General features: G+C 44.6%; 3 protein-coding genes, 1 non-coding gene and 1 pseudogene across 6 annotated transcripts; 2 read left to right on the forward strand and 3 right to left on the reverse strand.

Annotated features, from left to right (window-relative positions):
• Window positions 1-18949: 18949 nt before the first annotated feature.
• Window positions 18950-79464, reverse strand: ATP7A (ATPase copper transporting alpha). 3 transcript variants are annotated; one of them, XR_016443787.1, is made up of 24 exons: window positions 79327-79464; window positions 57190-57330; window positions 44497-44986; window positions 42753-43481; window positions 38902-39123; window positions 36661-36824; window positions 35215-35376; window positions 33550-33626; window positions 33107-33332; window positions 32510-32743; window positions 30770-30861; window positions 30271-30398; window positions 29940-30094; window positions 29546-29680; window positions 27791-27985; window positions 27389-27571; window positions 26814-27027; window positions 25910-26056; window positions 25439-25581; window positions 24815-25018; window positions 23997-24114; window positions 23504-23606; window positions 22213-22549; window positions 18950-20927 (listed from the first exon to the last, which is right to left on the reverse strand). XR_016443787.1 is itself a non-coding variant. In XM_090059660.1 (23 exons), exons 2-23 carry the CDS (start codon window positions 57295-57297, stop codon window positions 22273-22275), a joined length of 4506 nt encoding a protein of 1501 aa, XP_089915786.1. In that variant the 5' UTR covers window positions 57298-57330; window positions 79327-79464; the 3' UTR covers window positions 18950-22272. The 3 variants fall into 3 exon arrangements, 2 of the variants coding, with proteins under 2 accessions (XP_089915786.1, XP_089915787.1); XM_090059660.1 differs by having other exon boundaries at window positions 18950-22549; XM_090059661.1 differs by lacking the exon at window positions 79327-79464 and adding an exon at window positions 53024-53172 and having other exon boundaries at window positions 18950-22549; window positions 57190-57324.
• Window positions 50167-50267, reverse strand: LOC149858133 (small nucleolar RNA U3; annotated as a pseudogene).
• A 1804-nt stretch (window positions 79465-81268) lies between the features above and the next one.
• COX7B (cytochrome c oxidase subunit 7B) lies at window positions 81269-84403 on the reverse strand. The gene is made up of 3 exons (XM_090061254.1): window positions 84261-84403; window positions 82295-82419; window positions 81269-81487 (listed from the first exon to the last, which is right to left on the reverse strand). Exons 1-3 carry the CDS (start codon window positions 84295-84297, stop codon window positions 81410-81412), a joined length of 240 nt encoding a protein of 79 aa, XP_089917380.1. The 5' UTR covers window positions 84298-84403; the 3' UTR covers window positions 81269-81409.
• Window positions 84404-84600: 197 nt separating this feature from the next.
• TRNAL-CAA (transfer RNA leucine (anticodon CAA)) lies at window positions 84601-84713 on the forward strand. The gene is made up of 2 exons: window positions 84601-84638; window positions 84668-84713. It is a non-coding gene; the product is annotated as a tRNA-Leu (tRNA).
• A 331-nt stretch (window positions 84714-85044) lies between these two features.
• MAGT1 (magnesium transporter 1) lies at window positions 85045-109534 on the forward strand. The gene is made up of 10 exons (XM_090060313.1): window positions 85045-85178; window positions 88090-88259; window positions 89182-89299; window positions 97838-97978; window positions 98519-98659; window positions 99862-99951; window positions 102425-102488; window positions 104944-105018; window positions 106294-106384; window positions 107643-109534. Exons 1-10 carry the CDS (start codon window positions 85089-85091, stop codon window positions 107656-107658), a joined length of 996 nt encoding a protein of 331 aa, XP_089916439.1. The 5' UTR covers window positions 85045-85088; the 3' UTR covers window positions 107659-109534.
• The last annotated feature ends 12362 nt before the right edge of the window (window positions 109535-121896 follow it).

Genomic DNA, 121896 nt, shown 5'->3' on the forward strand with positions numbered 1-121896 from the left:
TCTAGAGCCTACTTGAATCTCACTATACAAAATATTCTTGGGGATAGAGTCTTCTCCCATTCTCTTGACATGACCAATCCATTGCAACCTCCTCTTCTTGATAGTGGTTTCTAAGTGTTTCAGTCCTGCATGCCCCAGTGCCTCTGTGTTTGGTATTCTGTCTTCCCACTTGATTTTCAGGATCTTATGAAGACTTCTCATGTGGAAGCTGTTCAGTCTACCATAGGTAGGCCATGTTTCTGAATTATAAAGCAGGGATGAAAGCACACGAGTCTTGTGTATTTGACCTTCATCATCTTTACCTGAGCTGATAGTTTGCTACTATTCCATGCACATTTCTGTAATAGCCTGAAATTCTTTGCTGCTTTTCCAATTCTGCTAGTCAGGTCAGTCTTAAGGTCAGATTCCTTGTTGATCATGGAACCCAAGTCGCAACAACTGTCAACAACACCAAGATTTTTATCCTCCTGGATTATGTCAGGTATTAGTTCTTTCATCCCTTGGTACATGATCACAGTCTTCTTGAGACTAATTGCCATCCTGAAGCTCTTGCATGATTCAGAAAATCTGCCCAAGAGATTTTGCAGGGAAGATTCACTGTGGGCAACCAAGACCGCATCATCCACAAACAGGAAATCTCTTAGAACCAGTTCTTTCACCTTGGTTTTTGCTCTAAACCTTGTGATGCTGAACAAGCCTCCATCTAGTCTGGTTCAAAGACGAATGGCCATTGGCGACACATAGTGGGTGCACGTGCACCCCTTGAGCTTAGCAGTGCTCCCCCTGCAAACAGGCACCGCCAGAACACCAGCAGTACCTGCGAGCAGTCCTCAGTCGCTGCTGGCTGCTGGCGATGCTGCCGGCGGCATCTGCAGGTGGTCGCTGACCACTGGTCAGTGCTTGCCACTTCTCCTCCTCCCCGCCAAGAGTGTTGTGGCTGCCTGTGGGAGCTCACCACTAGCCGCTGCCACATTCCTGCCACCGATGCTGCTGCCATCATCTGCGGGAGCTCGCCGTGCCTCTGGGGGCATGCAGCATTCACGTGAATGGCATCATTTCATTTCTGCTTCTTCATGCATTCAAAGACAGCAAAGTAGACATTAAAAATCACAGGGGCTAAGATAGCTCTGCTTCACCCTACCATTTGTCAGAGGCTCTTGATTCTTTGTTTTTATACACTACAGTTGCTTTCATACCTTGATGTAATGAGCAAATGATGTTCAGGTTTTTGGGGGGACAACCCAGTTTCTTCAGAACAGTAAAAAGGCCCTATCGTCAATGAAGGCTAGGTACAGTGGTATTCATTTTTTCTGAACTTCTTTTGCAGCTGCTTGACCAACAATATCGTATCAGTGGTGGAGCATCCTGAGTGAAAACCACATCGACTTTAAGGATAGAGTCTTTCACCTAGAGATGGCAGCCTTGGGAGCATGATGCGAGTGACAATTTTTCTGATGATGTTCAAGGAGGAGATACCTCTATAGTTGCCACAGTCACTTCTATCCCCTTTGTTTCTATATAATTGTGGAAACCAAACATCTTTGAAATCTTGTGGTACTGCTTCCTATTTCCAACAGAGCAGGATTACATTTGCAAATAGGACCAAATTTTGCCTCTTTATGTATATGGTTTCAAAATGGGCACTCGCTGCCAAAGCAGCATTGTATTGTAACTCTGTTTTGGCCAGCAGTGCCCCCACCCCATGTAGATTATTCCTGATAGCCTCAAAAATAATCACTGTGATGCATTCCTGGGTCACTGGACATTCAAACACAAGTAACGTAGGTCCTGTTGCACTAGACAGTGGAAGCATTTTCTCCACATGAATGGGAAGAAAGCAGACTTGGGAGTAGAAGTTTCATTTCCCAAGCCTCTTTTCTTCCTGGGTTTTCTAGTATGAGCCTATGCAAACCTTGGAACAAAAATGTTATTCCTCAAGTCACAAGTCACTTACCAGCAAACATAGTCATCTCTATAATGAAACACAGCTACTCTGCACTACTTTCAAGCACAACTTCAGCAGCCATATCCCTTAGGGACTGGCACAATGCAGATACCAAGTACACTGATTATATAGAAAAAATTACTCCACATTAACTGCACTAACAGTGAAAACTCCACTACACCTGTGTACAAATTCTTGCAGGGCTGGGTTATTGCCATAGGCGATGGAAGGCCAGGACTAATGAGGCTTAGCCCCATCCCCACAACTGATTTTGCAGTGGCTGGCACCAGCAGCAGCACCACTGCGCCACCACCATACCCCGACACCACAGTGCTGCGCCTAGTGCCCCCACCACACACTCCTCCACCACTGTGTACAGCACCAGCTCGCACCAGCCCCACAACGGCCCTGTGTGAGGGAGGGGCAGGGGTCAGCCCCCCAAATAATATTTTCTCCTGCTGCCTTTGACTGAATGGATAGATCTTTGGTCAACTTTAGTTGACAACTCAGCGTAAAATTGTAATGATTCTATGGATTCAGTGTGCATGTATTTTTTGGGTACATTATTCATTTTTAAAAGTCTCTAACATTTTAACTGGATTGGGGAGAAAGAAGAACATTATCATGTCTACGAAGAGCAGCAGGGGAACTTAGGCAGGTGGGATTTGCAAGGACATCAGGGGCCTTACAGCATTACAAAGAGAAATAGCATAAAGCAGCAGAAATGGGAGACTTTGTTGAAAAGTCAAAAGCCCATTTTCCAGCTTGGGCACCTCTTTCTGTCCTTCTCTATATTGTGAAATGTTTAGGAAGTACTGCAAATATTTGCAGGGGAAAGAACCTATGGAAACAGTCCAAGATCTGTTCAGCCGATTGATAAGACTAAACTGGGTGGCACAGGACTGGTAATAAACAAACTGGTCTGAGACCTGTGATGCTGCAAGAATGTAATGCGATCTAAACTGAATATTTCTAATAAGATGAAGATAAGCAACCAGTGTGCCTGTGAAATCACTAAAGAATTGTCTACTTGGCCGTGGCTGCTTAATTCTGCCAGAGGGAAGAAACTCTGCAGGGGCTGTGTGAAATTGCCCGCAGATGAATATGAAATAGACATAAATGCTGTGGCTTGGGAGGCCAGTAATCTGCATTTTCATCTGTACCACGTGATCTGGGGCTTGGAGACTTCCTGGCTTGGCAACTCCCATCTACAATACAGGCTGTTATCTAAAAGCAGACTTGAGGATGCCTTCTCTATAGGTTTGTCTGGAGCACTGATCACCGCAGTGCCTGAGAACTTACCACGTGTCTTGTAAAGTAAGAGAATATTTTCTATCCCCATTTTCCAGTTGAATTTCTGAGGCAGTCTTCTCTCTCTCTCTAACAACCTATGTTTTGAAATCTGGCCTGTGGTTTTTTGTGTCCAGACCTGGGCTTGATTTTCAGAAAGGTCCAATGAAACAACTAGTCAGATGTGAGTCTTTTTTTTTTTTTGGTACAGTAGTCTTTTATTTATTCATTTATTATTAATATCCCTTTTTGATTCCAAAAACCAGTACTGCAGTATTTGGGTTCACTACACTGCACAGAAATATTTACATTAATCATTCATCTATTTTTAAAAATCATTTTTTTAAATAAAAGAACGTACTTGTTGGGAATAAACTTCAACAATATTTTAGCTATTACCCTCAATATTTCAACTAGAGCTCACCAACAGCACTCTTTCCCTAGTGTCCGCTATATATTTATTAGTTTAATGTGTATTACTGACTAGTTCCCATCCACTGCTCCAGGCATTTAAAAACCCACAAGCTTAAACAAGCTTAGCAAGAGTATCATCACTGAATAAATTGCGCAAGCGCCTATAATTACTCATTAATTAATAATAATGGTTCATGTCCCAATTAAGCCTCCTTCAAAGCTCTCTTTGAATTGCAGCTGAAGAGACTAGAGAACAACTAAAGTGAGTGTGCTTAGAGCAGGAGTCAGTTATTGGATAACAGCTGTCTGGGTCACAGAAAACCGGGAAATCAGCTCAGCATGCAGAGGTTTTATAACAGAGACACTGTTGTGCATCTTCCTAGAAAATGAGTAGAAGGCAGTCTAGAGGCAACAGGAGATAATGCACCATAAAACACAGGTTGAAGACATGAAGAAGTCATTAAATGTGTGTTTAGGGGTTTCAGTCTTCACCACTGAAAACCAGGTGAGCTATTCCCTAGGTCCACCTGAGCTTGGAGCAGCAGCCTACTTTCAGGTCATGCAATATTGCTGTTCCTCAATTCCTTCCTAAATTCTTCCTTTATCCATGTGCCCTCTCCCTGACCTGCTTATTTGCCTTACCTCAAAGATCTTTCCATTTTGCTTTAGCACATTTCCAACTCTGTTCATCAGAAACCTTGGAACTAGGGATTGTGAAGGGAACTACCGAGATGCTTTGTAGGGCTCTTGCAGGGGTGACGTGTAGGGGGTGCATGCGGGTGCATGTGCACCCCCTGGGCATGGCAGTGCACCCCCTACAAAAAGGGACACTGACAGAGGCGCCTGTGGGCGGTTGCCACTTGCCATCCCACTGCCAACACTCCCGGCAGTGTCTGCAGGTGGTCTGCAATCCCTGCTGGCCACTGCTGCCACTGCCGATGGTGTCTGTGGGTGGTTGCTGACCCTTGGTCAGTGCTTGTCACCCCTCCCCACACACGACTGACAGCAGCATTGGCATCTGTGGTGGGAGCTCCCCCACTTACCGGCGCTGTGCTACCGTTGCCCCCACCAGGCTCCTGCTGCTGCTGTGCCCCTCCAGCCACCAGGAGCACGCATCGTTCATGGGCTTCTATTTCATGAGCTTTCAAAGCACATGTGGCTGGAGGATCAGGTTAGAAGAGCTCCAATCCCTCCCTCCCCAGTCTCCATTCCCTGCTTTAGACCAACTATTTTTAGCATAAACCAGAGTACAAAGACAGCCTGTCTACCAGGATGATGATGTAGTAATGTGCATGATTCTAACTTGATGCTCTCCCTGACTGCTAGAAGAGCCAGCACAGCTAGAAGATGAAGGGCAAGCAGGAGACACTGATTAACTCCCACTGATTTCAAGGGGAGGAGATGCAGGCTCCAATCTCTATTTACTGTCCACACTTTGGCACCATGAACTTAACTTTGTACATAAATCTCTGTAAAATATCATGACTTTATAGAACTAATACAGCTTCCTACAAAAGAGGCCATTATAACTGGTGACTTTCATACAGGTGTTTGCATTTTGTCCTAATCAGGGCACAATTTAACCCATTTGGTGAATTCCTCTGCTCTCCAGGGTAGGTCTTGAGCCCTCCCATGTGTTTTACCTACTTCATCTTAGTGCCAAATAATAGCAATATGAGAACTCTTATACAGAATCCTATATGCATTTCATCCAGGCCAGTACCAGTCTCTGTTACTAGCCAGTACCCACTGTTCCTAACTCTAAGCATTTGGTCAATGGCATCTGGCTCTGCAGGCTAATATTTTATATTTCCATTTTAAAATTCTGTTTAGTGAAATTCTGCATGTTCTTACTTGTTTGCAGATGGTGTGACCTCTTTTTGGAAGCCAATGAGGTCTAGTCATCAGGGACATCCTGAGATAGTGAGGTCTACAGATGTTCATGCAGTGTTTAGAAGCATTTAGAGGACTTTATGCCTGAAGAAGGGTGTTTGTGACCAAAAGCTTGCAAATAATGTTTTTTCCAAATATTTAGTCGGTCTAATAAAAAATATCCCATCTACCCGAAGAACCTGTCTGTCTAGAAGTGTGTCTGAAGTTTGGGCAGAACTAAAAAGTGACAGGAATGCCTGGCATAACTTTACTGTGGAGATGAAATGTGTGCACACTCTCTCGAACCTATAACCATGCATCCACATTATGGTATTTCCATGATGTCCCAAGGGTGATGAGTTGTTATATTCTTTGGGATCACTAACCTAGTGGCACGGTTAGATAAAGGGATTTGGGTCTGGATAAATATAAGGACAGAGAAGGAAACAAAAATCAACTGCCCCAAGAAAGGATGTCTTAGGAAATAAAAAATATCACACCACATGCAGTATTATGCCTACCTGTTTCTGCACCCATGCACATGTATAGCTTTTTCATGCAGCAACTCACTTCACTTAAGTGAAGTGCAGTGAGCTTAGAAATAACCCTCTCTTAGCAGCTTCCATACATGATCCAGCAGGCACAATGCAGATTCAGAGCTACTTAAATTATTCAAACAACTGGAAAGAAAGAATGACAGCTCTGCCATCACAACAGATGATGAATTTTGAACCAAAGCTGACTGGCCGAGGCCTCTGTTGGAACAACAGCTTGTCGGAGCATGCTCTACAGAGAATCTCTTCTACAAATAAAATTACCACAGAAGAGCATGTGCACCTAAAAATGCAGATGTCCTGCAGATTTTATGAATACAAAAGATCAGACACCTGGTATCTCTGCACTGTGAATGCACAGAAATGGTCATAGCTAGATTATATAATCTGGATTACGAATGTTAACCATACTGAAATTGCTTGGCAAATGAGGACACCCAGGGGAGAACTGGGTTTTGCAAGCAAATTAAGAATTGTAAATTTATTATATTCTTGCTCAGTCTTCCCCTGGTGGCAGCAAGTACTTTGCAATCCTATGAAAAGCTGCTATAGCAAGGACATGCGGTCAAATTATTCTAAAAAATCAGATCTGTGGAATATGGGTCAGAATAGAATTCATCCCAAGTCAGTAAAACTCTAGAGTGTCTTCCAAGTGCTACTACTTACTGACTATGGGCAGATCACAGTCTTTCAGATGTAGATCTCACTTTCAGTAAGCTTTGTAAGTCGTTTCGGGCTCAAGTCAAGGGAGGCAAGATGGATACAATTTGCGGTCTGTCTAATGTCTCTCACATCACAGCAATGTTATTTTGGAAGAAATTACATGCATCAACCAGGTTGTTATGAATGCAGTATTTCATGGCAAGATCCCTGACAGTCTTTAGATATTGCCTTTGGAGCTGTGCAGCCTTTACAAATGTATCACTAAGATTCAACTGGCTAACTAGGGGATATTTTTCAAAGATTCAGCATGGGTAGTCTTAATGTCATTCTGTGACTCGTCCGGCACAGTCAGGTGAGATAACCTCATATCAGAGAAATCAGCATGGTTCAGAGTCCCCTTGAATATTTCAGCTCTGCAGCGAGACCAAACGTATGAGGTCCAATTTAGAACAGAGATGCTGTTGTTCACTAAGTGAAGGAACTTCAGATGTGGAATGTGCTTGACAGCTTCAATTAACATTAGAAAAGTTGGATATGCTGTTGTGAGCCAAGTTCAAAAATTGTACATTGGCAAGTGGCTGAAAGTCCTTTTCATTCATCAATGTGGGAGATGTTCTTGTGATATAGGAATAATTAGCGAGGATTTAGTTAGGGAGCTTCTGGAGGGGTTGGACGTATTCAAGTCAGCCGGCCCGGATGATCTCTACCCTAGAGTTCTAAAGGAACTGGCCGAGGTCATTGCAAGTCCCCTGGCACGGCTTTATGAGCACTCGTGGTGCTCTGGTGAGGTACTGGAGGACTGGAAGAGGGCCAACGTGGTCCCCATCTTCAAAAAAGGCAGGAAGGAGGATCCGGGAAACTATAGGCCGGTTAGTCTCACCTCGATCCTAGGCAAGCTGTTCGAGAAAATTATGCTGGCACACATCCAGGAGGGACCAGCAGGGGACTGCATGCTTAGGGGCAACCAACACGGGTTCATCAGTGGCAGGTCTTGTCAGACCAACCTGGTGGCCTTTTACGATCAGATCACCAGATCATTAGATGCAGGGGTAGCAGTGGATATAGTCTTCCTGGACTTCCGGAAAGCTTTTGACACTGTCTCTCACCCCGTTCTCATTAAGAAACTGGGGGGCTGTGGTGTAGACACCCACACAGTCAAATGGGTCGCCAACTGGCTGGAGGGCTGCACCCAGAGGGTGGTAGTGGATGGGTCCTTCTCAACCTGGAAGGACGTGGGCAGTGGAGTCACCCAGGGCTCGGTCCTCGGGCCCGCACTGTTCAACACCTTCATCAGCAATTTGGACGAGGGGGTAAAAAGCACCCTGTTTAAATTTGCTGATGACACTAAGATGTGGAGGGACATGGGCACACTGGAAGGATGCAACAGGCTACAATCAGACCTCGACAGGTTACAAGGGTGGGCGGACAAGAATAGGGTGGGTTTCAACACAGACAAGCGCAAGGTGGTGCACCTTGGGAGGAACAACCGGCACCATACCTACAGGTTGGGGAACTCCCCTCTTGTCAGCACGGAGGCGGAAAGGGATCTGGGGGTCATCATTGACTCCAAGATGAACATGGGTCGGCAGTGTGGAGAGGCAGTCAGGAAGGCCAACCGCACCTTGTCACGCATCCACAGATGCATCTCGAGCAGGTCCAAAGAGGTGATCCTCCCCCTCTATGCGGCACTGGTCAGGCCGCAGCTGGAGTACTGCGTCCAGTTCTGGGCGCCGCACTTCAAGAGGGATGTGGACAGCATGGAGAGGGTCCAGAGGAGGTCACTCGCATGATCAGGGGGCAGCAGGGCAGGCCCTATGAGGACAGGCTACGGGACCTGAACCTGTTCAGCCTCCAAAAGAGAAGGCTGAGGGGGGATCTAGTGGCCTGTTATAAACTAGTCAGGGGGGATCAGCAGGCATTGGGGAAGTCACTGTTTCCCCGAGCACCGCCAGGAGTGACCAGGAATAACGGTCACAAGCTGGCAGAGGGTAGGTTTAGGTTAGATATCAGGAGGCGCTACTTCACGGTCAGGGCGGCTAGGGTCTGGAACCAACTTCCAAGAGAAGTGGTGCAGGCGCCTACCCTGGGGGTGTTTAAGAGGAGGTTAGATGAACACCTTGCTGGGGTCGTTTGACCCCAATACTCTTTCCTGCCAAGGCAGGGGGTCGGACTCAATGATCTGCTTAGGTCCCTTCCGACCCTACAAACTATGAAACTATGAAACATAGCAAGTTATCATTTTTGTATTGTGCACACTAACTGAATCCATAGGCGACAGACAGTGAGGGTAGATATAATCCAGTCAAGCATGCGACAAGGCAGCTTGATATCAGCCAGCTCCCAGAAACTATTATCATCTTCATCTTCAATGCGGATGATACATTCCAGACAGATGTTCTCTTTATAGCTGGCAGTAAATGAACTCACAAAGATTTTGGTTTTTTCGGTCTTTGTTGTTATCACAAGCTAGGAAGGAGATAGAGAAAGATTTCTTTCCTTTATTTACCAAAGATTATTAAAATGTTTATTGCATATGTGTATTCATGTGTTTATTGCATGTGTGGACCGCGCCCTCCCGCCCCCCCAAGAAACTCTGTTTTGATAAAGAAAATAATATAAACCAGTCACTAGTGCCCAGCCCTAATCTATTGGGCTTCACTTTCTATGTTCTTCCCTGTTTTTCACACTAGACAGACCTGGTCTCCTGAGTAAAGTCTGTCATACATATGTAGCTGGGGTAGTGGATTAAGCAGTATGGGCTAATAGGGGCAATGCCATCATATATTATTTGCATTACAGTTGTGTCTAGGGACCACATTCAAATTGAAGATTGCAGTGCACTAGGTGCTATAGAGAGAGACGTTCCATTTTAAAGCAGTAATGACACGAAGAAACAAGACAGAGAAAAGAGGGTAGGAAGGGATAGCACTACATCTGCACCATACATGCACACTCCCCCGTACAACTCCTGCTGTCGTGAAAATGGTTTTAAAGATAGGGGTGCTTGGCTTATTCCAGTAGCAATGAAAACGAAATAGGCTGACTTTCCACTTAAATGCACCCACTTTGTGACCAACCACAGCCTTTTTTCTTGCTGCTGTGATGCGTCTCCACTCCAGCTAGGGATGTGGCATTCCTCTGGGCTAGGAAAAGCCTGAGCCTGAATTGATTCAACCTTTGCAGGTTAGTCTAACCTGGCTAGGCTGAACCGTTTTGTAACCAGACAGACATTCTCTCTGGACTGAAGAAACTGAGGCACATGCCTGCGGTGGCTGGAAGCTAGGGGGGTGGGGGGGAGGAGTGGGGTATGGGACTAGAGCAGCCCTCCCTTCCTTTCTACAGCACTTAGCTGAGGGGCGTGGCCAGGCCCTGGCAGGATGCTCAGATTAAGGAGGCCTGCCTGCGCCATCCCAGGCTTTTCCCTGCTGACTGCTCAAAGGGCAGGAGTGTTGCCAGCCCCCAGCCCCCTGCTAGCATTCTGAGGCAAGGGCATTGTGCAATGCATGTATCTGTTGGTGACACGGAGCTTTTCAATCTGCCTCCCCGTTGTTTCTTTATACTGTCTGCAGCAAACTGATGGGAAAGCAAGCCAGCAGGGGGTTGTTAATAGTGTTACCAAACAGCTTACCAGCTGACCAGCTGATTAGCTCCAAAATGCCCTAAGCAGTCACTATTCTGTCTGTGTGTCCCAGTGAAATTGGAGAACCTCACAGACACCTCTTGGCATTAGCTAGCATACCACATGCCTAGGGTCTGTAGGGCTGGGGTCTGTGCTGTGGGAGATGGGAGGGGGGATTCCTGCTTGAGCAGTGAGGTGCGGGTTGGGCAGGGGAAAGCCAGGCAAACCCTGCTGTACCTGCAGTATCTGCTGGAGCTCCAGCCAGGGAGCAGAGGGGAGGGGCCATCTCTGCTATGGAGCAGAGAGCCCTGCCCAGTCCAGAGAGCATGCTGGGATGCTGGGAGGGTCTGGTTTATCTTAAACCAGCAAGAGGTCTGGAACAGATATTGCATAAAGCGGTTGAGCCAAATCAGTTAAATCTGATAAGACATTCAACCACATTTATCTCAAACCAGTTTCAGCCATTTTCAAACTGGTTTATGAGCACCGAACATCTGTTCTGTTATGGGTTTAAACCAGTTTCTGATCACTTAAACCAGCTTCTGTGTAATGTATGTCCCTAGCCCTGGTGTCCAGTGACTGGCTGCTGTGTTTTCAGGAAGCTGGCCTTGTCCCCTTAAACCAACAGGGCAGACAGTGCTGAACTGTCCCTACAATTAGTCCTCTGGTGTGCTTGTAGACTGCCTTGATAGTACTATCTTCTCTTGATTTTGGATCCTGATTTTGCTCCTTGTTTCTGCATGCCTAGTATCCATCTGGTTCCTTGCCTGGAGTTTTCTCCTGACTGCATTTCTTAGCTCTTGAACCCTGGACACTTCCTGTCTTGGTTTCTAACTCTGGCTCCCAACCCTAGCTCAACTCTTAACTCAGTCTGTTTTTGTCCTTGTCTAGCCCCCTGGGACTAGGGCTGACTGTCCACTTCCTGATTGTTGACAGCTACATCCTCTTCCACACTCTGGTTGTAAGCAGAATTTCAGTCAATTTTCACAAATGCCAAATCCCCTAATAGGACACTTTCTGCCATGTAGCTGGTCACTTGCTTATATCACTATGCCCATTTCCATAGATAGTTGCCCAGTCATGTGCATTATGCAAGGTTTCCACAAAGACTCACTAGACTCTGCAAGACAAGGAGTGTCACCTGAATGTGACTGGTGAATAATCAGGCTTTAGGAGTTCCTTGAGGCAATTTGTACTCTGCAGAAAGGGCTATTTAGCTTTTGTCACGCACAAACCAACAGGAAGCCATAGCAACCAGACAACAGAATAGCAAACAGGAGAACACAGCTGCAGAAAAAACTGGTGCATTTAGCCAGCCTCCTCTGGTGGGGGAGATCTTTTTCACCCACAAAATAATCAGAACTTGAGAATTACTGTTAGTGGAAAAGACATAGAAAGCCCATGACTGACCTTGCATTAAAGCTTTTAAAAAATGTGCTTTTAAGTAAAGTGAGAGAGTTAAACCTAGAACAGCAGGGAGGTGAAAATAATACCTGAAATCTCACAAAACTATTCCTGTGCATCTCTCTTCTATATTTCCTTTCCATTAGAACAAAGGCACAACCTCTACAACCTAGCATAGGTTTGCTGTGAGCTGAGTTACACCATGGATGAATTTGACTCAAGATCAATAGACACAAAAATAATGAAAAATAATGAAAAATAGCACAGCTATAAAAAGGATGTTAAGAAATTCTTTAAAAAATATTCCCTGAGTTTTTCCACATCTCTTTATGGAATCTCTCAGCATCACAGATGAGCCTATGAACTTCACTTATCAACCTCCTAGATAGAGAAACTCATGGACTCAATATAGACATTGGATTTATGACACACTATAACCTGCCCGATATCTGACTCCCCTTTTTTACCTGTCCACTTTTACCTGCTACATCCCCCTATCACCCCCGCCCCCCCCTTGCTTCCCAGCCTGTCCTTCATCCCTGACACCTCAATTTACATTTTCACTGACTGGGTCTCTTGCCTGCATTGCATGCCAACCTCTGGCTTCTTCACTATTTATTCCATCCAGGAAGAGTAGGGAGCCTTCCCAGTGCGGATGTGATCTCAGCCCACCCACCTGTGTCTGGGCCAACCACCTGCCCCTCCTTTTTACTGCCACACCTTGATGGAAAACTGATTCAGATGTTTCCCAGGTGGAAGGCTGCCTGATGTCTAGGGGTGACATCCGTTCTGCAGCTCCATATTTCCCCTAACACATGCCTCGCAGATGGCATCCCAGGCAGCTCAGCTCACCTGCAGCCTCACAACCCCACTGCAATCAGCAAGCCTCAGGCCTCTCAAAAATCTTACAGATCTGGGTTTTCCCTAGCCAGGACTGTGCATGCATGTGATGACTGGAGGTTATAAGGCACGCCCTACCCGCCTTTCACCGGGCAGGTTTGCGGTCCTGGCATTTCTTGGGGGCTGCCACACCACCAGCAGTCCCACCAGGCCTCCCGGCCCTGGCAGGATACAGTGTTAAGTCATGCCCAGGACCTGGGGCCTCCTCCTTCCCCACAGCCCCAGCACATACCTCCAAGTTCGACCTGGCATGGGAGCTCTGCAGGGAGATGTTCTTCCCCTGCTGGCTAATGATACAGAGAGTGCCGCCTCTAGCTAGATCTATTTTTCTAGATTGCCGCCTCCAGCTAGATCTGTTTTTCTAAATCTAGAGCAGGGCACTAAATGATTAAAAAAAATAAATAAAGGAAATAGGTGCGGATGGAGGAGGAGGACGGCACTCACTCCGTTAGCAAGTGCAGCTCGGGGAACCCCAGCAGCTGCTCTGCCAAACCAGGATCCAAGGAGGTGTGGTGAGGTGTCACAACATCCCCAGCAATGCTGAACACTGGTCAGTGGACAGGTGTTCCTGGGCAGCTGTGGTCAGATCCTGCCACATCTGGCTTTGGCCTGCCCAGCAGGCCAAGGGGTCGCAGAGCAGCAGCTCCACATCCTCAGCAAGATAGGTAACCACCAGTGCTACCTGCCCGATGCTGGGGTCTGGTGCCTCTGTAGCCCACCATGGAAGCCAAGCCCTTGACCCAGATTGGCAACACCTGTGGTGGACGAGACTGGCTAGTGGATGGAGTGCTGGCACAGGACAGTAGATCCCCTTCTTCCACATCCCCCTGCCTCTGCCCTTCTGCCTCCCTGACCATGTTCATCAGCACCTCCATCAGATGATCCAGGGTTTTGCTGGTGTACACACTCCCCTTTAACTTCAGGTCTCACATGGCCGTCCGCAGGTGGACCATACTGGACCGTAATGGATCCAGCCATTTCTTGATGCCCTCCTTCAGTTGCTTCACCAGTACCTGCACCTCTGGTGACAGTGGTTTGCCCCAGCCAAAAACATTGATTCCTGGAACTTCTCCATTTGGTCCTGAAGCTCCCTCACTATGGGGATCACTTGGTTAAGGAGGGCATTGCCAGTGCTGAGGGTCTCGGTGGCCTTGAGGAATGACTTGAGGACCACCAAGATTTCAGATATTGTATCCCACTCTGTTTTGTTGAGGGGGCCGCTGATCCCAATCTCCCCAAGCAAGGCCATCTCATGGATGGGCTTCTGTTGCTCAACCAGGCTTTTGGGCATCAGATATGTGGAGTTCTACTGAGTCTCCACATCCTGCATGATTTTGTGCTGCGGGATGCTCAGCTCTGCCTGTTTGTCCCTGCAGCATCTTGCCCGCCTTGATGCTCCAGTGGAAGTAGCCTGCCACCTTCCTGCATTTTGAAATGAGCTGGCTGGTTGTGACGGCACCCTCACCGGCAGCTCTGCCCCCCTCCAAGGTGTCCCTGACTATAAGGTGGAACTTGTGCGCCACACAACAGATGCCAGCAAAGTTGGCATCACGGACTGCCTTGACCATATTGGCCCCATTGTAGGTGACCATGAACCTGCAGGTGAACTCATCCTGCCCGAGCCACCCCTGCACCATAGGGTTCGTGGCCGCCCCCATGATCTCTGTTGCCATGTGGGACTTATTCATTACCCCCGCGTGAAGGAGAGCCCACTGACGGCTTGACTGATCGCACCAGTGAGGGAGAGGTAGGTATGATCTCCACCCCAGCTGCTCCAGATGTCTGAGGTGAAGTGTAAGGCCACCTATGACCCTGCCTTGTGCAGCTCCTCCCTCAAGTACTCCCTGCATGCCTCATACAGGGAGGGCACCTATCACAGGCTAGCTAGGCGCTGTGAGTGTATCAGCCATTAGGCTGCGGGGTTCAGGATCGAGTCGGCGAGTCGGGAGTGAAGTAAAGGCAGATTTACTTATAGCTTAGCATACAACAGCTAACAGAAAGGTTAATGTGACAAACAAATAATACAATAATAAAGAGCTAATAGTAAATAATAACAACAGATAGACAAAATGACAGAGAGTTCCCACATGGGGTTGGCAACTTATCGGCAGTCCCTCTATGCCAGATGCATGCCAAGTTGTTCCAGCAAAATCTGGCATCCTCCATCAACGCTGTCCGAGGGGTCACCGGGAAGGTCCCTTGGTCAGGATCCCGTCCTCGCTTACACTGGATCCACCCCAGAGTGCTGAGGGAATTAGCTGTGGTCATTGCAGGACCCCTGGCACAGCTTTACAAGCACTCGTGGTGCTCTGGTGTGGTGCCAGAGGACTGGAAGAGGGCCAATGTGGTTCCCATCTTCAAAAAGGGGAGGAAGGAGGACCTGGGAAGCTATAGGCCAGTTAGTCTTACCTCAATCCTGAGTAAGCTTTTTGAGAAAATTATTCTGGCACATGTTCACGAGGGGCCAGCAGGGGAGATTATGCTTAGGGGCAACCAACACGGGTTCATTAGTGGCAGGTCCTGTCAGACCAACCTGGTGGCCTTCTATGACCAGGTCACCAAATCCTTAGATGCAGAAGTAGCAGTGGACATAGTCTTCCTGGACTTTCAGAAGACCTTCGACACTGTCTCTCACCCAGTTCTCATTAAAAAACTGGGGGACTGTGGTGTTGACACCTCCACAGTCAAATGGGTCACCAACGGGCTGGAGGGCCGCACCCAGAGAGTGGTGGTGGATGGGTCATTTTCGACCTGGAAGGATGTGGGCAGTGGGGTCCACCAGGGCTCGGTCCTTGGGCCCGCAGTGCTCAACATCGTCATCAGTGACTTGGACGAGGGGGTAAAAAGCACCCTGTTTAAATTTGCTGATGACACTAAGATGTGGGGGGAAGTGGGCACTCTAGAAGGAAAGAATAGGCTAAAATCGAACCTAGACAGGTTACAGGGGTGGGCGGATGAGACTAGGATGGGATTTAACACTGACAAGTGCAAGGTACTGCACCTCCGGAGGAAGAACCAGCAGCATACCTACAGGCTGGGGAACTCCCTTCTCATCAGCGCAGAGGCAGAAAAGGATCTTGGAGTCATCATTGATGCCAAGATGAACATGAGCTGGCAGTGTGGGGATGCAGTCGGGAAGGCCAACCACACCTTGTCATGCATCCACAGATGCATCTCAAGCAGATTTAAGGAGGTGATCCTCCCCCTCTATGCAGCACTGGTCAGGCCGCAGCTGGAGTACTGTGTCCAGTTCTGGGGGCCGCACTTCAGGAGGGATGTGGACAGCATGGAGAGGGTCCACAGGAGAGCCACCTGCATGATCAGGGGGAAGCGGGGCAGGCCCTACGAGGAGAGGCTATGGGACCTGAACCTATTCAGCCTCCACAAGAGAAGGCTGAGGGGGGATCTAGTGGCCTGTTACAAACTAGTCAGGGGGGACCAGCAGGCATTGGGGAAGTCACTGTTCCCCCAAGCACTACCAGGAGTGACTAGAAATAATGGTCACAAGCTGGCAGAGGCTAGATTTAGGCTAGATATCAGGAGGTGCTACTTCACATTCAGGGCGGCTAGGATCTGGAACCAACTTCCAAGAGAAGTGGTGCTGGCCCCTACCCTGGGGGTCTTTAAGAGGAGGCTAGATGAACACCTTGCTGGGGTCCTTTGACCCCAGTACTCTTTCCTGCCATAGCAGGGGGTCAGACTTGATGATCTGCTCAGGCTCCTTCCGACCCGACTAACTATGAAACTATAACTATGAAACACTGGGAGTCTGGGGTCCAGGATTGGTACAGTGATGGTCCTTCTGTCCTGTCCTTCAAACTGGTTACTTGACATGCGCTTTCCTTTAAGCAAATTACACCACATTACTTTGAGGTTTGAAATTAGCATTATTCTGCCCAAGCTCAACCCCTTGGTTTCTTATTCCATGGATTCCTTGGGATGTGCTAATTATATTAGGTGGTTAGATCTTGTTATGGCTGACCTTTAAAAAACCTGTTAGATCAGCTAATGTAGTAGTTTTGCTTATTCTTGGGTGCAGTCAGTCCCATGATCAGTGCAAACAGATTCAACACTTTGGTTAAACTGTGACGGACAAATTCCACTTGCGGGTTGCAAACTTTGTATTAGCTAATCTTAACTGCTATTCAATTGCCTGGATGTCGCCAAGAGCATATATTTATTTCTCATGATAGTAACCCTCTGGTTCTGGCCACCACAGGCACGACTGTCCTGCTGAAGGTGGGGCATGTGTGCACACCGTATGATGAGGCCACAAGTGCCATGAGCCACCTGAACCCTGGCCACTCAACTAAGAAGGGCTGGCCATCTGGAGCAAGCATCTCCCCAATGCTCTAGATGACCTTGCTCACCTTGGGAATGTGCCCCCTTTGTCCCTGCCTTACTCCCACTTGTCCAGGGTGGCCTGCCTCTGCTTCTGGGGGACAGGGGCTTTGGAGCAAGAGGAGGACTTTCCTTTGGGTATGCTTCCACTGGTGCTGGGCTGACAAAGGGGTGGTGCCTGCAGAGATGAATCCGCATCCTTATGGTGCTGAAGTGTTTCTTGTCCTTGGCCCAGCTGGTTTTGCAAGGGCAGTGTAGGCAGATAGCATATAGATAGCATGCTTGGGATCATCTGCCACCTCAAAATGATCCCATGCTACACTACCCCCTTGCTTCTGGGGTGCGGGTGTGGATCCTGCCTTATCCCCCTCCTCAGCAGGCAGAGGCACAATGACAGGGGAAGCTGAGCCACCTGCTCCCACAACCTCCTCCACAGTGCCTCCAGAGACCTGGCTGAGGGGTGTGAAGCAGAAACTCAGGTTTCCCCTCCTTCCCCTGGCTATGGCACTGAGCTCCCCTGGTTCCAGATCCAACTCCTTCTTGGCACTGGGAGGCTCATGTGCTCATGCTGGGAACTAAAATTGGGGTGGAGGAGACAGTCATACTGGTGGTTTTTGTGCTGGGGGTTATTACTGCTGGTATTAGTGGAGGTGGGGCATATGCAGACACTGCTTCCACCTCCTTGCTGCCACTAGCAGCAGAAGCCTCATGGCTGCTAGAGAAGAGGGTGCGTCTAAGCTTGGGGAAGGGAGGGAACTAATAGCTCTTCCTCTGCCACCTCTCGCTCCCCTGCCAGAAGACCTGGCACCTGCCTTTCCAACATGCTTCATAATGTTTGCTGTGCCGGAAAATATGTATGTGTGTGTAATATATCTTGTATGTGTTTAATATATGTGCGTGTGTAATATCACTTCTCTGTGCAATATATCTTCTTCTATCTGGTTATTTTACTATACTATATATATATTCTTCTTTCTGTCTGCTTATTTTACTATATCTTCTATGTCTTTACTATATCTTCTTCTATCTGCTTACTATATCTTCTATCTGTAATATATTGGAAAGGTATATATCCAATCCTTTCCCAAAAAAAGAGACTATCAAGAGACTGACTAGGAAGCCAGTCACTGCAGCCAGCCACAGTACTTTTCACCCACTGTTGCTTCCAGTCATACAGCTCACAAAAGGGACAGAAAGGCTTCACACAGAGCCTTATAACCTGTTTCTCCGGCCCTCCCCCAGAGCACTGGGATTGGAAGGACCTCAGGGACAGATCGCAGACACTGGCCAGCTACAGATGTCAGTATGAGAGCAGTCCTTCTGCCCCTTGCTTCCCCCTCCCGCTTTGGAGTTTCTGTTTCGCTGCAAGCCCACCGCCGAGACATTCCAAAACATCCCAAAAGTTTTGGACAGTTTCATTTCATTTCGGAGATGTTTCGGAGCCTTCCGTTTTGTTTTGGATTCGGTGTTTCGGGTGCCGAAACACCTCCAAAACAAAATGGCTGCTGAAATGTCGCGCAGCCCTAGGGGACAGCACTTTATTTTTAGAACATTTTTTTTTCTTTTGGTGATTCCATGCCAAAATCATGGGGATTGCCATTTTCTCAGTTTCTGTGAAACATGTGAAATCACTAATAGTGTAGATCCCTAACTTTTCAGAGTCTCAGTCTTTTGTCAATGGCAAAAAAAACACATTAATAAAACAGAAAGTCACATATGTACTGAGGAAGTTGGAGCAAAGTTGAAAATTGTTTGATATAAGACAGTTTCATAATACCCATCCCATTATCTCTGCCTTTTAACATGCTTCAGAGGACCCTTCTCAAATGGGCAAGTGAAAATTTATTTCTAAGAACCAATCATTGTGAGCTGATAGTGAAACACAACGCACTGCAGGATGCAACAAGCAGCTGCTGTCTTAGCACAGAAATACTGGGAAAAAAGAGATCTAGAACAGACTTTATTAAGCAGATAATGGACACTATTTTAACATTATAAAGTTCAAGGCACAGTCGTGACAGAATCAGAACTGTGATATTACATATTCATACAGACACATAACAGTACTAAATATTGCACAAGTTTGTTCGAAAGAGGAGGAGGAAGAGAAGAAGAAGAAGGATTTTGCCTCCTTTGAGATTTTGTCAATTCCTTTTGGTACGAACTGTTATATATCAAACTATGAGACATTTCACTATCATTTGTAAAAGTGTACTGGCTTATGCAGTGTAATATTCAGACAATGGTTTTCAGGGTCTTGAGTGTGTTGTTTTTAAGAAAGGAGAGGTTTTACACTTGGCTAGTGAAATTAAGTGACACTGCTACAAGTAATAAAAATAAATAAAAAACCTGGTTTAACGTGTATATTCACTTATGACTACATATTATTCAAATAGTTTTGATTACGCATTAGAATTTAAACTCCTGATATCACAAGGTCATCCAGCAGGGATAAAGTTTATTGACAAAACTTCTGTTTATATTTGTGGAAATATAAACCTGTCATGGTATTTCAGCTGCATGGTACAATCAAACTAGAAAACATTTTGGTTTTTCAGTGTAAAGCATTATATAAATTACTTTATTCACAAGGCATCAAAAGATAAACATTCTAAAAACGTCTACAACTCATGACAGAAATATTTGTTGGACAAACAACTCTGTTTTCAAGGAGATGGACTCAAGGTGTCCTGGACCAAATCTACAGCACTGAATATTTCAATGCATTGTGTATTTGTTCAAGTTCAAAACACATTTCCAGTCAGCTGATTAAAACGAGGCACCTCAGTTTTGGTTAGGACAGTTTCTGTGCTGCAACTGGATCAACGATTGGTTTAAATGGATTCAGCGAACAGCTGGAAAACTCTTGAGAGCCTTGCGGGCGGGAGTGGGGAAGGGGACTTTGATATACAGCTGATTTAACCAAATCCATTCACCTAAAATGTTTAGTAATGAGTTGTTCTCACAACTGTCTGTTTTGTAACTATCAAATGGGAATTTAAACCAGGGCTTAACCAAAAACGACTGTTCCTGCTGCCTGTGGCCAAAGCATAATTCTGATATGGAGTCATTTCAAGCTTTAGTACAGAATTACAAAGCAGATCCTGGGTCCAAAGAGATCAATGCCAGAATTTCCTCACAAGCCAAGGCCCTGTGTCCTTCTTGCAGGATGAAGCAGGAAAAGACTACCTGTTGGCATCGTTTAGAAATACCTTCTCTTTCAAATTGAAAGTCTGTCCCCATGTGACGATGCTCCTTTTAGCAAGTACTTCCCATTCCACCTGCTGGATCCCACCAAGAACAGCCTCTCAAAATAAGGGGAGAGGACAGAGAGAACTGGAATAATTTGGAAGCAAATTATCAATTCTGAAGCACTAAACATTGCCTAGGCAGTAGTAGTTTTTACACAAATATCCATTCATTTTCTCATAAATAGCTTTGCTGTTGAAGACTACCATTTAATGAAATGGTTTTACTGCAGTATAACAATATTTTCTGTCATCAAAATGGACAAATATAGCTATGGTCTAGAATAAAAATCTTAAAAAAAATCTTTCTAGTTAGCAATCTCAGGAAAGCAAACTCTGTAGAAGTGTGTTGTTTCCCTAGTACCCAATTCTCTACCTTGTGTAGCAAGAACAATAACAAATAACATATTGCACTCATTGGAACATGAAAAATGTGCTGACCTTGTGCCTTCTTGATAGTGTATTCCACCGCACAGCCTTACTGCTTTCAAATTTGGATATTTTCCCCTTAATACTCAAGTAAGAGAGATTTCAGTGATGAATTATTTTAAAACAGAGCAAACTCTTCTTATGACTTTTTATATGCATCATGTATGTGTTAAATTAACTTCAAAACCAGAATGCTAATGTTTAGCAATCTGCATTGTCTATTCCTGATTAGAGGTGTTCTCAATTCTCTGAAAAACACAAATGGAAATTAAACAGTCACCTCGTGGCTCCAATTCCATAGTGCAGTTCATAAGAATTATTTACCAAGAACCTGCCTTTGGTTAGCTCTCACTGCAGTAAAGTTTACAGATTAATAAACATCCCAGGTAGATTATTGGGTGATAAACACCAATTTAACTTTCAATCATTCTGATTTAATAATAAAATATATTTGCACTTTGAGCATTCAGTTCTGTAGGAAATGATGCTGGATCTTAACCTTCCCAAACCGAGAGAGTTTGGATTCAGGGTTTTAGCTCAGGAACATTCCTGGTATGTGGACACTTGACAACATTACAAGTAACTGATGGTAGCTCTGTACACAATAAATAAAGGAAATACTTTGGTATTCATAGCCAACTGCAAGGAGTGAACTGTAAAAAGATAAGAGCAGTGTAACATCTATATGTGTAATATCTATATGAATCAGCTGAGTTCATTTAAAGGGAAAGAAATAGTTCTGCTAACTAAACACCACCTACTTGAAATGAATATACAGGTTTCTTAGCCCAATAATTCACCTAGCAGCATAGCGTGTTAGATGCTCAGAAAGATCCCAGATGATGCATTTTTGGACCTAGCAAAGAGCAGGAGTGAAACGACAGCTCAGCCCAGGGTGTGTACTTTCAGAGTGCCTTCTCAGAAGCAGGAGTGTATTGGGACATGAGTATTTGGAAAAAAAAAAGATAAACGGGGACCAAATAGTAGAAAGGCCCCTTAATCTTTCTATGTATGATACAAAATCCAGATCAAAGGGGATGAGATGCTTTGAAGGCTGGAGGGGGAAATATTAAATAACATAAAAGGTAAAATGTTTGAGGAACCATTTTTGTACGAAGTAGGGGTATAAAAATATGAAAAATCCTGAAAGTTATGTAGTAAGGCACATCCACTTGCAAACAACGTTCACATTTAAGATCCTTGTGATGCACACTTTAACTAAGCTAGGCATAAAAAAACTGCCCACAGTTGTCCATTATTTATTTCCCAGCCTATTTCTGCAGTCCCTGGAGGGTTTTATTTTGGTATCAGTCAAAAATAATATGACACTAACAGTTTCATAGGACTGTTACCCAGCTTTGCTGGGAGGCTTTAGTAGCTACTGTTCCTTTTCTTTTTGCTGTGACTGGGTTAAAAAAAATACTGGAAGGTCATTGCAAATAAAACAGAGCAGCTTTTCAGTTTGAAGCATAAAAATATTTTCTTTCCCATATAAATGAGCAATTAAATGCATAAAATAAAAACAAGTCAGACCTCCAGAACATGTCAGTGCTTATAAAGTGTCCTGGCCAGCCAAGTCTCTTTCAGAATTTTTCATAACGCTGTGTCGTCTTCCTCCCTGAAGTCCCCCACTAAAAGCGAGTGCTTGTCTGGCTCACTGAGAACTATGCTGTTGAGTGATCGTTTATCGGAGAAAAGGGAGTTTATCGAGGCTCTGCTGTAATTGATGATCCGATCCATTAGACTCAGTTTAGGAGAATCTTTCCCTGTTTCATTAATTCCAATATGAACACTAATTTCTGAAGGACTCTTGTGTTTCATTTGGCCACGGGCACGGAGCTCATATTTCTCAGAACTTGGTTTCTTGTAACTAAAAAGAAAAAAATGCAATTCATATTAGTTTGAAGAAACTGCAAGAAGGGAGGAAACTGTACTGCATATACATGTGTATGAATTAGAAGCATTAATACACAGTGACACTTATTGCACAAAAGCTTGTAATTGTTTATCTTTTGGGTGATATTCATATCAAATGAGTGCTTAATTCCTTTTTTAAAGTACATGGGAGTGAAAAGCAAAGCAAAGCAGACTTGTACCACTCTATAAGTCTCCCTGATTGACTGGTGGTGAATGCCCCAGGTACAAACAGACAGAATGCACCTACTGAGTTCGCAACTGGAAGAGGCATGGCCCCAGTGTCCCACTACTTAACAAGCTACCACTTCTTTACCCAGGAGCCACTGACATCTGTAGTGTGGCATGGACCTTTACTTACTCCAGCTTTCTATTACAGCTGCCTGAGGAGTAAGAAATGGAACAAACAATAACATGTAACATTGTTTATTGCAATAATTTATATTCCAGTGTTCACAACATCCTTGCTCTATAACCACAACAGTTTGGAAATGGTCAGCATGATCTGGCAAAGCTTCTATCAGATTTCCAGGGTCAAGAATTTTTGTGTGCTATGCGCATAGTGATTTTTATATACAAAAATCACTTCTCAGTTTCAGAGTTCTCATCATGTGTACTCAGACTGCCATTAAAAGTCACCTTTTTAAGGTGCTTTAAACCAATTTCTTACTCTGTTCAAATAAAATAGACAGAAAAGAAGCCAAGAGAGGAGAGCTTTGAACAAGGTGACAGCCCTGAGGCCAGCTCCTGCTAGGCACCTGAATGACAATTCAGAGCTGCGATTAGATCTTGGAACTCTCTGCCTCCTAGCCCTGTGCTCAGTTTCCTAGGCCCAACGGCCTCTATAAGACACCAGACCTGTGCCTAAAGATCATCTTACACCATGAACTACAGAATTGCTTATACTTACAGCTTTAGCATCAGAGAAGAAAGTACAACAGAAACGGAAGAGGCGGCCATAGCTGCAGAGCCCATCCATGGCTGCAGAACCAAACCAACTGGCAGGAAGACACCTAGGGAAGAAATCGCCCACCACTATTTACACATAAGCACATAAGCATTCACAGAATGAAATCATTAAAAAACTGTTCAGAACAAGTAGGTGTGCTGTAGTAGATTAGAATTTTCCAGTTGTGTTAGATAACCTGTTCTAAAGTATATCTAAATACTCACCCTCTTGTCTCCACAGCTGTAGTGTTCCCTTCACAGGCCTCAAACTCTGGGTTATATTTAATATAATGTTGTTGATATACAGAACCTAACCATTGGGAGATGACTGTGCTACCCTGCCACAATTTCTCTGAACTCTAGAATCTTACTCTGATAATCACTCACAAAAAGCCAATACCATTTCACATACTAGCAAAGCCCCAGGCCAGTACCACAATGAAACATTTACATACCAGCAGCTACAGGAACTCCAATAAGGTTATAAATCAGAGCAAAGACAAAGTTGATCCGGATCCTTTTGACAGTCTTCCTTGATAAATCGATACTTGCCACTACATCCATCAAGTCATCCTGCAAATCAGTAAATACTTACAAAAGTCAAAGAAAAATAAAAAAGGTACAAATGTGATTTCATCATTCACCTATTTTTTAAAGCTAAATATTAAACCCTGGCATTTCTGACACAAAAGTACATGTGGTGTTTCTTAGATTAAGCCTTTCCCATAGGTTTATGCTTGTACTGCACCTGGCATGATAGGCTCCAATTTTGACTGCAAGCTCTTGGCACTACAACAATTCAAATAATCCTTATAGTGTGTTAGTGTGGTAAGAGAGGAATGCTTGTGAAGGTATCTATCAAATGAATTTAGGAAAAAAGTTGCACTCTTGGATGAAGCATGGCATATGGGAACAAGCAGTAGATATGTCTGAGTTACTACAATGCCCAAGGCAATTCAACTTTATTTTGGTACATTCCATTTCCTCCACAAAGGCCCCCCTCTCCTTTACCCACCTGCACACTTGGCCCTGTTGCCACAATAAAAAAGGGAGCTGGGGAAAGCCAGAAAGACTCATCACTGCTCAGGAATCAGAGAGCGCCTGTTTCTATCTTGCCCCAATTCTAGGGGTCCGAAGAAACGAACAACAACACACGAGCAGCAGACCCAGTGCAGGCCAGTGGGGATGAGAGGGACTGACCTCATGTCCGTCCCTTCACTGAATGCCCCGACTCATTTTGCATTAGTGAAACAACCTTAGTTTAGTTACTTACCCTAATTAGAACCACATCTGCAGCCTCAATGGCAACATCAGTGCCTGTGCCAATAGCAATTCCAACATTAGCCATGGCAAGAGCAGGGGAATCATTGATACCATCTCCCACCATCGCTACCCGCTTCCCTTCATCTTGTAACTGTTTCACTTTGGCTACTTTGTGGGAAGGAAGAACCTCAGCAAACACTTTGGTGATGCCAACCTAAAGGAAGAGAGAGGACAAAACCTCAACTTCTGTCTGAGTTTAAATGCTTTTAATGCTGCCACTATCTACAGGTATCGACCTGGATTAACAACAGAAACTCCAATTGCATTGTAGTTGTTGAGCTGCAAACCAAACACATCTTTTCCCTGTCTTACTGTGTTATTTTTCCAGGGCTGGGAGTAGCATGAGGAAGAGCTCAACTTCCGGATTTGATTTAGCAATAAAAGTAATAACTGACTGATTGGTTGGGAGAAACCAGTTATCTTAACAGTAGAAATAAAACTGAAGTTAAAGAAGAGTTTAAGAAAATATCCCCAGAACAGGATGTGAGACTCCTCTCCCCCTAGGGTGAAGTGCAACAGGATTCACTGGGAGGAAAAAGTCCTTAAGCAATGTAGGAATATTCAAACAATTTACCTGAGCAGCAATAGATCTGGCTGTTTTGCTGTTGTCTCCAGTCATTAGAACAACTTCTAAGCCCATAGTCTTCAAAGTGTAGACTGCCAATTCAGCCTCGGGTTTCACCGTATCAGCAATTGCTATCAAGCCACAGAGCACTCCTAATAAAGATAATGTATGATAATAAGTATGTTCCTATTGAAGTTTTCTGCACCTTTAGGAGGCAGAGACCCATTCCTCAGAGTTTATAATATTCCCTCTTCTCCTTCACCTTAGAAGTGTTGCACAGTAGCCAAAAACCCAGGCCACTGAGAAGGGCTGGGAGAAACACTGCATTTCAAAATATTACAAGAAGTATAAAGGTAGAGACCAAGTTGTGACCCCATCACTTCCATCACAGTCTACTGTGTCACAGTCATCTGTCTCTCTCATCACTTCCTATTTAATGGTCACAAGTCAAAGAATGCAGGAAAATGGCCACAATCTTACCATCAACAGCCACTAGGACAGCAGTGCGACCCCTTTCTTCATGTTCAACCATGGCATTATCAACATCACTTTGAAGGAGGATGCCATTTCTATTCATCCACTCCCGGTTTCCAATGAGAACAGAGTACTTCTGAGAATTCAAAGTAGCTGAAGGAAGAAAATGCAGTCCTATCATTATCTGAATACGAGGCAGCCCCCCTGTTAATCTACATGAGGATTCACAGGGTACTTAGACTGGCTGGGAGGACCAATATCCACAATCCAAATAATGCTTAGAAAGAGTTTCTCCTTCCCACCTCCCAAACTTTTCACTTCTTTGTTCTTGATAGAGGCAAGAATTAGGTCCTCTGTAATGACAAACTCTTAGCATTTTAGCTGGAAGTCTCTACCATACACACTACCATACATGGAAAGCATTGAGTCTGCTTCCTCTCAGGGTGTTATAGTACATCCAAGAGCTGTGAACATGAGCCTCTGTGGGTACAGATTGGTCAGCTGTGTAAATGACATGAAGATTCTGGGTAGCAATCCCTTGGGAAGAAAAACAATAGAAAGACAGAGAAGAGCACTAAGAAAGAGCCAGCTCCCATGTGCTATTACCAGCTCTGTTGCCAACTGCTGTTGGCAAATAACTTTAATTACAGGTGCCTCAATTTAATATAACTCCTTTCACTTCAATGTCCCTCAGGCACACACCTGCATCAATATCACCATTTTACAGATGAATCATGTGCAGAACTGTATTAATTTAAAGAGCCGCTCCAGGAGGATGCAATCCCAGTTCTCCAGGGTGAAAAGTTAATGGCCTATAGCAGCTTCTTCCCTAAGGAGTCTAAACAAAGCACAAAGAAAGGAATCCTCATTCTTGAAATGATGATTATTTTATAAGGCTACACCAGCTTACCAGGTAGCTGGGCATCAATAATCAAGGCTGGTTGCATTGATTCCTCAGTGTCCTCATCAATTTTTACCAGTGTTGCATTTTTAATGTTGTTTCCTTCAATCCTTTGATTCCTCCTGTACAGCAATGCCTCAATATTGGTGACTTTACAGCTAATGCCACAGCCTGGAACTACCTGGAAATCTGTGCATGTCCCAAGGGTTTCTGAATCCAGTTCCTGGAGGAAAAGGAGATACATCAAGCATTTGCTGATCCACACAGATCTCAGTTACATTTATAAAACCTGCCTTCTAGCAAAATGCACCTAACCCCAAATCTAGATCATAAGCCAAGAAGATGCCATCATCAAAGACAAGTTAAAGCGTGGGGTTCTAAAGCAGGTGACATGGTATCAACAACCCATGTGGCTTTGCACTTTTCTGTTTGCTGAACTCTCCAAATGAAAGGTCCCTTCAATAAGCAAACTGCAGTCTAGACAATTGAGGATTCTTCGCAGATGTTTTAAAGGAAGTGTTGTGAGAGAGGCGCTCTCTCACTGCAATACATGCTGCCCCTGTGAAAGGATCTTGGTACTATACCTTCTTGCAGTGTTTTGTTATCGCTACGCCAAGGGGATGTTCACTGTTACTCTCTGCAGTGCCCACTATTGCCAAAATCCTGTTGTGTGGCATCCGGTTACTCTCCACGAGAATCTTCACCTGCATCACTTGAGGTGCTCCATGCGTAATGGTCCCTGTTTTATCAAACACCACTACCTTAACCTGCAGCAAAACACAAGACTGCATTGTTGCATAAAGACCTTATTGCAAGGCGCACTCAGATGATCCTTGGCCAAGTTACTTTACTTCACTTTACAAGGATTCACAAGCTTATAACTGTGTTGTGATCTGGTAGAACTCTGTGCACTATTCAAGCACAGAACCCAGCGTTTAGAATCCCACCAAGTTAAAGCCATGGGAAAAAACCCAGCATGTTCTTACCTTACGTGCCATCTCTAGTGGCTCCCCACCTTTGATCAATATGCCATTCTGTGCTCCTACTCCAGTACCCACCATCACTGCTGTTGGGGTAGCTAAGCCCAGTGAGCAAGGGCAAGCAATACACAGGACTGTGATGGAGGCTTGGAAAGCAAAGCGGATTATCACTTCAGTTTTGGAAATGCTCTTATTGTAACCCTAATGGCAAAGAAATTCATGTTTAGCAAGGGGATACAATGGGGTGGGATGTATGCTTTACAATGTTCACATACGTAATTACACACACAGACTCATGTTAACATGGAAAAATTAATTTCTCCAAAATTGGGAAGTGCCAAACTCAAGATTGCCCATGTAACCTTAATTTTTTTCCCCCCACAGTGCATATGTCATTGCCTGGTCTCTCTCTCTTAACCATAAGACTCCTGTCTTGATTTATTTCTTTAATTAAATTAGACAGTACTAGCCATGGTAATCCCTTAAATGATAGCATAATAAAAGATATTCTTTATTGTTATATATACAATAATACAAAAGATATCATAACTGATAGCCTATGAACAGCATATTGTCAGTTACCCAAAACAGGAATCAGCTACTAAACTGCCACCTAAACACTCCTCTGGTGCAGATTTGAATGCTGATTCTCTACTGGGATTCACAGGCTTATGAACTGTATTGACTTTAGTCAAGGCTTTGCACAGAGCAGTGCCAGCAAAATCTAATTCAGAATTAAGCCCTAGGACTTAAAGAATCATCTTTCTCATGAGTAGCACAGGCAATGGAGAAGGTTCAAGGGTTCAGTAAGTTTTTTGGGTAGCTCTTTCTTTTAGAAGATTAATTTTAATTAACTTACTTGTTAAACCAAATAAAATGTATTTTTTAAAAAGTATTTTGCTAATTATTAAGTTCTTTAAAAAGATGTTCCTTTATTTTTAGTTCTGAAGTTGACACTTGCAGAGAACCATTGGTAAGCAATGTCATAAGATGGCAGCCCATACTCAAAAATAGCTGTACGGGTTGATGAGATCAACAAAAACTGGTAATTGCCTTGACCGTTTTAAATGTTCTGTAAAAAGAGTGAATTAACTGTGATGTGCCAGAGCCATAGCAAGTTCATTTGGCATCCAGGGCAGACATAGGGTGGGGAGGATTTATATTGACCAGCATGTGTGGCACGGGAGGGAAGGGTTGATTGGGGATGGGGAGAGGAGTTGTACCTTCCCAGCTCTTCTCACTTCAGTGGCAACTGCCACAGGTACAGCTACAGATGTAGCAATACAGAGTTGGGCTGTGGCTGCTGGGGCACAGGCAGCAGAATGGGCTCCCTGAGAGCCCCATTTGCTCTACCCATCCCCCCAGGCACAGGCTATGCCTCTAATGGAAAAGCTTCCCCGGGGGAAAGAGGGAAACGTCATTGCACTCCCCTTTCCGCCAGACACGCTACTGGGCATGGTGCCATGCCTGCTTGGTTCCCATGGCCAGATGCTGCAGGGCTGTCCTTGCTGTGATAAAGAGTCCTGGGGAAGGGGGTCATGCTGCTGCCTCTTGTAAGTCAGCACCTGGGGCTAGTGCCCCACTCACCACCCCTTAGTTATGCTACTGCTATATGCCAAGACTAAATACTGCAGTTTTCCCTTAAGCAGGTTTTGCATTGCAGTATACTAACCAACAGCAAGGAAGAGGCTGCTGCAGTCAAACAGACTTCTATTTCTCTCATCATTTTACAAACATTTTAGAAAATGATCGGTTACTTACAAGAAAATATTTTTCCACTATTTCAAAATTAACAAATCCAATGACAATCCAGGCAAAAAGGGTCACCACAGAGACAGCCACAATAAAAGGCACAAAATAGCCACTAAGTTTGTCTGCAAACTGCTGAATCGGAGCCTACAAGAGAAGAAAGCACCACCGTCAGTTCTGGCAACATGTCACTCTCCTGCTCCTGTGTGTCAAGACACTAATATAAATCAGAGGGTTCATGTGTTCAATACGTGCTTGTAAGAAAACTAGATATTCCTACTCCAAGACTAAGAGACTCAGAACATGGAGGGCCTGGAGTAACTCACACCAATACACAGGCTGACTGAAACACAATTTAAACACATGCTTGATTTGCTAAATTGATGTGTAAATAAGATCATGATACCTTTGAGGTCTGCGCCTCCTCGACGAGTTTGACAATCTGGGAAAGAGTTGTATCAGCTCCAACATGGGTTGCACGGATCAGCAGTGACCCATTCTGATTAATAGACCCTGCTATAACTGTATTGCCGGGTCTTTTGGCCACAGGCATTGCTTCACCTATGTAAAAGCCAACAATAGATATTAGGGTGGCAACTCTCAGACTACATCTTTTGTACTGCTACCTACTCCTAATATGCAGTTACAAACATAAACAAATCAGTGAACTTCAGCTTCCTGGTTTATGTGTTTGATACAAAGAAACATTTTGAAACATCAAAAAAGTGAAAACGTACCTGTGATGAGGGACTCGTCTACCATGGAGTGTCCTTCAATAACATGGCCATCCACTGGGAATTTGCCTCCTGGAACCACTTTTACAATGTCTCCACGCTGAACCAGTTCAACATCAACTTGATCTTCACTAGGATGGAGTATAGGACATTTAGTAAACCACTGTTAACTTAAGTTATCCAAACAAAAAAAAATTCTCAGGATTGTATACAGCTAAACTTCTATCCACACTGCTGTCCTTGTCAAATATGATGAACTGAGGATGTGTTGTGACACAGTGACCCTGGTTCATCAATATTTGTTTGCACTTTCAGTTCAGAAAACCCACTTATTTTCTCCCACATCAGTTTACCTTAGTAAGGTTCCAATATAGTAAATTAAAATGGTATTGATTTTACTGTGTTGTAATGTTACAGTTGGCAAACTATAGCTGAACAAGCTATCTGTTTTGAATTTATACAGTATGATGAAACTTCAAGACAAATAAAGAAAGCAAAATACCTTAAGAGAACGTTGTCTGGGCTCAAGGTAACAACAGTTGCTTCTGTAGCTTGTAATGAGATAAGTTTTGAAAGGGCTTCTGATGTTTTACCCTAAAAACATGAATTGACATATTTCTCTACCCATGTTTAAAAAAAATAATCACAGGCTTAATGGCAAATGCACATGATGTAATTAGCTTTTAGAAACAAACTTTATTGGAAACAAATTAGAATAGGCACATTTGATACATCTGTAAAGAATTTTTAAAATTATTGAACATCTGTTTGCTACAAAATTAAATAAATGGGATCAAAATATTCTTTTAAAAATGTACATTCTGAAACTATATCTGGAGTGTGTGGTGCAACTACTGGATGTGACAATGCAGAATATAAAGATTTCTAGTAATACAATGCTCAGTTTTGGTTCTGTTTGTTGACAAGACACAGTTTTACTTGCTAAATACTTCTGTACACAGCTACAAGGTTCATCTTTCTATGTTTTCCAGCATAACCTATCTCAAATACTTTGCAGTCATTTTTATTAGGCCTGTGCAAATAGGGAAGTATTTGATTCTGATTCCGCTGATTCAAAGGACAGTGATTCAGTTCGGAGATTTGGATCATTGTCCTGAATTGATTCAGCTGAATCGGCTTTGGAAGATTTGGCACTGATTTGGAGAGATTCAGTGATTTAGATCAGCCCGGGAGAGGCAGGCACAGCCAGATGGCTCCAGGTTCTCTTGCAGCTCCGCCAGCTGTGCCTGCCTCTCCCTGGGTGGGGGGAGCTGTGGAAAAAGCCCTGATGGCTGCCCTGCCTGGCCCCAACCCCAGCCTAGTCCCGGCACTTAAAAACAAAGCCGCACTCACCGGCTGCAGCAGAGGTGACTGTAGCCTCTGGGCACTCGTGACTGAGCCCCCAACTCAGCATGGGGCAGCGGGGATTGCCCCTCCCTCCCGGCACCCGCATGGCAGCTGCACCACGGCACGGGTGCAGTGTGGCTCGGTAGGGCACCGCATGCTGTTTGGGAGCTGCTGCAACTGGTGAGTGCAGAGCTTTTTTAAAAAAAAATGCTGGGAGGCTGGGCCTGGTGGGGGATGGGGATGGGGCTGAGCCAGGTGGCCACGGGGGCTACTTCTCCAGCTGTGCCTGCCTCTACTCTGGTGGGGAGATCCACAGGGACTATATCCTGCTGCCACTTGCCCAGATGGTGTGGGGGTAGGAGAGGCACAATGCAGGTGCAGTTCACTTCAGCCAGCAACAGGCCATAGCCCCCACTTCCAGCACTGGAAGCAGAGCCTCTGCCCTGCCACCGCTTGCCAGCTGGTGTGGCATGTGTGGGATGCAGGCGCAGCAGCGCTGGGAGCAGGGGCTATGCCCTGCTGCCTCGTGTTCCCTTTTACTGAAGTGAGCCGTGCCCTCATCCTGCCTCACCCCACCCTGGCTGGGCAAGTGGCAGCAGGGCAGAGGCCCTGCTCCCAGTGCTGCCATGCCTGCATCCTGTGCCCCACCGCCCCAAGTAACACGCTCCCCGCCCTGGTTGGGCAGTTTGTTCCAGACCCAACCCCCCTCCCCAACCCCAAAAGACTTACTAGCTTCAGTCAGTTGTGTCATCTGCCTGTTTAGTCTATGGCTGAATTTCTGAAGTGGCCAAATCTTTTCTGAAGCTTTTCCAAATCGAATCAGCTACCAAAGCTTTGCACTGACCTAATTTTTATCACACCAACTACATAAACGGTCACTTTTATTCTGCGTTACCTTTGCTATGTGTTCCAGCCACCGGCCCAGTGATATGAACACAAGTAGCATTGGAGGTGTGTCAAAGAAGGTCACTGGATTCACTTTTGCTTTTTCAGCCATGGCGACAAGGAGAATAACAAAGGAGTAGGTGAACGCAATGGTGGTCGCTAAAACTATTAACACATCCATGTTTGCAGTTTTGTGTTTTAGTGCTTTGTAGGCTTGAATATAGAAGTACCATGCTCCAAATATCTGTAATGGCAGCAACAACAGTTAAAACTTACACAAAAAATAGACTCAGACCAACTTTCTTACTTGAAAGCTACTTTCTTGGCAATGATTTAGTGTAAGGTTTTTTCCAGACCTCCTTTTTTAAAATTAAACATCAAGGTTTAAAAAAAAGTATTTTAATTAACATGAAGGGGTCTCATTAAGGTCAGAACTCTATTAACTTTACTGAATGCAGAATCAGCTCTAACATATTTAATAGCATTCTGAATCAGTGTTCATTAAAGTGACACTATTGTGTATAATTTCTTTAATGCTTTTTATTTTGCAAAAACAACCTGTTAATGTTTAACCCCAACACACTGATAGTAACCCTGTTTTTCTTACCTGTACAGGGACACACAGTAAAAAAGAGAGTAAATTCATAACAGACAATCCAGGTAAGACTTGACGCTCCAGGAACATAGAAGAGTGATAAGCCTCTATTTCCTCATCGCTCACGTTGTGACGCTGGTGAGCATCTGAGAGATGACTGTCTACAATCATCATATAAATCATCAACCCCATGACGGGAACACAGAAAGTCAGGCTCAAGAGAAAAGATCGTTTCCATCTTAGAGAAGGGAAAAAAAAGAATGAAAATCATCTTTGTTCTCTAGGTTACTCGGTGATTCAGTGTAATACAGGTAATGTTTTGGCTAAGGTGTCTGCAACAAGAACAAAAACCTGAAAATTCTGCTACTGATTAAACAAGGAAGAAAAGAAAGCCTTTAATAAGAACAATTGGAATAATGCTTAAATAAGATTTAAATGTGTTCAGGGACACTTACTGCCTTATTTCCTGTTTGTGGTCTAGATGGCTAGCAGATCTATCCTTCTTCACCAGAGATGTGTTAAAGCCTAAATCCTAAGAAAAAAGGGTGCAAATATTTAATCTTATCTGACATGGGATTACTATTGCAAGAGATAGCATTTTACCTTCACAGTCAATTACAAGTCCTACAAACAAAGAAAATGCCCTAAATCAGTTGGGGCTAACCTTTTTTGGCAGTGTACTACAATTTAGGCCTGTACCCTCCCAAGTCCCCTCCAATCCCTTTCCCCTGATCCGCTACTCAGTTTTCTGCTTTTTATACAGTGTTCCCTAAAGTTTCTCCTTTGGTTTCTGCTCCCTGCCCTGTGCTTCCTGTCTGATCTGAGAGTCTGCCTTCTACTCCCTGTCCTAACAGCCACTGTGCTGCTCGTCCCCTCTCCAATCTGCTGTTTATCACACAGAGGAACCCATGTTGCAGATTGTCCACCTCTGCCCCTTTACACGGAAGTAACCACCACCTGTGACATTTTATGTTGAAAATGTATATCATGACCATATGTTAACAGAAAGCTTCCTTACAAAGAAGTTGTTTTCCCCAATCAACTGGTGTGGAGAAGGGGAGCACAAAGAAGTAGACAACCTAATATGATACTTTAAAGACACTTCAGGATGCACAGGGACATTTGCAGGTTATTTGGAGGGGCTGGTCACACATTCAGTCTGCACAAGATAACCTTTCTCTCTCCATGCCCAAAGTAGCTCAAGATAGATATCTAGCTCAGACATCAATTCTTCTAATGCAATAACTTGAATCAGGCTTTGCAAAGAGGTTCATCATGAGGTACAGGAGCACAGACTCCCACAGATAAGCATTTGTGAGGTTCTTCTATATCACAACAGACACAGTCCATGCACTCCTCCTGCATCTATTCAGTCCCATCAGCCACGCTTTGGACTCTACTATAATTCAGTTTTCCCAGCCCCACTCTTGCAAGGCACAGACCAAATCACCCCATAGCCCTGCTTCAGTTATTCAGTGGTATAACTGGTGGCCCACAAGGTTCCCAGGCGTCTCTAGGCTCCTCTCCCTCCTCTGGCTTCCCTGTTCTGAGCCCAGCCCAGGGGGCAGTATGTCATGGCACAGCATGTCACAGTGCAGGTTGTTTAGGGCGAGGCCAGGGTTGCACAGCATGCAGTGCAGTGTTGAGGGGAGCGCACCCATGCTGGATCATAGTGGGAGTGTGAGGGAAAAGTGCCCACACAGAGTTGTTGCAGCAGTGGACGGAGAGAGGGGAGCATCCATGCAGGGTCATTTTAGTGGGGGGAGAAGAGGGTGCCCACACAAGCACGCAGTGCAGTGGGAATAGGCATCCAGGCATCGGTGCGGCCCATGGGGTGTGTGGCTGGTGCAGCCGACAAAGTGCAAGGCCCCTAGCCACTTACAAGTTGGACAGTCCTGGTATAGAGCTTCTCTTACAGTCAAAAAGCCTGAATCCTCTTTACTGGGTGAGGAAGTGGTGGGTGGAAGAGAAGACAGACAAAATTCTAGCCTTGATACCCCTCCCTCCCAGAATATTATAGATAAAAAGGTTTTGGGCTTCAGAACAAGGCAGGAACAGAGAAAAGTCTACATGTATTCTATGATCAGTGACATGATGAAAGTTAACACATGTGAACTTACCTCTATCCTTCGTATAATGTCCCGAGGACCAATAATTTCAGGATCATACTTAATGTGGGCTTTGTTGGTTGCAAGAGCTACTGAGCTATATAATATGCCTTTAGTCTTCATGAGGGTGGATTCTATTTTGTGGACACATGAGGCACATGTCATTCCTCTCACCTGTGAAATACAAATACTTGCCTGTTATAGTTGTTTCTTTTTTTAAAAGGCTTGTGAATATCTTTTTATTGTTCTGAAATCAGGAAAAAAAAAAGATTGTCTTGGAGTTATCACTGCTGTATGTGTAACCAGAGGAACTTGTGGAAAATCTCTCTCTGACCAGCAGGTGGCACAGACGCTTGATCCATGCATACTTTGTATATTAATCATACAGTTAGTTATCATTGGTAATACCTACCTTACAGTTTGATATTGCCTCCACATAAAATCAGCAGTAAAGCCTAAGACTCTAGCAAAGATGCATAAACTGCACACTTATGCTGGATGCTGAAAAATTTGGAATGCTGTTTTTTCCCCATCCACAGACAATATATACATTTTAAAGACTGAAGAGACTGGAACCCAACATTTCAGATGGCAGCAGCCCTGATGATTCTAATATGTTCATTACAAGGCATGACTTGAATATTCTGGCAAAAGGTACACCTGTAGCGTATTTGAAAAATTTGTTGCTATTTAGCATGGATTTGTCTGGATTTCTCTCCCACCCCTCTGTGCAGAGCTTTCCACTGACAGGGAGAGTTGTGTAGAAAGAGATATTCATACTGAAATGCACAGCTTAAACTCTTTAACTATTGCTGATTTCAGTGATTCCAAGAATGCTGTAGCAAAGTGATCAGAGCGGGGAAAGAGCCATTTGTTTTCCAGTTGCTGATTCTATAACATTGGATAGCGCTTGGGGAAACAGCTTAATTCTTTTGTTAACATGCATTTCCAGTCTCTTGCAACATCGTTCTCATGCTCCGCTCGGAGCATGGTCACATGCATATTTTGCCCCATGGCTCTGCGAGAGAATGTCTACCAGCAAAGCTGAAACTGGTAACAAAGAGGAAATACACAGCAAGCAAGATCCCGCATAAGGAGGGAAGTTGAGACAGATGACCCAGGTTCACACTCCTGGTACGCTGTATGAATTTGAGGAAGTCACTCAAACACTTAGGGCCTTAGTTCATCTGTGAAATTTTGTTTCCTTACATTAGAGGGTTCTCAAAAAAATAAATTCATTAAAGCTGGTGAGGTGTTCAGGTACTCTGGCCATTACAGCAGGTATGTAGATGGGCAACCTCGAGCTTGCTGGCACTGAGATGTTACCTTATCCAACTTCTAAATAGCTATGTGTACTCTTTCTCTTGCAAATACCTTTCTTTTAGTTAAGGAAAGCATAGGCACATTCGATAGCAGTAAGTGATTGATACTAGCTTGTTTATTTTAAATGATGCTTACAACAAGCTCTAGAATTCCATCTCCATCATCACAGTTTTCCATAACCGTAGCTCCAAATCCCAGTTCTCGGATTAGTTCTGCTATAACAGATGGCTGGGTGACATCCGGGTTATACCTCACTTCTGCCTTCCCTGCCATGAGGGCAACAAGCACAGAATGTACTCCTGGAAAGAGATAAGCAGAAAGGGCAGCATTAATTACAAAAACATTATTTGTACAATGTGCAAACAAGAGCCTTGGTTTAGGAAGCCAGTATGACTATGTGAAAGAAGAACAGCAATTAACTATGCTCACTGATGCTGTGAAATAGGTGTCCTAGACCTAGTACTACAAGTTTTTTTTAGAAGACAATGCCCAAATAAACAAAAAGGTTAAACCAACAATAAGCTCTACAAAAACAAATATGTAGAGCAGGGGTAGGCAACCCCCAGCATTAGCGCCAGTGTACGGCATGTGAAGGCATTTTGCTTGGCACGTATGCCTTGGGGCAGATGGCAGGAAAGGGGCTGGGGCTGTGCTGCCACAACAAGGATTGAGGCCCTTGCAGCTCCCACACCATCCGCCTGTGGCATGCCAGCATCTTGCAAGTCAAAGTTGGGGTGCTTCTGGCACTCTGGCCCAAAACACTGCTGACCCGCAGTGTAAAGCACATTGTTACTGAGAGGATCCCAGAGGAGATGTGGCAGACAGATCTGGAGAATAAGGAGACTTGACTGATTACAACTGGATTACTTTTAAATTACAGTGTATGATATATGAAAGGGGCTTGAGGATGCCCTGAGTTTTTTCTTTCAGAATGTCCTTTTCACAAATACCCTTAAGTTTTTTCCTGCTCCTCAGTTGGCCTTTTCATCCAGAAAGAGGCTGACTGAATACACATGGAAGCAGTGGAATGACGGAATTGTACAGACCTGTCACACTACAGACCTTAAGAATAAATCGGGCTAAATTATCCATAGTCATAGGTGATGCATAAGTGCTAACCACTGTTGGGGGCAGAACTCCGCACCGCTACTGTGCCTGCTGCTGCCAACTGTTGGGTCCGGCTGGGCTGCAGCCCCACGCGCCCTGCCACAGGTGCAGAAATTGAGCTGCTGCTGCCACTCCTACTGCTGTTGGGCCCTGGCTCTGGCCAGGCTGCAGCCCCGCACCCTGCTGTTGGCACAAATCTGGGGGGGAGGGGGCACGTGTTCCCCCACACTCCCCCCCTACATGTCGTCAATGCCCATAGTGCAGTGTTTTAGTACAGGGGTCAGCAATGTTTTTTGGGCAGAGTGCCAAAATACCCACAACCTTGACTTGCAAGATGTTGGCATGCCAGGGGCAAACAACAAGGGAGCTGTTAGGGGCCCAATCCTTTTTGTGGCAGCACAGGCCCAGTCTGTCCACCTCGAGGCATGCATGCCAAGAAACATGCCTTTGTGTGCACCACTCTGGCACCATGCCAGGTGTTGCCCACCCATTTTAGTGCATCTTAAGTACTGTTAAATTAGCCTACATTAGATTAAGAAAAAGTATTATGAGAAAAACAAAGCTTAGTCCCTTGGTATGAAATATTTTTTTGGAAGACTAGCCAGTCTCAGAACATCTAATCTTAATAAAGGCATTAGGTTAGTGTATACCATCTGTCCCCGTCTGGTGGTTAGACCAGAAACAGCCTCCAACCTACCAGACCCAGACCTTGAATTCAAGCAATAAAGGCTCATGTTTCTAGTTTTTTCAGGCAAAAGACCCTCTGAAGTGCACACAGGCAATCTTGTGCATACCTAATTCATGTCATGCTACAGTGGGGACAGGCAGAGTGGGTTTAGACATAAGGATACATGGACAAAGTTTTATAGGCTGCAGTCTCAAAGCACAAAAATGAGTGAAAAGCTTCATCCTTATGTTATACCCTCCCTTGCAGTTTGTATCAGCAGCCTACAACACCTTGTTCTCATCTCTGAATCTGAAACAGCTGAGTTTGCAATTTGCATAATCCTCTAAGTACTACACCTCCCACCTTGGCAATGATGTAGTATCTACCAAACATACCAAGGAACAGCAAAAACTAGATAGTCATTATGTAAAGCCCCACATACTTTATGCCCTGTGAAGAAGCAATGGGATGTCCACTGTAACTCACTGAAAAATCTACTGTGGTTTTCTCCTTCGTTTCATTTTAAAATATCATCACAAAGCCTAGACACATCCAGGGCTGATGTTTAGAAATGTAACAGGTTGCTCTGAAGTGAATCTTACCATCTTCTCTCCTCAGATTTCTTTCAATGTTTGCTACACAGGAAGCACACGTCATGCCAGTGACTTGGATGTAACACTTTGATGGCGTTGTTGCTGCTTGTTTTTTGCCATAAACTGGTGACACTTTGGTGTAAGGCTCACTTCTGTGGTGCACATTAGCCTGAGACTCTAATGGCAATTCCAGGGATGGCTGCTTTATTAAGACCAATGGTTCTGTTTTTTCTGGGGGGGGAAATATCAAAAGTAATGCATTTATTAACAGTCACCCAAATAATCTATAAACCTGATACCACAGAATGGGAAAGTATGTATTGCTATGCAGTATTCTGGACTGAGAAGAACTGCATTTACCACGACAGGCAATTGCCCATTTGTCCTTTGTAATTCAGTCAAAAGGCTCTTTAAAACCTACCTCTGCAATAGAATCGACAGATCAGTCAGGTTGCAAATGACCTAGGACCCTGGCTTCTCCCTCAACTCTGTTCATTATGTAACCTGGTCCTTCCAGCCTTCCCCCACTGCCTCTGGCCAGTTTACTCTTGTACTGGCCCTATTACATAGACTCTGGGCTTTTCAGGGTTCGGGCTATTTTCACTATTATGGTTTTGGACAGGGTTTCTAGATGGCAATATAATACAGATTATACTAATAAATCTACAGTACACAATACAAAAACAACAAGCCCATCCCACTTTTATAGAGGGGTACATGTTTTTCTCAGTAAGCTTCTAATGCAGCAGCAATATATACAGAAAGAAGCCTCACTCTAAATCAAATGCTGAAGCCTTATTGCACTCAAAACTCATTAGGTAAATCTCTCCTTAGCTCACATGCTGCTATTACATAACAGAAGCACATGACTGTTAACGTTAGTGTGAAATGGATTTAGTATCCGCTTTCTTCTGTGTATATAAACTGTTTCTTTCTAAACCAGACGTGAATCAGCATGTGACATAGCTGAGACGTGGAAGGACAAATTTAGCATTTTACTTGTTCCAAGTACTGCATAAAAATTAACTACCCTTAAGCCACATCAAGGGGTAGTTTGCAATTACTAACCTACTTTTACAAGTGGTGAAAGAGAACTGAAGTTAGGAGGCTGGTCAAAATTAAGTCAGTGGCAAATGTAGACTTGGCATTGGGACTTCTTGTCTCCTGGCAATGGGATAACTTAATTTTTCTGTGCTACAGAGAATAACAAATTAGGTTATGGACTGAGGAAAATCCTGTTGTATGTAGAGAAAGGATTCCTAAAAAGAGCAAAATGTTTTTGGGGCAGGAAACCCTTCAATGGGGAACTTGGAGAGAGACAGTGACTATAGCATAGTTTCATAGTTAATAGGGTCGGCAGGGACCTGAGCAGATCACCTAGACCGACCTCCTGCCATGGCAGGAAAGAGTACTGGGGTCAAAGGACCCCAGCAAGGTGTTCATCTAACCTCCTCTTAAAGACCCCCAGGGTAGGAGCCAGCACCACTTCTCTTGGAAGTTGGTTCCAGATCCTAGCCACCCTGAATGTGAAGTAGTGCCTCCTGATGTCTAATCTGAACCTACCCTCTGCCAGCTTGTGACCGTTATTCCTGGTCACTCCTAGTAGTGCTCGGGGGAACAGGGACTCCCCCAGTGCCTGCTGGTCCCCCCTGACTAGTTTGTAACAGGCCACTAGATCCCCCCTCAGCCTTCTCTTGTGGAGGCTGAACAGGTTCAGGTCCCGTAGCCTCTCCTCATAGGGCCTGCCCTGCTGCCCCTGATCATGCGAGTGCCCCTCCTCTGGACCCTCTCCATGTTGTCCACATCCCTCTTGAAGTGCAGTGCCCAGAACTGGACACAGTACTCTAGCTGCAGCCTGATCAGTGCCGCATCGAGGGGGAGGATCACCTCCTTGGAGCTGCTTGCATCTGTGGATGCATGACAAGGCACGGTTGGTCTTCCTGATTGCATCTCCACACTGCCGGCCCATGTTCATCTTGGCATCAACAATGACTCCAAGATCCTTTTCTGCCTCTGCACTGACGAGAAGGGAGTTCTCCAGCCTGTAGGTACGCTGCTGTTTCTTCCTCCCCAGGTGCAGTACCTTGCACTTGTCAGTGTTGAAACCCATCCTGTTCTCATCCGCCCACCCCTGTAACCTGTCTAGGTCTAATTGCAGCCTATTCCTCCCTTCTAGTGTGCCTACATCCCCCCACATCTTAGTGTCATCTGCGAATTTGAACAGGGTGCTTTTTACCTCCTTGTCCAAGTCACTGAGGAAGATGTTGAACGGTACAGGCCTGAGGACTGAGCCCTGGGTGACCCCACTGCCCACATCCCTTGAAAATGACCCATCCACTACCACTCTCTGGGTGCAGCCCTCCAGCCAGTTGGTGACCCATTTGACTGTGTAGGTGTCGACACCACAGTCCCCCAGTTTCTTAATGAGAATGGGGTGAGAGACAGTGTCAATGGCCTTCCGAAAATCCAGGAAGACTATGTCCACTGCTACCCCTGCATCTAAGGATGTGGTTTCCTGGTTGTAGAAGGTCACCAGATTGGTTTGACAGGACCTGCCTCTAATAAACCCGTGTTGGTTGCCACCAAGTATAATCTCCCCTGCTGGCCCCTAGTGGACATACGCCAGGATAATTCTCTCAAAAAGCTTGCCCAGGATTGAGGTAAGACTAACTGGCCTATAGTTTCCTGGGTCCTCCTTCCTCCCCTCTTTGAAGATGGGAATCACGTTGGCCCTCTTCCAGTCCTCTGGCAACATACCAGAGCACCGCGAGCGCTCGTAAAGCCGTGCCGGGGTCCCGCAATGACCGGAGCTAATTCCCTCAGTACTCTAGGGTGCAGATCATCTGGACCAGCTGATTTGAATACATCCAGTCCCTCCAGAAGTTCCCTAACCAGTTCCTCACTAACCCTTGGCCTAGGTGCCCCTCCCCTGAGGTTTAAGTGGGGCCAGAGGCGGGGGTGGCTGTTCTGGTCCCTGCTCAGGAAAATGGAGGCAAAGAAATTGTTAAATATGTTAAATAAGCATGATGAAACATAAAACAGGACAAGGACCCAAGCCTGCAAAGACCTGGGTATGGCAGTTTGGTCTTGCACACTGAAGTTTTGTTGTTATTACAGTCTACAGTGGAACTAGGGGTTTAGAGCGCCTCTTGCAATGCCACAAATAATTCCCCCCGTAACAGTTCCTTCCAGAGTGCAAAAGGAGAAGTTGTTCTTGATCAGCCTGAAGTAAGCCAAGAAAGATGCCCCCTAGTCTTCTCTATTTATGGAGAAGAAATGTTTCCTACAATGTGTTTGTCTGTGTTTTATCTAATCTTGGAAGCAATGGGGCTTCCCAAACATCCCTTGACAAACATTTCTGTTGGCTGATATTCAGCCTCTTATTCCTTCTCCTAATTCCATCAACTACTCCCACTTACCTTTTCCTACCTTTCCATCAATTACTCCCACTTACTCTCTCCCACCTCTTCCTTTTTCCTGTTTACTTCTAGAGTGACACCCACAGTACCTAGGTGTTTGCATGACTTCAACATCTGCATTTGGAAGACTGTTTAGAACCTCACTATCTACCGTATTAAGGACAGAAAGCAAAACAAACTTACCTTGGAATAAGGTAATTAACTTACACTTATATCCAGTAAATCAAATGTTTTATTTCACATTTTAATCATCATTCATGAATCCAGTGGAAAAAAGGGAATTGTTCTTTAGCCATCCCACTGGTACTCTCACAGATAAAACTTCTCTCGGCAGGCGGAGAGCATACCCTATAATGCTGCTTAATTCTAAACAGGAAAAAGTCCTAAGCAGAGGTGAATTAATTTACAGAGTCAATACAAAAAAACTCAGTATGACATTACCTGGTAATGAAGCATCAAATCCCATGTCCTCGATGGAAGATATTAAATCTTCTGGGCTGGTTAGCAGAGGGTCATATTCTATTGTCCCATTATGATTCACAAGGGAGATGTGTATTGATTTGACACCTGGCTTTTGGGAAATGACTCCCTCAATGGACTCCCTACAAGAATTACAAGTCATTCCCTCAATATTTATCACAGTAACTTGTGTAAGGGGCCGTTTGTTTCTATTTAAAGGGGACTTCACTGGAGATGCCTGTGTGTTGAGAAGCTCTACATTTTCATATTCATCAGGAAGCCTGACTTTAAATGTCTCTGGTGACACTGCTTCTATGGCTCTTCTTAATGCATCCACATGAATTAAGTTTGGGTTGTACTTTACCAGAGCAGATTTCTTTTCCAAGGAAATTACTATGCTTGCTACAGATGGGAGTGCGGATATGGTGCTCTGAATGTTTGAAACACATGAATTGCAGTGCATGCCATTGACTCTGAAAACAATGGTCTTTAAGTCATTCATATGCTTTGGACTTTTTTGCAGCATTCCCTCTGAGCTTTTAGTGTGGGTATTCTTCAAACGTTCCACATCAATAGCTCCCAACTTGAGGGGTTTGGGCTGTTTTTTGATAGATGCTGTGAAACCAGCAGCTTCAATTTGGTTTTTTATTTCCTCTGCTGTAATCAGGTGAGGCTGATGCACAACAATGGCTTCCTGATTGTCCAGGGAGACTAAAAGTTAAACGTAATAATTTTAGTGTGCATTGCTCCTGCTCCTAATATTCCATTTAAAAAACCACCGCCCACAGACAGTCCCAGGAGTGATATAACTCTCAAGAAATACTTTAATGCCTTAAAAGCCACTGACTTCCAGTGAGATTTGGGCTCCTAGGTTGTCTTTGGAAATTGTATCGTTTTTCTACTTTCTATTTTCTAAGAACTGCAACAAGTCAGAATCTCTTGCTGCCTCATTTACTGCTACCTTCCCAGAATGCTCATGCTAGGTCTGGCAGTACATTGCTTATTTCTCCCATGAATGCTAAATATACTCATATCAGATACTCAAGTCATTGTATTTATGTGACTGGCAGTAACATACATTATTGCCACTTAATGGCCTCCATCTACTCCATTAAGATACAGCCTCACATAAACCATTATTTGGATGCCTTTAGTTGAACTGAAAAAGAAGGGTTCATTTTAATTTTAGGTTTGAAGGAAAGAGGTTCTACTGGTATTCCGGTAGCCAGTATTAAGACAGTTCTGTGATTTAAATCAATGTCCCAGACTACTAGTACTTCGGTTCCCATCAAATTATAAAGCAACTACTGAATTTTAGCATTCATATGATAGAAATAGCATTGTTAAATACTGTCACTTTTTTCCATGCCACATTGCCACCAAAACTCAATATTGACTGTAACATCCTTGTGATTCCAGCCCTGACACTTTCTGTGGAGACTATAACAGATCGCAACAGCCTGTAAACTGGTTTACTAATGGGACCAAGTCTTTACTGGGGGGAAGGGATGATTAGGGTCCCAGCCACCCTTAAAAACTAAGAGTAAAGCCAACTCTCTTTTCCATTTCTGGTCTACATCACATATGGCACTGAGATTTCATCACTACCCAGGTGAACTATCCTACTGAGCCATCTACCCCCTACAGTTTAAGCACATCTGTGGTGCTATTAGAGATACTGGCTGTCACTTTACACTCTACATATAACATGAAAATAAGGCATTACCTTTAATCCGCTGAACACCTTGTAGTTTGCCAATCTTCCCTTCAATGGTGCTGCTACAAGAGTGACAAGTCATCCCTTCTACCTTCAGCCTTAGTACAACATCACTTGTTTGGGACCAATTCAAATCCTCAGCAGTCCCTGGCATTTTCCCAGGCACTGCAATATTTAAATCTAGGCCTGGAACCATTTGGAGAATCTGGGCACCATTTATAATGGAAGACACAAATGTCACAACTGCAGTTTTTTGATCAAAGGAAATTTTAACATCTAGAATACCCTTGTTCGTCATCAGAGTGTTACGGATTTGTTCAGGTGTTAGAGTTGATTGAGGAGGTATGGTAAGAAAAGTAGTGTCAGGTAAAACAGGTTCTGGGTTGGAATTGGCTAGAGTGGCATCAAATCCCATGTCATCTATAATTTCCTGCAGAGATTTTGGCGTCTGTACTTTGGGGTCATACATAATAGCTGCATTCTTTCCCTTGAGAGATACCTTTCAGAGAAAAAAAAAAAAAAAAGCAACTTAGCAAAATGCATTATTCAAAAATTGAAACTAACGCCACCTAAAAGATTAGTTTAATACATCAAATGGTTTTTAGCTATTATAGTGACGCATTTCCCCTATCATTTTGCCCTTCAGTTCTAGCTCTGAAGAGGAAGTGCAAAACTGTACCTACGAAAACCATAAATTAATTTAAGTTGATCTGTGTGAGAACACGGCTGTATGTGGGAGACTCCATCACAAAAGTAGTCTGCTAATTTTGGAATCCCTCATTTAGCACTGTAGACCTTGCTAGACTATTAATTAATATAAGTGCCGATCAATGCATATACAACTCATAAAAAGGGTTTACAAAGAGCATTAAGCAAAGCAGACCTGAGGGCTGACCCACAGCACAAAATAAGGTACGCACAGAGAGTAGAGTGTTAAGTGTTAATCAATAAGAAGGTTCCAAAGAGCGTTCAGTAATACCAAAAAGTATTAGGGATTAGGGTAATTTGGTAGAGGTGCTGCCATTTGGTATGTAAATGTATGATGCCAACAGAACAACTTCATGTGTAAGAGAAGACCTGGTTTCACACAGTATCTCAATACCTTTCACAATACATATTCAAACTCTCAAAACACACTTGCCTGAACTGGACTAACCACTGTAGCTAAATCTACTTCTAATCTAATCTTAAAACAAATGGCTAAAGGAACCATTTTAATTGTTCATACAGTGGTGGCAATTGGTAGCTTTCCTTAATTCGAGGGAAAAAAGTAGGAAGAAAAGAGAGGGGAACAAGAGAAGCCCCCGCTTGGTGACATTCTTGTGTAGTCACAACAATGTGAATAATGGGACATTAGGGAAACTGTAGAATTTCTATAATTGGAGACTTTTTAAGAACAATGTTCACAAACATCCATGAGGAATGTGTATAAGTCCAGGGCAGCGGATGTGATGTGCCTGAGGGTGCCGAGGGAATCGGCCATTGTGACTGCAGAGCCACTGGCCGTTATTTTTGAAAACTCATGGCAATTAGGAGGTCCTGGACCCAGACCCAAAAGTGGGTTGCAAGAATATATGAAATGGTTGAACAAACTTTCCGTTGCAAGAATATATGAAAGGGTGAACAAACTAAAAATGGATTTTCCTTTAAAGGAGAAAAATGTGGGAAACTGTGGGCTTTCCCTTGCAGGCTGGCAGAATTCCAGCCTGCAAGGGGCTGCTTGGGGCCCCCCATGGCCCACACACCCGCCCCCTGTCCCACACACTGGGGGGGCTGGGGCCTGGGGCCTGTTTTCTACTTAAACTATTTACTGGGTCAGGACTGGCCATTGATGTTTACAGATGGGTCCTGGTACAAAAAAGGTCAAGAACCACTGCACTAGGTGACCTTCTGAGGTCCTTCCAACCCTAGTTTTCTATGATTCTATGAATGACTTAGTTGCCACTGCTTCCATCCTGGGGAAGAGGCAGATGCACTATACATCATCTCAGGTCCCATCCATCCCTATTTTCTATGGTTCTGTGAATAAACTAACTGATCAACAGGAGCTTTACAAGTCCATGAGCTCTGGTGCATTCTATTGGGAACAACAGAAAAGTCACTGAAAATAAATATTTACCAAAGGTTTCTTTCAGTGGTCGATTAAGATTTACTGGGGCTTTGGGCAAGCAGAAAATTGGAGGCCCTTACCAGGTGAGCACAGGTTCCCTCTGAGCCCGCCAAGATGCTGTGGTGGGAGCTCCCTGGCCTAGGGCAAGCCAGGGGGTGTGAGCACCGCTAAGGTGAAGGCAGCCCCAGCCCAACCTGCCCCTCTGCCTGGTGGATATCGTGCAGCTGAGGCTGCAGTCCCCCAGCACCACAGGATGGGTGGGGGCTCGGGCTGGGGCCGGAGCCAGCCTGGGGTGGGGCGCACAGGCTCCGCCAGTCTTGGCGGGGCGGTGCTGGTGCCAGTGGATGCCCACTGATGGTAGAGAGTGGGAGCAGGGCCGCCCATTGGGCCTCCTGGCAGCAGACAGAACTGGGAAGCCGCTGCTCCTGGCAGCAGACAGAACTGGGAAGCCGCTGCTGCCCACACAGGGCTCTGCACCTGCCCCTAACCCTGGTCCAGCTAGAGAGGAGGAAGAGGAGGTACACACAGCCTGCCCAGATGCCCATGGCCAGGATGCCCACCTGGCCCATGCTGCCCCGGCACCCCAGGGGCTCTCTAATTGGCAGGGGGCCCTGGGCCCAGGCCCTGCAGGCACATGCGTTAATCCACCCCTCATTTCTTTATGACTGAAAAGGTGTACTGCCAAGTAGCTAGGTGCCTCAGCTTGAGGAGAGCCTCCTTGTGCTAAATGGGGAACTAATAAATTAGCAAAAGACATCAGACTGACAGCAGTGAAGCCTGAACTACCCTGCTCACTGATGGACTGTAAACACCTGAGGCAGCGGCAGCAGTGCAAGCATCTGCTATGTTGTCTCATTATAGTATACAACTCAGCCCTTATACTGGCCTCTTGTATTGCGACGTCATAGGTAGATAACAAAAGTGTTCATATCTTGTGTTTGTAAGTGTTCATAGGCAGATAACAATAGTGCGTGATGTCAACATTTGTCCCAGTGCATATCGGTTTTAATCAGACAATCACAACTTCAGACCTAAGCCAGATCTGAAGTGTCAAGCAACTCATAAACTGATTTTTGAAAATAACATAACCCCATTTATTTTCCAGGAAGATACTTGAAAAAACTGTATGTTTCTAATAGGAATTTTCTAATCCTATTTAGTAGTTCACTAATCCGCATTTTGTTAATCCAAACTATAATCTGTAAACTCGCAGAACTCTTTCGCCCCTCTTGGCAGCAAAGATGTAATGACAGGGGCTTCAATAAGCCCCTGTCATATTACCATACTATTCTTAAATCTTTCAGTTAGAACACTTCATAATGTGCTCAACCCAAATGTCACATGAAAGTACAAAACCATTTAGTGTGTCTTCCCTTTATATTATGTCTATCTGCTTATTCAAAAGTCAGTCATTCATAATATGCCTTTCATTCATTGATATAGTTCCAGTGTAATGTAGCTCACTTGATTTACAAGGTGATTGGATAGTGCTGGACCAGCAATTATGCAGAAATACAGCATGCTCGCTCTCTCAGGGGAATGATTTTGAAAACATAATTGCCAGCAAGAATGCTGCTTAAGAATGCAGTTCTATGATTGGATAGTAAAGAAAATGTCTAAATTACAGACAAAGATTTATGTAATAGCAAACAAAAACACACACACACAGAGCCTGGTTGCTAATCTTTAGCAATTAAAAATAAAAGGCAGTTTGTTTTTCATAGCTGGGCCAAGAACTGGCTCTAGTCTAATTCTGCTCCTTACCAGCACTTAATTCCTGATAATGACCTATAATTACAGAAAACATGCTTATTCCATTAGAATTTGCAGAGACTGCACTGTAATTCCATATTGGTGAGAGTTAGATTTGTTTTTATGGCAGTGCTAATTCTCTCTCTCTGCAGGTCCTTTTTCCCATAATCAGTGAATTGGGAGGTTACTACTTTTCTACATGTTGTTTATTCAAGTATTTAGCAGTAAACAATGACATAAGTATACATCTGTGGAAAAAAATAGCGCCTAGAATAAATGAGGATGGATTAAGTAAATGGCGCTCAAGGATTTGGCCCTGTGGCCCAGAGGTGTGGGATGGGACTGGTCTGCAGGCCAGATCAAGCCCCGCATGCCAGGATCAGATCCCATGCTGCCGCCTCCTGCACAGCCTTAGCTGGTCCCAGCGTGCTGAGATTGGGCCCTGGTGCCCCATGCTGCTCCTGCCTGGCCACACATACTAGGATTAGGCCCCAAGAACCCCATACATGCTGGAATCAGGGCTTGCACTGCCCTTGCCTGGCCTTCCATGATAGGATCAGGCACTAGGGCCTGGTGATGTCCTCACCCAGCCTTATGTGCCAACACTGGGCTCTGGGTCCTGGCGATACTCCCTTGTAGCCCCATGTCCAGATGAGGCCCATATACCAAGATTGGGCCCAGCTGGCATGGAAGTCAGGCCCCACACCAACCTGCATGTTTAATCTAATATGCAGGGCCCAGGAGTCCAGAAATTTAGTAGCAGGGGAATAGTGCCACCACTTCCTCCCTGCCAAATGTTTAGACCTATGAAGAGCCCTGTGGCCTTGATCTCATGGCACTAGTGACTAAATCTGAACCACAGCCATGCACCCCTGGACTAAGTATTTACATTGTGTGTACTTCTTAAAACTGAATCTTCTACATTACATGTTATGGTGTTTAGCAACTGACATTCATGAAGGTCGTAATGTAAATCCTATTTAAAATACAACAAGAGAGTTTTCATAGCCATTTTATTAAGGAAATGAATATCTCACATAGGAAAGCTTTCCAGGTCTTCGTATGGTTCCTAAAGCACACTGGGGCACAGAATGTTTTGTTCTTCATTTTTATAATAGCCCCATGAGCTCAGCCATGGACCAGGAGCCCATGGTGTTGGGTATCACAATAGAGACCACCAAAACCATCATCCCCACTGTAAGAAAACAATGGCATAAAACAGCGATGCTCAACCTCTGGCCCCCAAGCCAAATGCAGCCTGCAGAACCATTGCACCTGGCCTGCAGAGCTCGCCACCGATAAGGAAATTTGGCAGAGTTTTGGCAATTAATGCAGCCACCCTCCTCCCTGCAAAATTCCCAAACCCCAAGACCCATGAAGCTGGTCAAAGCCTGGCCATGTCCCCTTCCACCCAAGGGGCTGGGCCATGCCCCTCTCCCTCCTGTGCCTGGATAAGGGCTGGGACCCCTCCTCTGCCCCTCCCCCACTTGTAGGGTTGGGGTCAGGCCAGGCACCTTCCCCTCCACTGCAGAGTTATGTCCCTTTCCTCCCCACTTCCCTTCCCCTCCCTGTAGGAGTTGGCCGGGGTCTGGCCACACCCTCTCCTCTGCCACAGGGCCAGATTGAGGCCAGGCTGCCCACCCCCGCCCCGCCCACCTCTCCACAGCTGAATGGTTGGGTTTTTTTGTTTGTTTTTGTTTTTTTTTTTTGCACCGGTCCTGGAAGCACTGCAATATCAGGTCAAGGCATGGAGTGGACGGAGCACGCTCCAGTTCCACCAACCAATACCAGAAAGAATCTGCTCAATGTAAACCTCCTGTGGAGGACATATCAGCGGGCCAAAAGCCCCACATGTGCATGTCTCACGTAAATGCATCCAGTTACCAACTATAGAAATGATCCCTGAAAGTATAGTCTTGCTTCCGTGCCTGCCCTGGGCCCCAGATTGGGACCCCTGTTGCATCCAGCCTGCAGATGAACCAGGTACCATCTATCCAGCCTCCTGGGGAAAAAGGGTGAGCACTGCTGATATAAAGTGATGGAGGAAAGCACTGACTCAAATTGAACAACAAATCTCTTTGCTGACTTCCTCCCTGGTCACAAAACATATCAGTTGTAATATGTAATTAAAGGAATGCAAAAAGTCATTTGTCACATCCAACCTTATCTACCAAACATTATGGCATAGTCTGAGATGGGGACACAAGCACGGAGTTACAATAAACCTGTTCTCTAAGAGTATTTGATATATATGTAGCATCACAGGTAAATACTGTGCTGTGTGCCAGGTCACCTTTGCCAAAAACTCCCCACTCAAAGCTTGCAGACTTGTAGTCCAAAAGGTATGAATGAAAGTGATATAGAAACGTCAGTCTTTGCAACTGGACCACTTCCTAGGGCAGGTTTTCAGAAGTATTCTGAATGAGAGGGGATGCCGTACACTGACAGCTGGGCTGTCTACAAGAGAAAGGGACAGCATGAACAAACCCATACAATTAGCTGTCAGTAAAAGAGACAAAGAGAATAGTTGGGAAACAAGTTTGGGTGGAGCTCAGGTATGTAGAAGGCTGCAGAAGGCAGGGAATACTGGAAGCAGCAAACAGTTTTGCAAGTCAAAAGAAAGAAATCTCAATATTTTGAGGAAGAGGAGTTGATTCAACACTGAGAAAGAAAAAGGCAAGGATTATTTAGGAGTGATATCTTTTATTAGATCAAACGTATAGGTGGAATAAAGTTTGACAAGTTTTCAAATGTAAGACATTCTTCATCAGGTCAAGAGAAAAAAAAAGGACGTGTCAATGCAAAAATTCAAGAAAGACTGAGTAACATGTGCGAGAGCAAGAAAAACATGTTCCTAAGTACCAGCATTTGGGATGTAATAGAAATGGGGGGGGAAATGGAGAGGAGAGGGCAACAGGACTTGGACCATATTAGCATCTTGTCCTTGGAGACAGAAAGCACTAGATTCAGCTGAACTGAATTCAGTTTTAGAACCAGATACTGTATATGAAATGCAATGAAGAAGCTGTGCCTGTTTCTCTAAATTCCAGGCATACAGACTTCCTAATTTAGTACTAACCTTTCACATTTATGGCGCACACATCCCCAAATTGAATTTGCTCCCAACTGATGTGGAATCAAACACTATTAATTCAATTCCAAAAGGGCAAAGCAATACCTGTCAAAACCCAATGCATTATCTTCCAATTTTATCTTTTCCTTGGGCAAAAAAAAAGACATCCATAAGGCTACTGTCATGATCTAATTAAATCAGCTAAACCATGTTAAGGACTACATTTCTCCTTTTCTTCAATTATGGAGCTTGGCAGGGTTGATAATAAGGACACAGTAGTTTATTGGTTTTCTTGCATTAAGAGACAAAACAACCCAAATGCAGGCTCTCTTCTGCATTAAACATCCATCTTAGGCTACCTTTTCTGACGTTTCTTATAACTCTTAAACACAACACTGCCTTATTTTTAGGGGAGAGCAGCCCTCATTTCAAAAGAAGAATAAATTACCCATCTAACTCAGAGTTCTTCTGCAAACAGGGAGTACTATGAACTAAGACCTCTTAATTTTTATTATAATCCTCTTCTATTTAAACTTTCAACTTCTGCAATGTATTTTTTGCTAAACATGGTTTTAGAAGCACTGTTCTGTATTAAAATAATTCTACCCAACTCTTTAAAACACGGTTAACATTTTCCTTTTAAAAACTTGTTTTCAGTATACTTACTATATAAAGCATAGAGTAAGTGGAGTATGCTATGCTCAAGGAGGTCAAAAAATGAATTTTTCCCTCGTCTTCCCCTACTTCAAGTGATACTGCATTTTCAGAAAGAAGGCAGAACAATTTAAGAGTGTAAGAAGTTAGATTTTTTTTTTTTAACTAGGGGCATTTTAAAAAGCCATTAAGAAAGGATTCCACAGTCATTTTATTTGTATGGACAGCTGACTATACTTAAAAGAAGCCTTATTGAGAGTGCAGGAACAAACCATTCTAATATGCAGGAAGACTGGCAAGTACAGCAGAAGACCAACTTGGCTTAGCAGGGAACTCTTCAGTAAACTAAGTCACAAAAAGCAAGCTTACAAGTGGAAACTTAGACAAACAGTTAGGGAGGAGTATAAGAGCATTGCTTGGGCATACAGGGATGAAGTCAGGAAGGCCAAAGCACTGGAGCTGCAGAAGGAAAGGGATGTGAAGGATAATAAGATGGGTTTCTACAAGTATGATGGTAACAAGGGGAGGAAGAGGGAAAGTGTGGGTCCCTTACTGAATGGGGGAGGCAACCTTGTGACAGAGGATGCAGAAAAGGCTGAAGTGCTCAATGCCTTCTTCACCTCAGTCTTCACAGGCGAGGTCACCTCCCAGACTTCTGCATTGGACAGCCCAGTTTGGGAAGGTGGTGAGCAATCAGCAGTGGCTAAACTGCAAATTAGGGGATATTTAGAAAAGCTGGATGTATACAAGTCCATGGGGCCAGATGGGATGCACCCAGGGGAGCTGAGAGAGTTGGATGAAGAGACTGCAGAGCCACTGCCCATCATCTTTGAAAATTCATGGAAATCAGGAAAGGTCCTGGATGACTGGAGAAGGGTAAACCTAGTGCCCATATTTAAGAAAGGGAAAAAGGAGGATTCAGGGAACTACAGACCAGGCAGCCTCACCTTAGTCCCTGGAAAAATCATGGAGCAGATCCTCAAGGAATCCACTTCTAAGCACTTGGAGGTGGCAATTAGGAACAATCAGCATGGATTCACCAAGGGCAAGTCATGTCTGGCCAACCTGATTGCCTTCCATGATGAGATGACTGGCTCTGTGGATACAGGGAGACAGCGGGGAGGTGATATACCTTGATTTCAGCAAGGCTTCTGATATGGTCTCCCACAACATTCTCACAGGCAAGCTGAGGAAGTATGGGCTGGATGAATGGACTGTAAGGTGGATAGAAAACTGGCTGGAGCATTGGGCTTAGAGGGTAGTTATCAATGGCTCAATGTCTAGTTGGCAGACAGTATCAAGGGGAGTGCCCCAAGGGTTGGTCCTGGGGCCAGTTTTGTTCAATGTCTCCATCAATGACCAGGAAGATGGCATAAAGTGTAACCTGAGCAAGTCTGCAGATGACACCAAGCTGGGGGGAGTAGTAAATACGCTGGAGGGTAAGGCTATGATTCAGAGTGACCTAGACAATTTGGAGGATTGATTGGGCCAAAAGAAATCTCATGAGGTTCAACAAGGACAAGTGCAAAGTCCTGCGCTTAGGACAGAACAATCCCATGCACGAGTACAGGCTGACTGGCTAAACAGCAGGTCTGCAGAAAAGGACCTGGGGGTTAGTGGACAATAAGCTGAATATGAACCAGCAGTGTGCCCTTGTTACAAAGTGAGCTAACAAGATACTGGGCTGCATTAGTAGGTGTGTTGCCAGCAGGTCAAGAGAAGTGATTATTCCCCTCTATTCAGCACTGGTGAGGCCACATCTGTTGTACTGTGTTCAGTTTTGTACCCCCACTATGAAAGGATGTGGACAAATAGGAGAGAGTCCAGTGGAGGGCAATGAAAATAGTTTGGGGGCTGAGGCAAATGACTTAAGGAGAGACTGAGGGATCTGGGCTTATTTAGTCTAGAGAAGACAGAGGGGATTTAATAGCAGCCTTCAACTACCTAAAGGGAGGCTCAAAAGAGGATGGAGCTAGACTGTGATGGCAGATAACAGAACAAGGAGCAACCATCTCAAGTTTCAGCAAGGGAATTTTAGGCTAGATACTAGGAAGAATTTTTTCACTAGGAGGGTAGTAAAACACTGGAACAGGTTACCCAGAGAGGTGGAGGACTCTCCATCCTTGGAGATTTTTCAGAGCCGACTAGACAAAGCTTTGGCTGGGATGATTTAGCTGGGGCTGGTCCTGCTTTGGGCAGGGGGCTGGACTAAATGACCTCCCGAGTTCCTTTCCAACCCTAACTTTCTATGATTTTTCAGACTCGTTTTATTCTTAATTTTATTTAAGGTGGGTGGTATTTATTTAAGATATTCATTTGTCTGAACTCCACACAAATAATGCAACTGTTACAGTAATATTTCCATTGCTAAAATAATAAGCTTTTATGTTGATGGATCTGTTTTATGTTACTGGAACCAATTAAGTTAAAAGTCTTGTTAAGTCACCAGTGCAGATAAGTGGGGGTTCATGTAAATATTACTGTTGTTCACAGAAATCTGTAGCAGCTAGCTGCATCACATCCTTTAGGACACAGAAGTACCTCAGAGGGAACCCTGGGAAATCAGCTGTATGTAGTAAAGCCGTGTCAAAAAAAATCAGAACCAAGGGCTTAGTCTCCACTGTTCTGGCAAGTCCAATATTGATCTAGACCATATCTATTTGAATAAAAAAAAATCCTACAGAAAACAGGAAAGTTTTCTGCAGAATCACTTAACTACCACAAAGCTCACACTTAATGTATGACAGAGCTTTGCCTGCATACCCAAACAACTATGAGAGGAATCAGCAACCCCCAGCACGCGTGGCCATTTTGCTCGGCACGCCAAGGCCAGCCCTGGCTCTGGGTAGCTGCTGCCAGCGACAGAGCCCGGGCTGCTCCCAGCAGGGCTTGCAGTGTCCCAGCTGCCTGCTGGCAGCAGCTCCCCAGAGCTGAGGTTGGCTGCTAGCTGGAAGGCTCCAAACAGCTGTGCCGGGCTCTGACATAAGCTCTGTACCGGGCACCTGTACAGCAAGCTGTGCTGCCCTGCTGTGCACCCCAAGGTGCACATGCAGTCACCGCCAGCACAGCACTGATGCCAGAGCTGTGGAGCCTAGTGCAGCTGTTTGCAGCCTGCCTGCAGCTTGCTGCAGCTGTTCAGAGCCCAGGCTGGCTGCAAACAGCTGCGCTGGGCTCTGCAACTCTGCCATCACCTCTGTGCCAGGAGCGGGGAGAGACCAGGGCTGCGCTGCCTCAGGCCCCTCCCAACACCCACTCCGATGGGCAGGTGCACACACCGGTATGGAGCTGATGCCAGAGCCCAGCACAGCTGTTTGGAGCCTCCCAGCTGCAGCCAGCCTCGGCTCTGTGGAGCTGCTGCCAGCCAGGAGCCCGGGCTGCTCCCAGCAGGCAGCTGGGATGCTGCAAACCCTGCTGGGAGCAGCCTGGGCTCCAGCAGCTCTCCAAAGCTGAGGTAGTTGCTGACAGGCACAGAACCTGGGCTGGGGGGCCAGAGGTTTTGGGCGAGGGGCATGGGGCAGCAGGCCTGGGGGACATGGGGTACAACCAGGGCATCCTGCCATGTACCCCTTGCCCTCATCTTGTTTTTCTGCCATGCCGGCACTGCAGCACCTTCTGAGGTAGGCATTGTGGTGTTTTGTGGCACTCCAGCCAAAAAACAATCCCTACCCCTGAATTAGGATTAACAATGTGCCATTGCTATAATTGGTAGGATTAACTGCTTTTCTGGCACCAATTATGTCACAAGACTAACATGAATCAATCAGGTGTTAAAACAGCTTTATTTCCTGATAAAAGTACATGCAATGAAGTGCATGTATTGGCTATAAGGGAGCAGCTCACACATTAAAAATACTCCCCAGTCAGGTTTGTTTCAAGGCATGTAGCTTCTTCCTATTTTCCCCCAGGTAGCTCATATTACAGACAACTTGATTTCTTTTTTTGAGCCCAAAACTCTGAAGATTAAAACCAACTCAAACTCATGAAGGTTTACTGAAAAGTAGATCAATGTAGCCTGCTAATAGTTTGGTTTCTCTTCAAAAGAACACAGCTGAAGAAAGACCATATCCAGTTCCCACACATAAAGGTATAAAAGAAAGTGAGTTCTGAATGTCTTACAGAGTCAGCAAGAGTCAGCTGGAGCCCCTAAATTACTTTCTACCCCTATCTAGGTCACATCGATAGTCCTTTCCATGGAAAAGAATACCAGGGTTAATTAACATGCCATTAATTGAGCAATTTAAGGCATTTCCTTCTCCTATAAGCTACATAAGCTGTCTCACTGCATAACTAGTCAAGAACAGGACTGGAAGGTTTAGGGTAAACCATCCAGTCTTTCTAAGTTTAAAGAAAGGGTAGAGTCATTCCTTTTTTCTTTCTAATTATTGTTTTTTCACCATTTGGACTCTGCATAATTTTCATGCATAGCTGCAATTCCTTAAGAATGAAGGAAAAGAGAGATTAAAAATCATGCAATGAAACCTTCCTGTAATCAGTGATGAATGTGACATATCAGAGAAATAGTTCTGCAAAAACACCAAAGAGCAGTTTCTCTGTAACAAACTGGGTATGTTCTGTTTGGCCAAGTACAGAGTCAAAAAAACCTTGAGGCTGAATTGATTCAATCTTGCAGGTTAGTCTAAACTGTGTAGACTGAACCTGTAAGCAGGGGGAACAGACATTCACTTTTGATTCCAGAAATGCAATCATGTCCCTGCAGTGGCTCAGGCTACAAGCCAGGGGGTGTGGAGCACACCTCCCTGCTGGGCTGCCAACACTACGCCCACCCACCCTGGAAAAGAGGGTTTGGAGGAGAGGTGCAAAGCATCCTGGTATGCTGGGGGACTGTGAGTTTACTTGAATATAGATGGGCTGTGACAGAAGTTGAATAAACTGATTTAGCCTAAATCAGTCAAGTCTGACACTACATCTGTCCAGGTTTATCTTAAATCAGTTTCAGCCATTTTGAAAGCAGTTTATGTGCACTGAACTTGTTTTGTTACAGGATTGAACTGGTTTCCATTATGTTGGTTTATGTGTAATTTATGTCCCCTTTCCCTCCTGTGCTGCACAATGTATGATGGGTCTTAAAAGAGATTCTGGTTAAGTTGCTTACTTTTATGTTGTGGATGCCATTCAGTTTTCCAACATGCTGTTCAATAGTTTGAACACAAGAGTTGCATGTCATCCCTTCCACAGAGATTACTATGGATTTCGCCTCCATTATTGGAAGGATTCTGCTAAAGTCTTCACATTCCTGTCAGACAAAGGGAAATGTTAAGGTGCAAATTAAGAAGGAACACATACAATGACATTCTAGCTCAGAAACAAGGTTACTGCAGAAGATCCAATAGGTACTCTAACTGGGCACATAGAAATTAAATACTACTAATAACTTGATAGGGCAAGACACATGACGTAGAAAACTTAGGGACTCCTTTAACCACTTTCCCATGTATCCTCCTTGACCTTTTCAACCTCATTACATTTTCAGGGAGAGAAGTGTTCACAGGTATGTAACTTGCTTTGTAAATAGGATCAAAATTAAATTAAAAAGTGTGAATAGCCTCATTTATCCGGTACCTTGGATACAAATTATTAAATATGTATCACAGTTCCTTTGTTTTACTACATAAACTGGTGGCTTTCAGCTCTGGAAACATGGCACAAAGCTTATCCTGTTTTTTAAAGTGCATTAATGAGAGAGGATTGTATTTTATAAAACTCTGATGCTTTAACAGCTCTTTCCCCCGTCACTGTTGGAGCAGTGTGATTGTTCCAGGATCAGTCCTGGGAAAGAGGAAATTGTTTATGGCGTGTTTGAGTCCTGATAAGACTTAGAAAAAAATTAACAAGGTATTCTATTACAGTGATAATCTGCACTTAGTCAAATCAAGTTGTTTAAGGAAACAGGAGAAAGAGCTGTATGTATAGGGATGCAATGCAGTCCCATTCAGGAGGTAGGTTGGGGGTGTTCTTCTGAATAGAGCACTTAAATGTGAGCACAGATGCTGTCAGGGTCTGTGTTTCTGGAATGATCTTGAGGCAGAAGATGGCCTAATAAGTGAGAAAGTATCACTAGTACAGGTTTCACTGGGGTTTTTAAAATTTCTCTGCCCAATCTTCTCCCTCCTCTTTAAATGATTCCAAGAATTCATCTGCAAGGAATTCGTCTGCACCTGCTGCTTATTTTTGTAATCAAGATTAGTAGCGTGCAGGATGTGAATCACTTGTTCTACCACCAAGTCATTCAAAGCAGCAAGTTCAAAAATACTGAGAGATGAATTTTGTGAAAGTCAATCATCAGGATACTAGATAAACCATGAAATATGGCAGGAGCAAGAGCAGCAGCTATTTTCTGCAGGTCCCTGTGTTTTATAATTTATTATGCAACTACTACGAACAGCAGACTGAATTTAGTGCCAAGAACTGAGCTGGGAAGTGTAATGGGATTGTTTGCATGTCCTTCAGAGAACTTTACGCCAGAGGCGTAACTAGGAATGCTGGCAACTTGGAAAGAGGAAGGGCCAAGCTAGACTGTGAACACTGGAGAGGCTTACTTCCCTGCACACATGCCACTGCCAATGCTACCCCTGTTGCAGCTCCAGCTCCCCTCACAAGGACTGTTGCTGCTGGGGTGTGGGCTCCCGCAGCCATTCCACTGCCCCCCTTTAAAATCAGCACCTAGGTCTGATGCCCGGCTTGCCTAGCCCTAGTTATGCTACTGCTTGAAGTAGGTTGTAACATTCTTTTCTGCTTGCATGCAAGCTAAAAAAACTGCACAGAACCAAATACATAAAAATAAAGTAATTAAAGCTGTTTTCTTCTAAGCTGAAATTAAATAAGGGGAAACAGCAAAAGGCAAAAGTTTGGGGGTTTTATGTCCAGCACTTGACATAATTTAACCAGTCACAGAACCAAGAACCTTCTTCCAAAAGAAAAGTTTCTAAATGAGCATAAAACAAAAAGTGCCCTTTGATACTGACAAAAAGAAAGCAAGAAGTTGCGGAAGGAAAACAACACTGTAGGTTGCCTAACGTTTGGCAGCAGCCAACGCAGCAGAATGTGTAGATTATTTCCGTGGGGCTACAGACAAGTTTAAAAGTTGAATGCGTGCTTAAGTGCCTTGCTGGACTGGGACTTGGAGGGAAAGTTAAATTACAGTATAATGTTTCATAAAACTGGTTCTCGGCCTCGTCAGTGGCTCTGCCTACTGTAATTTATTCAGAATTAACATACTGTTTCTTTCCATAATACAAACGTGCTGAGTATATCTGGTTTTACTCTGTGATCTGCTAGAATACCACAAAGAATTTGAAACATCCATTTTAATATAAGGGTTATGTTTTATCTTGAGCACAGGAGGAGCTTTGTCATGGACACAAGAACTAAATTGAAGTGAGGAATTCTGAGCAATATATTACTCTGTGTTACTATTTTAATGTATTTTTGATCTAATGTGCAGAACAACATACAGGTATACAGTTGGGAATGTAACACTGAACTTTTCTTCAAACAGTAACCAACTGCTGGGAGAATGGAATAAATAGGATCGAAATTAAATTAAAAAGTGTGAATAGCCTCATTTATCCGGTACCTTGGATACAAATTATTAAATATGTATCACAGTTCCTTTGTTTTACTACATAAACTGGTGGCATTCAGCTCTGGAAACATGGCACAAAGCTTATCCTGTTCTTTAAAGTACATTAATGAGAGAGGACTGTATTTTACAAAACTCTGATGCTTTAACAGCTCTTTCCCTCTTCACTGTTGGAGCAGCGTGATTCTTCCAAGGTCAGTCCTGGGAAAGAAGAACTTGTTTATGACGTGTTCGAGTCCTGATAAGACTCAGAAAATGTTTTAATAGATACTCTATTACAGTGATAATCTGCACTTAAACAAATCTGTTGTAAACAATTATGTAGTAGCGGAAGTTGTTTAAGGAAACAGGAGAAAGCTGTGTGTATAGGGATGCAATGCAGTCCCATTCAGGAGGTAGGGTGGGGGTGTTCTTCTGAATAGAAATGCACTTAAACATGAGCACATATATGATGTCAGGGTCTGTGTTTCTGGAAGGATCTTGAGGCAGAAGATAGCCTCATAAGTGAGAAAATTTCACTAGTACAGGTTTCACTGGGGTTTTTTAAATTTCTCTACCCAATCTTCTCCCTCCTCTTTAAATGATTCCAAGAATTCATCTGCATGGAGTTCATCTGCACCTGCTGCTTATTATTCACCCCAAAACAGAATCCTATTTGTTACATGACAAATCATTTCAATACAGATTATTTCTGGAGAAAACAGAGGACAACCACTTCAGAAGAGAGATAAGCAGCAGATGCACTTGAATTCAGTGCAAATGACTTCGGTATTTAGAAAACAGTACAGCAGAGTTGTTTCACCCTTTTTCCCGAGCCATGACAAATGTGGCACTTGCATGCGCTGAAATTTTCAATAAGGTAAACACTACTTCTGTAAAACTGACACCTTGACTTTTAAAAAAAAAAATATATATATTACAACTAATCTCTAATAAGCCCTCTTATCGTTCTGCTCTTAACCTCTCCAGCATTTTCCCCTGCATACACTGTGTTTCACTCCCATCAATTTTGGATACCACTTACTCCAGAACTGCCCCCCACCTTGCTGTATGCCACCCTTCTCAGCATTTCCTTCAAAAAGATCTTTAAAACCCTTCCAAGAATGGCAACCCCCTTCTCCCCATCCTGCACACACATGCTCACATCCCCGCTTCGGCCAGGTACAGATGGTCAACAAGCCCAAAGCAGAATCCATTCAATCTACTCAGCGTCCTCTAAGCTGCGAGTTCGAGACAGAAGAAGAATTTCCCTCTGCTCCCCAAGGCTGCCCCAGACGATCCCCAAGAGTCACAGGAGCCAAGGCAAGCAGCTGTGGGCTTTGGAAGGGGAAGAACTTCCCAGAGCTCCCTGGGGCTGCCCCGGGCTGGGAGACCTGGGGTTGGGGTGGGGGGAACCCCCCCAGTGCCCCCATGCCGGGCTGCAGGGGCAGGCACCCGACCTGGATGTCTCCTTCTCCCTCCCTTCTGTGGAAGTGGGTGAAGCAGCCAGCAGCTGGGAAGGGGGCGGAAGGAAATGCCCTTCAGCTCCCCAAGTTGTCTCAGCTAGGGGACCCCGGGCCTGGGGTGGAGGAAGTCCCCTGAGGTGGGGGCTCCTCGGTGCCTGCACACCCCCACTAGGCCCTGGGAACTCCTCCCCCTCCCTCATGTGGCAATGGCACAGGCAAGCAGGTGTGCAGGGGAGGTGGGGAATCCCCCCGGCAGGGAGAGGGCTGCGGAGGGGTGAAAACCCTCCACCACAGGGGCTCTCTCCCCACCTCCCCTGGCGTGCTGTGTAGACCCAGGCTCTGTTCCCCTGCCCCTGTCCCTAGAGGCTGACAGACACAGGCTAGGGAGCAGAGGGGCAGGGCAGTCCCTGCTCTGCTGGAGCAGACAGCACAGCCCAGGGCTGCAAATCATCCTGGGATGCTAGGGGACTATGAGTTAACTTGAGCTGGGATGCGGGCTGAGACGGAAGTTCCATAAGCCAGTTTGACCTAAATCAGTTAAGTCTGATTGATATTACATCCATCCAGGTTGATCTTAAACTGATTTGGGAAATTTTGAAAATGCATCATGTGCACTGAACTTCTGTTCTCTTACTGGTTTACCTGTTATTTGCTTGACATGGGCTGTATTGTGTCCCCAGTAGCTATACAATAATACTGTGCAAAAAGGTACGTTGTACTAAGCACTCTATATGGAAGGGAGCTCAGTCTATCACCTTGTAAAAAGATGATAAAAAATAAATAGTGATGGTGAAATGGCCACACACCAACCTTAACATTTTCTACTTGTTTCAAGGAATTATTTTATGCAAAGCCAGTTAAAATGGAAATTTCTACTACCTAACTCTATCTTTAACATGATAGAACACTTCGGGGGGGGGGGAAGAGTTCATCTGAATTATGAATACAGAACCCCACTTACTGATGTAAACGATGAGTTTAAAGTACATTGTTATCTCACTATATGTAGGAAAGAAGCTTTAAAACTAAAATATTTAGTTAAGGTGATTATCTACATTTTTTAGCTTTACATCTTCATAATACTTGGATATCTATGTTAAAGTCACCACATTTGAGTATACCGGTGCTAAAAAGACTACTATTACTGAAGTTAAACGGTCTTATTCTGAAATGGCCTAATACATCCACCGAAGTACTGAGCTCCCTCAATCCCAAGTAATTTCCATGGGAAATTAATATATAGTAGCTTTGGACAGAAAGACCCAGATTTTTAAAGGCACTTAAAAATTGAAATATTTGAAATCATAGAGAAATCCTTTAAAAAATCTCTTCTGAAGTCACTGAAGGCCAGCAATGGCACCGAAATCAATAAGATTGTTTCTATTAAATTTCACTGGTTCTTGGATCAGAGCTAGTACAAATACCAACAGTTTTCACACACACTTATTTTCAGATACACTGGCCTTAAAAACAAAAAACAAAACAACCCTACATATTTACATTATTTTTAAAATTTCATGAAGTCGGAATTCAGCCAACTTATTTAAGTATGAACAAATCAGAATGGCAAATCAGATCACAGTTTAACAATAATTTATAAAGCATTCAGAATTATGCCAAAGAATATCATGGTTTGTTTCTTTTTTATCTGCTACAGCAACGTTTCTCAATCCATGAGTTGCAAGCGAAAAATGGGATGCAAGTATATATGAAAAGGTCATGAAAAAACTTTAAGGTATGCTTCTAGCTAAAATACTGGTAGCTGCTTCTAGCAGTTCATAGATTTCATACACATTAGGGCTAGAAGGGACCTCAGAAGATCATTGAGTCCAGCCCCCAACCCAAAGGGCAGGAAGTCAGCTGGGGTCATAGGATCCGAACGGTCTCAAACTCCTGCAAGACCGTTTCAGGCTGGACATAAGGAAGAATTTCTTTACTGTCCGAGCCCCCAAGGTCTGGAACAGTCTGCCAGCAGAGGTGGTTTAAGCACCTACATTGAACACCTTCAAGAGTAAGTTGGATGCTTATCTTGCTGGGATCCTATGACCCCAGCTGACTTCCTGCCCTTTGGGCAGGGGGCTGGAGTCGATGATCTCCCAAGGTCCCTTCCAGCTCTAATGTCTATGAAATCTATGAAATCCCAGCAAGATAAGCATCCAATTTGCTCTTGGAGGTGTTCAATGTAGGTGCTTGAACCACCTCCAATGGCAGACTGTTCCAGACCTTGGGGGCTCGGACAGTAAGGAAATTCTTCCTTATGTCCAGCCTGAAACGGTCTTGCAGGAGTTTGTGACCGTTCGACCTTGTCATCCCTAGGGGCGCTCTGGTGAACAAATGTTCCCCCAGATACTGGTGGTCACCCCAATAAACTTATAGGTGGCCATCAGATCACCCCTGAGCCTGCGCTTTTCCAGGCTAAAGAGCCCCATGGCTCTCAGCCTGTCGTCATAAGGTCTGTTTTCCTGACCTCTGATCATGCGCGTGGCTCTTCTCTGGACTCTGTCAAGCTTCTCCACATCCTTTTTGAATTGTGGAGCCCAAAACTGGACACAGTACTCCAGCTCCGGCCTCACCAAGGCCAAGTACAAGGGGAGAACGGCATCCCAGGATTTGCTTGAGAAGCATCTATGGATGCAAGCCAGTGTTTTGGTCACTTTACTAGGTGCAGCATCGCACTGCAGGCTCATGTTCATCTCGTGGTCAATGATGACCCCCAAATCTTTCTTCCGTAGCGCTAGCCAGCGTAGCACTGCTGAGCCTATAAGGATGCTGCGGGTTTTTCTTCCCAAGGTGGAGAACCTTACATTTTTCGGTGTTAAACACCATCAGGTTCTCGTCCGCCTGTTTGCTGAGCCTGTCCAGGTCAGCCTGGATCACCCGCCTGTCTTCTGGCGTGGATGCTTTGCCCCAAAGTTTGGTGCCATCAGCGAGTTGCAAGATTATTGCTTAAATTATAACCTAAAACAAAAACTAAAGAGCAAATCTTGCTACAAACCTAAACTAATAGTAAAATACAGAATGTTTGTGTGCCAGTCTTTTCAAAACTTTTACTAGTTACTTACTCTCTTTATGCTACTGATTTCTAGCAAAGAGCTTGACACTGAACATTGGATTTAACATGATCTTGAACATCTTTCAACTCAGTAGAGACTAAATTCCTGAGCTTTGAGTACTCAGCATTAAAATTCTCTGATCTGGGGCAGATTTGGCAAAAGGAGCAGAGAGTAACCTGAGACAACAGCTGATGTAGGCCCTCTTGCCTCATCAGATATGGCACCTGTATCATTAAGGACAAATATAGTATCATTTTAGAATGTTTCTAACATGGGAAAAGTAGCAGGACATTCAGTTTTATTGTCACTAACATACATAGGTTAAAAGCTGACCTGAATTTAACTTGTACAACAAGCAAAAGGCAGGTTAGCAAGTCTGTAAAATCTCAAGTTTTCAGTTCCACAACATCCTCAGACAATTCTTCTAAATTTTTCATCAGCTGCCCTCAACCCAGAACCTCTGCAGCCCAGTAGGCGGGACCTGGCACAGCAGGGAAGAGGGAAGTGGGGAGGCTCAGTGCTGCCACTGGGAGTCCTGCACCACCATGGCAAGATCCCCTCCTGCCTGCCCAGCAGCAGTGGGGGGTAGTAGTGCAGAGTTGTGACCCCCTGCTGCAGCTGGGCAGGCAAGGGCCACCTTGCATGGCAGTGCAGGGCACCTAGCAATAGCACTGAGGCTCCCTGCACCACTCTGCCCTGCTGCGCCAGGTCCCACCTGCTGGGCCACGCGGGCAGGGAAGGCAGCAAAGTAGAGAGCCCTGAGCTTGCAGTAAACAGCCCACATTTGTCCATCCATCCCCACTCCCTGCCACAGGCTTCATGTCACCTGTGCTACCTGTGGGCAAGGAGGAGCTGGGCTCTGCACTGCATTCCACCACAGCAGCCACCGCCTCCCACAAGTTTTAACTGCAGAAAAACATGTGTGGGTGCTGCTGGGATGGCAGGGGGCTGTGGACCTGGGCTCTTGGTCCCATAGCCCCGGCAGCTGGCAGCCCCCTCTGGCAGGGCTGGGGAGTGAGGGGCAGTGGCATGGCAGGGCACTACACTGCATATCTGGGCTGCTCAGCACCACAAAAACTTTGAGGCAGGGGGTGGAAACTGGGACACAGATGCAGCTGGATCCACATGCTCATGAGCAAAGGGGGTAGGGGGAGCTCTGATTTTCCATGATTAAAAACCCCCAAAAAAATCAAACACCAAAATTTATAGGTATTTAGAATATTTTTTATTGCAGTAATAGAGGCACTGGTAGGTTTCTAATTTGCTTAAAATTGTAAATATATCAATTAAACTTGGTACTCAACTGATACCTATATATAGTGGCATTTCATTTTAACTGCAGAAAAACATGGATGGGTGGAAGTGTGGGGGGGCTTAATCAGAGAATATGCAATTTTTCAAGAGAGAAAACCCTGGCATGAGACTGTGGAGTTTGCAAACATGATACAGCTACACATATGTACATAAATAATGAGATGGTCTTTATTAATGGAACAGCCAACTTGAAATAACAAGAATCAATATAAAACAGCTGCAGGAACTACACTTATTCTCAACTCTTCCTGCCAGTTTTTGTGGTGGTGAAATCCTATTCTCCTGTTTTTGATTAAGTTATCTGTACCCTGTTGGTGTATTGTGGAAGGTCCATGTTGACCCAAGGGAAGCACTACAGTTAAGTGCATGTGCTATGCCCTCAGATGAATAAAAGTTTTGGATTTTCAAAACTGCCCACAGAGCTAAGAACTAAGTTTTGAATAAGTGCACCACTCCCATCTGACCCACAGCGAGACATGGACATCCATTTCTCTTATGCATCTTGAAAAAATATGCTCTTCCCCTGGTCTCATCTCCTCCAGATTAGTCTCTCTTCGCTGTAAAGATATTTCAGAGAAAAGTAGAATTTTAAATTTAGAGATCTCCATGTACAATGATACAATCAAAACTTTCCAGACTAGTCAAAGTTTTGAGAACATACCATCAATGGGGAAGCAGCAGAGACAGGAAAAAAATGATGTCTAGTTTCAGATGTACATTTCCCAGGCAATCTCTTCACTGTATAGTAATGTACTGTAGACACAGTTGCTAGATACAGTGCAACTAAAAGAGTGCTGAATAAGGATCTTTGACATGACTCTCTCCTTGGCTATTTTTGTGATGTGTTGGCATGCTGACTCATTTGTAAGAATCCAGCTTATTACGAATGTTAGGAGCAAACAGTATATCAAGATAAAAGAATAAGCAAATTCCTGCAAAGATGGATGAAAGAATTACAATCCACAAGTATCAAATTCTGATAAGCCACACCCTTATTTCTGAGCAACTTCAATCCGAATGATTGTTTTAGCAGCTTTCCATTGCTAAGTAGCAGAGGGCTGGGAGCAGGAACTCCAGCATGCAACATTTGAGTAACCATGAAGGCAAAAATATAAAAAAGTTAAGTTTATTCACAGTGCTTGCACCACAGGTGTCATCCAGCCAAGCCAAATCCCATGTCTCTTCAACTTATTCTTCCTTAAAAGCCTATTTATAAAAAGATTCCAAAAACACAGAAGTGGTGCTAAGAAGGGAGTTCTTTTATGCAAACAGCACTGTAGACTGGTGCAGTAATTCAGTGTCTGGTTCATATAAGGGACATAACTCACAAGTATCAACTTGCTGCCTCCAATTTTGAACTGGTACAGGCAAATAACAGTACCATTTGCATGCCTCGCAAGGCAAAAAATATATCTCTGTTTTTTTATACCACCAGTGATTCAGCTGCCATCCCATCGCCAATTCCGACAGAGGCAAAGACTAAACATCCTCTTTGGCCCAAAGGACCCATTTCTTCAGGTCAGACGTAATGGCAGGGCAATGGAGGGAAGTTCGGTCAGCAGATGTTCTCTGGGTAAGCAGCCAGACTGTCCCTAATTCCAACAGCAAGGAACTGAAAGACACCTTTGTATTTACTCCCTCCAAAAATCTGTTATGAAGCCAAAAACAAACACAAAATATACTGTCCAATGTATTTTAGAAAACCTTACAGTGGCCAAGAGTGTTTATAAAACAAATGCAGAGGCAGCTGTGTTAGTCTGAAGTTAGGCAGAAGGCAGGGTGTCTTTGCACCTCACAGACTAACTGAACTGGAGATGAGTAGCATAAGCATAAACTCATGAAGGCTTACGCCAGTTCTCAACCTTTTTAGGCTCATGACACTCCCTCAAAACTTTTCAAAATTCAGCAGCACTCCATTTAAAAACAAACATATTATGAACATTTATCATTATGATCCTATTACTAATTCGTTATTTTAATTGATTATATATTATAATTACATTACATTCACCCCACTGCCACCGCTGCTGCAGTCAGGTGGAACTGCACCACCGGGTGCCTCCTCGGGAGTCGGATCGGGACATGTGGCAGGAGTGCCTGCTTTTCTGGTCCGACCCTGCACAGTGTCTCCTGGAAACAGAAGTGCAAAGGGCAGGTGGAACTGTCCCACACCCTCTGTTTCTAGGAGGCATGTCAGAGCTGAACTGGGAAGTGGATGCAAGACAAAGCCACGTCTGCCTGCATTACATGGGAAAGCACTCCATTTCTGCTGCAGCTCTTTCTTCCCAGTTTGGCTCCAATGAGTCTCCAGGGCAGTTTCATCCCTTGGTGGTGACAGCTTGGAGACAAATACAGCTGCCATCAGGTAGAACAGCCCCAGTGTGCCTCAGTTTTCAGGAGGCATCTTGGAGCTGAACTGGAAAGAGCTCAAGTTTGCAATTAGGTTCAGGATCAGAATGTCTTAGTCTGATATGTGAAGGAGAAGATTTCAGTAGAAACAAAGGGCTGCCACCAGGAGCAGAATGCAGTTCACTTAATTCATGAGGACTCTTTTTGCCAGGAACTGCTACTTTGATTTGATTTATTTTTTGTGTTAATGTAAATGCCTAAAAGCCTAAATCAAGATTGGGATCCTTCTGTGCCAGGCACCAAACAAACACAGAACAAGAGACAATCCCCCCTGAAGAATTTACTTCCAAATACACAAAAGAAAGAATGAATGGGAGGGGAGAGCAATTAAGTGACTTGTTCAAGGTCACAACACAGATTGCCACTAATCTGGGTTTAGAATTCAAGTGATTTACATCACTTCAGTGCAACTGGATTGCAATGCCTCCAAATTCTTTCAGGTTGCTCTCTGCACACAAAGGCAGAATTTCACCCTTAGATCAGCAAATATTATTAGCTCTCTAGGATTTGTATATTGCTATGAGGTCTTTTTAGCAAATACTTATGACAAAATATTAAATCACCTCTCACTCCTGCAGACAGAGCTTCCATTAATTGTTACCATTCACTTAATACTTTTTAATATAATACACCCAAATCTAAAGATAATGGACGACAAAGAGGCATTTTTAAATACTGACTCTTCAAGTTACATGTTTATTGATAAATAGCAAGATTATAGCCCATCACAGCAGCCTTTTTTCTCTGTCCTTGAAGAAAAGTCATCATACAGTGCTCCATTCCAACTCCCTGGGGGACACTGCATATTAGCACCTGTATTCAGCAAACACTGTATCCCTTTGTTGAATTGGGAGGCAGCGGCAAACCTGGAGTACCATACTGCACTCACAGGACATAATGTGCCCACCTTTGCCTGCAAGGGCAAGCCTTCAGTCCTTCATATGTCCTCACAGGTACGGAGTCTGGGGGTGCTCCAGGGCTCAAGCACCCATCAAAAAAATTAATAGGTGCTCATCACCCACGGAGCCATGCTTTAAGAGGTTAAAAAAACCCCTCTGTACTGAAAGAAGCAGAGCATGACTTCAACCTGGCTCTGCAGCATCTGTAAAAATTGGGAGCTTCAGTGGGACTTTTTGGCGCTTTTAGCTAAAGCTGATTGAATCGGGTATTAAATAAAAGCACCAAAAAAGCTCCACTAAAGCACTTGATCTTTACAGAAGCTGAAGAGCCAGGTAGAAGTAATGCACTGCCTCTTCTGGGCTTGTACTCGGCTTGGCATGGGAATGTGCCAAGTTAAAAGCAAAGTGTCTTTTTTACGTCTGCAAACACCGACAGGCAAAAAACAAAGTTGGCACCTGTGTACATCCTTATTATTTACAAAACTTCAGGACTCTGTCTGAGGTAGAAAGACAACGCACCATACCATTAATGACAGAAAACAGTACTTCACACTTGTAAATTTAGTCTGTAAAGTAGTACACAAGGGTACCTAGTACCTTTTGGCGTGCCAACATGTTTTTTCAAAGGCTGATTTTTAGGGGGTTCCAAAAAATAAGGCTGTTTCAAACTACTGCTGTTTGGACACTCAAAGATGGAAGAACCCCAAAATAATTAATCGGTTTTGAAAAGGTAGGCCTATGTTTATTCACAAGCATTAAGCCTCCTAGCAATATCCTCATTTTACAAACGGGGAGTGTAAAGCACAACAAGAGTAAATGAGGCACCTGTAACCCTGCAACAATCTCTGGGATATCAGCAGCTAGAACCTGACGGCTCCTAGGCCTCACTCCAATGCCGTAACCTTTAGAAAATGGTGCCAGTGGAAATTATCAAAGCTTGTTTAAGTTTCTTTGATAATGAAGGGTATTCAATTTAATAACAGTCAAGGATATCTTGGTTCCTGGTAGAAAAGACTCCTAACTGGATAAAACAGTTCAGAAGCAACTCCTAACCTCTATTTCAAAGAAGACCAACACTAGGGCAGGAGTGCTCAACTTCTGGTCCACTGGCCAAATACAGCCCACAAAATCGGCGCATCTGGCTTGTGGGGCTCCCCACTGGTGGGGAAGTCCGCCACATTCCCAAACTCCAAGCCCCACATCAGAGCTGGACCATGCCCCCTTACACCTGTGGGGCGGCTGGGGCTGAGCCATGTCCCTTCCCCCGACCACAGGACTGGGCTGGGGCTGGGTCATGCCCCTTCCCATTAGGGAGGTAGATATGGTTTAAAAAACACTATCTATTTAACCTCCTCTAATTATATCAGTTAAACAGTTAACTGATGATAACTCGGCAACTTGTACATGGCTGCTGCTGGGAACTGCTCCCAGGGTCCTTGTGGGGGGGGGGGAAGGCAGTGGCAGTGGCAAGCCCAGACAGACAAAACAGTCCTGTGAAGCCACCCCTCACCCCTCAAGGAGCACCAGTGAACCAGCAGCTAATTGCTTAATTGAGGACTCATCAGGCCCTGTGCTGTTTTCCTCTTAGGCTTTGGGTACTAGTCCCCCCTTGCTCCTCCCTCCCCCTCCTGCCTGCCCTGCCACCTTCTGGTTCCTGCTGGCAGTGGTGGATTAAGATATACTGAGCCCTGAGCAAACAATAAATTGGAGACCCACCACCAGGTGAGGGCAGGATCCTTTTGTGCCTGCCAGGGGGGTGTGGCTAGGCTTGCTCAGCCTCCCCGGCATGTCCAGGGCAAGCCGGGGGTGCAAGAGCCACTGAAGTGAAGGCGGCACTGGCTCTGGCCCAGCCTGGCCCCTCCTCCCGGCAGGTGTTACACAACTGGGGCTGCGGGCTCCAGTGCCTGGGGCTGGCATGGGGGTGTGGGGCACTGGCTCCACACTGCTTCTAGTTGCTCAGCAGGGCAGGGCTGTCCCACCCCACACTAGCAATGCTGGTGCTGGCAGCTGCCTACAGACAACAGAGAGCAAGAGCGGGGCCTCCCATGAGGCCTCATGGCAAAAAATGGCCCAGGGAAGCCACTGCCACCTACAGCAAGCCCAGCACCTATCCCTGGCCCCTGGCTCTGGCCCAGCCAGAGAGGAGGAGGTATGCACGGTCTGACCAGGATGACTGCCTGGGCTGTGCTACCCCTGGTACCCCAGGAGGCCCCTGACTGGCAAAAGCCCCTGGCCCTGGCCCCATGCGTTAGTGCCCCAGCAGGCAGGAGCGGATTACGTGGCTTCCCTTCCCGCCCCCCCCCCCCGCCTTCTTTGCCAGACTGCACCTGCCCCAAACTAAACAATAACCAGTAAACTAACCAGCTGTCACTGGGATTATCAGTTAAATGATTTATCATTTAACCTTTCACATCCCTACTTCCCCCATGGGACTGTTAGGGCCTGGTAATGCCCCCTTCTCCCCATATAGGGCCAGGTTGGGGCTGGGCTGCCCCCCACCCCCACTTTAGCCAAATAGTGACACCCTGCACCCACCCCAGGCACCAGATTAGAACCCCATCTGCATCTGGCCTGTGGATGGAGAAGGCACTGCCCATCCCCATTGCTGGAGAAAAGTAAGCACCACTGATTTAGAGAAAGTGTGGCAATTCTCATAGGCTGAGTATTCAAACCAACCTGAGGGGATCTTGATGTGACATCAAACTTATGTAAGAAACAGGAAAGATAAGCCTCATCTCTGAAGGTAATTCTTTTTATCAGCCCTCTTATCTTACCTGACAGACAAATCAGGACAAGTAATTTGCTCTCTCATTCATGAAGACATCCTTCAGCTATACTGTACCCTGTTAAGCTCTGATTCCTTTATCAGCGAAGACAAGCTTCCTGACTATGGAGTCTGTTTCTCAGCAAAGTTCAGATTACGGGAGACAGACAAGGCTGCCAGTTCTGAGAGTGATTCTGATTATTCTGACAGCAAGGGCAGGGGTCAGCAACCATGCGGGGCTGATCCCCACCCCCCAAGCACTGCAGCACTCCACTTCATAGTACCCAGTCTGCCAGCTGCTGCCCCTACCAAGCACCACCATCCCTAATGGCAGTGGAAAGAGGTAAACTCAGGGGCACAAGGACCAAGACAGCAGCAGGGAGGGCTGCAGAAGGGATCAGTAATACTTCATATGGTAGAGAAGGGGGAGGTACCAAGCTGAGCTGCACGCTGCTGATCCCACATGTTGCCAAGCACAGGACTGAATCAAAGTACTTTGCAGGCCAGATCCAGCCCACAAGATGTAGGTTGGTGATCCCTGACATAAGGTCATGCTAAAGAACAAAACAACCCGAGCAGCTGCTAAGGGTCCTGCATAGCTTCAGCCATTAACAGCTTAGTCTCCATTTCTTGTACAGGGACCAGAGAGGGAGAAAACTCAATAACAGTTTCTTCATAGCAACTTGGGATGTCCTGAAATTGAAACAGTGTTTGTGGTACTTATCCCCTTATTAGAACAGGAAGGATATGGAAAGAATAGCATGCAACACCATCCTCTTCTCTGTGACAGTCAAGACAACAATTTCAACTCAACACACACTGAGGGCCTAGTCATAATATTCTATAGACTATACCAGTTCTACATGCTGCCCAATAAAAACATCTACATGAAGCTAAAAGGCTTCTTTGTCACGACTTCTTTACAGAGTCAGCATTAAATGACCAGAAGCTCTTAACTACACAGCATGTAGAATTCCAATTACTCGTTACTAGCTAGCACAAACAAGGAAAAAATATTAACAATTTAATGCTAATAGTCCTCTGAGGAAGATGATTCTTGTGTTTTTACCCTAACCTGTACAAAGAAGTGAAATGTCCAAATCTTGCCATGAATACAGCTCTCTGTATTGTTTGGATAAGTCTTATCAGTTTATGCAACTGTGCCACTTGCATATTCCCTAGATGCGCATACAGTGAGATAATCTACTGACTTCACTAAAAAGTAAAAGGCTTATTTAAAAGAACATCCTGAAACGTTTAACTCATCTAAGTAAACACTGTTACAACAAACAACAAGTCTCATCTATCTGGTCTTCATAGCTTCTCTGACATTTTATGTGGTATGGTTGTATTTTGCATTAGTATAGTGTACATTCAAACACAGCAGCACTCACCTACAGTATTGGTAATCTCAAATTAGTGAAAACAATCAAAATAAACATTAACTCCATGACAAAAGGGACCACTGCTCTCTTAAACAATTCTATAAAAAGTACTCTTTGTACACAGATGATACTGGTAGCATGTCATGAATCTCTAACCAACTCCATTGTAGGAAGGACATGTTTCCTTTAAACAGTGGCACAGAAAGCAGAATACGTAAACCCAAGCTTCTTGCCATCTTAAATTCCACACCACTGCTATCTGGTGATGGAATAAATCTGGACAGTAACTTCCCTTCTTAATTGCTGGCTACAGCATTATTTCGTGTATGAAAATAATAATGGACAAAGTTATAGTGCAGTCTTATATTCAGAACTAGTGCACTGATAAAGATTTTTTTGGGCCGATACCAATGGCTGATTATTAACAAGCCATATCGGCTGATACTGATCACATTGCCCATATGCAGCCTGGCACCTTGGAGAGCAGCATCCAGCTGATAAGTCTGTTGTGGGGAAGGGGTGTGGGGGGTGCAGCTCAAGGTCCCCACAGTGAAGGACAGAGTGGGACTGGGGCAGGGGCTGCCCAGCTGGGTGGGGCAGCTTCCGTCACTGCATACACCAGATCACTGACCGGGGTGATCCGGGGCACCAGATCACTGACCGGGGTGGGGGGGGGGTCCCCTAATGGCCAATCGCTGAGCCCGAAAATCACCAGCAGCAAAACTGGGTATCCACTTCTACCAGCACTTCCAGTTTCGCAGCTGGTGTTTCCAGGGGGTGCATGTGCACCCTCCGTGTGTCACCAATGCCCCCTGGATCTGCACCTGGGGCAACGACGGGCTGCCACTGTGGGCTGGCGCCAGCATTGGGCTCTTCTTGGGGGGGGGGGGGGGGGGGGCAAAGTTGCCTCCCCCCCACCTCCTGGCACCCCCAAGATGTGCCGCTTGCACATGCTCCACCATGGCTAGGCAGTTCCTGGTGATGACAGAAGAAGAAACTGACTGAAGTTTAATTTACAAATCAATATGTGCATGTGTATTTATACACTAAAGCCGAGGAGCTCGACTGACTATTACCAATAGGTACAGCATCTAATAAATAACTTGTAGTTTAAGATTATTAAGGACTTGCATTTTACTTATATATGCATTTATTAAGGTACATGTTGTTTTAGAAAGGAATAAGGGTTGGGCTTGAAGTTAAGATATTGCTATATCTATAATTTGTAGATCTTCCCTACCCAACAAAAAGAACAGGATGATCTTCCCTACCCAACAAAAGAGTTTAGGACAACTCAGTTCAAGGCAGGCCACTGCCTCAATGAATTTAACGCACACTTGTAGAAGGATACAAGAAACCAAAAGATTTTCAACCCATTGCTGAAATACTAGGACAAAGTCACCATCTCATACACAAGCTTAGCCTTGAATGAGCTGTGTAAAAACTCAATACCATTATATTATACTCCCCCATTATACTATTTACCACTTAATACCCTTAGAAAGTCCCTTTGAGCCAGTTTTAGCCTTTTCTATTATTCTTCTACCCATCCTTACAGAACAGAGAACAATGTTATTTCCTTGTTTGTATATCAACACTATCAATTATACTTGAAATACTGTACTCCTGCACGGAGAACAGCTCTCACTGACAGAACAGCTGATATACAATAAATATCTAGATATTCTCTACCAGACTGAAATATTTTTAAGGAAAAAAAGATCTGTAGGTAAAGTTTTAGGCTTAATCATTTGGTCTGCTGGAGTCTCCATGATAGATTAAAAAATGCTTCATTTTCTCCAGGAAACTAAAAAGGTACCTGCAGAAAGTAGACAAGGAAACCTGAACAAAATAAACCTATACTTCTCAAAAGCAGTTCTCCCTGTGAAAAAGGATACATTTTTTAACGTGCTGTAGAGACATTAATTGCTTCCTCACTTTAAAATGAAAAAGCCATGTGGCAAACACACCAGTTTCTGTAGCCAACAGCACACAAGAATTGTGTGATCAACATCATGCCTAGTGACCTCGACTCACCAGCCTGAAAGACCAGGATCCTAATTACAGTAGGGCGTGCAAGGACAGAGCAAGCCTTGATGCCAGTCTCTTGGAGCCACTGTCTTATTCTGATGCCTGTCAAGAAGGTCAATATTTTCAGCTTACAGCTACTGAAGCTGATAAAAAGGCTGTCAGACTCAACTAGTCACACGTGTGTGGAAACAGACTCTATAAGATTTAACTCTTTGATCCTTATTCTAACTGCTAGACTAGAGCGTTACCTGTTTCAAATCTGAATGTCCAGCTTGGCAATTCCTCCTTCATATTTATTATTTATATCCTAGGAACACCAAAGATGCATTAGGAACTATATCACAAAGATAAAAAATGGGCAGTGCTGAATAGAAAAATATGGCATACAAGCTATGTTACTAGGCTGGTGAAAAGTACATGTCTTGCTAGGACCAGGGTGCTGATCATGTTTTAATCTATTATTTTCAACAGTGAAAAGCTAAAGAAACGAGGCGACTTGGGGAAAAAGATTACACCAAGCTCTTACCAGTAAGAGTAATTTAATGGAACTTTGTTGTCTTCAGTAACAAATGATTACATGTATTTCTCTTGTATACGGAAGCATAACTAGACTTAACCATTGGAGGGAGGGCGGGAAAAATCACTGTACCCTGAGCACATTTAAGATAGCTTTGAGACCCTCAGATGAGTCTATTCTGCATTGCTTAGAACTTTATCAAGACTTGCCCACACCAGATGGATGTAGGAAATCGCTTTCAGGAGTTTAGTTCTTATTTTTTGAGGTGGGTGCTAGAAAGGATGAATGGAAAATATTTTACTTGAGTCCAAACAATATGTTAGTAAGACAAGAAGAAAATTCATAGCAAATCCTTCCATCCTCTTAGCAAATACCACACACAATTCCAGCTGGAGATTTTTGGAGACTATGACTAGTATCTGTACCAATAAGCACATCAGTAACATTAAAAATAGATGGCATTTCAAACACTAAGTATATAGGAAACCCCTTATTTTTAGATTAGCTTTAAAATACTAACAAGAACAATGTGCAGTATATTATGTAGGCATTAATAAAACACAAAAGAAGAATAGTAAATCATAAGTTACATTAGCTTTATTTTGACCTGTTCAACACTTGCAAAAAAGTGCTCTCTCTCTCTTCTACGTGCAACTAATTATCATTCCCTGATCACACCCAGACCATAGGTTCTCAGCTAGTCTTACTAATATTATCTTTGCACAAATATAAAGTTATTTCTTATCCAACTTCATTAAACAAGTTTGTCCAAAACGAATGTCATACACACTTCCAGCAATACTACCCTGATGAAAATCCAGTTTCCATTAAATATATCCAAGTTCTGTCAACCACATGAGTTATTTTGCATATTTTGCAACAGTGCAAATACACACACAGACTTTTTATGCAAATCTACACACACACACACTGATTAGAATATATTCTTGCAAAATTAAACTGGGCGCCAGTCTTCTGGAACTTCCCAAATTTTCAGAGGAGGTAGCATCTGTCAATTAATAAACAAAAAAAAGGATGCAATTGGGTTTAAACGTACACGTCTATTCTCCAGTGACTGCATGAAAGATCTATGTGAGCTATGACCATTCTGGTTAATGAGAGTTGTATGTAATTTCCCAGCGCACAGATAGAGGACAGGTATTACAGACTAAGGAGGAATGGCTTACAGTGTTACAGCTCTAGAAAATGTAATAAATAGCCCATTTACAATCCTGTACACAGTAAAAGTATGCAAATGCTTGCCAGAACTGTATGCAAAGTATTTGTGCCTTTGCCACGTGGCACAACTAGCTGACCTATGAAATTAAAAACCTTTGTAATGATTGTTAAATGTACTACAATTAGACAGTATTGATGAATTGTATACCATTCACTTATTGAATGGTACAATCACTATTCACATTTTATTTTTTTACTTCCTGTTTTTCACCCAGTTTGATACTGAACCTTTTTGTTGGTTAAGTTCCGCATCAGCTGAGTGACATAACATATGCTTGGAAATATTAGAAAATACATTTCCACTTGATTTCTATTTTCAACTTCATAGAAATATTTCGGCTGCTCTTAGGTTTAGTAATTTTTTTTATTTTGAAATAACAAACCTAGCCCAAATTCAGCCTGGTAGCATCTAATAAATCTATATAATAATAATAATAAAAATAAAAATCAATGTGTATATGGACACTAATGGATATTTATTCACTGATTTTTTTTGTTAACAAGTTACCTAAATATCCTAAACTGAGGCTATAAATGAAAGTAAAACATGTGGTGTGTGGCTTTTACAATATGGTGTTAAGACTAAAAAAAAAAAACGCAGAGCTTGGATTGCAAGACTCTTGTGCAAATTAAGCCACCCTACTGGAGAGACCCAAGAAAAAACATGCAAGTAGTCCATTTTGGTCCCATAGTTGTCAAGTATTAAATACTTTCAACTTCCTTTGACTTCAGTTCAGTGAAGAAATATCCCTCTTAGAGATAGATGCCTCTCAGCCAAGAGGAAAGAAGATGGTCCATGTGACTGAGGTTAATCCTTTCGTATTTTGTATAATAGACTGATTATCTGGCAGATATTTCCTGCTCAGTATGTCAGTACTCTTTCTATACTAGAGGGCTGATATTAAAATTTGATTAAGTGAATTTGGAGAGGGGGGAGGTCTCATCCTGACTTTCACTACTATCGTTAGACTGATGTAGCACAAAGGCACCTGTTATGTTGAGATGGACATCATAACTTGTTGCAGTTCAGAAATGAGGATCACTGGCAAACTAAGGACAGGCGTTGAAGCATTCACACACATATATTGTGCCTTCATCTGGCTAGAGATATGGGCCCATCAAGTTTAAGAAAAGCTATTTGCTTGAATTGGGCAGAAGTCAGACTACATCCCCCCTCCACAGATAACCAAAGGGATACAAGTAGGTCATATTCTGTTCCTATTGCACAGTGTCTGGCTCTAGATGTCATAAAATTATGTCCCTGCTCAGCAAATTTGTAAGAAATGTTTATTATGGAAATGCTGAGATTTTAACTGTGCACACAGCATAGCCATGCTACAGTCAAGTACTAGGATGTTCCGGTGGGAACCCTGCTGTTCCAATGAAGTGACTGTCCTCATTCAGAGGACAAGTCATTGAACAACATGACTTAGTGTCATGTGGCATTCAAATCCTTCTTTTGACAAGATTTTTTGTGTGTTTAGTTAATAGTAAGGGGTTCATAACAAATGCAAGCTCTTCATCTGTTGATCTATGAATAAATCAATGTATAGTATTATATTTTAAGAAGGAACTGATCCTTGTTCAAACCTTATACCAGAACAGTTCTCTGGGTTTCTGTTTGAAGCAAAATGCACAAGTGCAAAATAAAAATAAAGAACCTGGCCTATGTCTAGGGATGCCACGTCTGTTTGAATCTATTCTGGGAGGCTTCATTACATGATATAATGACATCAATGACTTGACATCAGGAAGGTAAATGCACATGACTATTACATTTTAAAAACCCGCTGGACTACTGTATAAATCGGATCCAATATTTAATGTTTATTTTAATGAATACCCTATCATTTATCTTCTGGGTGACTCTCAGCAATTTCCTAGAGATTTATACCCAATTCCTGGAGACGCCAGGGCAATCCTGGAGGACTGGCAAGCCTACCTATGTCTGGTTTCCCCCTCTTTAAAACGAGGATAAGACTAGCAATCTCTTAAGTAAAAAGTTTTGAAATCAACTGAGATGTATAAGATTTAAGCCATCTTTTCGGCAGCATCGCCTGGCTCAGCACCAACTACCACTTGTTATCAGAGATGTCCTGGGGAAGTGGAGTTTATACCGTGACTGTTCCTGTTAAGCGAGTTTCCCCGTAATCGTTCAGCCCATCTGTCCGTGCGAGAAGTGCCCAGTCACTCTGGCATCCAGCTACCAGATGCAAGCGTTAAAAGGGACCTTTGGCTCTGAGGCCCCCTCCAACAGGCAGGCATCTCAACATCACCCATATTTTCTCTTGAGGTTGCTCTTCCCCCAGGGTGAAGGACACTCCCCCCAGCACCAGCTGCTGGAAGAGGAACTGACAGCTCATCCTGCTGCCCCCACGTCCCAGCATGAGGACCTCCCAGGGCACCCCCGCACGGGCCCCTGCTAATATTACTACCCTCGTCCACGCTCAGCCCAGTCCCTGCGCGCAGAGCACCCAGCATCCTCCCCACCCCGCTCGGCCTCCCCCATGCTTCCCCCTGGCTCTGCCAGACCCCCGGCTGCAGGGGCTGAGCGCGCGCCCCACCCCCGCGCTCCGGGGCGCACCCGCACTCACCCGCGCCACCACCGTGCGCCCGGGGCCGTCGCTGCCACCTCCTCATAACACGGCCCGGGGCGGCCCAGGCCCCACCCCCGTTGCTACGCCGCCGGGCCACAACCACGTGACCCCCTCGGGAGCCGCCCTCCTCGCGTCACGTGACCCGAACCCACGTGACGGGTAGGCGTTCACATGATCCTGGCGTTTTCCCTGTCGCCGGAGCTGGGGCGCGATTGTTGTCCCCGAAGTATTTCCCTACCGGGCAGAGGAAGCGGAGCTGGGCACAGACGACAGGGTGGGAGGTCGCAGGATCTTTTTTTTACGCCGGGACCTGAGGGACAAACAGGATGCGAGCGCGCCCTGACTCGTGAAGGGCCGGAGCAGGCAGCCACCTGCTGGTGCAGGGTGCGTGCGTAAGAAGTCTAGTCAGGTGCCTGATAAATCCCTTGTGGCTGACGAGCCCTGTTCGTGAGCAGCTCAGCGTGTTACATACAGTGTGTTGCATCCACGTGTCACTTTAACTTTAGTGTGCTGCTCTGGCTCAAAGCTGCACCCTATGAACACCAGAACTTCCCCCCAGCCTGGATAAGGTTCTGCTCACTCCTCCCAGCTTCCTACATTGATAGCGAGTGACTCCATACAATTTTGGCACATATCATGGTGCTGTCCTGCCTTCTAGAACGGTCTCAGATCTTTGCTGTACAAAATGTTTTTGAGGATACAGGTTACAGCATCACTTAAACATAGTTGCTTGTAAATTCATCCCCATCATTTTGACAGCAGGAGGGGAATACCCAGTAGAGGTCTTCATCACCCACCTATACACAGCTGCAAAATAAAAAGTGCACTGCAGTCAACTTGTGCAATCCCATCTGCAGCATCACCCAAGGACCCAAGCATCACCTAGATTACACAACATGCCTTTGTGCAGTAGGATGTCACATATGGTTCAGTGTACTTGGACAAAAACTACATTAGACTATCCAGTCATCACAAGCTTTTAAAAGCATAGGTGATACAAAATAGCAACAGATTTATTCTAGAGGCTGGTGTACAGTAAGATTTGGCACATCAGAAGGCCTTACTATGGAGCCTAGAGGCCCTATAGTGCTAACTACTGAAAGCCAGGAAGCTAAGACCTGTTTGTTGCACCGTTAGTTACTATCACTGTTCTGTATGATGCTTTTGCATTTTTAGAACTCTGGAGACAGAGAAAGTTGTCTGTTTTCAAATAATGCTCCATAACACAGCACATCTTTTACCAAAGAGAACTGCTTGACTTATTTTTTATGCTGGTTACTAAAGAGACATTTACCAACTGCAGAATTAACACCAGTATATTTTACTGAATAAACACTGAAAGTCATTATCAGGAAGAGGGACAAAGTGGGAAAAGCAGATTAGGATGCTATAATCAAGCCCCTCTAAGCAGAAGACTGAAATAGGGTACCTATATTCCTAGCACCAATAATTAAGTGACCAATGTCCCTTGAAGCCTTCAAGACTGCTGTGCAAGTAAAATGGCATAAAACAGCACTTCCTAATCTTTTCAATTATGCAAGCCTACTTTTAGTGCAAGTCCAACTCTTCCAAGAGAACTGCTGTTGGAGTAACAACCCCAGCTTAGAAACTACTGATAGGAAATGGAAAGACCACCTCCCCTTCATGAACAAGAGAGAAATACAAATAGTATGCACTGCATTTTATATGGTAAAGTCTAACACTCCAATTTCAGTTAAGGAGTGGGCACAATACCAAGGCAGATCTCCCTGCATTGGATCCATAAATGTCTATTTTTAACAGGATCCATGAAAAACATGTTTTAGAACATTTATTTATGCATGGTTTTCTTTATGGACCTCATTGAAATAAACCATTTTAAAAAGTTGTATTTTTTTAACCAATATACTTTAACATTTCTTACTATAAAATATGGGACAGGAATAAACTAGACGAAACAGGAGTTTAATGCATTTATTATACCAGTAATGCCATGGGGTACATGGCAATCAGTAAACAGATGCAATTACATGCATGACATAAGTACGTTTTAATGGAAAATTCACACCAGTTCAGGGTTTTAATCAATGTAAATCAAAAGCTAGTCTTCTCTCCATTCTTTTGGAGTGACTCTGCCAACTGGTGACACATTCCACTCTATTCCAGTTAGTGCTACCACCTGGAAGAGGATAAAGTTACAAGAAGAAATTAGTGTACCCTTAAGTCAGGAAAAAAAACCATATTTTTAAGTTAGTGACATAAACATAATTTGTCAACTGCTTTTTCTTAAAGTTAGATTTCAAACAGCTGTTTGAGAACAACTTGGAGAGTACAGTGGAGTCATTTTATTTTCTAATAGTACATTTTTAGACATCAAACCTAACAATTTTATTCACTCTTTTATTATAGCATTAATATATCTATACTAGAAGAGTAATTTGCATATCAAGCATGTAGTAATTCTCTTAAGATCCACCTCATACCTGTAACATTTTACAGTGTAAGAACCAGATGTATAGTCCTCCAACTTAAAACCACATGCTGCTTTCCCAAACCATATATTTAAGAAGTTCAGCATATACAACAGCATTAGAACAAAATCTCTCTTATAATATAGCCACCCATTAATTAATCAAAATACAGGAATTTGAGAACTTTTTTTTTTTTTTTACATGGAAGTAAATAAAAATAAACTAGTGTTATTAGCTCGCATTTAATTACGTTGCCCTCCTAACCAAGATTTCTAAGTCGCAATAAAATAGGTGTTCAGTAGACAGTTACTTCGAATGTCAAGTCTAAGCCTGGATTTATAAAATAATACTAGAAATGGAAGAGATTTTTAAGTCGTTTTCTTTTAGGAAGCTCCGAAACCCTGATTTTGCATTGTGTACCTCACAGACAAATGCTTAAAGTACTTATCAGTTTGCAAGATCAGGGCTACAGTTGCAACAGACCCCATCAGTGGTCCCAGTTACACAATACTTACGTAAGCCCACACAGCAAAGCAAAATACAGTTCCGCTAATTAGCACCATGTTTCCATGTTTATCATGAAAGTCAGGTTCGTGTTTCTGATGAACCTGTCTTGCTGAAATCCTCCGAATGTCCCGAGCTAAGAGAAATAAATGTAAGGTTTAAAGAGAGATCTACAAATAAATTAAAATACTCAGCTCTCCAGGAAGCTCCAGTCATTCATCAGAGATGGATATGCTAAAAACAAGGATGCTTTCTATTCAAATAAATCAGAGTTTAACTCCATTTTGTTGGTGAATAGTTTTAAAAATGTCACTAAAAAGTACAATTCAAGAATCCTCCACACGAATGAACATTTGCCATCTCCTTTTAGACTCTCCAATGCTGCACTATTTTTTAAGTTACTAAAACATGTAACTGTGAATGATCACTAGTCAGGCATGAACTCCAAGGAAGTCTACCTTTAATTTAAATGTTACTAGAAGCAACTAAAGTACTAGTACTGTGGGACAGACAATACCGAATTAGATACAAGAAGAGGGGTTGGGGACTGCAGGTTTTGCAAATGTTTTCTTTTGTAACTATAGATGTAAACTTGAGGTCCAAACAAATCTTTGGAAGAGACCATAGCAGCTGTGCTGTGTAAAAAGCTGTTGGGGCAATAACAATAGGAAATCCTTCTTTTAGTGAAAGGAATAGTTGGGGGGGGGGGGAGATTCCATGCTATTTCAGTAAAACCAAACAAAAAACCAGATTCTCTATCTATGGCTCCAGTCATATAACCTGGAGCATGAATTAGCTTCAGGATATACATACTGAACAAGAGAGGTTGAGCTAGCAAGAGAAGGGGAAGGAGAATGGAGACAAAGAAATACCGAACATGCATGCAAGCTTGTCAGTGCCAACCTCAATGCTAGCCTGTTTTCAAGGGAAGTAGAAAGCAGGCAAGAATAAGCAGCTATGGATTAGTGAACTGTTACCAGCACCATATATTCTTCCATAAACATTTCAGCTGTTTGGATGCATTATTATTATTTATTTATTTTTTACAGTAAAGCCACTATAATAAACATTCTAAGAAAACCTGACTTCACCCTAAACACCATATTAATTTAAACATTGGTATAAAATTCAGTTTGAACAAGTATGAAAAAAACCTGCCACCGCATGCACCCTAACAACATAGTCACGCTCTTCCTGAGCTGGACCGGATGACTTTGAGGTCCCTTCCAGCCCTAATGTCTACAGAACTTGTGAAATCTAAGGGCTTTCAGACGTAACATTTATTTCTGTCATCCTGCCACATCTGGCACAAGACAAGCCAGTCATGCTAAATGAGGTTTCTTTGGGAAGATGCAATCTCTTTTATTAGACCAACTAAATCGTTGGGGAAATTGTTTGCTGCAAGCTTTGGGGCACAAACAGCTTTCTTTCAAGCATAGGGAGAGGCCGCTGGGGTTTTGCTTTCTCAGCAAGGGTGTTTGTGTCCCAAAACTCACAACAGTTTCCCCAACGATGTAGGCAGTCTAATAGAAGACACTGCATCTTCCCAATGAACCATATCGGTGTCCCTACACCACTGAACCCCCACAGCAGCCCTCATGCAGCCCTGCTCGCATCTGGACCCCAGGCAGCCGGCACCGGTCACACCCAGAGGAAGGCTCTCTCCATATTAAGAGTTTTTAATGGTTTTTGCTTTTCAAAGCAACACACGAGGCGACACCCAGCGGGGCAGCAACCTGCATGCCGAGACCCGATGCTAGGCCCGGCTTGGGGCTGCGGGGCCAGGCAGGGCGAGCTCAGAGGCGGGTTCCCCAGACCGGGCACCGCGGCCTGACGCAGCCAAGGGCTGCAACGATGAGCCCCAGGGGGAAAACGCCTCAGTGCCCCCGGGGCTGCCTTCAGCATGAGCCCTGCGACCTCCGGGCCTCACAGCCCCTCTCCCCGCGGCAGGAGTGTCCCTGTCCCGGCCCCGCTCACCAGTGCGGCCCAGCGCGGCGCGGACCCAGGGCAACATCACGGTAAAAAAAAACCCAATTCCGCAGCAGCGCCCTTGGCAAACGGTGAAAAACAAAATGGCGACCAACCGGAAGCCGCCTCCCGCCGCGCATGCGCAACAGCGCAGGGCAGTCTGGAAAATGTAGTGTTCGGGCAGGGCTCTCGGGAAAGGCGCCGCTGTGCTGCGGAGGCGGCGGCTGAGGCCGGGCAGAAGCAGTTTAGAGCAGGCGGCAGCCCCGGCGCAGGGCTGGGGAAATCCGCGGAAGCGTGACAGGTGCGAAGTGAGACACTAAGGCGCACCCCGCGGTTTTGTAAGCGGAGTGTCAGGATGGCCGAGTGGTCTAAGGCGCCAGACTCAAGGCGTAGCTGCCTTCCGGAACGGGCGGGTATTCTGGTCTCCGTATGGAGGCGTGGGTTCGAATCCCACTTCTGACACTAACATTTTTTAAAATTAATTTGCCCATTCCTGTGCCCGGGAGAGGGGAGAAAAACTCCAAAAAAAAAAAAAAAAAGTTTTATGGCTCATTCGCCTCCCTAAAAGCAGTGCCCCTCTCCTTTTCACAACAGGGAGGCAAGGTCTGACGTCATGGCCTGTCAATCTCCCGGCTTTCACCCGCTTCCTCGACTAACCAATGACAGGGCGGTATCTTGCCTCGTTGCCGGCCGCGGAGGGGCGCTTGGGCCAATAGGAAGCAGAGCTGTTGGGGCTCAGCCAATAGAAAGTTAGCTGGCTGCGCCACTCGGCCAATGGGCAGGCGCTCGCCGAAGAGCTCAGCCAATCGGTGCGGCGCTGCCGGGGAAGGCACGGGCATGGCGGCGCTGCGGGTGGCGGCGCTGGGGTGGTTGGTGCTGCTGCTGGCCGGGGGAGGCCCCTGGGCCGCGGGGCAGAAGAAGAAGGAGGTGAGGGCCGGGCCGGGTTGGGCGGCGCTGCGGGCCGTGCCCGCTTCGGGCCGGGTTGTGCAGCGCCGGGCACCGCGGAGGCCCCTGTGCGGACAGCAGCGGGCTCCTCCCCAGCGGGGGCTCTCACCCGACCTTCCCAGGCTGCTCGAGAGGCCCCAGCCAGTGCTGCTAGGTCTTAACTATGGCTGTATCGTATTGGAAGCTCAAAAATCGATCGGGTTTGGTGGGGAAAAAAATGCAAATAGGACTTATTTACTTTCAGTTGCTCACTATAAGTCGGTGGTGAGTGAGAGCTGGTCATCGAAGTGGACGTTTTCCTTTCTTTTGGGGGAAGCAGCCCTAAGAAAGTGCTGGCAGCAAACCCACAAGTTGGTTAAGACTCTCCGAGAGTGACTTGGGTTTTGCACATGCTGCGCCAGTGAGCAGCCTTGGAAATAATGGCTTATTTTAGACACTTCTACTATTATCAATTGCATGTGGTGTTGAGGGTTGAAATGATCGTGCAGATAGGATAGTTACCGTTCACCTGGCAGCGCTACCCCCAGCTTCCCAAGCAGATGAATATGTTGCAAAAAATTGTGGTTTGTTTTTTGGAGGCCACTAAAATCACAGACACACATACATTAGATGGCACAAAAGGTGTATTTGCAAATAGGGTCAGAGCAGAGTCAAAGACTCAGATTATTCTGAATCCACCAAGGAATTTTTGCAGGCTGTATTTATTTTTTTCCTCCTGGGCACGTGTGCAGAAACAGGAACTCTTATAGCTCATTTCTGTTTCATACAAGCATACATGTGGTTACATCACTACATCCATCGCATGTACATTATAATTAACTACTTAAGTATGCAGGGCGGAGAAGTAAATATGTATCAGCTAATTGAGCATGCTCAGAGAATACTATAGGTCACTAAGAGTTTAAACCTCCCCCCCCTTTCAAGGACACACAGTCAGTTGAATTCCAGCTTCTGTAATTTGCATGAGAACGGCTAGGGAGAAGCTGGGGGAGAGTCTGTGATTTAGTATAAGAGAAGCTGTGGCAAGGCTGGCCAAGGAAAAAAGTCCTTGGCAGTGTTTCTTTTTTATCAGGTGCAAGACGCAAGCTGTGCATTTTTAATAATACTCTATTTCTAACAAATAGATGGCAGCGCTTGGCTCCCTGCCGGGGGGCCTGGAGCCTTGTGGTGGGGGATAGGCCAGGCAGGGAGAGCCTGGGCCTGTGCTGTGCTGCTTGTCTCCTCACACCTCAGTTGTCAAGAGGATCCTGCGGGTGCCCTGGTTGAGGAGCGCTGGTTGGGAGTGCTGTTGTAAGCTCTTTTTTTCCAGCTGTTCATTGACAAGGGGATAAGTCCACCCTTCCGGTCAGGGACAGCCAGTCACCAATCCAGTTTCTTGGGCTGTGGATAGAGCGGGCCTAAAACTGCTTTAAAAGGGTGCAAGGATTTGCTGCCCCGGAGCTTGTTCCAGTTGTTCTGCCTTCAGTGTTACATCTGGCTGCTCTGAGAGCAGTGCTCAGTAAGCTTTAGTGGCTGTCGTTTTAACCTGGAGTGGAACCGGGTTAAAGTTATGACAGTCTTGTTCCATTTATGCTGCTGTAGGAATGGAGCACTGACAGCGACGCTGGAACACCTTGTACATGCATTATTTCATACCAGGATGACTCTTAGCCCCTGTCCACACTCTGATTAGAACCTTGTGATCTTTGCTCGGGTCTTACTGATTTGCAGGTGGCTGAGAGTCGCATACCATTTTGCTCAGAGAATGGTGTGAAGTAACTGGCAGCTGCATGAAGGAATGAAACGGATCAGAAAGAGGATGTAGATTGCGTAATTTCTCAGGGTTCACTTTCAGGTGCTGGAAACTGAGCTTGTATTCCATTGCTAGTGTATAGGCTACAGGTGGAAAAAAGTATAGGTTTTCCTCACCAAGCGCTGGAGTTAGGTTTCCTGAAAGTTTCTGCAGCTGGCAAAAACGTGGTTGGCAAGACAAAAGGCTTACGGGGAAAATGGCAGGTGTCAGGCTAATGCGCGGCCATGGAAAACCATGGTTGCTCAAAACTGTATACCGTGGTAGCCAAAATGGTATACAGAATATCAAGTGTGGGTGGTTGGTGAGGGAAACCTGTATCATTGTATGTTTGCCCCTGTTTAACGCCTTGATAAGATAGCCATATCTGTAGTATTGATTCAAGAAGATCTGGGATGGAAATAGAAAGGGAGCTGAAACTCACAATAGAGATTGTATTGGTAGGGCAGGGTTGGGACGTTCTGCACAGTATTTGTAGTTGTGTGCCCATTTTCAGCTGCCTGTGGTAATAATGAAAACACAGTTTAAAAAGAAAGGTTAAACTAACCTTACAGTCATATATATATATATATATATATATATATATATATATATATATATATATACACATAAACCTTTTGTGGAAGGGTGAGGGAGGTGTGTTCACGGACAAGAAGGGAGGAAGGGAGTGTTGACTTTACCTTAGTGGCAGCAACTAAAACAGATCAGTGAATATATAATTTAGGTCACTTGAAAATGGGAATTTCTTATTTTAATTTACCTGGTGGTAAATTACAAATTATTAATTATGTAAATTATGTGATATAAAATTTTATGACTAGCAGAAAGTACCAGGACTTTGCAAACTTGTTTAAAATGAAATATCCAACTATTTGTGGATCATTACCTATGGATGAGGATCTGTGTATTCCTTGAGGAATATTAACATTGACCATATAACATATAGCTTTATTTTCTGTATTCATCTTTCTGACATGTTACCATGAGACTTAACACTTCAGAGTATGTAAAGACTTGGTTCAACTTAACATGTCATCCTTTTCTTTTCTTTTTTTTCTTTCTTTGTTTTTAAAGCATCTCTCTGGCTTTATTTTTTTTTTTTAGATGGTGTTATCAGAAAAAGTTAACCAGCTGATGGAGTGGGCCAGCAAAAGACCTGTTATTCGAATGAATGGAGAGAAATTTCGCCGCCTTGTAAAGGCACCACCAAGAAACTACTCAGTGATTGTGATGTTTACTGCCCTTCAGCCTCACCGTCAGTGTGTTGTATGCAAGTATGGATTTAGTTCAAGTCTAAATAGCTTAAGTATGTCCTCTTCTGTATGTATGCTCATCTGCTTATGTTCTTTAGGAGATAAACCTGTACCTTTTCCTAATTACATTGTATCTGTTGCCTGCAGATGGGAGAGCTAATATACCTACACTTAAAACTACAGTAGCTAAGTATCTCATACATCTGTGTGGCAAATAATATAAAATTATATTTATAGCTTTGATATCTGCTGAAGTAATGGTAGTTGTGCAATGTGAAAAAGGCAAGTGTTGCATGCAAATTTAATTACAATTTTAGACAAACAGAGGTTAAAATATATTTTTGGGGCATGAAAGCTAAAAAAAAAATCTTCACAGGTTTGCTTTTGTATCTTGCCAGTTTACATTTCATATATCTCTAGTGCAGTTAATTTATTTGCAGCGATACTATTCCAGATCCTTGAGTTGACTACAGCCCCTCTGCCTTGCTCCAGAGGTATAAGGGGCCATAAAGGTGGCTTCAGTGACAAATTGGTTAAATTCCTTTGTTCTTGTGTAGAGTTATACTGGGGGAAGAGAGCACACCTGGTTGCATTCTGATAATCTGTGCACTTCATGACAGTCCTTTTGGATTTAGGCAGCTCAGCACAATTTGAAGCAACCTTGAGCTTAATCTTTGCATGCATGTAGTCCCAGACCCATACTGCTAGACCAACCCATGCTTAAATGTCTTAAATAAAATTGTGGTATCCAGTGCTTCTGTCAAATAAAAACATTATGAATGTGCACTTAAATATTACACAGAATTTATTAGTTCAAAGCCTCCTTCAGTTAAGTGGGTGTGGTAGATGGTATACTTAGAATGAAACATTGTATCTGGAAGGATGTTTGAGTTGCATCTGATGTTTTGGGCAAACACTCATCTGTTTTTATGTGTTTATACAGGCAAGCTGATGAAGAATACCAGATTCTGGCAAATTCCTGGCGATATTCCAGTGCATTCACCAATAAGATTTTTTTTGCTATGGTGGACTTTGATGAAGGCTCAGATGTATTTCAGATGGTAATCTCTGTCTCATTTTTTTAAGTGAGTTTTATTAGGATATTGGAAAATGGGGGAGTAGTGATTAGGAAATATATACAAAATATTAAGGTACGATATTCTATGTTAAAGCATAAGGGCAGGCCTGTCTAAAGCAGTGGTGCTCAACTTCTTGGTCCTGTGGGTCAGAGAAGTGTCTCAAGCCCATCTGTGCTCCAGAATTGGACCCTGATGGTTTGGCACTACCCCTTCCTGCTTCCTGCATTGAGATTGGATCCTGAGGGGGCCAGGATTGGACCCTGAGGGCCTGGCACCCTATATGTCAGGATTGGACCCTGAGGGCCTGGCACCATCCCTTTCCACTCCCTGTGTGCTGAGATTGGGTCTGGTGGGGGTGGAGAGTAGCACTGCCCTCTTATGCCCCTTCCCTCTTGTGCCAGGATAGGGCCCAGTACATCCCTGCCTGGCCCTATGCATTGGGATCAGGTGCAGGTTCCAGTGCACAGGGCTCGAGGCTCCCCACATATCCAGAGATTTGGCATCAGGGAAGTAGTGCCACCACTCCCCCTGCCATGGAATTTCTAGACCTGTAGGGAGCCCCGCAGGCCTGATGAGGTGGCTGCGTAGGCCACTTCTAAGTTCTTTGTCTAAAGTGACTGCAGAATTTTACTGTCCTTCAACCCAAATCTCTGTCCTTTAACCCAAGAGAAATATGCAAGTTATCGTCACTACTATATATACTGAATATGCATGAGGGATGAACTGAGTGACCTAATTGTGTCTTGGTAGGGATACAGGACTTCATAGTTTCTAGGGTCGGAAGGGACCTGAGGAGATCATCGAGTCCGACCCCCTGCCATGGCAGGAAAGAGTACTGGGGTCAAACGACCCCAGCAATATGTGCATCTAACCTCCTCTTAAACACCCCCAGGGTAGGAGCCTGCACCACTTCTCTTGGAAGCTGGTTCCAGACCCTAGCCGCCCTGACCGTGAAGTAGCACCTCCTGATATCTAACCTAAACCTACCCTCTGCCAGCTTGTGACCGTTGTTCCTGGTCACTCCTGGCGGTGCTTGGGGGAACAGTGACTCCCCCAATGCCTGCTGATCCCACCTGACTAGTTTATAACAGGCCACAAGATCCCCCCCCCAACCTTCTTTTTTGGAGGCTGAACAGGTTCAGGTCCTGTAGCCTCTTCTCGTAGGGGCTGCCCTGTTGTCCCCTGATCATACGAGTGGCTCTCCTCTGGACCCTCTCCATGATGTCCACATCCCTCTTGAAGTGTGGCGCCCAGAACTAGACGCAGTACTCCAGCTACGGTCTGACCGGTGCCGCATAGAGGGGGAGGATCACCTCTTTGGACCTGCTCGAGATGCATCTGTGGATGCATGACAGGGTGCGGTTGGCCTTCCTTACTGCCTCTCTACACTGCCGACCCATGTTCATCTTGGAGTCAATGATGACCCCCAGATCCTTTTCCGCCTCCATGCTGACAAGAAGGGAGCTCCCTAACCTGTAGGTATGGTGCCGGTTGGTCCTCCCAAGGTGCTGTGTTGAAATCCATCCTATTCTCGTCCGCCCACCCTTGTAACCTGTCTAGGTCTGATTGTAGCCTGTTGCATCCTTCCAGTGTGCCCACATCCCCCCACATCTTAGTGTCATCAGCAAATTTGAACAGGGTGCTTTTTACCCCTTCGTCCAAATCACTGATGAAGATGTTGAACAGTGCGGGCCCGAGGACCGAGCCCTGGGTGACTCCACTGCCCACGTCCTTTCAGGTTGAGAAGGACCCATCCACTACCACCCTCTGGGTGCAGCCCTCCAGCCAGTTGTTGACCCATTTGACTGTGTGGGTGTCTACACCACAGCCCCCCAGTTTCTTAATGAGAACGGGGTGAGAGACAGTGTCAAAAGCCTTCCGGAAGTCCAGGAAGACTATATCCACTGCTACCCCTGCATCTAATGATCTGGTGATCTGATCATAAAAGGCCACCAGGTTGGTCTGACAGGACCTGCCACTGATGAACTCATGTTGGTTGCCCCTAAGCATGCAGTCCCCTGCTGGCCCCTCCTGGATGTGTGCCAGCATAATTTTCTCAAACAGCTTGCCTAGGATCGAGGTAAGACTAACTGGCCTATAGTTTCCCGGGTCCTCCTTCCTGCCTTTTTTGAAGATGGGAACCACGTTGGCCCTCTTCCAGTCCTCCGGTACCTCACCAGAGCACCATGAGTGCTCGTAAAGTTGTGCCAGGGGACTTGCAATGACCTCGGCCAGTTCCTTTAGAACTCTAGGGTGGAGATCATCTGGACCGGCTGACTTGAATACGTCCAGCCCCTCCAGAAGCTCCCTAACTAAATCCTTGCTAACCCATGGCCCAGGTGTGCCTCCCCCGGGGCCCAGCAGGGAGGTGGCTGTTCTGGTCTCTACTTAGGAAGACGGAGGCAAAGAAATCGTTAAACATGTTAGCTTTGCCATCTGGTGTGACGACCAAGTTTCCCATCGCGTCCTGCAAGGGCCGCACGTTACCTGGGACCTTCTTTTTACCTCCTATGTATTTAAAAAAGGACTTCTTATTGTCCTTAATCTGGGAAGCTAGTCCCAGTTCCATCTCTGCCTTGGCCTTCCTAACTACCCCCCTACATCCCTGAGCAACTACAGAATAGTCCTCCCTGGTGATGACCCCTTCTTTCCATTGGGTGTAAGCCTCCTTTTTAGCAAGGAGACATTCCCGGATGGTTTTGGTTTTGGTGAGCCACGGAGGCTTGTGTGCTCTCCTGTTCCCTTTGATCCTGGTTGGGATTACCTTCCTTTGGGCTTGGAGGATCGTCTCCTTAAGGAGCGACCACTCTCCTTGGACACCTGGCTCCCCTCCCCTCTGGGACCTCAGCGCTTCTCCAACTATCCTCCTTAGCTCGTTGAAGTCTGCCCTCCTAAAATCTAGGGCCGCTGCCTTACTGCATGCCTTTGCCACCTTGCGCTGGGTGGTGAATTCCAGCAGGCGATGATCGCTGTCGCCCAGGTGGTCGAGCACCTGCAGCCCCCTCACCAGGTCATCACTTGTGGCCAGCACCAGGTCCAACAAGGCGTCTCCCCTGGTGGGGCTGTGAATCTCCTGGGTTAGATGGAGGTCCTGCGCTCTGGCCAAGAACCTATGTGAGCATTCAGACCTGGCTGACTGCTCTTCCCAGCAGATGTCCGGGAAGTTCAGGTCCCCCATGACTACCACATCCTTAGCCTTCACTACCTCTGTGAGCTGACCCAAGAATTCCTGGTCAAGTTCTTCTCCCTGGTTGGGAGGTCTGTAGTAGACTCCTACCGTTAAGTCCCTTTCCCCTCGACTGCCTTGTACTCTAACCCAAAGCACTTCAGAGTGCCCCTCCCCTGACTCCTTGCTAATTAACGAGGATGTGTATTCCTCCTTAATATAGAGCGCCACGCCCCCACCTCTCTTTCCTATCCTGTCCCTCCTGTACAGCCTATAGCCCTTGACATTGACCGCCCAATCATGCGTTTCATCCCACCACGTTTCCGTAATCCCCACTATGTCCGGGCTGGTGTCACCCAGCAGGAGGGCGAGTTCCTCCTGCTTGTTGCCCATGCTACAAGCGTTTGTGTAGAGGGATTTGAGGCCTCCTGTGGGTGCGTGTACTGACCCCCTAGTCCCAGCATTACCCTGGCCCCTATCTCTTACCTGTTTATTCGCTTTGCTCATTGGGCTGGGCTGGGCTGTAATTGTGGGTGCTGTTTGGTCTGGCAGTCTGATGTTTCCTCTGCCCTCATCTTCCCCTTCCCTCGACGAGCCTAGTTTAAAGCCCGCCGGAGGGGGTCCGCCAACCTAGAAGAGAACACACGCTTACCTTTAGGGGAAAGGTGGAGCCCATCCCATCCCAGCATGTCTCTCGTCGTGATGTGCCGGTCATGGCTGAGGAAGCCAAAACCCTCCTCGAAGCACCATTCCTGTAGCCGCCAGTTGGTCTCCGCGATGCACGTTTCACGCCGTCTACCTCGTCCACTTACTGGCAGGATAGAAGAGAAAACCACCTGTGCGCCCATCTCCTTCAGCACGTACCCCAGAGCGTGGTAATCCTCCATCAGGCGATCAGGGCTCCTGGCCGCATCGTTAGTGCCCACATGGACTAGGACCATGGGGTAATAATCGGTGGGCTGGATTACAGTCTGGAGCATCCCTTTCACATCCTGAATCCTTGCTCCAGGTAGGCAGTATACCTCGTGTGCCGAGGGGTCCCGGCGACAGATGGGGCCCTCCGTACCTCTCAGGATGGAGTCACCAATGATGATCACGCGACGCTTCTTCCTCCTGGCCTTCTTGCCTCCTCCAGCTTGCATGGGACGTGGTGAGCGTGGAGTTGCCTCCTCCCTGGTTTCGTCCTCTCCTTCCTCCCCCTCCAGGGCTGCCAGGGCTTCGTACCTGTTCTCCAGCCGGACTGGAGGAACTGGTGCTGCCATGTCTCGAGCAGCCCTGGCACAGGAGGTGACCGTCTGCCACTTAGCAGCGGAGAGCTCATCTTGAGGTGCATCCTCCTTGGTCGTACAACCCTGCAGGGAAAGAAAATAGCTGTCAATTTCCTCCTCTGCCTCCCTGATTCCCCTCAACCTGCTAACCTCCTCCTGGAGCTCCCTCACCCGCGCCTCCAGGGCCCTAAGGCGGGTGCCTGCAGGACAGTTGTGGGGGTCTCCAGTCCCTGCCCGCCCAGGCCTTGCTGGGCAGCTCCCGCAGGCCAGGGGGTTGGGGGACGCCAGCCCCACTGTGGGCTCTGTCTGGGTGGAGGCCTCAGATAAGCCCTGGGAAGGCCGCGCCCCCCCCCAACTTAATGGCTGGGTGAATTATCCAATGCATAATAGGTGATGGAGAAGAAATATAAAGTGCATAGAAATATCTTTAGGTTAATAGAGAATTTTAGGTTAGACCTCTGTTGTTGCTTGACTTCACCATTTGTTACATTCCTGCTCCAATTGTTTGTTTCCTTTTTCATATCCCACCAAAGTAACACGATAAAAAAAAAAATTAAAATGGCTGAAATTATTAATAGATTCATAGATGTTAGGGTTGAAAGGAACCTCAGTAGGTCATCAAGTGCAACCCCCTGCCCTGGACAGGAAAGAGCACTGGGGTTAGATGAGCCCAGCTAGGTGCTTGTCCAGTCTCCCCTTGAAGACCCCCAAGGTAGGGGAGAGCACCACCGCCCTTGGAAGACTATTCCAGATTCTGGCAACCCTTACTGTGAAGAAGGTCTTTCTGATGTCCAACATAAATCTGCTCTCTGTAAATTTGTGGCCATTGTTCATAGTTACTCCAGGGGCTGCATTAGTAAATAGAGCATCTCCTATTCCCTACTGCCCTTCCCTGATGAATTTTATAGGCAGCCACAAGATCACCTCTCAGCCTTCTCTTGGAGAGGCTGAAGAGATTCACGTCCCTCAGTCTCTCCTCGTAGGGCTTTGCCTGCAGGCCCTCAACCATACAAGTGGCCTCCTCTGAACCCTCTCAAGATTCTCCGTATCCCTCTTGAAGTGTGGCACCCAGAACTGGATGCAGTACTCCAGCTGTGGCCTGACCAGTGCCACACAGAGGGGAAGCATCACCTCCCTGGACCTGTTTGTCATGCATCTGCTAATGCATGATAAAGTGCGATTAGCCTTGTTGATCGCTTTGTCACACTGACGACTCATGTTTATCTTGGAGTTAACTATGACTCGCAAGATCCCTTTCCGCTGCTGGGCTGCTGAGAAGGTCCTCCCACAGCCTGTAAGTGTGTTGGTGGTTCTTTTTGCCCAGGTGCAGCACTTTGCACTTGTCTTTATTGAACTGCATCCTATTCTGTTCTGCCCATTTTTCCAACCTGTCCAGATCCGCCTAGATCCGTTCCTTATCCGCCTTATCCGTTCCTTATCCATAGTGTTAACTATGCCCCATAATTTGGTTATCATCTGCAAACTTGGACAGGGTGCTCTCTATGCCCTCGTCCAAGTCACTGATGAAGACGCTGAATAGTACCGGTCCAAGGACTGAGTCTTGCAGGACTCCACTGTCCACATGTTTTCAGGTCAATACCGACCCATCCACCACCACTCTCTTGGTACGACCCCTAAGCCAATTTGTCACCCACCTGACCATGTAATCATCTACATCACAGCCTGTCCATTTCTTTATGAGAATGGTATGCGATATCGTATCAAAGGCCTTCTTAAAGTCTAGGTAAGTGACCTCTACCTAGACTCCTGCTTCTAAGCATTTTGTGACCTGGTCTTAAAAAGAAACAAGGTTAGTCAGGCAGGATCTACCTGCAGTGAACCTGTGCTGATTTTCTTTCAGCATTATTTCCCCTGCTGGGCTCCCAGAAATGTCATCCTTAATGAATATTATTTACTTGCATGTTATTTATCTCATAACCACTTAACATGGTTACAAACAATAACAGTAATGAAAAATCTCTTAGATTTTTTTTTTTTAATTAAATGCTTAACAATGACTTGTACAATGATGGCACCAGTTTGTGTTAAAATAAGTCAGCAAAAGACTTTGTATCAAAACAGTGATAGCTAGAGTGCATTGAGGGACATCTTTAAATTTTTTTCAAAAGATATTTTAAAGTAACTCAGGGTGCAGCTACATAAAAGGAGCAGGATTAGAAATTTGATATATGTGTTTGTCTAAAAAGAGCGACTGTCCTGAAAATCAGATGTAATAAGTTCCTGTGAGTTTCAGTAAATTTAACTTTTTAATATATTTGTTTATTGTAACTTAAAGCAGTGCCTAATCAGATGATCTAAAGTCCCTTTTTAATACACAGAGCCGTCAGAAGAAACTAAAAATGATACCCCTCCCTCCCTTCCTTCTTCTAAATGACTTTGTGGCTTTTGCACAAGGTTTAATTCATAATAGAACTTGGCTCAGAATAGGTACTGTGTGTGTATTTGATTTGGGAGACATGTATGTTTGTAAGGAAAGAAAAAATATTTTGAGTGTTACAGAACTGGTTTCAGTTTGTATTCCTTGCATTTTATATTCAAGCCTCTCAAAAGGAAAGTGGATTTAATAGCAGAGATTTGCCTGGCTTTGATTCCTGTGGTTGTAGTCCAAAGCATAAGTGAGTCTAGGTTTGCTAAAAGGTTTACAAATCTTGTCTGATATTTCTCTTTGTGATGAAGACTGGGTGAAACCTTCTTGGAGGTATTATGCAGGTCACTTAGAAATAGATTTTCAACAATAGGAATATTATAATAATAAGAAATTACAAGAAAAATTATCAACAATTTGTTCATAAAGAACATTTGACTTTTTATACCACTATGTATATTTCTGCCCACTACTTTACAGATTTCCTCACAGGTATACATACTCATGTTGCCCCAGGATGTCTAAAATCTAGGCATGCAGCTGGTCAGTCCTGGGGCTGGCAGGCAATCTGCTGACTGTTGGAGCCGGCCACAGGACAGCTTGCAGCCTTGAACCAGTCCAGGGACAGCTGGAGTCCAAAACAGAGCTGCCACCTCCTGCCTGATCTATAGGGGAGGCTGGGGGCAGTTTTGCAGGCATTTTATGTCCTGTCCCAAAATTCGTGCCTGTTACCAGGCGTGTCTGTCATAGCAGGACGTGCAGTGTTTGGGATGGGGCATAAAATTGCTCTGATCCTAATTGCACTATTGTTTTAATGTCTGCCAGGGATGTATAATATTCAAAGGCAAAAAAAAAACCCTCAACAAAGCCAAACCAAACCTCATGTGATCTCTAAAGTCTTCCTTTGCTACCAAAGGCAACCGTAGCACTTGATAGATAGAGAGAAGTAGTTAGCCATGTTAGTCTGAAGTTGGGCAAAATGTAGGATAGGTTTGCACCTTGTAGACTGAATCAGAGAGGTGTGTTACAGAATAAACTGTCATAAAAAGAGAGTTTACTTACTGCTGTGAAAGGATGCAGTATCTTTTGATGTAAGCCCTCTGCTTATGAAAGCTTATGCCGTACATCTGATTTAGTTACTGTATGGGTGAACACTGGGCTTTTTTCCCTTTCCTTTTTTTCCTCCTTTTTCTTCTGTGGACTGTCTTGAGTCCTTTTTTGACTGTGTGAATATAAATACTGAAGAAAATGTGTTGATTATATTGGGGAAATAATGTATTGTTAAAACTATTGGGGAGAGGGGAACTAGTCTCAGATTGATTTCTGAGAAGTATAGTTTTTGGTGTCAAGAACTGTGTAGCTTGGGTCATTTCTGAATGCTAAAGACAGTAGGAGGTATCCAAGAAAACTGTTTCTAGCTAATATACTGAATGCATTATTTGATGTCTTAGGTTCTGGTCCATCCTACAGAGTTTTGAAAAGAAGAGGCTTTTAAGCCACAATACTATGTAGTTAATATTGTTGTTGTTTTTTATGGGTTTTTTTCCATGAGGTGCATATTATGATTGGTTCCCCCATGATTAATTAGGTGCCCAAGCTTAATTATAAAATGAGTGATAAACTAGCAGTGAAAGAGAAGTTTAAATTGCTAGAAAATATATTTAATTGTGATGCCTTTGTCTTTTTTCTTTTTAATATAGCTAAACATGAATTCAGCTCCAACCTTCATTAACTTTCCAGCCAAAGGGAAACCTAAAAGAGGGGACACATATGAGCTTCAGGTGCGAGGTTTTGCAGCTGAGCAGCTTGCTCGTTGGGTAGCTGATAGGACTGATGTCAATGTAAGTACAGATATATTTTTCTGTTCTTACTCTGAGGTAATTCTAGCTATGGAAAGTCTGTTTCTCAGATGTATAGTGTGGCTAAGAAAATCTTTTCTACTGGGTTACTGTAAACATGTCCTGTGCCCAACTGTCTCTAGCTAATTTTGTAAATTAAATAGCTTTCAAATGCAAACAGTTATTACTCTTTGGTTTTTCCATGCTATGATATTTTACTTAAATATTCTGGCATTTTTTTTAATGTCCTATATCCAGAAAGATACCAGATCACTTTACAAACTGATATAGATTCACTTACCACTTGGAAGTGCCCAGTACTATGGAAATGAACCAGTTTTGGAATGATCGCAGTTAGGCTATGAACAGATTTTTGTTCTGTAGGATTCCTTGTAACAATAGAAGTGAGGGGGGCACCCTGCTGTCTTTAAAAAAGTTAATAACATGGTTTATTTTGCATGCTTGCATTATTTCCAGTTTTTGTGATATATTCCTTGCTGACTAAAATTTTTAATTTGAGTGACCTTTCACTTTTTTGTATAGATTCGAGTGATGAGACCACCGAACTATGCTGGTCCTCTTATGTTGGGTCTGTTGCTGGCTGTCATTGGTGGCCTTGTGTATTTACGGAGGAGCAACCTGGATTTTCTGTATAACAAAACTGGCTGGGCCTTTGCTGCTTTGGTATGAAAATTAACTTTTTTTTTAAACTGCAGTCTGTTTCATATTGATCTAGATTGAACTTAAAAGATCAGGAAATTTTGCATTTTCTCTGTCACCTTTCTTATGAGAAACTGTTTACTAATAAAATTATAATGGGTTTATGATTATGAATTGTGTTTTCTCACTTACTTCAAGGCAAGCTGAACATGGGGTATTAAGGGACAGTATTTTTAACCAAGGGCAGAACATATTCCCCATGCCTACAGACACACAATCTTAAGTGAGAATATTATTAAAGATCGGGGGGGGGCAGGGTTTGTTTTGCTTTGTTTTTTAACCCAGTCTCTAATTCAAATCGGTCTTGTTTTGGGGGTTTATTTTTGCATGTCTTTTTCAGAATTTAATTATCAGAATATTAATGTAGACCAGATTCCAGATGTTTAGGATGTGGTTTCTGGAATTTATAGCAGCTTCAAGTCCTTGCCCCTAAAGCCATACAAAAAAAAAAGTCCTTGGTACTGCTTCTGGATAGATACAAGAAAAAATGCTAAGTAACTTTTGACTAGCAACATTTGAAATTATTCAAGATATGTCCTGAAACAATGTTTGTTTGGCCATGTGGTGATAACATGCAGAATCTCAAAGGAATATTTTGTTTCTGTACAGTCTTGTGTATCATCTTCCCCTCTCTTGGATACTTCTTGCTACCCAGCTTGATGGCATAATGGTCTAATTAGTCTGGCAAATCCTATGTTCCCTAAAACATAGTGTATATGTTTGCAAAAAAGAGGATATCTTGGGTAGATAATAGCACACAGTAAATAAGTCTCGTGATCATAGTGTTAAATTCAGAAATTCTGGGACCAGGCATTCATTTTAACACACACTGATACAGTATAATACTATGTCAACATTGTATGTGAAAACCATTTATGCCATGGACTTTCAGACTCAAGGGCAATGATTTTTGAAAAACATAACTTCTAAAACGCTTGTGGGTAGGGAAGTACATCACGTTTGTTAGACTGAAATGCAAAGTTCATTTAGTTTTCCTTGGTTATCTGATGGTACTACTTGATTCCAAGATGTTTAATTCTGGTTCTGTTTCTGATGGTCTGCCGCTGACAATGGATGTTGTGTATGGGGAGATGAAATATAGAGGGGGGAAAAAAAGGGTAGGGAGAATCAAAATATCCATGACTTGTTTTGTTCTTCCTTTCCAGTGCTTTGTACTAGCAATGACATCAGGTCAGATGTGGAACCACATCAGAGGGCCACCATATGCTCATAAGAATCCCCATACTGGACAAGTGGTAAGGCTTAGCCCTCTTGGTGGGAATCAAGTGGAAAGGGTCAGATTAAAAAGCAACATTCAGGATGCATGTTCTGTTCCTTATGTCAGACTTCCTGGGTCACTGGGACTATCGATACTGTAAGAACAGCTGGCCCTACTCTACTATAGATGGTCAGTAAGACAAATGAAGTTGAATTGACTGGCTCAGAAGGAAACTTGCCCTGTGCCAGAAGCATGTTGTCGTGAAGGAAAGGCTTTGCAGGTATGATGTATGAATAGAAATATCTTAGGGCCTCCAGCAAGGATTTAGAGGACTCCCTACTTGGTCCTACCATCCTTTTGGGTAAGAGGGGGGAGGAACCATGAATAATCATAATGCAGACATACATACATTATGGTTAATATTTTGATGTTATTACATGTGAGTGCAGTCAGAATTTGCAAACCAAATGTGCTGTAAAGATGAAAATTGGTACTTGTCTATGGGTGCGTCTACACATTGTTCTGTGGTGACATAGCAGCGCGCTACAGCGAGATAGCAATTATATGTGTCTACATGTGATCACCAGCTGCTTAGCCATAGCAGCGAAATTTAACCACGTGCTGTGTGCATCATGTAGTAATCACCTTACTGCGCTATGGCAACATCACCTTACGGCGTCGTGTAGACGCGACCTATTACATCCAAAAGACATAATGTTTTGAAAATTTTGTTCCAACTCCCACAGGAGTAATGGCATTAATCTATAGAGAGGGCAAAAAGGTTACTTAACATCTGATTTCTTCCAGTGTGTGCTCTCTTTTTGTTGCATATAAATGAGAAAATAGCTAGAAGCTCCCCTTTGTCACCCCCCCCACACACACAATTAGAAGTGTGGTAGCTAGTTTCACTGTGAATGAGCATTCTTCCTTGCCAAATGGTAAATGCAGCTTTAATGCGACTTATTCCAGTTGACAAACCACTCTGCCTGGTGACTGAGTTCTGTGCAGTACCAAATATTAAAAAGGCATTGGTTTAGACTGCCATATCTGGGCGTAGGCAATACCAGATTCAAAAGGATCTCTCTCTAACATGCATGGTTTGGCATCCTTTTAACATTTAGGGCATTTGAAACTTTTTGCTTCTTTTCTGTCAAAAGCTGAGAGGATACAGTTACAATATACAGCAGTAGGTTTAGGTGAGTCAGGAATGCTGCTTTGGTTTCTTCTTAACTTTCTCTTAAGAGGAAAGGCAACATGTACAATGCAAGTTCCAAGGGCAGTGTTATTTTAGCAGATACATATTATTTTAGGTCTACATCTGTGCTTTTTGCCTGGGCCTTTCACTTTTTTGGTTGTTTGTTTTAGTATAACCACCTTTATTTCTTCTATAACATTTTTATTCCGTATCTCATTTGCCCGTGAACTGCTCTATTCTATCACCACTTCATTTGCAGACAGTTGTCCAGGCAAGGGGAGAAGTGATGGAAGTTTTGATTTAAAACAACTTTTGCTGCTCTTAGGTGGTCTGATTTTTAAAAGTTTAATCACCGTTAAGAACTTGTTAAAATAGCAAAATTGCCTTGTTGTCATCCTCCTCCTCCATACATGTAACTAACTGCTGTGTAATAGATGCAAGATGCACCTGAAGTCTTGCCCATTTGTAGTGGGGTCATGCCATATACCTTGAGGTGATTAGGCCCTAGGTATTGGCACTTCAAATGAATGCTGCTTCACCAATCTTCCAGTTAGCCTCTGAGAAAGTTGTGAAAACTTCAGTGAAGAACCAAGGTCCAATGAAAGAGACAAACACATGACATCAATTATTTTCATTTGTAACATTTTTATCAGAAGAATTTTCTGTGTTTTTGTAATTGCTGTTTTATTATCTCATTCTCAAGGGCACACATAGCAAATGTATTTTTTCAGCATAATAATTACAAATCCTTTGTTTTGTCTTTTAAAGCTTTAATCTTTCAGATTTTGTTTTAACTTCTCTATGGCAACTCTTTCCTTTCCCTCCTTTTATCATGGGAAGATCTTATATTCTGGAGTCTGTTGTGAAGGCTCCATGATGGCTTAGGGAAAATTCCCTCAGTACAGGAGCAACATAGGATGTATGTAGTGATGTATACGTTCCAGCTCGATGCTTATAATCTCCAGCCTACGGAGTGGGAAGTGGATCCTATGTGGGAGGAAGCGGGGCATATTCAGTGTTCTGCACTGCAGTTCAGGGAATCTGGGCTCTAAGAATACTTCAGTAATTTAAAACAGCACCTTGGGCTGCTCTCTACATGCTTGGGAATGGTTTTGGCCCTGCAGCTGCCTGAAAGTTTGATGGCGTGACGGTGATATAAAACAACCTGGCCCCCACTCTTCCTTCCTGCCTCTCCCATTCTGCATGTCCTGAAAGACTCAACAAAGAATCTAACTCCAAGTTGCATAAATGCTACTAATTATTTGAAATCTGCTCCAGTTTCTTTCTTAAAATAATTTAATTTTGTCTTTTACAGAACTATATCCATGGAAGCAGCCAAGCCCAATTTGTGGCTGAAACGCACATTGTTCTCCTGTTTAGTATCCTTCATAGTAAAAATATACACTTTTTGTGACAGTTAATTTTTTTGCCAAGTGTCTGCCTCTGTCTGTGCCTTTGCTACCCTACAAAAGTAGTTTGTCAAGATTCCTACCCGTCACCTAGCCGTGCTGCCAGTGACCAGACTCTGGCAGCCCTTTCTTAAACGCGCTAACAACCAAGTCATTTGTATGCTTACCATCTTTCTGGCAGTACAACAGGAGAGATTGATTATTGCCATTTTTTTTCTTTCTCCTTGAGCTTGATACAGTCTTACAACTGTGAATCACCACTCCTTTGTGGTGTCTGTCAGGTCTGGTTCAACCTTCCCGCTGATTCTTTCTCTCTGGTGGTGGATTCGTTTCCTTTTCTGTGGTGCTTGATTTCTGTTCCACTGCTCTCTTGTCTTTATTCTTCTGTTTATTAATGACATACAGGGTTTCCTTCCTCTCACTCTGCTTGCTTCCCTTGATAGAATGAAATTACAGCTTTGTCACTGTTGCCTTGATATGCATCTTCTAAGGCTTTTTCTGGCCAAGAGAAACACCTTAAAAAATCAATCACTCCTATTTTCTTTGAGCTCAGCTATGCAGTTCTCCTGTCTATTGTTCATAACCTCAGTCCTGGATAGTGAACTTCCCTCCTCCTGCATTTTCTGTTAACTCACATCCTCTTTTCATATCACCTTTTGTATGACACTGTCTTACATCTTTACTGAAGTCTTCACCCAAGACTTTTTTATGTCCCCATTTTCTATGGCAGTGTCAATATGTCCAGCCTCCAAGTCCCAGACCACAGGTGCCACCTCAAGAGGCTGGTCCGAAGTTTTTCTAATGCAGCTGTTGCCAGGCTGAGCAGCCTTTTCTATCTGTCCAATTCTGTCTTTTACCTGAAAACACATTCTCCTTTTTTCTTTCCCTCCTCTCTTCCTTTCCTGTTTGTTTTTAACATTGCAGAACATTTTAGGGTACACGTAAGAAAGATGCTAAAGCATGAAATCTTATTAGCTGTCCTTTGGTTTAATACTCTCTTTTTCTCTCCCTGTTCTGTAACGCATTGTAATTTTCAGCACTTTCTAGTTTTGTTAGATTTGTCAATTAGTCTCACATGAATTATTTTTCTTCCCACCAGAATGTACTTTTTTTTTTTTTCAGCTAATGACAAATTCCAGCATTTTTTACAGTAGTGCAGTCTACACTATTTTTTTTCTTTTTGAGTCAAGAGCGTGAAGCAATTTAATTGATATAAGGTAACAGGAATCTTACCTTTTTTCTTTTACTTCTCATCTATTTTAACTATTTATTATTAAAATGTGGTAAGATACAATACATTGTTTTAAATGTAGGTAAATTCATGCATCATGTAAGCAATGGTGTTAAATGATCTAATGTTGAAAGGGTTTTCAGATTTTGGTGCATACTTACTGAATGACTCGGACCTTTCTTTGATGAAAATGTTCCCTAAAAACTCAGGTGAGATGTTGTTCTATTTAGTTATTACACTGTACTGTTAGATTGATTCTGACAAAGTGTGTGGCAGTTCACAATGACATGGCATTAAAATGAGTGGAGCTATAAATTATGCTCCATTCCCCAAGTCCCTTTCTGCTGCCCACACTGAAACAGATTTGCTAATTGCTGAGCCTTTAGAAGACTACAATTGGTGGAATCATTTATGCAGCTTTACTAATGGAGGTTTTGCTGAAACAGGAGGCCCTCTGACTTCTATCATTCTATTTTTAAGCCAATAGTAAAACTCCTTTCATTTCAGTGAAAGCAAGATTCGGCCTGAAACATACACCCTGCAATGCAGTCAAATAATTGGGGCTTGCATTTTTTCACTGTGTATGTAGTTTCACTACGTCAGAGTTCATTATTGTTAAATACAGCATAACTTACTTGTTAGGCTGAGCCTTCATTTTAGTGTTACTTTTACTGGGGAGTAAGAATTCAAACTGGAAAACAACAAAGGCCAAAATTTCACTGTTTGTCTGGTATAGTCTGTTAGTTGAAACATTCCTCAGTTTTTGTTTAATTGATCACCTGATCAGGCTAATGGAGATTTGAATAAAATGGAAAAGCTTTTGAGGATCACCTTTCTTCAGGGGACAGGAATAGATGAAAGTAGAGTAGTCAGAAGTAGTGGAAAAGTCTTCATCCATGCTTTGCTTTTTTGAGGAAAGGAGTACTGTTTATTATAAACTTGCATAGTTTAACTTTTAGCTAGATAGTTAGTTTCCCTACAGTTTTTCCTCTTCAATATCTTCTGGATTAGTATTATTTCAAATTATTGATTTCTCCATCCCTCACTCTCCCCTACAGTTTCTTGTTGGTGGAGAGACTGTAGTCTGTCTTACAATAGATTTTGTATACATCAGGTATACAGTGAGCATTGAATGCATTATAAAATTAAGAATGAGTGTGTTTCTGCCAGTTGTGCCTTAAACACATTTTGCAGATGGTGGCGTTACTTTAGGAATGGTACTCCTGCATGAAGCTGCCACATCTGACATGGATGTGGGGAAAAGAAAAAGTAAGTACTACCTTTCCTAATACAGGCTATACATTTATTGTGCAATTAAACAGTTTTGTTTCCATGTGGGGAAGAGACATTCACCAAATACTTACAATATGCTGGTCAGTTTTAGTAGAGTCACACATTGATTTTGTTATTTGTTTGTTTACAGTGTTGATGTATGTTTTTTAGATGTAATGCTTTTTTCCCTTGGAAAACAACAACATTTAAAATTACCTTATGTTACCTTTTTAGTTGTAGTGTTGGATTGCAGAAGAGAGAATCCAGATGCTGTTAAGCTGTGTAATTTCTCTGTGAGAAATCTTTAAAAAAACCTGTGGAATTAGTAACCTAATAACTGAGGGATGCACACACATGTAGTTGACAGACAACTGCTTTGTCACTCAAGGAGTGGAAATAAAACTCCAAGCCTTAGTCTTTTTAAGGCCTTCAGGTTTATCCAAAACGTAACTGCAGTACAAAAAGTAAATTTACTAGAAAACCGCGGTAGTCATTCTCCAGATGCATTCTTATTTGATACACATTGCCCTTCCTTTTGGATTTGACCCTGAGTGGTCATGTCACAGGCAGGGACTAGTTACACCATACTTTGCCTCAGTCCTGCAGACCTATTGTAGTACAGTGAAATTAACCACTGGGATAACTCGTCATTATGATGTTACTAGCTGTACTAAATTCCCACCAGAGTCATATAGATCTGTATGTAAAACAGTCCAGCTAATTAGTCACTTGTTAAAATGTACTTACTCATTTCAGCTTGCACATGTGCATTAGTCAGTTCTGTGGATCCAAGTGGGGAGTTATTGAGAATTTCCTTTGCCCTCGTGCTCTCCAACTGGAAATGTGCGCGTTTGTGCTCTTATGTTCACTATTGGCTTTCTTCTGCTTAATTGAACTATTGTTTATTGTGTACCTTGCAGTTGAGTTACTCTTTGCTTATACAGAAGCAATAGGAGCTGCTCCATGAGATGCAGCAAGGACTAGAAAACATTCTAAGAGAAATGAATTGTAATTTTTATCTGATCCCTCTTAATAGAGATGAAGGGGCTTCTCTTTTTTGTTCTCTCTATACTGTAACTATTATTGACCATACATTTTTCAAAGGGAATTCTCAGTTAGCCCAGGTTTGCTTCTGTTGACATCCATAGGAAAATTCCAGTCGACTTCAGTGAGAGCAGATGTGGCTGTGTGCTTCTGAAAACCCCAGTTATAGTGGACTTTTCCCAGCAGGACTACTAACTAATCATTTTATTCTCTATTAACTTTCTACAGTAATGTGTGTGGCTGGTATTGGGTTGGTGGTATTGTTCTTCAGCTGGCTGCTGTCTGTCTTCAGGTCCAAATACCATGGCTACCCATACAGGTTTGTCTTATTTTGATGTTTAAGATACAGTTCACCAACAGAAAAAAAGAAAAGAAGTGTGGAGAGGTGAAACCTCTTCTAAAAACTCTGTTCCTTCCTGATGAATGAGAATATTGGTTGTGCTAATGACCTGGAAATGTTAAGTTCTGTTTCTTTGGTCATTATTTCTTATCCAGAACAAAAGAAAAATCACTAAAACAAATAAGGGCCCAGTCATTGCTTAGAATTACAAATATTTTATGCTGTACTGTGTCCTTTAAATGGTCTTCTGTTTTGTTTTTGTTTGTTTTTTTATCCAAATATTTGTTCATCTTAATCCTTACTTGTTAGGACAGAGATCATGGCTGATTTTTTTCAAAACTTCCTCTACCTCTGATTCTTTTGTGGAGCACCCAGTGTGTTTTAAGTGTTGAGTACATAATTAATATGTCTCTCTCTACATCAGGTTTTGATCTAAGTATTTTATTATTTCTGAGGTAAATCTTTAAAGGCACAAGGCAGAAGTTATGTGGCCAGCTCTCATTGACCTCCCCTTCTATTGCCAGTTCTGTGTACCCAGAAAATTAATCCCTGCTTCCATGGGCAAATATTACCATCCGCGCAATTTGTTTTCACAAAGAAAAAAGTCTGTGTTGGAAATCACTGAGCCTTGTAGGCAGAACAGTGAACAGAGCTAGATTACTGCTCATTTTTGTTGTTGTTGTTGAAAGAGGGCACGTCTACACGTGGCCATATGGCGCCTTTGTTATTGTGCTGTCATGCAGAAACAGCACAGTAGCAGCCTGTATTGTGCTGTGCCGGCTGCACAGTTATTTTCAGCCACTATGTCGCCGTAGCAATGCACTATAATGAGGGAGCACGTTGCTATGGTGATACAGTGGCGGTGTTGTGGTTTTTGCCAGTGGACACTATAGTGCCATAGCATCTTGTATAGACACACGCAGAGGTGAAGGGAAACTGTCCAAACCCCTATTCCGATTTTATTCTTCTATTCCCAAAAGCCTTGTGTGTATTAAACTTCCTTGCAACTTGGGAGGACTGGCTGTTTTTTCCTTCCAGGATGAATCAGTTTGTCTTTTGAATGACAAGAAGTCTTGCTATAAAGTAATGCGTTCTGAAATATTATCACCTCAGCTACCTCATTCCCAGTTTGACATTTGTCATTGTAGTTGTCTCTTGTCTCAAAATAAGTTAATGGATTATTGCCTACTCTGAATCTGTGCTGACCTGACCCAAATTGTGTTTGTTTTTGTTGCAGTTTTCTGATGAGTTAAAGGAGTCCAGAGACCTCCAACATCTGATAGGTGTTGACATTTTGAAATAGTGTAATGGAACACAAGAGCTAAATGTGTGGTTCATGCTACCTCTCTTTAAATTGAATGAGATAGTTAAACACTGAACCAAAGAAGATAAGTAGTGCCTTACTATGACAAGCAATTTGCTCTGAAAGACACGTGGAGTATTAAGATGCATTCTCTTTTCATAAGCTTTACATCATGCTAAACAACTTTTGTTTTTTAAATATTGAGAACTATTTTCTTGAAGTAACTAGAAACTGTACTTAAATTTCGTTTGACAATGTGTTTTGCTGTTTTGCCATGTTTCCTGCCCCTTCAGGCAGTGATTTTGTTGTTGTTATCATATTTTTTTTTTCCTTTTCACTCGGTGACGGCTTCTCTTTTTCCCCTTTCTCCATGACTGTTTGATGTGTGGGTCACACCACTTCATAGAAGAGGAAGCCAAATACGTTCCTGCAGTCTCAGACCCTTGAAACATGCACCAATGTTCAGTGGCAAATGTGCATATCCTAAGCCTCTTTCTCAGATTGAATAATTTTGTACTTAACTGCAATGCAGTGCAAGTGGTTGCCACCCACAGAGAGGAAGGGAAAGATATCAACATAAAGAACTGAGAATTGGATGCAGCTAAAATCAGGATTTTATCTAGATTGGCTTAATAGTGAGATTTTTCTGTCAGTGTTTGAGACTATTCTTCCTTCTCTCATCAAAAGGACATCAGTATTTAATAAAATGACCACAGTTTTTGTTGCAGTCTCAGTCTGATTTTGCTAACAGGTTAAGGCATAATCCTGACTGAGAACATGTCATTGTCATTAATCAGTTGGCGAGATCTCTTTTCAAGTGCCTGGCATCAAAACTGTCTTGTAAAACTATAAATACTGAGAGGCTGAGCCCAGGTCAGAACAAAACCCTATAGAACACGAGGCACAAGGTTGGGACTATTCTTAACATTTTCTTCCTCTTAAACACCACAGTCTGAAAAACTCATCTGAAAAATGGTCCCAAAGGTATTTAATTGTGGCTGGTTAAATTGGATGGTCCTAACTATAGTTTAAAAACAACTTGCTCAGAAATTCTGACAGACTGCTAAACAAGTCGTCATTTAGCTGGCATCACCCAGAGTTGTAACATTCCACGTCCTTCCTTTTTTTTTTTCCAGTTTTCTTCAGCCTTGCTAGAGGAGTTGGAAGGAGAAATGGGAATGATCCCAGAATAAACACACTATCCTAATAGAGGTACAGTTAGCCTTATCAAGGGGTGGGCACCATTTCTGCCCAATTCACTTCCTTGTTTCTGCTAACAACCAGAATCTGCCGTGGGGTTCTTTCCTTTCTTTTTCCTTTCCCTGAAGGCCTGAGTGGGAAACTAGTGTCTCATGCATTTGGTCCAAACAGACTGAATAGTGATCAAAAGTTAAGAATTCTATCACCGATATTAGTGAAAATTCTTATACTGCGAATAAGTAACAGGTGCAGCTTAATACTACCTTGTGCCAGACAGGGCAAATGCTGGAGGTAACTTATGATAGAGAATGATAAAAAGAAATTTTTTCCCCGCCTCCTGTTGTCCTCTTTGTCCAAGGAGGGCGAGCAATGTAGAAGTTTCCTTAGCGTGAACTGTTCACGAGACACTAGCATTCAAACTAGAATGTTGCTCTTATGCAAGGTTGCTAAATCAACTTACATCTCAAGTGCCTTAATTATGCTAATCTAGGACTTTTTGCTAATAGTTTAGTTTTAAATATTATTGAGATGCATTTTATACAGCCCAGATAACAAGCCTTAGTGGCACAGATAATTACATGATTGACTTGATTTTGGATGGCTTTCAATAAAATGTTTTTAAGTGATTCATGCTCTTGTGTCTGAACTTTAACATATAAGACTAGAAAACAGCTATATTTTCTAATGAGAAGAACTTCATTGTAAAAGTATATTACTCAGGAATCTTTTTTGCTTTCATTCTGTTACACAAATAAATCACTTGTTGATCTTATGGCCATATAAAGTGGTCAAGACGTATTCAATTAGAACAGAATCTGTCCCAATATATGACAGTATTGAGAGAGAACTCTTTCTCTGGTCAGATAATTTCATAATGTTCTGTTGGGTCTGGTCCTTTTTCTTGGAAGCCACTGCAGTCCTGAGAGAAGATACTGGGCTGACTGAAATACTAGTCTGACTCAGTATGGCATTTTTCATGGGAGAAAGCAATCAAAAGCAGTAAGTCCCGGAACTTTTGATGTCTCCAGTGCAATTCTGAACTTCTGCTGTGGCTTCTTAATCAGTGTCCCAAGAAAACCCCTGTAGGTATTGTCATGTTTGATAGACTTCAACCATTATCAGCTTGGTTTCATAGTATCTAAGATATATAAACTCTAGTCCTCTAGGAATGATTCTAAGGAGGGGAAAATGTTGCCTTAGCTATCAGATTTGTGGTTATTAATGGCTCACTTTTTAAATCTGACCCTTTTTTTTTTTTTTTTTTTTCCCAGAGGAAGGTGTAATCATGTGATTGAGTAGCTTTCAGTCAGTTTCAAGAAACTTGTGCCCAGACCATTTTAGTGGAAATTTTGAGTTATGGCAAAGGATGTTCTGCCAGCAGGGCTGGGTTCTTTTGCTCTTGACCAATTTATAAAATGGGGATAATGCTCTTTGCTTGTACCGTTATTGTGTCTTCTCTCACTTTCTCTTAATTGTAAATATAGTTCCCAGACTTGAATACACCTAGTTTCATGTGGAGCAAAAAGAGGTTAAGGGCTCTGGTAAAGACCTTTTTAGGGTGCATCCCGATGAGCCACATATATTTGTCCCTGGGCACGTGCACTCTGGTGCACAGCAAAGTGACCCAGGTGGGGTAGGGGAGGCTGGGGGCAGCACCTGTGCTGGTTCCAATAGCTTTACTTGAGGTCCTGGAGATCTCCTGCAGCAGCAGTGGTGCCGAGCTGGCTGCTCAGAGCCTGGCCAGCAGCCAGAGCATGACTGTGACTGGGCAAGCTCCCTTTGTGGCAATGCACATTGCTGCTGCATGTACCACGCTGCTTTTTTCAGTGGCGTGTTTTTTTTGACACCAGGATCTCCAGGTGTCAAACCCCCGCCCCCCTGCTGCCACTGCAAATTAGCAGTGCAGTGAATGGGTGTGCATGTGTCACCTGCAGTTTGCAGCACCTCAAACTGCTTTGAGGTATCGCAAACTCTACTTGCATGCTCATCAGGACACATCCTTAGGGTGCATCCAGACAAGCGCGCACGTGCCTCTTGCAGCATCTCAAAGCCTTTGAGATGCTGCAAGACAAACCTATGGGAACAAAAAAATGTTCCCCACACTGAATGTTTGCAGCGTGGGGGTAAAATTTGATACTTGGAGATCCAAGTATCAAAAAATACCCTGGGAGAAAAAAGTGGGGTAGGGTACAGTCCTGGACCATGCCCTGAGGCAACCAGAGCTCAGGTCCTTCAGGTAGCGAGCCAGAGCATCTCTATGGCTGGTCTTTGCCCCAGTGCTGAAGTATGCTGCCTGCCCGTGTGGGGCAAGCAGTGGTACAGGCTGCAGGAACCTGGACCTGGGCTCCTGCCAGGTAAGTAGGGGTGGGGGAGAGCTGGAGGAGGGGGGGAGGGGACCATGGGGGGACCTTCACTCACTTCCCCCGCTTCCCGCTAGAGTCCCCAGCTCTCCCAGTTTGTTTGTCCAGCTCCTGATCACTCCCTTGCCCGGCCCCACCCCTCTCCTCACAGCCCATACTCACCAGCTGCAACAGCAACCATCAGAGTCCCCCTACCCAGTGCAGAGCAGCAGGGATCAGCCCCAGCCGCCTGGCACCCACACTACCACTGCTTCATCACGTGGGTGCGACCCAGCTTGGCAAGGTGCCACATGGTTCTGCATGCTGTTTGGCAATTCAGAGCTTCTGTTACTGGGTGGGGGAATGATCGGGGGGCTGGGGCCGGGTGGGAGAACAATTGGGCAGGCTAGAGGAACAATCGGGCTGGGGCAAGGCAGGGGAATGATGGGGGGTGCCCTGCAGGGGGCAGGGCACCCACCCCTCCTGAGCAGGCCCCCCCCCCCCGTATGTCCCCCCACACCCACAATCCCTCACAATCCACCCACAAATCCCATACCCCCAATCCACTCCCACAAACCCCTTACCCTCATACCTGTGGGTCAGGAGTGAAGGGACTGGGGTGGGGGGCAGGCTGTGGGTTGAGAGTGAGGGACAAGGGCGGGGTGGGGCATTGGCATATCAGTGCTGTTCAGCGCTGCACATCCTGTTGAGCAAAGGGGATGGGCAGATCTGATTTTTCTGTGAAAAAAAGCTAAAAAATGCCAAACTGTATAAATATTTAGAATTGATTTTATTATTATGATGGGCACTGGTAGGCTTCCAATTTGCTTAAAATTGTAAATATATTAATAAAATATTGCCCAACTGATTTGAGGCAGTAGGTAAAGGGTACAGAGAACCCAGAGCTGCTTCAGCAGTCCAGCTGGCATAAAGGGTGGTGTCCCTAGGTACCAATTGGCTGGACCCCAGAATCGCTGGAGAGTGAGTAGCCCTGAACTACTTGCCAGGGCAGTTCTTTGTATTGCTGGGGCCAGCACAGGTGCTGGCCCCAGCCTCTAGCTTCCCCTGGCTGCAGATCCGGGAGGAGCCAGGCAGGGTTATTTTGCTCCAAGTGGCACAATTTGCCCCACACCAAAGTGCATGTCGGGGCACATGTGCAAAAAGTCCCGGCTCAAATTTGCATTGCTTCTATTTGAGCTGCTGGAAGCACACATGCCTGCATGTGTGGACATGCCCGTAGAGTCTCGAGACTGGTTGGTTACTGATGTAGAAATTGGACTTAAAATGCTTACATTTTCTTGGGCAAAAAGTTTGAATTCTAGGCAGTTCCACTTACCTCTTCATTTCATTCAGAAGAAACTAGTGGTATTAAACTAACTGTGTGTTTGTGTGCGCGCATCTTCGAAATCTTTCTTAAAAAGTTTCATTGGTCTTTATAGACCTTGAAAATTGCATGATCCTTTTCAAAGATTGCAAAGTTTTTGCATGGCCTTCCTGGCAAGAATTTCCCATTCCTGTCCTGTTATGATGTGAATTGGCTTAAGTTCTCCAGTTTGCTGTTGCTGTAACTGTATATTAAAATGTTTTGGGATTAGATGTATGACTGTGTAAACCTGTGCAGGCTATACACGGTGGAAGTGGAGTGAACTTTGGGTTATGAACTGCTATGCACAATTGGATTTCCAAGTCCTGTGACTGAAGTGACACACAGGGAATTTCTAGTCTTTAGAGAGGCAGCGAGCTGCTGGGAAGAGATGGCCTCCACCTCTCCCCCCTGGGGAGGAGGCTCTTCTCAGCCAGGCTGGCTGACCTGCTCCACTGGGCTTTAAACTAAGCCTGCTGGGGGATGAGGGGACTACTGCCACTGCTGGCCCGCTGAGCAACCCTTGCAAAGCCAGCAGACCAAGGCACTTAAGGGAGCCCACCCCTGCCCCAGCCCTGGCACAATCTGTGGGCAAGGCAAGAGCCCCCAAGGGGACACTTGCCTGCCTGTACACTAATGCCAGGAGCCTGGGTAACAAGCAGGAGGAGCTCGTCCTGCTGCTCAGTGCAAAGAATTATGACGTCATTGGGATAACGGAGACCTGGTGGGACTCCACCCATGACTGGACCACGGGTATAGAGGGCTATACAGGAGGGATCATGTTGACAAAAGGGGCGGGGGTGTAGCTCTCTATGTGAAGGAAAGCTACATGTCCCTGCAAGCTGATGTTGGCGACCAGCATGGACAGCTAGAGACCCTCTGGGTAAAAATTCGTGGGGAATACGGCACAGGGGACACAACGGTGGGAGTCTACTACAGACCTCCCACTCAAAGTCCTGAGCTTGACCAGGAGTTTCATAGTTTCATAGTAGCTAGAGTCGGAAGGGACCTAGGTAGATCATCTAGTCCGACCCCCTGCCTTGGCAGGAAAGAGCACCGGGGTCAGATGACCCTGGCAAGGTGCTCATCTAACTTCCTTTTAAAAATCCCCAGGCTAGGAGCCTGCACCACTTCCCCTGGAAGCTGGTTCCAGGCCCTAGCCGCCCTGACTGTGAAGTAGCGCCTCCTAATATCTAATCTAAACTTACCCTCCGCCAGCTTGTGACCGTTATTCCTGGTCACTCCTGGCAGCGCACGGGGGAACAGGGACTCCCCCAATACCTGCTGATCCCCCCTGACCAGTTTGTAGCAGGCCACAAGGTCCCCCCTTAACCTTCTCTTGTGGAGGCTAAACAGGTTCAGGTCCCGTAGCCTCTCCTCATAAGGCTTGCCCTGCTGACCCCTGATCATACGAGTGGCCCTCCTCTGAACTCTTTCCATATCATCCACGTCCCTCTTGAAGTGTGGCGCCCAGAACTGGACGCAGTACTCCAGCTGCGGCCTGACCAGTGCCGCATAGAGGGGGAGGATCACCCAGTTCACCCGGGAACTGACTGAGGCCGCTTGCTCCAGGACCTTGGTTGTCATGGGTGACTTCAATTACCCGGACATCTCGTGGGAAGATCACTCAGCAAAATCCGAGCGGTCACAAAGCTTTCTCTCGTGCGTGGATGACCTCTGCCTGACTCAAGAAGTCTATGGGCCAATGAGAGGCAAAGCGCTGCTCGACCTGGTACTGGCTACGGGGGACGACCTAATCGGCGACCTAGTGATCAATGGGAAGCTGGGTGACAGCGACCACGAGCTGATCACCTTCACCATCCGCTGTAAAGCTGGCAAGTCAGTCAGCAACACAGAAGTCCTTGACTTCAGAAAAGCCGACTTTGACAAGCTCAAGAGGCTTGTTGGTCCGGCCCTTAGGGACCATGACCCCAGGGAGATGGGAGTTCAAGAAGAGTGGTTGCTTGTCAAGGAAGCAATCCTCAATGCACAAGCTAAATCTATTCCAACACGGAGGAAAGGCAGCAAGAAGGCACAGCAGCTCTCCTGGCTCTCCAGGGACCTAGCAGACCTCCTGCGGCTAAAAAGGAAAGCCTACAAAAGATGGAGGACGGGATTCACCTCCAAGGAGGATTATTCTGTGCTGGTCCGGTCCTGCAGGGAGCAAACCAGGAAAGCCAAGGCTGCAACTGAACTCCAACTAGCTTCAAGCATCGAGGACAACAAAAAGTCCTTTTTCAGATATGTGGGGAGCCGGAGGAAAAGAAAGGGCAACATTGGACCCCTGCTAAACCAGATGGGGCAACTGACAACTGATGCCCAGGAAAAAGCCAACCTATTAAATAGGTACTTTGCATCAGTCTTTCATCAGTCCCATGGGATGCCCATGCCTGCTATGGGACAAGGAGATCTGGGTGATGGGGATCCCCTACCCTCCATAAATGCTGATCTTGTGAAGGAACACCTTGAGAAGCTGGATACCTTCAAGTCAGCCGGCCCTGACAATCTGCACCCCAGGGTACTCAAGACGCTGGCGAGCATCATAGCCCAGCCCCGGCACGGATTTTTGAAAACTCCTGGCATTCTGGTGTACTGCCCGAAGACTGGAAGAAGGCCAATGTGGTGCCGATCGTCAAGAAAGGGAGGAGAGTGGATCCGGCTAACTACAGGCCCATTAGCCTGACTTCTATCCTGGGGAAGATCTTAGAAAAGTTTATTAAGGAGGCCATCCTTGAGGGACTGGCCCAGGCTAACATCCTAAGGGATAGCCAGCACGGGTTTGTTGCGGGTAGGTCTTGTTTGACCAATCTCATTTCCTTCTATGACCAGGTGACCTATCACCTGGACGAGGGAGAAGAGATTGATGTCATATATCTTGACTTCAAAAAAGCTTTTGATCTGGTATCCCATGATCACCTCTTGGCCAAACTGCGCAGTTGTGGCCTTGGCTCCACCACTATCCGCTGGCTGGGAAATTGGCTCCGTGGTCGGACCCAGAGGGTTGTAATTGATGGCAGTCACTCATCATGGTGCCCTGTGACCAGTGGGGTCCCTCAAGGCTCTGTGCTTGGACCCATCCTGTTCAACATCTTCATTAACGATGTGGACATTGGAGTCAGGAGTGGACTGGCCAAGTTTGCCGATGACACCAAACTTTGGGGCAAAGCATCCACGCCAGAAGATAGGCGGGTGATCCAGGCTGACCTGGACAAGCTCAGCAAATGGGTGGACGAGAACCTGATGGTGTCTAACACCGAAAAATGCAAGGTTCTCCACCTTGGGAGGAAAAACCTGCACCATGCTTATAGGCTCGGCAGTGCTACGTTGGATAGCACTACAGAAGAAAGGGACTTGGGGGTCATCATTGACCACAAGATGAACATGAGCCTGCAATGCGATGCTGCGGCTAATAAAGCGACCAAAACTCTGGCTTGCATCCATAGATGCTTCTCGAGCAAATCCCGGGACGTCATTCTCCCCTTGTACTCGGCCTTGGTGAGGCCGCAGCTGGAGTACTGCATCCAGTTTTGGGCCCCACAATTCAAACAGGATGTGGAGAAACTTGAGAGGGTGCAGAGGAGAGCCATGCCCATGATCAGAGGTCAGGAAAACAGATCTTACGATGATAGGCTGAGAGCCACGGGACTCTTTAGCCTGGAAAAGCGCAGGCTCAGGGGTGATCTGATGGCCACCTATAAGTTTATCAGGGGTGACCACCAGGATCTGGGGGAACATTTGTTCACCAGAGCGCCCCAAGGGATGACGAGGTCGAACGGTCACAAACTCCTGCAAGACCGTTTCAGGCTGGACATAAGGAAGAATTTCTTTACTGTCCGAGCCCCCAAGGTCTGGAACAGTCTGCCAGCGGAGGTGGTTCAAGCACCTACATTGAACACCTTCAAGAGTAAATTGGATGCTTATCTTGCTGGGATGCTATGACCCCAGCTGACTTCCTGCCCTTTGGGCAGGGGGCTGGACTCGATGATCTCCCGAGGTCCCTTCCAGCCCTGATGTCTATGAAATTTAACTTACCTTCTTTTTAAAAAATGAATTATATTGGGGGTTAGGGGGAAAAATCAAGTAATCTCATCTGGATAATTTAGCAGCAGTGAACCTATATTCTTAAGTCCTATATAGCTGTAGTCCCACTTTTAGTTGCTCTCTATTTAGGAAAGCTTAGCAGGGCATCCTATTCTTTGGGGGAGTTATTACAAAATTCTGTTGCAGAACGTGTTGATGCCCACAATTCAAAATGAGAGCGTTTTATATGTCAGAAGTACTGCAATTAAGAGAGCATTTTAGTAAACTACAAACTTACTTTCTGTAACGAATCGGGCAAACTGGAAAATCAGGGTATGGCATCGCTTACTTCATATAGAACCCTGTCTTTTGGGGCTAAAGAACAGTAACGTCTTCCCTCTTTCTAGCAGAAAAATGTCTTCACTTAAACAAGGTTAGCAAGAACCTCTTTCATTTGCTTTAGACCAGGCCTCCATGCGGCCCACCAAGGCATTTTCTGAGGCCCACGGTACTGCAATGGGAAATAAAAGTAAACACTGTTTACTTTCGCTCCCACCCCTTGTCCCTCCCCCAGCAGCTTCCTAATGGCTGCTGGAGGGCCAGGGAAGGGACAAGGTTTCCACACGCACCGTGTCAGCTTGATGTTGCCGATACGATGCAGTTCCTCCCCTACCCCCTCATGTCACAGTGTCCCTTCCTAGCCCCGCTCCTCCCTTCCTCGTTTGCATGTCAGCCCCACCCTGCACCGGTCCCCGCTGGTTGCAGTGCAGCGGGTGGGCACAGGGGGCGCAGATGCTGGCTTGGAGGGATGCTGTGGCCAGGCCTATGGGAGATGCTGCTGCTGCCGCTGCTGCTGTGGCTGTGGCTGTCAGGGCGGGAAGCTGGCATCGCTCCCACCTCCCCGCATCCCCCCCGCACCCGCAAACATCGCGCTGGGGGTGGTAAGGTGCGGGCCTCGGGGAGCAGGGGGATGTCCCTGTATGTCTGTCACCTCCCTGTAGGGTTCCCACATGTCCCCCTGGCTGCTGAGCCCAGGCGCGCAGGTGTGGGAGCATCCTTAAAGCCGCCCAGGTAGCAGGGAGGACATGGTGGGGTCAGGCGGCGCCCCTTGACCCCTGTACCCCCAGGCCACGGCCAGACTGGACAGGCCACACAAGCACCTGCTGCTGCCAGCCCACTGGGTGATGAAAAGTTCATGATCCGGCCCCACACGCAAAAAGGTTGGACAGCCCTGCTTTAGACTATCCATCCATACATGATGTTGATTTGTTGAGCAATGCTATAGTTATACATGGTACAAAAGACCAGATCTCTGAAGGGTTTTAGGATCCAAGAATAGAAGCTGCCATCTGAGGAGTATTATATGTTTAATTCAATGCTTTGCAAATGTTGTTCTAAATTTGTCAATCATATTTAATTAGGCTAGAAACAAATAACCTTTCCGCAGCCATTTATCTAAGACTAGGACAACATTTTTAAACATGCCAGAATAACTTAAGTGCTACTTTGATAGTCATCAAGCACCCAGAATGAATCTTGTGCCAAAATTACTTAGGTGCTTACAAGGGCTACCCATAATCTAGAACTAAGCTGTATGTTACAGCTGAGCTTACCATCAAGCTTACCTAACACACATCAGGGCAGGGTGGAGAATCAGTTTGCAGTACTTGGCACAAGTTCTACCAGCACGTGCTTTCAGTTGTATCATGGTAGATTTTAACAGAAAACAACACAGGCTAGAGTTGAGGCTTTTTTAAGGAGTGCTACTACTACAAACTTCTTTCCCCAGTGTGAAATATGGACTTTCTAACGGACATCAGCTAGAAAAGGGTTGGTGTTTTCTTTCCACATTTGATCTTAAGATTTTCGTCACCTCTCTCTGCTAAGCTTTCCTTTTATTTGCTTTTATTGTTGGAGTAGAAACTGTTAGTAACCTAATTCTGCACTGCCGTTCTGAATCTAGATATAGGAGCAGAGTACCAGAAAAACAGAAATATTTGCCACAAACAACATCAAGGTCTGAGCAGTTATTCATTTGTCCTTAGAGGGTAGTCATTATTGCTACATATGAAAACTATGAAAGCGTCTCTTGCATAAAAATGCAGGACAGTTGCTGGAGCAAGACTGGGTCATGATAACTAGACTGCCACAAGAAAATTAAACTCTGCTAATGACTTGCAACCCATTAGGTGTTGAGACAGTGGGGTGGTTGTGGTACACAATACCAGACTCATGCCATAAAATAATAAAAGTGGTTAAAATTGTTGGCAGAGTCCTGATGTACTCATCACATATGTGTTAGGCCTGTGCAACGCAGCTAGTATTCACTTCGGATTTGCCCAATTCAGGGGACAGTGATTCGATTTGGTGTTTTGAATCACTGTCCCAAATCGATTCAGCTGACTCACCCAGGACCATCCCCTGCTCACTCTTCCAGCCCCGCTCGCCCCAGCTCCCAGCACTTAGAGGAAAAAAAAAGCCCCTGTTCACCAGCTCCTGCCAGGTGAGGGCATGATCCCCACTGCCTCCCATTACCCCATGCTGCATGGGGGGTTCTGCCACTAGCCTCCTGGCCCCGCTGCTCTCCCAGCTCCCCCCGCCCCCATGGCTACTCTGCCTGTCCCAGCTCCAGCCCTTTAAAAAAAAAAAAAAAAAAAAAAGCCCCGTTTCACTGGCTCATGCCCGATGGAGGGGCGATCCCTGCTGCCCCCCACTCCTCCATGCCATGTGGAGGGCTCTGAATGAGCCCCAAGATGCCCCGAGGATGCTGCAGGAGCTGGTGAGTTTGAGGGGGGGGTTTGCTTTTTTTTCTTAAAAAGCCATGGGGGTGCTGAGAGAGTGGGAGGGAGGTTGGGAGGCTTGTGACGGAGCCCCCCATGCAGCAGGGGGAAGTGGGGGGCAGCAGGCATCGTCCCCCCTGTCCAGCAGCACCCAGTGAGTAGGGGCCTTTTTTTAAAAGGGTGGGAGCTGGAGCACGCAGGACAGCCATGGGGGGTGAGCTGGGGGAGTGAGCAGGGGATGGGGCCTGGCAGGGGTCCCCCCATGGTCTACTCCCTCCCTCCTCAAGCCCCACCTGACCCAGCCCCTACTTACAAGCTCAGAGTCTGGATCCAGTTCCCTGCTGCAAAAGGCGGGGATTGCCCGAATCACCAAAGTTCTCCAAATCTTTTCTGGATCATTTCAGGGAGCTTCAAATCAATTCAGACCTTTTAATTGGTCTCCTAATTCAATTCGGATTCGGAGATTCGGCCACCGAATCGGGCCAAATCTCCTTCCTATCAAATCACCACCCGAAGCTTCACACAGCCCTAATATGTGTACCTAATGAAACGCTTTAAAGAAAGGATGAGCCAGTGAAGGCAAGGAAACTGCGTATGCATTTCAATTGGCCTGGCAGCTAAAGAAAACAAAAGACTAAATATGCATCTCAAAAAAATCCTGTAAAAGGCACATTGAACATAGGGAGAATGTGCTGCGGGTGACATCCTCACATTTCTCAATGCATCCAATGTCACTCTAAGGTGTTAAAAAATGTCTGAAATGATTCAGTGTATGTCTAACAGGGCTGTGTGAAATGGCACTGTCCCATTTCGACTTGTGTTTCAAGGTTTCGATGGGATACCATTTCATTTTGAATTTCGTTTTGATTCAAAACTGCTGTTCTGTTTTGTTTAATCAAAACAATGACACTGTTTCAACCGTAGGCTATAATGGGGAAGCTCAAAAAAGCCTCTCTCATCCAGCAGGCAGACTGGGGGCCCACAACCTCGAGAGGGCTGCGGGGGCTGTGCCAGTCCTCCTGGGGTTGTGGGCCCCGATCTGCCTGCCAGATGAGGGAGAGAAGCCAGATGCTGCCACCTGGGACCAGGAAGTTGGGAAAAGGAACTGAGCCAGATTGCTGGGATCCATCCAGCTGGGGAAGGGAACTGAGCCTAGCTGAGCTGAGTTCCCCTCCCTAGCACTATGATTGGGCTCAGTTCCCTTCCCCTGCACTGTGTTCCACTTCCCACAGCCTGACTGTGGAAGGCAGGGAGAGCCAGGGCTGCGCTCCCCGCCCAGCTGAGCCACACGGGGCTGCGGAGCCACTGGGAGCATAGCCCTGGTTCTCCCGTCTCCCACCACCTGGCTGCTTCAAAACTTGAAACATTTCAAAACTTTTGAAATGTTTTGACTAGCCTCATTTTGTTTCAAGTCTGTTTCGAAGCCCTTCATTTTATTTCAATTTCACTGTTTCGAGTCAAAACAGTGTTGAAACAAAACAGCCGGCGAAATTTCGCTCAGCCCTAATATCTAAAGTTATGAGCTACTGCAAATGTACCCCATTGATAAATACCCAAAAACTAGTTTGGTTACACCTCTAAGTATCCTGTCTGACACTCAAGGCCCATCATCTATGATTGACCTGTAATTCCAGAGGCTGCAGAAACATGCAGTCTTTACACCTAGACAATTAAAAACAGGAGCCAGGCAATTAACAGTTATGATATGATGATCAACCTTTTCCTCCTTCCTTTGTTAGGAGTTTAATTGGCCTATCATCAAGAAAAATGCTTTGAAGAAATGGTATAAAAACCGAGCAGATTTCTCAGTAAGTTGTGTGCAGTCCAGACCAAAAGCCATCCTGCCACCCTGCTAACAAGTGAAGGACCTATGCTTGAGGCTGTACAAAAACTGCTTCCTGCCCACACTGAGTAAAGATCTTGGTGTAGCTAAGATAATACTAAGGGCTAATAGCTTATTTTATATTGGGAAGGAGTCTTTTCTGTCATTTAGTTTTGTAACTTGTTGGTAGTTATTAGAGCAAGCTTTTCTGCTATTCACCAACCAAGTGTTGTGTCAATTAATAAAGCACTAGGTTAGAAATTCGGTTTTTAAATGTAACAATTATGACCTGCAATATATAATCAGCTGCGTGTTCTACAGTCTGCATAGAAGTTCCTTCATTTTAGATGACACTGTCCTAGAAAATGACTGCATGTCTTGAACTGTTACTCCAGATTTTGGCCCTTTATTTAAAGCTCTCAAACAGGTATATAATAATGCTGCTGTAATATGTGTTCTAGCGTGCACCAGGAAATCATGTTACCTCCTTTATCACAGAAAATAATCTGCATGAGATGTGCCTGCATTTTTCATATCTGTCGCATGGCAAAGAAACCATTAAAAAGCCTTTTTTTGTCCTTTGTGGTTGACACCAACCCTTGTGGTATGTCTTTCTGTCTTTATGGAAAAATTAGTACTAATAAGGATAACTAAAAAAAATACC

The sequence above is a fragment of the Crocodylus siamensis genome, chromosome 8 (genome assembly GCF_052110815.1).
Source record: "Crocodylus siamensis isolate JL-2025a chromosome 8, ASM5211081v1, whole genome shotgun sequence".
Taxonomy (NCBI): Eukaryota; Metazoa; Chordata; order Crocodylia; family Crocodylidae; genus Crocodylus; species Crocodylus siamensis.

Excerpts from the sequence above, each read along its gene's own strand:
- MAGT1 (XM_090060313.1), top strand. The coding sequence starts at position 85,089 with ATGGCGGCGCTGCGGGTGGCGGCGCTGGGGTGGTTGGTGCTGCTGCTG. Across the intron at positions 97,979-98,518 it reads CTGATAGGACTGATGTCAAT|ATTCGAGTGATGAGACCACC; the intron begins GTAAGTACAGAT and ends TTTTTTGTATAG. Across the intron at positions 102,489-104,943 it reads GCACATTGTTCTCCTGTTTA|ATGGTGGCGTTACTTTAGGA; the intron begins GTATCCTTCATA and ends CACATTTTGCAG.
- COX7B (XM_090061254.1), bottom strand. The coding sequence starts at position 84,297 with ATGTTGCCCTGGGTCCGCGCCGCGCTGGGCCGCACTG. Across the intron at positions 82,420-84,260 it reads CGCCGCGCTGGGCCGCACTG|CTCGGGACATTCGGAGGATT; the intron begins GTGAGCGGGGCC and ends TATTTCTCTTAG. Across the intron at positions 81,488-82,294 it reads GCTTTGCTGTGTGGGCTTAC|GTGGTAGCACTAACTGGAAT; the intron begins GTAAGTATTGTG and ends ATCCTCTTCCAG.
- ATP7A (XM_090059660.1), bottom strand. The coding sequence starts at position 57,297 with ATGGAGGCGAAATCCATAGTAATCTCTGTGGAAGGGATGACATGCAAC. Across the intron at positions 26,057-26,813 it reads TATTGATGCCCAGCTACCTG|CTACTTTGAATTCTCAGAAG; the intron begins GTAAGCTGGTGT and ends TTCTTCCTTCAG. Across the intron at positions 24,115-24,814 it reads CAGATGTGGTTCTAATTAGG|GATGACTTGATGGATGTAGT; the intron begins GTAAGTAACTAA and ends ACTGATTTGCAG.